This window comes from Lissotriton vulgaris, chromosome 3_1, assembly GCF_964263255.1.
Source record: "Lissotriton vulgaris chromosome 3_1, aLisVul1.2, whole genome shotgun sequence".
Classification (NCBI taxonomy): Eukaryota; Metazoa; Chordata; class Amphibia; order Caudata; family Salamandridae; genus Lissotriton; species Lissotriton vulgaris.
The window spans coordinates 1159422152-1159566330 of NC_141689.1; the positions used below are offsets into that span (position 1 = coordinate 1159422152).

General features: G+C 45.0%; 1 pseudogene; it reads right to left on the reverse strand.

Annotated features, from left to right (window-relative positions):
* Window positions 1-34950: 34950 nt before the first annotated feature.
* Window positions 34951-93577, reverse strand: LOC147727619 (uncharacterized; annotated as a pseudogene).
* Window positions 93578-144179: the final 50602 nt, after the last annotated feature.

Below are 144179 nucleotides of genomic sequence, written 5' to 3' on the forward strand. Positions count from 1 at the left end.
AAATAGAGTCATCAAAGGGGAAATGTGTTTTAGGACTACCAGAATGATTAATGAGAGTTATCAAACCTTGTTCTCTTTAGTGGTCATTATAACAGCCTGTCTGTAAATTTCATTACTAGAACGAAGGTTACATTCCGCATAACACTTTTAATACAGTCTCCAAGCAGCCGCATACATCATAAAGCAAAGGTTCCACAACACCAGTAAGATATATATTAGGCATGAGCCAACAACAATCTGCCAATTTTTAATGCGGCTCCGAGCAGATAAGTTGATCTTTGTTGCTCCTCTATACATTTGTCTTTGTTCTTTATTTAAATATATGGATGATATAATATTGATCTTATATATATAGTATGCTAACTAACTACTGCTTAGCTATTTTATACTACTGCTTAACTATTTTGTATTATATTTATTAATATGTGGTCTTTTATCCTAGACCCTGTCTCCCTACCGATCTCTAATTTTTTTTTTCTTGTCTTGTCCTAAATCCGAAGCACCTCTAGATCCGCTCATTTTCCCTTTGGTAACCACATTACCCGAACAATGTTACTTTATCTTGCAAGTATTTAATGTGCTATTTTTTACTTTTTTACCTTGATTTTAAGCATTCCTGGCCTCTTTCGCTTATCCGCCGACAAAACGGTCTCTCCTTTACTAATGAGAGATCTCCCTCTCGAAAGCATTGGCGGAATGACCCTGGGCAAATGGCACACTTCGTGCGTGCCTTGCCTAGGGCCTTTCCTCTAATCTCCCCGTGCCTTCCTCTCCTCCAGCTGATCCTACGCGATCAAGCAGGAGGTTTATGTCTATAGGGAAACTGGCATCAGCTGCTCATTGGGGCTCGCAAGCGTTAGTTGCTCGTTTCCCCGATCAAAGTCAGCTGATGCCAAGCCAACCTCTTACGCAAGCAGCAGTATTGATTTTATGATTTTCGCCTAAAAGAAAAAAGGAGAGACACGCAGAGCAGTGTAGACTCAGACAGTAATAAACTACTGTCATAGCTACAAGATTTCCCTATATTTACACATTCTTTTGAATCAATAAGAGGATAATTGGGTTTTTAATCTTTTAAGCCTGATTCCTCCTGCCTTTAAGCCTTATCCCTCCTGCCTGCATTCAATTACTACTGTGTCCTTTATAAAAAATGTTTTTTAAAAGAGCCTCTCTTTGTTAAACCCCCCTTTTAAGTGTTTCTGCACAATGTCTGATACGGATTCAGACGAGGCTGTTGCTTCCATTCCCAATATGGATAATGAGGTATTAAAGAAAATGTTCCAAAGAGAAATGAGGGTGTCAATGTTTGAGACTTTTGAGTCATGTCATCTAAGAGATCCTTCCCAATTGAGGATCAAGACATCACTGAGGGACTAAGCTCCCATACCTCTGACGACGTGATTGAAATGAGGAGGAAAAGACACAAAAAAGTAAAAACACAGAGCCTCCACCCCCCAAGAGCATGATAGGAGGTCCTAGCACCTCTATTGCCTCAGGAGGTATCAGCACCTCAACGAATACAGGAGGCACTTGCGCCTCACAATCCCTGGGTGTCCTTGGCAGCACAAACACTCTTGGTGTCCCTAGCGGCACAAAATATAAGGGTGTCCCTAGCGGCACAACACATCTTAGTGCTCATCCTGAAATGGGAGATGATGATATTTATAATTATGATATCAATAATGACTAAGAGGCTTCGGACATTTAAGATGAATATGTCCTAGATTTAGATGACAATAACGACCAAGAATTTAACTCACAGTCCGACCAAGAAGATCTTCCTTCATCATCTAATGACAGTATCACCAATTCTTTAGTGGAAGAAATGTTCTCTCTGCTGAACATTAGACACCCGAGAAGCTCTGAATGGTGGCCAAAGCAACATGTGGCAAAATTCATTGGGAAATGGCTGAGATACCTCCTGGAAAGGGATACCAGCAATATGCTCAAAGCTGAATGTTCAAGACAGTCAATCCATGATAAAACATGCCAAACATCTAACTTAGACCCGGAATTGATAACATTTCTTTTTAAACTAGGCAGAGACCTGAGAAAAGGAATGGAGAGATCACTGAAAGGTTGCCAAGATCGCATTTTAGATATCCTGGGTCCTCTAGCCAGAATTATCGACTCTGCTAAAGAGAGCCATATTAACGGCACTCCCCTTGATACCAAATTAATTAGGGGATGGAGCCAAGGGCAATGATCATTCTTGGTAATGCCAACACCAGCCTTAATGCAAAAAGGAGAAGAGTGATCCTTACCAAAATGAGCCCGAAACTCTCTGATATGGCAGACAGAGAACCATCTCAGAATCCCAAAGGGGTACTTTTTGGAGAAGACCTAATCGAGTCTCTTGGCAAATATGTGTCCACATACAGCCCGGGACAAAGCCCAACAAAATCTGAAAAAAGTTTTCAACCCCAACCTTTTTGGATGGGCCGGAAGAAGGGGCCTTTGTTCCGGCCGCTTCAATCAAAGGCCCTACTCAACATTCCATTCTTTTGGTAGAGGATACCAACATTCAAATCCTCCACAATTCTACCCACAGAGAGGGAGAGGCCCTCGCAACAGAGGCTTCAGGTCACATTTAACTACCAACTTCAACAACCCCCAAAGTGAGTATTCTACTCCCTCTCCCTATTCCTTCTTTCCTCCAAAATGTGTAAGGGCGTCTCAGGTTCTTTTTTCAGAAGTGGAAATTAATTACTCTGGATCCTTGGGTTCTAGACACTGTCAGGGGTTTCAAGATAGATTTTACAGAAATCACTACTCAATCCTTCTTCCCAAAAGATATTCCTCTCAATATAGACCATCAAAAAATTGTAGAAGAGGAGATTTCTTCGATGCTCCAGAAAGGAGCTATAATAGAAGTTCCTTTGGAAGCGATGAGATTTATAAGTACTCTTTTCCTTGTAGAGAAAAAAGAGAAAGGCTGGAGACCGGTTATAAATTTGAGACATCTAAACAAATACCTAGTCTACAGGCACTTCAAGATGGAAGGCATCCATCTGTTGCGGGACCTACTTCTAGAAAGAGATTGGCTAGCAAAACTAGACTTAAAACATGCCTATTTTGCAATTCCAATGGCCAAGATTCACCAACCTTTCCTTCAGTTCTTGTGGATAAACCACCTTTATCAGTTTCAAGCCCTACCATTCGGCCTGTCGTCTGCCCCATGGTGTTTCACCAAGGTTATGAGAACTGTCGCCTCTTCCTTAAGAGAGAGAGGCATTTGTCTAATTGTCTAACTAGACGACATCCTTATATTGTCCCAAGGCTATTCTCAGATACTCCTAGATCTAAAGAGCGTAATGGATCTGTTAGGATGCCTAGGATTTATAATAAACAAAGAAAAATCAATACTGTCCCCTTCCAAAACTATGAAATTCCTAGGCTTCATGGTAGATACAACAAAGAGTTTTCTTCTTCGACCTTTAAAGAAAATAACCAAGATCTGGAGGGAGATAAGACATGTCTTGAAACGAGAAAATCTTATCCTAAGGGAACTAGCGAAGTTGCTTTTGTCCTCCTCCATTCAAGCTGTTTTCCCGGGTCCCCCAAATTATCGAGCTCTTTAAAGAGTAAAAGCGAGAGCTCTGAGATCTGGATTTGGTACGAAAATCACATTACCCTAGATCAAGAAGCAAGATCAGAACTATCCTGGTGGCTAGAGAACCTAGATGCTTGGAATGGCAAAGCTATTTTTGGTTTTATACCAGAGTTTGTTTTGGAATCAGATGCGAGCCTCCTTGGCTAAGGAGCCTGCCTACTCGGTCAGAATACGGGCAGTATTTGGTCACAAGAGGAGTCTTAGACACTTTTCCACAGCAGATCAGTCGTCCTGAAGATGGACAATATGGCCACAGTAGCCTATATAATTCGTCTGGGAGGTACCAAATCTCTGGATCCCTCAAATTTAGCCAGAAAACTTTGGATGTTCTGCCTGGAACACAAAATCGCCCTGAGAGCAGAATATCTACCGGGAAAATCGAACATCTCTGCGGATTGGAACTCAAGGTTCCTTTTGGGCTAGAGTGACTGGAAACTCAATGTATCCGTATTCCAGTGTCTCAACAAAATTTGGGGTCCCCTAGAAATAGACCTTTTTGTGAGCAGACTATCTTTCCAGTTGGAGATTTACTTCAGTTGGATGCCCGACCCGGCTGCTCTCGCTGTGAATGCCTTTCTCCAATCTTAGAAAGGAATAAAAGCCCACGCCTTCCCCCCATTTGCCATGATCTAGAGAGTTCTTCAGAAAGTGAGACAGGACCAATGCTGCCTTGTCCTGATAACTGTCTTCTGGCCACCTCAAGCCTGGTTACCCACCACTCTGGAACTAGCTTGCAACCCTCCCTTCTTAATTCCTTACCAAAAGAATCTTCTTACAGACGTAGATGGACGAGGTCTCCCCCTAATCCTGATCGGGAATTTAAACCTTCTTGCCTGGAGAGTGTCAGGAGATCCAATGAAATCTCAGGACTTTCGTGAACGGCTGCAACTCTCCTCAGAGAGGCTTGGGCCCTTGGTACTCACTACAGATACAGGTTGATATAAAGAAGATGGATACATTGGTGCATGGAAAGGAACTTGGATTCCTTGGAGGCACCTATCGTTGATAAACTTCCTGGTTGAACATTTCGAAAGGGGTCTTACCTATAGATCTATTAACTGTTATGGATTTGCTATCTCCCCTGGTCATTCCCTCGTCAATGGTAAAACGGTAGGTAAAAATGTCATTGTTTGTAGAGGTATGAAGAGTATTCATTTGAGGAGACCTCCTCAGCCCAAATATGAATCTCTATGGGATGTTAAACTAATTCTAGACCTTTTCTCAAACTGGTACTTTAATTCTCAACTGAATAGGACATTTCTATCTTTTAAGCTTGCTACATTCTTTTGTTTAATTTCTTACAGAAGAGTTTCTGATGTCAAAGCACTTAAAATCTCCGATAGATCCTACAATATGTTTGGTGTCAATTTTTAGCTAATTAGGAGAACCAAGAATATGTCTGATTCTGCCTTTTATGCCGAAGGTGAGAATCAGCTGCTCATTTCCTTTGTTAAACCTGATAAAGGTACATCATCAACTTCTATTGCCAGATGGGTAAAAACGTTATGAATCTAGCAGGTATTGATTCAAAGAAATTCCAAGCTCACTCAGTCAGAGGAGCTATGGCCAGTAAATCTTTCTGGTCTGAAGGTAAGTAGGATGATATTCTAAAAGCTGCTGATTGTTCTAATGCTAACACCTTTGCAAGGCATTACTGCAAACCAATTGAACACATGTCTAAAATTGTCTTGCACAGCTACCAACATGCATAATGTTGCCTCATTTCTTATAATGAAATTGTGATTCTCCTATTACCATGACTAGAGAATCTGGATTTCATTAAAGACACGGAGACATTATACCCCTCATCCCTTCCCTGGGATGACTATGTCTTTATTTACCTATTTCTTTATATGTACTTTCCCTTGTGAATTTCGTGATGAATCTTAGATCGTTTATGAACTTTTCTTTATTAATATTTGCATTGAGGTTTATTTTTCATCCTTTCCTTTCAGAAATACAAATTTTTCTTTCTTTTTTAGGTAACTCCTCATAACTTCATGAAGCTTGATCTCCTTTTCTTCATTTAATTTTCTTGGCTTTCGTGACTATCGCTTGGAAGATTTAAAGTCTTGGACTTACTCCATTGTTTGGAAGTTTTAAAGTTTGGTCTTATGCTCTACTTCACCTCATTCAAAAGAGGCAGATTGTTGTTGGCTCACGCCTATTATATGTTACTGGTGTTCTGGAACCTTTGCTTTATGATGTATGCGGCTGATTGGAGACTGCATTAAAAGTGTCACAATTTCCTCTCCATACACAGCTTTTACATGCCAGGGGTGATGCCTGGCCATTTGTGTTTTATTTCTGTGCCATCTCCTTTACAAAGTACATATTCAGCAGGCTCAAAAATAAAATGCCAAACTAGCATCATGTATACCTGTAAACTTCAAATAAACATTTCATTCTGAAGCTAGATACGTTTTTGCTGGCAAGCTATTTTTTTCATATGCAGTGTGATCTTGTGTGGATTCATAGTTTATTTATTGTGACTGATATAGCCAACTTTGTTGAAAGTATAATTTAATCAGTGTGGTCATTAGCTTGCATAATCATACTTTTGAATGTTTCTCTAACAGTTGTTGGGCGTTGGTGGCTTTGAGTTGAGGGTCTTGTTTAATGAGCAATATAGCCTCCAATAAATTTCAGGTATGCTCTTTAGTAAGCAGACTACTTGTGTGTTTGTGGTCATAGCTGCACTCTGCTTTTGCCAATCATTCATATGTCACCATTGATATTAATGTGCAGTTTAGTATTCAGTACACCTGTGATGGGTGGAAACATACCACTAGACAACTGATGATACCCAGCTCTACTATAAAATCAAATCCCAAGCTGACATTCTGGACCTCAATGACTAAGATTTAACAACGGTTCCATCACAATCACCTTAACCTCAACCCTAAAAAAACGGAAGTCATTCTCTTTGCTCCTAAAAACAACCAGCTCCCTATTCACCACTGGATCTCTTACCTTAAAGCTCTCAACTGCTCTTTGTCCACCTCTAACTCAGTTAAATCTCTTGGAATAAGCATTGACTAGAACCTCAGCCTTTCTCCCCACATAAAAAACAAGGCCAAACGCGCTCTCTTCTCTCTACATCACCTCAAGAAAATTAAACCCTTCATTGCTGCGGATTACTTTAAATTAGTTGTTCAATCACTAGTACTTTCTTGATTGGACTATGGTAATACCATTCTCTCAGGAACACCGGAAGTCCGCCTAGCCCCAATCAAATCAGTCCTTAACCTTGCGCCCAGGCTTATTTTGGATTGTAAGCGGTTTGATCTCATCTCCCCCATCCTCAAATATCTCAAATGGCTTCCCATCGAAGGCAACCCCACCTACAAGAATGCTTGCATTACTGCATCATCATACCCCATTGTATCTCTCAGACAAACTCCACAAAGCGGGCTGCTCTAGAGAAATGAGGAGCACAAATACTCTCATGCTAGTACCTCACTTGGTAAACAAGAAATCTACCCTGTAACACTCTTTCTCCGGAAATGCGCCTACTATCTGGAACTCACTCCCCAAAGATCTACGTTGCAAACCCTCCTACCTCAGCTTCAAAAAAGATCAAAAGCGGCACCTTCTCAACAAATACTGGGGTCCTTAATCCTGCCACCTAACAGGGTTTCACAACCTGCCCATGAAAGGTGCTATGTTCTCACCATATTATACCTGACTTACTCCCCCCTTCCTCTCATTCTCACATATACTTCCTGTTGGACCTGGGGGATTCCAAGTCACATAGGGTAGCTTGGTACCGATTGGGAAGGTCTAACCTAGAGGCAAAAGTATTAAGCTTGCATCACACCCTTACAGGAACTCAGCGTCCATCCACTCAAAAATAACGACACTACACCAAATTAGAAAAATACGGGCTGTTTTATAAAATTCTCTTTGTGGTTCCTCGTATTTTTTTAGTAATATTTAGTACTGTTCATAAAGGAAAGAAAGAACATTCTCTGCATTTGTATATTAGCACAATTACATTTACAGTTTAACATCAATGGCACATACCCCTCTAGACAGAAGGAACTTAATGATAATTTCTTGCCTTTATCTATACACTGAATATTCCACAGTTTCATGTGAAGCAATTATAAATAGTCAGGTTTCTGGCTAGGTAAGTACTCCCAACATTAACTTTAAATTAAGCAAGACATTTTCATTTAATTTGCCGTAGCACCTCCTCCAACAATCTTCAGTACCATTTCAATGCGCTCTGAGTAACATTTTATAAATAATTGCCACACGTCTTTATGGTCTAAGGCTCACTTAGCAGGCGTGCATGTTCTGAATACAGTTTATGAACTAACTCCTTCCCCACCTACTCAACTTTAGATTATTCAGGTTCCTAAGCTGAGGGAACTCTAATGTACACACTGGGTCTACAATGCAAATGAGAAAATAGGATAACTCCACCTCAGGCAGGAGGTCAGACCCAGTTCATACTTATGAGAAGGACCATTTATTATAAGCGTTATGGGCTAATTTCGCTGCTGCAGTCACTCATCAAGGTAGCTGCAAGACACAAGATGCCTCATGAAACCTTGCCACTGCCGAGTCACCTGTGGTTCTCAAATTAACATCCACCCTCGTGACGGCAGATTTACTCTCTTCGTTCCTTCACACAACCGATGAGATCTCACCCCCTTCCGACTAGCAGATTCCGCTCAAGTCTCGTCAGCCGGAAGAGCAGTTCCTTCGTTTTCCTCAACACTGGGGCCGAAGCGCAAGAGTATGCACTTCAGGTTTGGCCCGTGACCCCAAACGCCTCACCTGTAGGTTTCGGTACTTTTAGCTATTCGTAGGAAGAAGGGCCACAGACAGCCACAGACTTTCCGCCACTCCACCCGCTGTCCTCTCTTTGTTTCCCCGGGTGGTTTGGGCTGGCAGCAGAGGTGCGGGAGAGTGACGTGTAAGGCCAGAAGCTTCAGACTCCGCCCCGCGTCTCTTCCAGCACTGCCTTAGTTTCCTGACAGCGCGACCCGGCTTCCTTTTCACAGGCCGGTCAGCTGCACCAACTGACTCGGCCCCGGAGCAAGACCACCGGCCGCCGCACCTCGGAACCCTCCCCCGGAATCCCGCTCACCAGGAAGCTGCCGCAGTGAGTGCTTAAGACTCGTTACGAGTAGGAGGGGGGAGGGGGTTGATACTTTCCCACTTTGACTGCGGTGATTACCCCGATACTCCCGGCAACCTGTGTAGAACCCCAATTCCTTAGAGGCCACACATGGGGACACTTAGTCTCACTGTCGCTCCGGGCAAAAGTAGGGCGTCAAGGATCAATGGCGCTCAGGCCACTCTTCCAGTGGGGGTTTCAGCACTCACCACCATGACAACTGTCCTGGCTTCTCTCGCACGTCCTGGTCAGGGAAATCTCCCTCCTGTGATATGGGAAACTGGTCCAGGGGGTTGATTCGTGGCTGGGTCAGGTCAACAGATGGGGGGCAACATCAACTGTAAGAGCAGCAGCCTCGAGAGGCAATCAACCCCTTAAGTGCAATACCCTCCACAGTCAGCAGCCTGGACTCCAGTCCACCTCTTCAGTCCGAAGTCTTCACAAAATGGCCGCCCCACAGTCCCCCTATATAGGGTGGAGGGGGAGTGGGGGTGCACATGGTGGGTACCTATGGTATCCCCCTGCATTTGCATGCACGAAGCGGCAGGCACCGCGCGGTGCCTGCCGCTTTGTGCATGCAAATGCACTGCTTGCATTTTTAACATTGCGGCGGGTGCTGCTTCAAGCAGCACCCGCCGCAATGTTAAACATACAGGATGTGACCGCCAGGGTGGCGGTCACATCCTAATTTGCACGGAGGGACCGCCGCAGCCCCTGCGGACGGTCCCTCCTCCTCTGGGGTGGCGGACAGACGCAGGTCCGTCCACCATCCTAATAGGCCCCTATGTCAGGCACTGCATGTGCATTTCAAACTTCTGGAGGAAAGCTTGCAGATGTTAGGAGGACTGCCTTGAATCCACTTAAGGATGACTTAAAGGTACGCAGAAGATATATCATGCTCATGTCTTTTGAATTACAGCTACTGATATTTGTAGCTTATTTTTTAAACAGTTGTTAATAACATTTTTCTTCTTCCTTAAGTAAAGGTTAAAAACCAAACCTTCGCCAAACACTACTGTGAATTTACTCTTCTTTTACATAAATTTCAAGCAGCTGTCAGACATAAAAAAGGAAAGTTAGTACATAATTTCAGTTGTTCCAGATGTGGTTTCGTTACAGATAGTAACCTCTAAAAGTCGGTAGCAAAAAAATAAAACCGAAACCAAGAACATGGTTGATGTCTGCTTTACTATATTCTCATACATCAAAAAGAGATGATATTTTTAGCCCTATTCATCATCATGGAGAGTGTCCATAGTTAGCCTGCCTTTTCATTCGAATTCCCTTTCTTTCTTGTTATGTTTAGATGGTAAATGGTATGTGTTGCTATAGTTTTTATAACAAAGGGTTGCTTAACAAAGATTCACAAAGCATTGTAGCAAACGTATTACAGAACATATTTATAATGTAAAATGCATTAACGATCTTATTCCTTGCAAGGGGTTATTTTGATCATTCTTAAAATGTTCGTATGGCTTCTGAACAATGTTGGCTATTTAAAATGTTTATATTATCTACTAAGTTAAAAAGAAAGGTTCAACAGCGCTAATGTTAACATAGAAATCTTTTTGGATTTTTAGCTCGTGTTAGGGATGTACAAAGCTACTAGCTCTGCGGAATGCATCAATGTGTAACATGAGTATTTAACTGGATGCTGAACACAACGAGAAGGCAATGAATGACTTCTAATAACATTTTAGCTTAATACCGGCTTCATGAGATATTTCTTTCCACAATCTTAGAGACCAAAAGTAACTTTAAAAGACACCCTCTTTTCTTCCCTCCTTTCTTTGTGTGGTTAATTATACCCAAGTACATATTTTCGTTCAACATAATTTGAACACTTTGACAAAAAGCCTATTGGGCATATTAGCAACAACTTGCGAACATTATGGCAAACCACGCTTAGCGCTACTTTTTTTATCGCGCCCTATTGCTGGATTTTATTGCTGAGATAACGCAGTATTACCAATGTTTATCGCCATGGTGATAAAAAATCCAGCGATAGTGGCGAATCCTATGTTTAACACAAGTTTTCCAGCAATAAAAATCCTATCGCTAAGGAAAATCTCGCTAATAGGCAGGTGGAGACTTAACCATAGAATCCGCCTCCCATTGACTATTATGACTAAGTCAGGTTTTTACCAGGTGTAAAATCCTGGCGCTAATCGGCGTTAGTGCATGTTTTTTTATCGCGTCGCGGGTATTGCTAATAGGCGATAGCCCCTAACTGGTCGCTATAGCCTGGAAGCTGTCGCTAACTGCTGTTAGTGACAGCTTGGTAATTGGACAATAAAAAATATCACTGCTTTATCGGCAAAAAGTGCCGCTAAAGCGGAGATAACGCCCTTGCTAATATGCGCCTATGTTTCCCTCCTGAGCTTGGAACCCTGCCTGGCTACTGAACTAGAGACAGTGAAGGAAGTAAAAACGGAAACCACAATGAATAGACTGAGCCTACATCACGCATGCATGGTATACTAAAAATAAATCATTTTTACATGCTGCTTCATAAAAAGTGGTTGGCATATTTTAATGATGTAAGCAACAAGTATTAAGGATCCTCAATCTACGGCCTTGGAAAGGAGGGATATTTGAATCGGCTGATGTATTCAAACAGGTGACCTACTAGTCACACACAGATGTCCGCACTGATGTTGACCTCATTGAGGCACATCCACGCATATACATTTTAATAAGTAGTGCAGTTTAAGCCTATTATCAAAAGAAGAGCTGTATCCATTTTCCCAATTTCAGAAAAAGGCACTGATTCAATAAACCATTTTTAAAATCTCTTCAACATTGTTGTAGGCATTGCTTGGTGGGGAAACATCCTTTACAACGCAACCATTACATCGCACTACACTTACAACGCAGTCATTACATCGCAACACCCTTTACAACGCATTTCACTACAAGCAGGAATTACAATGCATTACACTACATCGCATGACACTACATCACATGTCACTACAGTGCAGGCATTACAAAGCATAGTACCCCTACACTATCCAAAATGTACCCTACAGTTGCACCCCCTGGAGTTAGAATAGTAATTGTTACCCCTACACTATCCAACACTTACCCTACTGTTGCACCCCCTGGTGTTAAAATAGTACTTTTTACCCCTACACTATCCAACAATTACCCTGCTGTTGCACCCCCTGGAGTTAGAATAGTAATTTTCACCCCTATACTATCCAATACTTACCCTAAATGCAATTTAATGGTATGCGCTGTAATGGTATGCGTTGTAAAGGTATAATGCGATGTAATGGAATGCGTTGTAAAGGTAATTTCTAAACATGCCATGTAATGTAGTGCGTTGTAAAGGATGTTACGATGTAAAAACTGTGTTGTAAAGGCATGCGTTGTAAATGTATGCGTTGTAACGTCATACATTCCGCAGAGACACCTGTTCTGATAAATGTCCCATGTCATGAAGATTTATTTAACCACTTAAAAAGTGGAATGTTCTTGACTTTTCTTCACTTCACTACAAAAACATCCAGGAGAGCATTAACTTTTGGAAGTTTGGTGATCTTTAAGCAAAGATTATAAGACATTTCTTGGACTCAAGAACAGTGTTAATCATTTCTTTATTTGCCACACCTTCAACAGCAAAATCTTTTATCTTTTAAACCCAAAATGTTGACCATGATTACAACTCTCATGAGAGTATTCAAAGAATCTGATGCCAACAGAGGCCATCCTACAATAATTGATGTCAGAATACCTTGCCCAAAGGTAACACCTGCTCACCTCAGCATTTGGAGAACACCACATTAGTATGATATAAATTGCATGATGCCAAGAAGGTAGCTATCTACATGTTTCCTACACAACATGTACTACAGTTGATATAATTTTATAGAACAATACTGGCCGACGATACTACAAGAATTAGGTGAAGTTCTACACTATGAACTCCCAAAGCTCCCCCAATTTATAATTCTAGGGATTCCGAATGATAAATATTTACCCGGACAGAAGCATATGTTCTGCCTGCCTTTTGTGAGTGCTATTAAGGACCGAATGTGCATTACTCTAAAGCAGCCATTAATTTTTTTTAACTTTTTCCTTCCCCTCGCCTGTTTAATGCTTTCTTTACTTCCTTTTTTTTGCCAATTTTAAGTGAATTCATTATTACTTCTATTCTCCTTGTTTCTCCCTTTCTTTCCTGTCTGTATACTTTTTGTATTCTTTAATTTGCATTTGTGAATATTAGGACTATATAATCTGCACATCTTTATATTGAGGATAATTGCTAGGAAGGTGGTATGAGACAAATATGAGAAGACAGTTCCCCCTTTTGACTATGCTACAAGGATGCAGTGTAAGAGTCCCTCTCATTGTTTACCACCATATACTATCACAAGAGACGCAATACGTGTTTGTGGAGCCTGGTAACAGCATAGATGTTTACCTAAAGACTTATCTGACTTAGTACTTTGGCATCTTTATATATCCAAGGAACACAAGGGGTTCCTGAAGAAAGCTTTTAAAAATTGGCCTAAGCCTCTCCAGCCACAGCTCACCATGGCTGCACATGCTCAGCCTTCCCGGCCTTTCCTGGATGCCAGGACCTCCAGTGGTTGACTCTCAGACGACCCTGGTCCCTTCACTCCCCGGTAAATGGCTGCAATAACACAGTGTTTCTGTTACTCAAACTCTAACTGAGAAAAAAAGTACTGATTATTGAAATAGAGTCATCAAAGGGGAAATGTGTTTTTAGGACTACCAGAATGATTAATGAGAGTTATCAAACCTTGTTCTCTTTAGTGGTCATTATAACAGCCTGTCTGTAAATGTCATTACTAGAACGAAGGTTACATTCCGCATAACACTTTTAATACAGTCTCCAAGCAGCCGCATACATCATAAAGCAAAGGTTCCACAACACCAGTAAGATATATATTAGGCATGAGCCAACAACAATCTGCCAATTTTTAATGCAGCTCCGAGCAGATAAGTTGATCTTTGTTGCTCCTCTATACATTTGTCTTTGTTCTTTATTTAAATATATGGATTAAGCATGGGCGAATTTTGCGAATCTCGCGTTCGCGAATTTTGCGGATTTGCGAATTCGCAATCCGCAAAATCCGCAAATTCTCGCGAATTTGCGGATTTTTTTTTTTTGTGTTCGCAAGTGTTTCTGCCAGTTCGCGAGGATTTGGTACTAGTTCGCAATTGCGAACTTACTTGTCGGCTCGCAACGGTCGCGACTATGTTGTTTCTACGTCTGGTTCATCATCACAGCCTCCCAGCACCCTCAGTTTCACCACTGGCACCCTCTCTTTGACCCATGCCACCCTCTGTTACATCAAGGCCACCCTCTGGTTCATCATCACTGTAGAAGATGGGGGGGAAAAGCAAGCCCACCTGCCCTGCTTGAACTGACATGAATTAATTTGGGGTTAGTTTATTAACAACACCTGCCCTGCCCCAACTGACAATAATGAATTAGGGGCTAATTAATGTGTCACTGAAAGAATTTGAAGTTCCAGCCTGGCACCTGCTTGTCTGCTCCTTTAGCTGTAAATCAGGACCTTTGTGGCATACAGTTAAGGTCAGAGCAGGGTCACACAATAGTTGCAAGCAGGCAACCGAATTCTGGAGGGCCCCCTCAGGAAGCACTACAGGGAATCGTTACAAATCATGAGATTGACCTTTTGCACCTGCTCATTGCTTTTGCTTTTGCTAAAATCGTTTTTCGGTTTTTTCGCGCTATTCGCGGGGCGCGGCGTCGTGCGAAACCGACCGCGGAAGCCGCCAATTCGTGCGAATGAGCTTTTTATTTTTTTGCGGCTTGTTGTTTCGCGAGTTTTTTTGCAGTATTCGCGAGCCGCTTGCAGCGCAACACGCAAATTTACCCCAAGGTCGTGTACGGGCACGGCCATTTTGTTTGCGTGACGTATTTCCGTTTCCGCCCGCTATGTATAATCTCGCGCAGTAAGCGCATTGCGAGTAGAGGTTCGCACGAGATCGCGAGGGAAATCTAGAGGTTCGCACGAGATCGCGAGGGAAATCTCGCGCAAACTTACTTTCGCGCTCGTGAACGGGCGCCGGCCATCTTGTTTTTCATTCATTTCCTGTGTCTGGGCATGGTGTTTAATCCTCTTGGTATCTTTGCCATCCTTTGCTTGTTTTCAGTTTTTTTTTTACGATTTTGCTTCTTATCTATCCCTCTCTTTTCCTAGCTGTATATTTTTGTCTTTTCTGCTATTTTTCTTTACTTTTAAACTACTTTTTTAAACTCTTTTCTTTTCTTCTTCCCTATCCTATTCTTTCTTAATTTTCTACTTCTTCCAACCTTACCTGCCCAGACCATGGTCAAGCCAGGCGCCGTGAAGCTGCCCAGGCACTTGAGGGCCGCAGCGGCGGCGGGGAGTAGTACTGGACCCAGTGCCAGGACAGCATGCGGGAGATTGAGGGGGGAGCAGGTGACGCGACGGGAGATATTCAGCCCGGAGGAAGTGGGCGCGCTGGTCTACTTCGTCCAGCGCCGCCTGCCCAGGACCATCGCGGGAGGCGGCAGGATCGCGGCCGACGGCTACAACATGCGGGAGCGCCGGAAGCGGTGGGAGAAGGTGTGCTGGGCCATATCCCACCTCTACGGGGTCCAGCGCACCTACAGCCAGGTCACCCATCGCTGGACGGACCTCCTGGACCGGGAGCGCGACCTGCTGGACCTGCTCGGCTTGGAGATCCCCGGGCTTGGTGAGTAGTAGTAGCCATTTCATCACTCACTACTATGATGTTTTCTCCTGCTCTGTGTTGTTGTATTGCAAATATTTGTTTTTTACATGGAGCAAGCCAATAATGCCGCTGATGACGATTACATTGTAGTTAAATTATATTTCAAAATCTTCTGTGCATTTCAGGTGCACTGCTCTCCTTCTCAGTGGCGTTGCTACTATGCTTATTTGTTTTCTATTTCGTGGTCTCATTGGCCTGAGTAACTATTATGTATGAGTGTACTTTACAGAACTGCGTAATGCTAGACACTAGGGGGCAGATTACATTTACAAGCCCCTTGCGCCACGTTTACGTTGCCTTGCGTGACGCAACAGCGGCGTAAACGTGCCGCATCCCTGCGAGTCATTTACAGCATGACGCATCTAGGGAGATGCGTCACGTTATAAAGCCATGGGCCTGCACCACAATGGGTGCGTTCCTAGTACGCAGGGTGGGCGGTCCGGCGGCTGTGCGCCTCGCAAAATTGCCTGCGTGAAATCTACAAGATTTAAAGCAGGCACTTCTGCAACGCTGCTACGTCAATTCAATTCCTTATGCCTGCTTGAAGCAGGCGAAAGGACTGACACAGCATGTTAAGTATTGGGTGGCCCTGAGCATTACTGGAGTTGCATTGCCTTGGCGACGTGACTCCAGCGATGCGCCGCTCTTACGTGACGAGATGCGTCACGCAAGTGCCTACCCTTGCGCCAGGGCGCGCCGCATTGTAAATGAGGCGCATCTGCCGTGTCGCAAGGGTAGTTTTGCGTGACGCATTTGATCTGGCGCATCTCTGGAGATGCGCCAGAACGCGTAAGTAAGTATGCCCCTAAGGGGCAGAATTGCAATTACCGTCGCATCCCTGCAAAGTAGCAGGGATGCGCCATTAATTGTGCGGCCCGCTACCACCACCAAACATGGTGCGCCGTATTTGCAATGCGGCGCACCATGGGCCCAAAACGTCACCGAAGCTTTACTGCTGGAGTTGCGCCGCAACGATGGCGCAGCTCCAGCAATGCTCTGGGGTACCCTATCTCCCCAATGCTGGGTCAAGCCGTACGTCTGCTTCAAGCAGGTGCAGGGTTTGTGTGACGCATCATTGTCCTAAAGGTGACTGATTGAAATTTTGTAGATTTCCCTCAGCCACTTTTAGGATGTGTTCCAGCGCAGGAATGCCCTCCCTTGCGCCGGAACGCCCCCTGATGGCGCAGGGCTTTATAACGGGATGCATCTCTCAAATGCGTCACGTTGTTATAATATTATACGCCGCACCATGGCGCCCTTTTTTGTTTAGCTGCTGCGTCACAAAAGTCACGCAAGAACGGAGCAAAAGAGCCGCAAGGGGCTTAAATCTGCCCCTTCCTTTGTACCCCTGACAATAAGAAAAATAGTGGCGGTGGATTGATAGTTTGACTATTTAAATGACTGGTAATGTAGCAGGCAACTGTTAGTGTTGTCACTGATCTGACTGAAATCACAATGGAGTTTGTCTGTCACTTTGCGTTTTGCCTGCGGACTGCTGCCTGCCAGTCCTAGGTGAACCTTTCAGTACTTTGTTTAGTGAGTTACCTGACTTTCGAAGTCACAGGTCCGCAAATAAATGAAAACTAACCCTAATCAATATAATTTCGCGGAAATATTTTGTTATTGTTCTTTTGAAATGTTTGATTTAGTTGACATTGACAAGCAACAATCATCCAGGTTTTCTGTTCTTTCTTTCATGTTGTACGTCAGCGCTCCCCAGGGCCGAGAGGAGGACACAGGAGCAGCAGGCGGCGGATGCTGTTCAACAGGGCCAGGATCGGGCAGGCAAGGGCTCCTTTGCTGGCCCCAGTAAGTTTTCATTTTAGACTAGTACCTATTTTTCCTAGCGTTCCTCATTTGACTTTTTTCAAAATTGTCTTTGATCTTCTTCTTGTAGACTGTATCTAAATTCTTATCCTGCCTCTACTATGACTCCCTGTGGTATTACTAGATTATTCTTATTAGTCTGTCTGTGTAGCTAACTAAGATTGCACGGTTGGCGAAACTCCCATGATTCTAGTCAGCAATAGCTCTATCAACTTAGTGCAGTCCTCTGGGATTGTCCATAATGTCTTTTGAAGTGTTCTATCTGGACTCATGCTTGCAAAAATTGCAAAACCTTTCGCTCAGTCACTCTAGTCTGGACCAAAAAACACAGATTGTATTTAAGTTTAAAAGCTTTATTAAAAGTAAACACATTTATTAAAATGAAGTCATAATAAAACTAAACGTTTAACTGATAATGGAAAAGTGGTTAGTGCTGATGATTAATTGAAGACATTTCTTGTGGTCGAGCCGAGCTCTCACCTGGTTTCAACTTGATCTTGTTGTTAGAAGTCCATCTTCTGTCTGTGTGGAGAAAAATGGTGCGTGTTAAAAAACCAGCCTTCATCAGTTGTGCCAAAAAGTGCAGCAAGACAACCTTCCCTGGAAAAAGGGACTTTTTTTTAACTTTAAAGTAGACAGTCACAAATTACATTGTTTTCACATGTCTTCATTCCTAGACCAAAGACTAGTGAGTGCTTTATTCTAACATTCTTCAATGTACTTTGTAGGTGGAACATCTGGTGGCGGGGCCAGCGTGGAGGTGGTGGTGCTCGACACGGAGGCGGAGGGCAATTCTTCAGGGGAGGAGGCGGCGGCTGTGAGAGTTGAGACGGTGGTGGTGGCGGCCAGAGGTAAGCTCTTATATATTCCTTACTTATTGAGATTGAAGACTAGCTGGGAAGGCAAGAATATGAGATGCATGGCTGGGTGAATGATGAAGCAATGATGGGTGGAAGGACAACAGCCTGGGTGGGTGACACAGAAACTGTATGTGTCCATATACCTGGATCATGCTACTATCTGACTCCTAGATAGCATATGTGTATCTAGAGCAGGGGTACTCATAGTACGGCCCGCGGGCCGGTGGTGGCCCGGCAAGCCTTCCTTGGCGGTGCGCAGACCTTGCAGACAATCACTGCTCCCCCGGCCCCCACAGAGCAGAGGCTTTTTTGTATTTCACCTGTTAGCGCCCCTGCATCTCCACTCTGACAATCACTGCTCCCCCGGCCCCCACAGAGCAGAGTGGAGATGCAAGGCCACAAAGAGGTGAAATAGAACAAAGCCTCTGCTCTGTGGGGCCGGGCAAGCAGTGATTGTCAGGGTGGAGATGCAGGGGCGCTACAACAAACAAAGCCTCAATAATATGTTAATGGTCTTTTAAAGACCTGTTAAGTACTTTGGTGTTGTTGTCTGTGTGTGCGCGTTGAGGAAGCGGTCTCAACCCGGGCTGAAGGCTGACACAGATAGACACACACACAGTGAGATGACAGAGGGGGAGGGAGAGGGAGGGCAGGAGGGAGAGAGAGAAGGAGTGGGAGGGCAGGAGGGAGAGCAGGAGGGAGAGAGATGTATGTAAATGCTGGGTCTGGTGGCTCAGTGGATGAAGGCATCTGCTGCAGGGACCTGTGTGCAACCTCATGGTCACAAGTTTTCGTTTTGCTTTAGCCCCGCCCCCTCTGACTCCGCCCCCACCAGTGCAGCCCTCGGCCACAAACTACACTGTAAATTTAGCCCCTGAGAGAAAGTTTGTGAGTACCCATGATCTAGAGAGAGTAGACGGTCAGTGGATGAACTAAGTGTAACTTTGAAGAGCATGTAACACTGCACCCGCACATCCGTTCCAGTGTAGGAAAGGCAAGGAAAAGAAGTTTTAATTTTGTCCAAATACTACCATCAATAGTAGCAGTAGTTTGTATTGCAAGCACAGCATAGATCCGGTTATTACGGTGGCCACTCCCTACCTCTCTTAATAAGTTTAGTAGTACTCAGTCATTCATGTGTGGATGTATCACTGGTCACTCAATAAAAAGCAAAGCACCTAAAGTCATCCCATATATAAGCAAAAACATCCCATGTGAAGTGATAGATAATCAGATTATTTATCTTCTTCAATTTTCCATTTCTAGTACTCATTTCCACTGTAGGGTGAAAGTTAAATTAATTAAGCAGTAGCCCTTGAGTTGTAACAGAGTATTCTCAGTGCCACCCGTAATAGAAAAGTAAGAGCTTCACCACCTGCATGTACTGGACGGGTACAGTAACGCAACGCAAGTCTAGGTCACTCCTCATGGCGTGCGTCTCTTTTTCTCGGGTGCAAGTTTACTGCGCTGGCATTATGCCGGCTTGCAGAAGATAACGTACCAATTTTCCTAAACAAGAGACAAGAAGAAGAATAAGACTGGTGTACTTTCATAGTCGACTCCAATGGAAGTCCATAGTGCTCGTAGAATTTGTTCCTTAAACTCCCACTAATGTTAGAGCAAGGATGAAGAAGTGTGAGGTTAGATAGATACTGGCCTCAATAGTTATGTGATGCGCTTGCAATTAGCTAGTTGTAGTGCAACACAAATTTCTGCTGAATGATTGAGTTAATCTTAAAGAGCATTGGTTACAGACTATGTTGCCAGTGCCACCCAGCACAGTGGTCTACCCAGACTGAGCCGGGCTGCCAAAGCCAAACGCCACCGCCGAGTAGCAAGGACAACAGCTTCCTCTCACAGCCGTTGCACCTGCAAGGCATTGAAGGCACGCCTGCGCCGCAGTACCCTGATGGTGTCCCGCCTCCAGCAGGAGCTCCACCACTTTTCCAACCAGTTGGAGGGGCTCCGCGTAGAGCACGCCTTGCTCCGCCAGGAGCATAATGCCCTGGCCCAAAAAGTAGACAGCATCCACCCATAGTGTCCCTTGCCCCTTTTTTAGAGACTTTTGGGGGGTGGGAATTGGGAGTTGGGTTTTGGGGACTTTTGAAGGACAATCGTTGGGGTTAGGGAGGGTCTTGCGGGAGATTATTTTGTTAGGGATATAAATATACTTTTTCAAACTTTATCTGAGCATACCCGTTTCTTACTGCTTGCCTGGTGGGTGGGGGTTTAACAGTGACTTTGTTTTCCTGAAAGTTTAGTTCCATTTTCTTCCTTTAAGTGTAAATGCCCAAATGTTTTCAACACTAAGTGCCTCTCACAGAGTAAGTGAAGTGAATCCTAGAGTCCTAGGACTTTAGTAGTACTACCGTCAGTCTCTCGTCTCTCCTACTAATATTCCATTATACCCCCAAACCACCAAACGCTTATCTTACCTGTAATTTGTGTTTGAAAGTAGGGCTAGACCCAGGGCTGGCTCCACGATAACCAGCGAATAAGGTTGGCAATCTTGGTCGGATAAAATTTCCTCATAGCGGTGGTACTAGTGGTGTGACACAGTGGCAGTTGCATGCCTATGAAAAAAAAAGAAAATTAAATCTGGTTTGTCCTCCTGAGCAATTCAACGGTACAACTGAGAATATAGCAGGTGACAGAAGTACACTAGAACAGTGCCACATTGTAGCCTAACAAATGGTAAAGTATAACTACTAATTCGGTTGCAGTTCTTTGACATTAGCCATGGGTCTTTGTCAAGCAGAGTAAGAATATATCCTCGGATTTCTTCACCAGCCTGTTGCTATCACCTTATCCTCCCCAGCAAGTGTGTGGATTTATTGCTGTAATTTAGTCACACATCAATCAAAACCACACAGCCCGGGGGAAGAGGGTTAGGGTTTGAAAAATGGATGGGTACGGGGTTTTTGGGAAAGGATTTGGGAGACAAGAAAAAAAGCACAGCATAGACAAACAATTGAACATAAACAATTCTTTGGGTACAAACCTATCCATCAATCTTTGAAAGTGCATGCACTACTGCATGCATGTCAGTGAAAAGTAAGTAGTACTTTCGACAACTGTGGAAGAAAGAATGCGACAGTACAGGGCCTGTGTGGAAGTATTGATAACGATATTCAACATAAGGTGTCTGTACTAGCCAGATACCCGAGAGCCTTGCTGGTCACTATAAATCCATTCACAACAACACTCAATGGGGTTGGTCTGGAAGGTATAGTAGATAGAAAAGGAGAAATTGCTTTTTTCTAGGTGTCCCCTCACTCACCAGGGTTGCCCCTTGGTGACATGCTTCATCATTGGGGCCATCCCAGTCCTCTACGGGCTGGGGCGTGCTGCGACTTGCGAATTACGTAGGAGCACTTACAAATGACTATGTGTGGTGCAGATGTGATAGTGGAGTGGACTAAGTGATGTGTTAAGGGATCAATTTAGAAGCAGAGAGAGATCCAAGAAATGCAGTCAGAGTCAGAGAAAAAGGCAAGGGATACTGTATCTATGTGGTTGTAGTTGTCCTGTTGGAAGTGGTAAGTAAGTTTCCTGCAGAAAAAAAATCCTCTTATTAGCGGCACTCCTCCATTGCAGCGGACGCTTCGTCCATCGATGTTGGTCACCAGAAGACACCCTGTAAAAAAAAGCACAGCATAGACAAACAATTGAACATAAACAATTCTTTGGGTACAAACCTATCCATCAATCTTTGAAAGTGCATGCACTACTGCATGCATGTCAGTGAAAAGTAAGTAGTACACTGACAACTGTGGAAGAAAGAATGCGACAGTACAGGGCCTGTGTGGAATTATTGATAACGATATTCAACATAAGGTCTCTGTAGCCAGAAACCCGAGAGCCTTGCTGGTCACTATAAATCCATTCACAACAACACTCAATGGGGTTGGTCTGGAAGGTATAGTAGATAGAAAAGGAGAAATTGCTTTTTTTCTAGGTGTCCCCTCACTCACCAGGGTTGCCCCTTGGTGACATGCTTCATCATAGGGGCCATCCCAGTCCTCTACGGGCTGGGGCGTGCTGCGACTTGCGAATTACGTAGGAGCACTTACAAATGACTATGTGTGGTGCAGATGTGATAGTGGAGTGGATTAAGTGATGTGTTAAGGGATCAATTTAGAAGCAGAGAGAGATCCAAGAAATGCAGTCACAGTCAGAGAAAAAGGCAAGGGATACTGTATCTATGTGGTTGTAGTTGTCCTGTTGGAAGTGGTAAGTAAGTTTCCTGCAGAAAAAAAATCCTCTTATTAGCGGCACTCCTCCATTGCAGCCGACGCTTCGTCCATCGATGTTGGTCACCAGAAGACACCCTGTCCACTGCCTGCCTGATGCTGAATTGTGGCTCGCTACTGTGAAGCCTGACTCCATCCTTTTTTCCCCATTGCAGAGACTGAAACCCGGCCTGTAATTATTCAACGAAAAACAGGAAGTGATATAATATTACAACACCACTGATAAATAAATATAAGGTATGTAGGCTGTGGAGTGCAAAAAGTCACAATTTGATTTTCCTAGTAGACAGTACAATATTTTTGAAAGTGCGTACTCTGTCTGAGTCACCTTTTGAAGGATAAATAAGTATGGGCAAATTAATGTAGCGGATCTTTCCCCTCAAGCTAGGTGTACTGTAAACTGTGTTTTAGAACAAAATTAGATCTTCCTAGCAGTGCTCCCACCCAGACCCTTACTAAAGCCAGTCGCAAAAATGTAGAAGACCCCCAATCAAATCTCAAAAAACGAGGCCTAGCAGAAAACTGGTGACAAAACTTACTTTGAAAGTAAAAGTAGGCCGAAGTACCCACTTCCTAATTACCCCTTACCCACCGTGGATTGCATTCAAACCACTTGCAAGCAACCAAGCAAAAGTAGCCATAGCCAGATCGCTCCAAGACTCGAAATCCCCCCCACTCAAACACATGCAATAGAAATACTGCTAACCCTAACGAACCCTAAGTTAAGAATAGTGGCAAAGGCTTTCTTTAACTATGCCAAATCCCCCCTTTCCCACCATGGATTTTCTTCAAATGACTTGCAACCAAAATTACACATTCTCACGAGTGCTCTAAGACCCCAGAACTCAGTTGCAAAAATCTAGAACACCCCGAAACACATGCAATCCTGCTGCTAGGGCTAACCCTAACGAACCCTAAGTTACAAAAAGTGCCAAAAGGCTTTTCCGTGAGGATTTTGTCCCAACCACTTCTACCCGGTATTAGACCTTCCCAGGAATGCCCCAAGACCCGCCAACCCAACCCACCCGCCAAGAAGCATAACACCCCCAAACAGGCCAAAAGCAAAATCTCATACTTGCAATATTTCTCGGCCTTCGGTCCAAACGCGCTGCGTAGCTAGGCCATAAGTCGGGGTTGCCACGACGGATTTCCTGAAAGGCAAATGCAATCAAGATTAGAGTGTCCCAGCAGTGCTCCCAGACCCCGAAACTCACCCACAAACAGACGGAACCCCCCCTAAGAGCACCTCAAAGGCAAGCAAGTCATCAAAAACACAAACAAATTTCCGCCTGGGATTTGGTCCAAAACACTTTTATCCGGTATTAGAGCTTCCCAGCAATGGCCCCAGAGCCGTCAACCCAGGAGAAAACGAGTAGAAGACCCCCAAACAGCCAAAGAGCAAAAGTACAAAAATGGGGACTTAGTAAATTTTTCACAAATTTCCCAAATCACTCCGCGCGCGCTCTGCAGCTAGGCCCTAACTCCCCTCTGCCACCATGGATTTGCTTCAAACCTCTTGCAAAGTAAAGTATATATAGCCAGCAGTGCGCCCAGACCCCGAAACCCACCCACAAACACCAGGAAGCCCCCCAAACAGGCCCCCGAAAACGCTACATTGAGCAAAATGTCAGAAATAGCCAAAAAAAAAATCGGCCTGGATTTTGTCCCAACCACTTCTACCCGGTATTAGACCTTCCCAGGAATGCCCCAAGACACGCCAACCCACCCGCCAAGAAGCATAACACCCCAAACAGGCCAAAAGCAAAATCTCATACTTGCAATATTTCTCGGCCTTCGGTCCAAACGCGCTGCGTAGCTAGGCCATAAGTCAGGGTTGCCACGACGGATTTCCTGAAAAGCAAATGCAATCAAGATTAGAGTGTCCCAGCAGTGCTCCCAGACCCCGAAACTCACCCACAAACAGACGGAACCCCCCCTAAGAGCACCTCAAAGGCAAGCAAGTCATCAAAAACACAAAACAATTTCCGCGTGGGATTTGGTCCAAAACACTTTTATCCGGTATTAGAGCTTCCCAGCAATGGCCCTAGAGCCGTCAACCCAGGAGAAAACGAGTAGAAGACCCCAAACAGCCAAAGAGCAAAAGTACAAAAATGGGGACTTTGTCAATTTTTCACAAATTTCCCAAATCACTCCGCGCGCGCTCTGCAGCTAGGCCCTAACTCCCCTCTGCCACCATGGATTTGCTTCAAACCTCTTGCAAAGTAAAGTATATATAGCCAGCAGTGCGCCCAGACCCCGAAACCCACCCACAAACACCAGGAAGCCCCCCAAACAGGCCCCCGAAAACGCTACATTGAGCAAAATGTCAGAAATAGCCAAAAAAAATCGGCCTGGATTTTGTCCCAACCACTTCTACCCGGTATTAGACCTTCCCAGGAATGCCCCAAGAGACGCCAACCCACCCGCCAAGAAGCATAACACCCCCAAACAGGCCAAAAGCAAAATCTCATACTTGCAATATTTCTCGGCCTTCGGTCCAAACGCGCTGCGTAGCTAGGCCATAAGTTGGGGTTGCCACGACGGATTTCCTGAAAAGCAAATGCAATCAAGATTAGAGTGTCCCAGCAGTGCTCCCAGACCCCGAAACTCACCCACAAACAGACGGAACCCCCCCTAAGAGCACCTCAAAGGCAAGCAAGTCATCAAAAACACAAAATATTTTCCGCCTGGGATTTGGTCCAAAACACTTTAATCCGGTATTAGAGCTTCCCAGCAATGGCCCCAGAGCCGTCAACCCAGGAGAAAACGAGTAGAAGACCCCCAAACAGCCAAAGAGCAAAAGTACAAAAATGGGGACTTAGTAAATTTTTCACAAATTTCCCAAATCACTCCGCGCGCGCTCTGCAGCTAGGCCCTAACTCCCCTCTGCCACCATGGATTTGCTTCAAACCTCTTGCAAAGTAAAGTATATATAGCCAGCAGTGCGCCCAGACCCCGAAACCCACCCACAAACACCAGGAAGCCCCCCAAACAGGCCCCCGAAAACGCTACATTGAGCAAAATGTCAGAAATAGCCCAAAAAAAAATCGGCCTGGATTTTGTCCCAACCACTTCTACCCGGTATTAGACCTTCCCAGGAATGCCCCAAGACACGCCAACCCACCCGCCAAGAAGCATAACACCCCAAACAGGCCAAAAGCAAAATCTCATACTTGCAATATTTCTCGGCCTTCGGTCCAAACGCGCTGCGTAGCTAGGCCATAAGTCAGGGTTGCCACGACGGATTTCCTGAAAAGCAAATGCAATCAAGATTAGAGTGTCCCAGCAGTGCTCCCAGACCCCGAAACTCACCCACAAACAGACGGAACCCCCCCTAAGAGCACCTCAAAGGCAAGCAAGTCATCAAAAACACAAAAAAATGTCCGCGTGGGATTTGGTCCAAAACACTTTTATCCGGTATTAGAGCTTCCCAGCAATGGCCCCAGAGCCGTCAACCCAGGAGAAAACGAGTAGAAGACCCCAAACAGCCAAAGAGCAAAAGTACAAAAATGGGGACTTTGTCAATTTTTCACAAATTTCCCAAATCACTCCGCGCGCGCTCTGCAGCTAGGCCCTAACTCCCCTCTGCCACCATGGATTTGCTTCAAACCTCTTGCAAAGTAAAGTATATATAGCCAGCAGTGCGCCCAGACCCCGAAACCCACCCACAAACACCAGGAAGCCCCCCAAACAGGCCCCCGAAAACGCTACATTGAGCAAAATGTCAGAAATAGCCAAAAAAAAATCGGCCTGGATTTTGTCCCAACCACTTCTACCCGGTATTAGACCTTCCCAGGAATGCCCCAAGAGACGCCAACCCACCCGCCAAGAAGCATAACACCCCCAAACAGGCCAAAAGCAAAATCTCATACTTGCAATATTTCTCGGCCTTCGGTCCAAACGCGCTGCGTAGCTAGGCCATAAGTCGGGGTTGCCACGACGGATTTCCTGAAAAGCAAATGCAATCAAGATTAGAGTGTCCCAGCAGTGCTCCCAGACCCCGAAACTCACCCACAAACAGACGGAACCCCCCCTAAGAGCACCTCAAAGGCAAGCAAGTCATCAAAAACACAAAATATTTTCCGCCTGGGATTTGGTCCAAAACACATTAATCCGGTATTAGAGCTTCCCAGCAATGGCCCCAGAGCCGTCAACCCAGGAGAAAACGAGTAGAAGACCCCCAAACAGCCAAAGAGCAAAAGTACAAAAATGGGGACTTAGTAAATTTTTCACAAATTTCCCAAATCACTCCGCGCGCGCTCTGCAGCTAGGCCCTAACTCCCCTCTGCCACCATGGATTTGCTTCAAACCTCTTGCAAAGTAAAGTATATATAGCCAGCAGTGCGCCCAGACCCCGAAACCCACCCACAAACACCAGGAAGCCCCCCAAACAGGCCCCCGAAAACGCTACATTGAGCAAAATGTCAGAAATAGCCAAAAAAAAAATCGGCCTGGATTTTGTCCCAACCACTTCTACCCGGTATTAGACCTTCCCAGGAATGCCCCAAGACACGCCAACCCACCCGCCAAGAAGCATAACACCCCAAACAGGCCAAAAGCAAAATCTCATACTTGCAATATTTCTCGGCCTTCGGTCCAAACGCGCTGCGTAGCTAGGCCATAAGTCAGGGTTGCCACGACGGATTTCCTGAAAAGCAAATGCAATCAAGATTAGAGTGTCCCAGCAGTGCTCCCAGACCCCGAAACTCACCCACAAACAGACGGAACCCCCCCTAAGAGCACCTCAAAGGCAAGCAAGTCATCAAAAACACAAAAAAATGTCCGCGTGGGATTTGGTCCAAAACACTTTTATCCGGTATTAGAGCTTCCCAGCAATGGCCCCAGAGCCGTCAACCCAGGAGAAAACGAGTAGAAGACCCCAAACAGCCAAAGAGCAAAAGTACAAAAATGGGGACTTTGTCAATTTTTCACAAATTTCCCAAATCACTCCGCGCGCGCTCTGCAGCTAGGCCCTAACTCCCCTCTGCCACCATGGATTTGCTTCAAACCTCTTGCAAAGTAAAGTATATATAGCCAGCAGTGCGCCCAGACCCCGAAACCCACCCACAAACACCAGGAAGCCCCCCAAACAGGCCCCCGAAAACGCTACATTGAGCAAAATGTCAGAAATAGCCAAAAAAAAATCGGCCTGGATTTTGTCCCAACCACTTCTACCCGGTATTAGACCTTCCCAGGAATGCCCCAAGAGACGCCAACCCACCCGCCAAGAAGCATAACACCCCCAAACAGGCCAAAAGCAAAATCTCATACTTGCAATATTTCTCGGCCTTCGGTCCAAACGCGCTGCGTAGCTAGGCCATAAGTCGGGGTTGCCACGACGGATTTCCTGAAAAGCAAATGCAATCAAGATTAGAGTGTCCCAGCAGTGCTCCCAGACCCCGAAACTCACCCACAAACAGACGGAACCCCCCCTAAGAGCACCTCAAAGGCAAGCAAGTCATCAAAAACACAAAATATTTTCCGCCTGGGATTTGGTCCAAAACACATTAATCCGGTATTAGAGCTTCCCAGCAATGGCCCCAGAGCCGTCAACCCAGGAGAAAACGAGTAGAAGACCCCCAAACAGCCAAAGAGCAAAAGTACAAAAATGGGGACTTAGTAAATTTTTCACAAATTTCCCAAATCACTCCGCGCGCGCTCTGCAGCTAGGCCCTAACTCCCCTCTGCCACCATGGATTTGCTTCAAACCTCTTGCAAAGTAAAGTATATATAGCCAGCAGTGCGCCCAGACCCCGAAACCCACCCACAAACACCAGGAAGCCCCCCAAACAGGCCCCAGAAAACGCTACATTGAGCAAAATGTCAGAAATAGCCAAAAAAAAATCGGCCTGGATTTTGTCCCAACCACTTCTACCCGGTATTAGACCTTCCCAGGAATGCCCCAAGACACGCCAACCCACCCGCCAAGAAGCATAACACCCCCAAACAGGCCAAAAGCAAAATCTCATACTTGCAATATTTCTCGGCCTTCGGTCCAAACGCGCTGCGTAGCTAGGCCATAAGTCGGGGTTGCCACGACGGATTTCCTGAAAAGCAAATGCAATCAAGATAAGAGTGTCCCAGCAGTGCTCCCAGACCACGAAACTCACCCACAAACACCAGGAAGCCCCCCAAACAGGCCCCCGAAAACGCTACATTGAGCAAAATGTCAGAAATAGCCAAAAAAAAATCGGCCTGGATTTTGTCCCAACCACTTCTACCCGGTATTAGACCTTCCCAGGAATGCCCCAAGACACGCCAACCCACCCGCCAAGAAGCATAACACCCCCAAACAGGCCAAAAGCAAAATCTCATACTTGCAATATTTCTCGGCCTTCGGTCCAAACGCGCTGCGTAGCTAGGCCATAAGTCGGGGTTGCCACGACGGATTTCCTGAAAAGCAAATGCAATCAAGATTAGAGTGTCCCAGCAGTGCTCCCAGACCCCGAAACTCACCCACAAACAGACGGAACCCCCCCTAAGAGCACCTCAAAGGCAAGCAAGTCATCAAAAACACAAAAAAATGTCCGCCTGGGATTTGGTCCAAAACACTTTTATCCGGTATTAGAGCTTCCCAGCAATGGCCCCAGAGCCGTCAACTCACCTGCAAAGAGGTACAACAACACCCCCACAAGTGATGAGTCTTTCTTCATTGGGCGTAAACCAGCCCTCTGATTTGATGGAAATAGGAGTCTGGAGGAGGAGGATAGAGGAGCATGTTCTTCTGAACTTGTGAACCTGAGGAATGCAGACTGCGGCAACTTCAAATCAATTAGCAAACCAGTGAAGACAGTTCTGCTGATGGGCTTGATTTTGTGATTATCTGATTAAAGTTTGAAATATATTAACTGTGCACAACAAAGAAAGACAGACACACAGGAATAAAAGTGAATAAGGATGAAAAAGAAAGTTATTGATTCGTTGTCTCATTTTCAGGGCTCGGTATCACGGTCCAGGAATAAGAATAAGGCTTCGTCATCATACTCTGCGAATTCAGGCAGGGTGAGCTCAGTGTCACCTGACAGAGTAGAAATTCCCTCATCTATGTTGCTGGCCACCTCCTCTTCATCCGGCACGCTTTCTCGTACTCTGAAATCTGGTGGTATGAGGTGCTGATTCATCTTGATCATTGTTAACCTCTCCACATTTTTGGGCGAGAGGCGGCTCCGTTTGGGAGTTACAATGCCACCAGCAGCACTGAAAACCCGTTCAGAAGACACACTTGCGAGTGGGCAAGACAAGTAGTTTAAAGCCAGGTTGGTGAGCTGTGGCCACAATTCTTTTTTCCCATGCCAATACGCCAATGGGTCAGAATTAACATAGACCTCTGTTGAGTCATTCAGATAGTCCTTCACCATCGACTCAAGGTCCTCATCAAGGGTTCCTCCACTTTGCTTAGCTCTTGCTGTGCCTCTGACCTTTTGAGAACCAAACCCACGCAGAGCTAGCCAATCCTCTTCAGCCTCCAATGTTTCTGTTGTGTCTCGTGCAGATGATCCGGTTGCCGGTGTCTTTAACTGCTGAGAGGTCACTTGTGCCACAGCCACAGGTGCAGAAGTGGATTGTTTTGACTGGGGATGGCCTGCTGATGTACTGCCATTTCCTTCAATTTTCAGCCGTTCTGTTTCAAACCTCTTGGCTGACAAGGCTAGCCAACGTTTGTACTTTGGAACATGTTCATCATCAAAAGGAAAGAATGCTTGGCCTGCCAGCACCTTTTTGTAGCGTGGATCCAGAATAGTAGCACAAATGTAATGCTGTTCTGAGTGGATCTTTTTAAGACGTTCATCACCTTGTAGGAGCTCTAATAATTTCTCAGCCAGAAGCAAAGAGTCTTGGTTTTGTCATCTTTTTCAAACACAGAACACACCTCCTTCAGTTGGTCCTCCAGCATGTACAACAATGGGATAGCTTTTCCCAAATTAGAGTCCTCCTTGCTGACTGCACGCGTGAAGAACTCAAAAGGACGAAGCATGCGTGTCAGGCTTTGAACTATGTTCCATTGCGCCGCACCCATCCTCAGCTCCTCTGTACCCTCTGTAAGGAAATATTGATCGAGTTCCATATACTGCTCATACAGACGCTCAAGCATGTAGAAGGTTGAGTTCCAACGTGTTACCACCTCCTGGATGAGTGCTTTCACTGGCATTTTACGTTGATATAGCAGGCTCCTCAGCTGCTTCCGGGCCTTAAAAGAATGGCTGAAATGGTTGCACATTTTTCGGCAGGTGTCCAATACACTGTACGCTGCACTGCCTTTATTACCCAAGAATTTTTGGACAAACAGGTTTATACAGTGCGCCAAACACGGCACTCTGAAATAGTAACCGTCCCTCATGGCCTTAACTATATTGGCGCCATTGTCCGTGGAAACATAACCAACCTGGCGTTTTAGTGGGGACAGCCAGTTAAGGACCTTTGTGTGAAAGACATCCAAAATGTTTTCTGCTGTGTGACGTTTCTCCAAACCAAACATGGCTAGTGTTGCATGTTTCCGAGCAGCTTTAAAAACAATGTCCGCGTCAACACCTGCGTTTAGCTTTGCTTTAGCCCCTGAAAAAGAGACCCAGTGTGCAGTGATGCACATTTAATCAGCGCCTGCGCCACTGGTCCACATGTCTGTTGTCAGATGTATAGTGTGAACAGCACTCTTCTGCAAAGCTGCCCCAATCACCTTCAGAACATCTTCATGTAGTGCTGAAACCGCAACTCGGGCAAAATAGAACCGGCTAGGAACCTTCCATTTAGGGCAGAGCGCTGCCACTAATTCTAGAAAACCAACCCCTTCTACAAAAGAAAAAGGGAGAAGGTCCAGAGCTAGCATTTTAGCCAGCTTAGTGTTATACAGACGCGTCAGTGGGTGGTTGCGTTCATATTGCGCTTCTGTAAACAACATCTTTTTAATGTTGCCCTGGACCAAGGATTTACGGGATGATGATGATATCTTCGACCCAGTTACGCTCGATAATGAACTTTTCCGCATTGATGTCTCACTCTCTCCCACACTCTTAGTGTGCCTCACATGGGGTGTGCTGCTGACAGGGGTACTGGGTGTAAGTGAAGTGTTTGAATCGTCTTCTTCCTCCTCGTCATCATCAGAAGAAAAATCAACGTTTTCATTACGTGCTATTCCGGCTTGCTTAAACGCCTCTAGGTGCGGAAACCATTGGACAGGGTGCGCTCTCTTAAGATGACCTCTCTGGCCTCCGGTACCATAGTTAGAACCAAGCTTACCACGACCAACTCGAACCTTACAAATGTTACAAATGGCTACGTTTTCCATTTTTGGGCAAACACTAAAGAAGTCCCAAACTGGAGACTTGAAATGTCTTTGGGGGCCGGAGGAGGCGGCGATACTGGTGGTGGTGGTCCTGCTGCTAATGCCAGATGAAGTGGAGGATGTGGATTGCCGAACTTCAGTACGTTTTGCACTTTCACCACCACGAATTGAGGTCGAGGTGGGTACCTTCTTGCGAGGAAGAAATATGGAAGCGGTAGGTTTTGGTGTACTACTTAACTCCAAATCTAATGATTCCATTTCCATTGCCTCCTCGTCGACATCATCATCACGCTCAGCAGCTTCTCGGGATAGGGTCAAAATGTCTCTTTGCTGCATGCCCGGTGGGGCTGCAGTGACCTTTGTGATGACTGGCTCGTCGTCATCGTGAGAGGCTTCATCACCAGCAGTATCTGTCACTTCTTGTTGAGCCTCATCACACTCCATAGCTATGAGTTTTTCGACGACCTTCCTTTTACGCTTAGGTACCTTTGTCAAATCATGGTGTGCCTCACTCTCAGGCTGCGGTGATGGTACCCAATCGTCATCCAGATCATCAGTAGGAGGTGGGCTTGAAGAAGATGTAGACACCCCCCTTGATCTTTTCCTTGCTGGGGATATGGAAGACAGTGAATGATCATCAGGAGGAGTGGCTTCCAATGATACCTCGGCTTCATTGTCGATTTCCTGATGTGCCCCTACTTCGGGAGGAACAAGTATTGTGGGCACTTGTGAACCTCCATGCACCTTTGCTTGCGCATCTCCTTTTGCTGCCTCTCCTTCCACATGTACTTGGGCGTGTACTTGCACATGGTGTTGTTGTTGCGGCTGTGGTTGTTCAACACTTGTCAGATGAGTTACAACAACCTGTGTTGATTCCGGGACATTGCTGCTACTTTCTTGCGATGAGCCAACATCACTGGTCGATGGTGATTGGAGAAGTACACTGACTGCCTCTGAAGCACTCAAGGGCTTTGACTTAAGTTGACGTGGTGGTGGAGGCACTGAACCCAATGGAGCAGGGGTGCTGCTCCCAGCTTGGTCCCCAGCAGATCCTGCTGCTGCAGGCGTACTTTTTTTTTTCTCCCAAAAAACGTGGCGGGTGGCACACCAGCCTCCTTGGTAACTTGCTTCTTCTGCTCCTTACTAGCAACTTTCTTGCTAGAGGAGCTACGGAGACCTTTTTTTGGGGCCATCTTCTTCAGAGCAGGTCAGACAGCAGGCCGCAGCTGCACGAATTGTAGAGTTGTCTGAGGCCAGACGTGACGTCGCGTGACGTTATGCTGCACACACACACCGCTGCAGGACTTCTTCCTGGCACTGGTGGCTCTCTTGAGTCTTGTGCACCTAAAAACAACGGAAGACAGAGGAACATCAGTTCAGTTATACAGCACAAAAAAAATCGAAAAACACTGCAAAATCAGCACAATCCCATTCCATCCATGCCCTCCATGATGTTTAAGTTCAAGACAACCCACAGAAAGACTAGGCCCATGCAAGACTCACTACCCCTGGGCATAAATAAAGGTTGAAAAGTAGGCAAAATGGTTGCAGGCCTAACAACAAAGCCTGCATTCTAAATGGCCACTTGCCTGCCAGCACATGGCCAGTGCCTGTAGCTGCACTCAAAATGGCCACCAGCCACATGGCCTGTCCCTCCCCATGAACACCCCCAAAAATCGAAAAATACTGCAAAATCAGCACAATCCCATTCCATCCATGCCCTCCATGATGTTTAAGTTCAAGACAGCCCACAGAAAGACTAGGCCCATGCTAGACTCAAATACCCCTGGTGAAAAGGCCACAAGTACAGCCCCAAAAAACGAAAATCACTGAAAAATCAGCACAATCCCAATCCATCCATGCCCTCCATGATGTTTAAATTCAAGACAACCTACAGAAAGACTCAGTCCACCCACCACTGAGTACCCCTGGGCAAAAGGCCCCAAAACAGCCCAAAAATCGAAAATTCCAAAATTTTAGTTGCAGCAACTGTAATGCCCCAATCAAACTTACTTGTAAAATTTCTAATCCAACAGTGATCCAAAGAAAGTCAAAAAGGCCTCAAATCCAAATATCCAGCAGCATCCACAAAAAGTAATCCTTCCAGCTCCAGATCCAAATGAAAAGTGACCAGGAGATGGACAAAGCACTGGGAGGAGCCTGCTGAACAGGAACAGGAAGTTGAAGACTGTGGGGCACTTCCTTCCTCCCACCCCCTCCCCAAAATGGACTCCTCGCTAAAAAAGTGCAGGCAAATGTCAACCTAAGGAGTTATTCGGATAAAAATCATAATTTCAAGAAGGTTTATGCTGCTTGCTGGTGGATTTCTTGTGCAGAATTGCAAATTTTATATTTTCGCTTGTGCGAGATTCTTGCTGCTCGCCGCATCTCAAATCTCGCAATTGCGAAGTACCGCGAGACGTGATCTCGCCGTACTCGCGTTGACAAACTATCGCTGGCAAGCCGCGATGACGTAATCGCGCTCGCCAATTCCCGCGGGATCACACAGCAAGATCCAAAATGGCGCAGCACTCGCAAACTATCGAGAAAAACAACCCGGCAAACGATGATAAACGCCACGCGCCGCAAAAATTGTATCACCAACACCGCACGCCGCAAAAAAAATCCGCTGCGTGTGAATTTGCAGATTTTGCGGGAAATTCGCAAATCTCGCGGATTGCGGATTTCCCGAAAATCCGCAAAATCCGCGAGCGTAACGGATTTTCCGCCCATGCTTAATATGGATGATATAATATTGATCTTATATATATATAGTATGCTAACTAACTACTGCTTAGCTATTTTATACTACTGCTTAACTATTTTGTATTATATTTATTAATATGTGGTCTTTTATCCTAGACCCTGTCTCCCTACCGATCTCAAATTTTTTTTTTCTTGTCTTGTCCTAAATCCGGAGCACCTCTAGATCCGCTCATTTTCCCTTTGGTTAACCACATTACCCGAACAATGTTACTTTATCTTGCAAGTATTTAAAGTGCTATTTTTTACTTTTTTACCTTGATTTTAAGCATTCCTGGCCTCTTTCGCTTATCCGCCGACTAAACGGTCTCTCCTTTACTAATGAGAGATCTCCCTCTCGAAAGCATTGGCGGAATGACCCTGGGCAAATGGCACACTTCGTGCGTGCCTTGCCTAGGGCCTTTCCTCTAATCTCCCCATGCCTTCCTCTCCTTCAGCTGATCCTACGCGATCAAGCAGGAGGTTTATGTCTCTAGGGAAACTGGCATCAGCTGCTCATTGGGGCTCGCAAGCGTTAGTTGCTCGTTTCCCCGATCAAAGTCAGCTGATGCCAAGCAAGCAGCAGTATTGATTTTATGATTTTCGCCTAAAAGAAAAAAGGAGAGACACGCAGAGCAGCGTAGACTCAGACAGTAATAAACTACTGTCATAGCTACAAGATTTCCCTATATTTACACATTCTTTTGAATCAATAAGAGGATAATTGGGTTTTTAATCTTTTAAGCCTGATTCCTCCTGCCTTTAAGCCTTATCCCTCCTGCCTGCATTCAATTACTACTGTATCCTTTATAAAAAATGTTTTTTAAAAGAGCCTCTCTTTGTTAAACCCCCCTTTTAAGTGTTTCTGCACAATGTCTGATACGGATTCAGACGAGGCTGTTGCTTCCATTCCCAATATGGATAATGAGGCATTAAAGAAAATGTTCCAAAGAGAAATGAGGGTGTCAATGTTTGAGACTTTTGAGTCATGTCATCTAAGAGATCCTTCCCAATTGAGGATCAAGACATCACTAAGGGACTAAGCTCCCATACCTCTGACGACGTGATTGAAATGAGGAGGAAAAGACACAAAAAAGTAAAAACACAGAGCCTCCAACCCCCAAGAGCACGATAGGAGGTCCTAGCACCTCTATTGCCTCAGGAGGTATCAGCACCTCAACGAATACAGGAGGCACTTGCGCCTCACAATCCCTGGGTGTCCTTGGCAGCACAAACACTCTTGGTGTCCCTAGCGGCACAAAATATAAGGGTGTCCCTAGCGGCACAACACATCTTAGTGCTCATCCTGAAATGGGAGATGATGATATTTATAATTATGATATCAATAATGACTAAGAGGCTTCGGACATTTAAGATGAATATGTCCTAGATTTAGATGACAATAACGACCAAGAATTTAACTCACAGTTCGACCAAGAAGATCTTCCTTCATCATCTAATGACAGTATCACCAATCCTTTAGGGGAAGAAATGTTCTCTCTGCTGAACATTAGACACCCGAGAAGCTCTGATTGGTGGCCAAAGCAACATGTGGCAAAATTCATTGGGAAATGGCTGAGATACCTCCTGGAAAGGGATACCAGCAATATGCTCAAAGCTGAATGTTCAAGACAGTCAATCCATGATAAAACATGCCAAACATCTAACTTAGACCCGGAATTGATAACATTTATTTTTAAACTAGGCAGAGACCTGAGAAAAGGAATGGAGAGATCACTGAAAGGTTGCCAAGATCGCATTTTAGATATCTTGGGTCCTCTAGCCAGAATTATCGACTCTGCTAAAGAGAGCCATATTAACGGCACTCCCCTTGATACCAAATTAATTAGGGGATGGAGCCAAGGGCAATGATCATTCTTGGTAATGCCAACACCAGCCTTAATGCAGAAAGGAGAAGAGTGATCCTTACCAAAATGAGCCCGAAACTCTCTGATATGGCAGACAGAGAACCATCTCAGAATCCCAAAGGGGTACTTTTTGGAGAAGACCTAATCGAGTCTCTTGGCAAATACGTGTCCACATACAGCCCGGGACAAAGCCCAACAAAATCTGAAAAAAGTTTTCAACCCCAACCTTTTTGGACGGGCCGGAAGAAGGGGCCTTTGTTCCGGCCGCTTCAATCAAAGGCCCTACTCAACATTCTATTCTTTTGGTAGAGGATACCAACATTCAAATCCTCCACAATTCTACCCACAGAGAGGGAGAGGCCCTCGCAACAGAGGCTTCAGGTCACATTTAACTACCAACTTCAACAACCTCCAAAGTGAGTATTCTACTCCCTCTCCCTATTCCTTCTTTCCTCCAAAATGTGTAAGGGTGTCTCAGGTTCTTTTTTCAGAAGTGGAAATTAATTACTCTGGATCCTTGGGTTCTAGACACTGTCAGGGGTTTCAAGATAGATTTTACAGAAATCACTACTCAATCCTTCTTCCCAAAAGATATTCCTCTCAATATAGACCATCAAAAAATTGTAGCAGAGGAGATTTCTTCGATGATCCAGAAAGGAGCTATAATAGAAGTTCCTTTGGAAGCGATGAGATTTATAAGTACTCTTTTCCTTGTAGAGAAAAAAGAGAAAGGCTGGAGACCGGTTATAAATCTGAGACATCTAAACAAATACCTAGTCTACAGGCACTTCAAGATGGAAGGCATCCATCTGTTGCGGGACCTACTTCTAGAAAGAGATTAGCTAGTAAAACTAGACTTAAAACATGCCTATTTTGCAATTCCAATGGCCAAGATTCACCAACCTTTCCTTCAGTTCTTGTGGATGAACCACCTTTATCAGTTTCAAGCCCTACCATTCGGCCTGTCGTCTGACCCATGGTGTTTCACCAAGGTTATGAGAACTGTCGCCTCTTCCTTAAGAGAGAGAGTCATTTGTCTAATTGTCTAACTAGACGACATCCTTATATTGTCCCAAGGCTATTCTCAGATACTCCTAGATCTAAAGAGCGTAATGGATCTGTTAGGATGCCTAGGTTTTATAATAAACAAAGAAAAATCAATACTGTCGCCTTCCAAAACTATGAAATTCCTAGGCTTCATGGTAGATACAACAAAGTGTTTTCTTCTTCGACCTTTAAAGAAAATAACCAAGATCTGAAGGGAGATAAGACATGTCTTGAAACGAGAAAATCTTACCCTAAGGGAACTAGCGAGGTTGCTTTTGTCCTCCTCCATTCAAGCTGTTTTCCCGGGTCCCCCAAATTATCGAGCTCTTTAAAGAGTAAAAGCGACAGCTCTGAGATCTGGATTTGGTACGAAGATCACATTACCCTAGATCAGGAAGCAAGATCAGAACTATCCTGGTGGCTAGAGAACCTAGATGCTTGGAATGGCAAAGCTATTTTTGGTTTTATACCAGAGTTTGTTTTGGAATCAGATGCGAGCCTCCTTGGCTAAGGAGCCTGCCTCCTCGGTCAGAATACGGGCAGTATTTGGTCACAAGAGGAGTCTTAGACACTTTTTCCACAGCAGATCAGTCGTCCTAAAGATGGACAATATGGCCACAGTAGCCTATATAATTCGTCTGGGAGGTACCAAATCTCTGGATCCCTCAAATTTAGCCAGAAAACTTTGGATGTTCTGCCTGGAACACAAAATCGCCCTGAGAGCAGAATATCTACCGGGAAAATCGAACATCTCTGCGGATTGGAACTCAAGGTTCCTTTTGGGCTAGAGTGACTGGAAACTCAATGTATTCGTATTCCAGTGTCTCAACAAAATTTGGGGTCCCCTAGAAATAGACCTTTTTGTGAGCAGACTATCTTTCCAGTTGGAGATTTACTTCAGTTGGATGCCCGACCCGGCTGCTCTCGCTGTGAATGCCTTTCTCCAATCTTAGAAAGGAATAAAAGCCCACGCCTTCCCCCCATTTGCCATGATCTAGAGAGTTCTTCAGAAAGTGAGACAGGACCAATGCTGCCTTGTCCTGATAACTGTCTTCTGGCCACCTCCAGCCTGGTTACCCACCACTCTGGAACTAGCTTGCAACCCTCCCTTCTTAATTCCTTACCAAAAGAATCTTCTTACAGACGTAGATGGACGAGGTCTCCCCCTAATCCTGATCGGGAATTTAAACCTTCTTGCCTGGAGAATGTCAGGAGATTCAATGAAATCTCAGGACTTTCGTCAACGGCTGCAACTCTCCTCAGAGAGGCTTGGGCCCTTGGTAATCACTACAGATACAGGTTGATATAAAGAAGATGGGTACATTGGTGCATGGAAAGGAACTTGGATTCCTTGGAGGCACCTATCGTTGATAAACTTCCTGGTTGAACATTTCGAAAGGGGTCTTACCTATAGATCTATTAACTGTTATGGATTTGCTATCTCCGCTGGTCATTCCCTCGTCAATGGTAAAACGGTAGGTAAGAATGTCATTGTTTGTAGAGGTATGAAGAGTATTCATTTGAGGAGACCTCCTCAGCCCAAATATGAATCTCTATGGGATGTTAAACTAATTCTAGACCTTTTCTCAAACTGGTACTTTAATTCTCAACTGAATAGGAAATTTCTATCTTTTAAGCTTGCTACATTCTTTTGTTTAATTTCTTACAGAAGGGTTTCTGATGTCAAAGCACTTACAATCTCCGATAGATCCTACAATATGTTTGGTGTCAATTTTTAGCTAATTAGGAGAACCAAGAATATGTCTGATTCTGCCTTTTATGTCAAAGGTGAGAATCAGCTGCTCATTTCCTTTGTTAAACCTCATAAAGGTATATCATCAACTTCTATTGCCAGATGGGTTAAAAACGTTATGAATCTAGCAGGTATTGATTCAAAGAAATTCCAAGCTCACTCGGTCAGAGGAGCTATGGCCAGTAAATCTTTCTGGTCTGAAGGTAAGTAGGATGATATTCTAAAAGCTGCTGATTGTTCTAATGCTAACACCTTTGCAAGGCATTACTGCAAACCAATTGAGCACATGTCTAAAATTGTCTTGCACAGCTACCAACATGCATAATGTTGCCTCATTTCTTATAATGAAATTGTGATTCTCCTATTACCATGACTAGAGAATCTGGATTTCATTAAAGACACGGAGACATTATACCCCTCATCCCTTCCCTGGGATGACTATGTCTTTATTTACCTATTTCTTTATATGTACTTTCCCTTGTGAATTTCGTGATGAATCTTATATCGTTTATGAACTTTTCTTTATTAATATTTGCATTGGGGTTTATTTTTCATCCTTTCCTTTCAGAAATACTAATTTTTCTTTCTTTTTTAGGTAACTCCTCATAACTTCATGAAGCTTGATCTCCTTTTCTTCATTTATTTTTCTTGGCTTTCGTGACTATCGCTTGGAAGATTTAAAGTCTTGGACTTACTCCATTGTTTGGAAGTTTTAAAGTTTGGTCTTATGCTCTACTTCACCTCATTCAAAAGAGGCAGATTGTTGTTGGCTCACGCCTATTTTATGTTACTGGTGTTCTGGAACCTTTGCTTTATGATGTATGCGGCTGATTGGAGACTGCATTAAAAGTGTCACAATTTCCTCTCCATATACAGCTTTTACATGCCAGGGGTGATGCCTGGCCATTTGTGTTTTATTTCTGTTCCATCTCCTTTACAAAGTACATATTCAGCAGGCTCAAAAATAAAATGCCAAACTAGCATCATGTGCACCTGTAAACTTCAAATAAACATTTCATTCTGAAGCTAGATACGTTTTTGCTGGCAAGCTATTTTTTTCATATGCAGTGTGATCTTGTGTGGATTCATAGTTTATTTATTGTGACTGATATAGCCAACTTTGTTGAAAGTATAATTTAATCAGTGTGGTCATTATCTTGCATAATCATACTTTTGAATGTTTCTCTAACAGTTGTTGGGCGTTGGTGGCTTTGAGTTGAGGGTCTTGTTTAATGAGCAATATAGCCTCCAATAAATTTCAGGTATGCTCTTTAGTAAGCAGACTACTTGTGTGTTTGTGGTCATAGCTGCACTCTGCTTTTGCCAATCATGCATATGTCACCATTGATATTAATGTGCAGTTTAGTATTCAGTACACCTGTGATGGGTGGAAACATACCACTAGACAACACAAAACGCCATTCCTCATAAATACACTCCTTAACACAATCCAACTGCACATAATTCTAGTACACTCAATATCACATAATTACTATCCGCATAATTCCATAGCACACCATGTCATATAATTCCACTACACAAATCCACTTGACACCACACAATTTCAAGCCACATAATTCCACAACTAATGAATTAAATTCAAGCCACATAATTCCGCTACTCACCACATACAGACACTCCATAAAATAGGTAAAAAGAGATTGACATTTACAATGCCAGTCGTTTTAACTCAAACAACTGCAAAACCTATTGCATTTCCAATGCTTGTTTAATATAAATGTTAAACCACTAGGTGAAGTAGTGAGATCATTTGAGTTTTAGATATATTCTTATGTGGCAGAATCCCAATTGATTCTCTGGTCTGTCCAAGATGCTTCTGATCCCATTGGGCACCTGCATGATTGCCTCATAGCCATTAAGGAGTGGATGTCATTGATTATATATAAATTATTCATGCCAAAATGAAGATGTAGGTGGTGAAACCAGAACACTTGGGCCAACCCTCCATTTTTTTTGCACTGAGCTAGTGTCCCTCAAAAAGTCATTTAATTCTTTGTGCTTGCCTAATCGTTCAGATCGGGAAGTCAGTATCCGCTGCAGACATTCTAGAGCAAGAGGATGTTCACTTGCAGTTTTGGGACCACAATTGTGGAACCCTCTGTCCATTTTCTGCACCAGCTCTCCTATATAAGCTTATTGTAAGAAAAATCTTACACTATTTATGTTCTGTTAATATTGTCAGTTAGACAGTACCATGTTTTAGATGGGCATTAGCAATCGAACATTGTTTAAAAAGCAATTGTCTGCTAAGCTCTTTTTTTCTCTCCTAGGATTTTGAGTGCCTTGATGCCTTTGGTGACCATATGCTTTATAGATAAAGACATTAATAAAATAAAATAAAATTGAAGTGATGTAGTCTGGACAAACTTAGGAAATTAATTCAGAAAGGACTGAAACAGAGGTCATAGAGCATTGGTGCCCATTAAGTTAGGTTATAGTTAGCTATTAAGGATCAGACATACCATAGAGAAGTAGCCTATTGATCCTACATTTTCCTACTAGCAAACATGCTTGCATCACAGAAAAGTGTAGAGATGTGCTAACATGGTTTGTGAAATTTGAAGATTTGCAATGACAGTGATGGTGCTTTTTTTCTAATGCCTATTTTAAAGTGTTTCTGATGGACTTGGAGTGGTATTAATCCACCAAGGATTTTGTTGCTCCCGAACTAGAACTGAAACAAATTTCAATGCTGATTTTCAATGTAAATGGTAGTGCACATTGTGCTTTACAATGAAAATGACACAAGAACTTAAAGTGAAATCATGAAGGCTTATTAAACATGTTAAATCATTACAGAAGACAAAATGAATGGTTAGAGTCAGTCAGTTAGTCATTTTAAATCAAGAGATAGCATGTAGCTCAGAATAAAATGGAATTAATAAAATAGCAGATCAAAGTATATTACGAAATCTTGCAAAATCCTATATGGTTTGAAACTGTCCACCAACCCTTCCTCCACTTATTAGGAGAAATTGACATCTCTATTTTTAAATCCGGAAATATCCTCATACAAGCCTCTGAAAACCACCTCACCATCTTTAAGCACCACTTCAGCTCCTTATACGATCTACTATCCTCTCCTTTCCATATCTCTGCAGCCTCTCAATCACAGGAAGTCCTCCCGGCTTCGCCCCTTTTGACGCCAACCCCGCCACTCCCTGATTCTGCTACTACCTGCGAAGTCTCCCAAATCCAGACCTCTGATCCAGCATCTTCTCCCTCGCTTGACATTTGCACATCATACTTACCCACTCAAACCCTCTCACCCCTCGCCTCATCTGCCTCTCCACCTTTTCCTAATTTTCCATCATCCCAATCGGCCACCCACAAACTCTCCCCTCCTCCTGACGCTCTCCCACTCAACCCTAATCACTCCATTCTTACCTCTCATTCCTTCTATCCCCCTCAGACTAATCCCCCTACTATGAACCCCCTACACACTGCATACCCTCGCACCGACCCCCCTACTGCTCGACTATGGAATCCAATCTCTTCCAATCTAAATGACCCCCCAAAGACAAGATGGCACCCCTCCTCACTCGCCCCATGCCCCCTCATCCTCTCATAGCATCCATCAGTCCCCTGGGTATGCGGGCTCTCACACTACAATATATCCTCAGTCTAGCAGTTGGACCACCCCTCACTTCCTGCCACCATGGTTCGCTCCACATCTACTTCCTATTCCTCTCTCCCTGTCTAATGTGAAACATGCCCCTCTCCCCCCAACCTCCTTGCCTCCTTACCTTCCAAGCTTTTAACCCAATTGCTTCTTAACATTGAACTCCACCTCTCTATTATGATATTGGAACTTTCATCTCTCAGGAAAGACTTTAATGCCCTCTCCGATACTAATCCTGCCAATCACCCCTTTAACATGGGCTCCGTACTAACTAATACTACTTTCCCTCAACAAGGGTGTACTACTCCTCACAGTATTTCAACTGATGGACCTCCTGGTAACTGTCCTCTTATGAATACACAAATAAATGACTGTGGGTCTAATGGAAAAATATTGGGTAGGGCCTGACTGACCAAAAAGAATACAAATAAGGAAAGGAGTTATTCAATCTTAAAGCAGGGGTTATCTCTACGGTTGAGAAAATACCCATCAGTCTTCGATCGGTTCTGCCCTGTTCATCATTTGTGACTCCTCACACCAAGGAGAATAATCCTGCCACCACTCGATGATCAGAGTGATGGTAGCCCTAGAATGTAATACGGTGTGTTGCTAATGACCATGAAGACTGAAAAAAGCAGTGCGTAGAAAGTGATTATGGTGAAGGGATATAAAATTGGAGAAAATAGGAGAAAAAACTTTATTAAATGTCCCCTGTGTTTCCAACTAAAAAGTGCTAGAGAATAGTAGAGACACAAATATCTACTATTGTAGTAAGTGTAAACTGTCCTCTTATACCATCCCAAGCCCTGATCCATCTCTCTTTCCCGGACCCCTGGGACTTAAATTATACCTACCCCCCCTAGCTACATGACTACAGACCCTCCTAAACTTCACTCCACTATTCTGGTGATCCTTGGGAGAAGCTGTATTCCTACCTCCCCTGGCTCGCCCAGGCCTCCTCCGCAACTCACCGTGATTACTGAACCTCCTACACTTCAACTCCACTATTCCGGTGATTCTGGGAAAAGCTGTATCCCTACCTCCCCTGGCTCACCCAGACCTCCTCCACAACTCACCACGATCCATTCCTGCTGTACCCCCAAAACCAACCCTAAACCCCTCTACTGCATGCAGGTCAACTGTCGATTGGTCACACGACATGCAACAGAAATCTCGGAAACCATTCTTAGTGAAGCCATTGACATTGCTTTTCTTATGGAAAGCTGGCTCAAGGCTCACTCCTCTATTCTTGACTTGTTCTCTCCCCCGGGTTACTCCATTCTCAAAAAAGATAGGCTTGACAAAATTGGTGGGGGCCTAGCCATAATCTATAAAGATGAACTCCAACTCTCCCTTGTTCAGAATTCCGATCAAGCCCCTTTCTAATATATTGGAGCCAAACTTAAAGTTCAGGGAGCCAATCCTATTCGGCTACATAATACCTACCATCCCCCTGGTGACCCTTTGCCCTTTGTGGAAGAATTGTCTGACCTACTTTCCTAAGCCACGATTTCCAACTCCAAAAACCTCTTCTTTGGAGACTTTAAAATTCACTGGAACAATAAGATCCCTCGGTTAACATCCTCAATGACCTCCTCGACGTTACTGACTTGAATCAACTCTGCCATTCGCCAACACATTCCAAAGGGGCTACTCTTGACGCTATCATTACTAGCAAAGATCTGGTTTCCCTTTCCCACATTGTCCACATTGACTGATCAGACCATCACCATATCCTCTTCACGATCAACAGCGCCGTACCTCCCCCTTCCCCTAAAAACATAAAAAATAGGAAATTAACCAGAAATCTTCACCTTACTCCTCCTGGCGAACTGGAGACTAAGATTAAAGCAAAACTTCAACTTTAACCTCCCTCAAACAATGCTAATGACCTTACCGAACACTACAACAAATCCATCATCGAGGTCCTTGACCAAATTGCCAAAGCCAAATTAAAACCACAAAAAAACATCCCAGCCAAATCTTGGTTTAATGCTGATCTCAACAATGAGAGACATTCACTTGGGCTGACCGAACGCACGTGGAAACAACACCCCTCCCCCCAAATCTTGCCCTCCTCAGAGCCGCAAGGGCTAATTACAAAAAAACATCCTCAATGAAAAGGCCTCCTTCTTCTGCGCACAACTTGACTGAGCTAAAAATAGACTCAGGGAACTATTCAGCATTATCAAAAATCAAACAGCTTCTGCCCCCCCCCAAATTCATGGCCTGTATCGCTATCACCCCTCTAGAACATTTCCTCATCAGGTAAAAAATAATGCATCTTGGCTTAACTGCAGTCCAATTACAGAGTGGGAAGCACTCAACATCATCACTAAGCTTAAACACTCCTCTCACACCTTGGACCCTCTCCCTGCTAACCTCGTTCAAGATTTAAAACATATCATCGCACCTTATTGGACTACGATCATTAACTCCTCCTTAGCCACAGGGTGTGTCCCTGTTTCCCTTCAGCTTGGCCACATCACTCCCACCTTCAGAAATGCTACTGCTGACCCTGCCGACCTTAACAATCTGCGTCCTATCTCTAATCTTCCTCTTCTATCCAAAGTCCTCAAAAAATGCGCCTTGCTCCAACTTGGACAAGCACATTGACTCTTTCAGCCTTTTGGACACATTACAGTAAGGCTCTAGACAGGGCTGCAGTACTGAAGCTCTATGCTCAACATTGTTGATGACATCCATCACTCCCTCAACAAGGGGAAGGCCTCCCTTCTCATTCTTCTTTCTTGACCTCGCTGCTGCTTTCGATACTGTTAACCACTCCGCCTTTCTCAACACCCTCAAAGATCGGTTCGGCTTCAATGGTCCTGTTCTTGAATGGTTCTCCTCCTTCATTCAGCGCAGAACCCAACACATTAAAATAAGCAATTGCCTCTCTGAACCTATTCCTGTCTCCCTGTGTGTTCCCCAGGTTTATATTCTCTCTCCCTCTCTATTTAACTTCTTTATGGAACCCCTCAACCTCATTCTTAAACAAGCAGGAATCAACTACTACCTCTATGCTGATGATACCCAGCTCTACTATAAAATCAAATCCCAAGCTGACATTCTGCACCTCAATGACTAAGATTTAACAACGGTTCCATCACAATCACCTTAACCTCAACCCTAAAAAAACGGAAGCCATTCTCTTTGCTCCTAAAAACAACCAGCTCCCTATTCAACACTGGATCTCTTACCTTAAAGCTCTCAACTGCTCTTTGTCCACCTCTAACTCAGTTAAATCTCTTGGAATAAGCATTGACTAGAACCTCAGCCTTTCTCCCCACATAAAAAACAAGGCCAAACGCGCTCTCTTCTCTCTACATCACCTCAAGAAAATCAAACCCTTCATTCCTGCGGATTACTTTAAATTAGTTGTTCAATCACTAGTACTTTCTAGATTGGACTATGGTAATACCATTCTCTCAGGAACACCGGAAGTCCACCTAGCCCCAATCAAATCAGTCCTTAACCTTGCGGCCAGGCTTATTTTGGATTGTAAGCGGTTTGATCTCATCTCCCCCATCCTCAAATATCTCAAATGGCTTCCAATCGAAGGCAACCCCACCTACAAGAATGCTTGCATTACTGCATCATCATACCCCATTGTATCTCTCAGACAAACTCCACAAAGCGGGCTGCTCTAGAGAAATGAGGTCGTTATTATATATGGGGTAACCCAAAAAAAGTCCTAGGACCTGGGTATTGAGCGTTACAGATACGGTGTTCTTAGACGTTAACTTCCACACACAATGTTTGATATTATTTCAAAGAAGCTTTTTCAATTCTTATTCCACATGCGAAATCAATCCTGCAATGAAGAATTTTGGAAACAAAAAAGAAGAAAACACAATAGCCCAAAACAAACAGATGTCCAGTATACACACAAAAGAATTTTCAATCGTTTTAAAAGTAGAGGAGAGAAGACTCTACTGTTTATTCTCAATAAAATTCCTCCTCAAGGTACAATACATAAATATGCAGTTATTACGAAACAAGGGGTTACCAAAAGGGTAAAGTGCATAGAGTGAGAAGTTTAGTGCTCGTGTGAAAGAGAAAAAGGACCGAGAGGTCAGGGGATGGTGAATTACACAATTGTCTTTGAGTCCAAGGTTAAGATAATGCTTGGTGTGGTTCAACAAGAGCCTGCCCTCAATAGTTTTTGCAAAGAAATGTCAATCTTTTTGTCTTTGCGGCGATCAATTCGCTCGGTGCTTCGTATCTTCAGAGGGGGTGAGTGGGCAGGGGCATAGGAGATGCAGGCTCAATGAGAGGGAGATTGTCGACGTTTCGACCCAAGGATACGAAGGGCAGTTTATATCCTCATGAACGGGTCTTCATCAGGACGGGAAGGAGAAGGGAAAGAGCTAAGTTACATTATACTCATGTAACCCCAGCAGTGTGGGCGGACACCCTTTAATGGTGTGCCATATGCGAAAAGATCAATTTGATTTTTGAAAGCCGTCCAAACGTGCTCTCGAGTACCTCGCTGTGTAGGGCGATGGATGGTAATTGATTGGTCGGTGACTGCTCAGCAATCGCCAACAGACAGAGCCCCATTGATAGGCCGCGCAGTTCGACTGAGGAGACACAGCGTGTATACTGTTCGACCGACCAATCAATTACCATCCATCGCCCTACACAGTGAGGTACTCGAGAGCACGTTTGGACGGCTTTCAAAAACCAAATTGATCTTTTCGCATATGGCACACCATTAAAGGGTGTCCGCCCACACTGCTGGGGTTACATGAGTATAATGTAACTTAGCTCTTTCCCTTCACCTTCCCGTCCTGATGAAGACCCGTTCATGAGGATATAAACTGCCCTTCGTATCCTTGGGTCGAAACGTCGACAATCTCCCTCTCATTGAGCCTGCATCTCCTATGCCCCTGCCCACTCACCCCTTCTGAAGATACGAAGCACCGAGCGAATTGATCGCCGCAAAGACAAAAAGATTGACATTTCTTTGCAAAAACTATTGAGGGCAGGCTCTTGTTGAACCACACCAAGGATTATCTTAACCTTGGACTCAAAGACAATTGTGTAATTCACCATCCCCTGACCTCTCGGTCCTTTTTCTCTTTCACACGAGCACTAAACTTCTCACTCTATGCACTTTACCCTTTTGGTAACCCCTTGTTTCGTAATAACTGCATATTTATGTACTGTACCTTGAGGAGGAATTTTATTGAGAATAAACAGTAGAGTCTTCTCTCCTCTACTTTTAAAACAATTGAAAATTCTTTTGTGTGTATACTGGACATCTGTTTGTTTTGGGCTATTGTGTTTTCTTCTTTTTTGTTTCCAAAATTCTTCATTGCAGGATTGATTTCGCATGTGGAATAAGAATTGAAAAAGCTTCTTTGAAATAATATCAAACATTGTGTGTGGAAGTTCACGTCTAGGATCACCATATCTGTAACGCTAGAGAAATGAGGAGCACAAATACTCTCATGCTAGTACCTCACTTGGTAAACAAGAAATCTACCCTGTTACACTCTTTCTCCGGAAATGCGCCTACTATCTGGAACTCACTCCTCAAAGATCTACGTTGCAAACCCTCCTACCTCAGCTTCAAAAAAGATCAAAAGCGGCACCTTCTCAACAAATACTGGTGTCCTTAATCCTGCCACCTAACAGGGTTTCACAACCTGCCCATGAAAGGTGCTATGTTCTCACCACATTATACCTGACTTACTCCACCCTTCCTCTCATTCTCACATATACTTCCTGTTGGACCTGGGGGATTCCAAGTCACATAGGGTAGCTTGGTACCGATTGGGAAGGTCTAACCTAGAGGCAAAAGTATTAAGCTTGCGTCACACCCTTACAGGAACTCAGCGTCCATCCACTCAAAAATAACGACACTACACCAAATTAGAAAAATACGGGCTATTTTATAAAATTCTCTTTGTGGTTCCTCGTATTTTCTTAGTAATATTTAGTACTGTTCATAAAGGAAAGAAAGAACATTCTCTGCATTTGTATATTAGCACAATTACATTTACAATTTAACATCAATGGCACATTCCCCTCTAGACAGAAGGAACTTAATGATAATTTCTTGCCTTTATCTATACACTGAATATTCCACAGTTTCACGTGAAGCAATTATAAATAGTCAGGTTTCTGGCTAGGTAAGTACTCCCAACATTAACTTTAAATTAAGCAAGACATTTTCATTTAATTTGCCGTAGCACCTCCTCCAACAATCTTCAGTACCATTTCAATGCGCTCTAAGTAACATTTTATAAATAATTGCCACACGTCTTTATGGTCTAAGGCTCACTTAGCAGGCGTGCATGTTCTGAATACAGTTTATGAACTAACTCCTTCCCCACCTACTCAACTTTAGATTATTCAGGTTCCTAAGCTGAGGGAACTCTAATGTACACGCTGGGTCTACAATGCAAATGAGAAAATAGGATAACTCCACCTCAGGCAGGAGGTCAGACCCAGTTCATACTTATGAGATGGACCATTTATTATAAGCGTTATGGGTTAATTCCTCTGCTGCAGTCACTCATCAAGGTAGCTGCAAGACACAAGATGCCTCATGAAACCTTGCCACTGCCGAGTCACCTGTGGTTCTCAAATTAACATCCACCCTCGTGACGGCAGATTTACTCTCTTCGTTCCTTCACACAACCGGTGAGATCTCACCCCCTTCCGACTAGCAGATTCCGCTCAAGTCTCGTCAGCCGGAAGAGCAGTTCCTTTGTTTTCCTCAACACTGGGGCCGAAGCGCAAGAGTATGCACTTCAGGTTTGGCCCGTGACCCCAAACGCCTCACCTGTAGGTTTCAGTACTTTTAGCTATTCGTAGGAAGAAGGGCCACAGACAGCCACAGACTTTCCGCCACTCCACCCACTGTCCTCTCTTTGTTTCCCCGGGTGGTTTGGGCTGGCAGCAGAGGCGCGGGAGAGTGACGCGTAAGGGCAGAAGCTTCAGACTCCGCCCGCGTCTCTCCCAGCACTGTCTTAGTTTCCTGACAGCGCGGCCCGGCTTCCTTTCCACAGGCCCGTCCGCTGCACCAACTGACACGGCCCTGGAGCAAGACCACCGGCCGCCGCACCTCGGAACCCTCCCCCGGAATCCCGCTCACCAGGAAGCTGCCGCAGTGAGTGCTTAAGACTCGTTACGAGTAGGAGGGGGGAGGGGGTTGATACTTTCCCACTTTGACTGCGGTGATTACCCCGATACTCCCGGCAACCTGTGTAGAACCCCAATTCCTTAGAGGCCACACATGGGGACACTTAGTCTCACTGTCGCTCCGGGCAAAAGTAGGGCGTCAAGGATCAATGGCGCTCAGGCCACTCTTCCAGTGGGGGTTTCAGCACTCACCACCTTGACAACTGTCCTGGCTTCTCTCGCACGTCCTGGTCAGGGAAATCTCCCTCCTGTGATATGGGAAACTGGTCCAGGGGGTTGATTCGTGGCTGGGTCAGGTCAACAGATGGGGGCAACATCAACTGTAAGAGCAGCAGCCTCGAGAGGCAATCAACCCCTTAAGTGCAATACCCTCCACAGTCAGCAGCCTGGACTCCAGTTCACCTCTTCAGTCCGAAGTCTTCACAAAATGGCCGCCCCACAGTCCCCCTATATATATCCTGTGCCCAAGGTTCCAGAGTGGACCAGAAGGTTCCAGAACCTCACACTAGACTATGGGTCAGTCCCTGAGGTAAAGCAGTTATGGCAGTTACTGGCCACCATTTTGTGTAGCTAACTTGCCCTAGAAAAGGAGGGATTTCTAGGCCTAGCAGAACCATGGGGTCAAGGTCTAACCCCCAGATCAACACCTTAAAAATGCCAGTGGACATCAAAAATGAAAGGGTTGAGGGGCAAAAAGGGGACAAAAATAAATTAATTACAAGGAGGGACCACCCAAAGGGCGGACAGGTCTAACACGCGTCCCCCCCAGCTGAAAGTGGGGAGAGCTACCCACCCCCTTGGGAGTCCTCATCACTAAGGCGGAAATACCTAGAGAGACCGTCTGCGGTGGCGTGGTCCACTCCAGGCCGATGTTCCACCCGGAAGTCTATTCCCTGTAGGGAGATGGACCATCTCAACTGCTTGGGATTTTCTCCCTTCATTTGCATCAGCCAACGAAAGGGTCGGTGGTCAGTCTGAACCAGGAAGTGCGAGCCAAACAGGTATGGCTGCAACTTCTTCAGAGCCCATACCACCGCAAAGGCTTCCCGCTCTATTGCACTCCACTTCTGTTCCCGGGGAAGCAGTCTCCTAGACAGGAAGACAACAGGCTGATCATTGAGTTGCGATAACACTGCCCCAATGCCATGCTCTGATGCGTCTGTCTGGACAATGAACTCCCTGGAGAAATCCGGGGCCCTCAGGACCGGTGCTGCGCACATTGCTTGTTTCAGCTTCTCAAAGGCTTGCTGACAAGCCTCCGTCCAGACTACCCGTTGAGGTTGTTTCTTAGATCTGAGCTCAGTGAGGGGTGCTACAATAGTGCCATACCCCTTCACAAAGCGACAGTAGTAACCTGTGAGGCCCAGGAAAGCTCGGACCTCAGTTTGAGTCTTGGGGGGCTCCCAGGCTATGATTGCCTCAATCTTTGCCTGGAGGGGCTGCACCGCTCCTCTTCCCACCAAGTGGCCTAGGTAGACAACCGACCCCTGCCCGATCTGACACTTACTGGCTTTGATTGTCAAGCAGCCTGTTTCAGGGCCTGGAGAACAGCTTGTAAGTGACACAAATGGTCCTCCCAACTGCTGCTGAAGACGGCAATGTCATCCAGATAAGCAGCGGAGAAAGCCTCCATTCCAGAGAGGACCTGGTTCACCAGCCGCTGAAAAGTGGCAAGGACGTTCTTGAGCCCAAAGGGCATCACACAGAACTGGTAGTGGCCCTCAGGCATGGAGAAGGCTGACCTTTCCTTTGCTCCATCTGTAAGGGAGATCTGCCAGTACCCTGAAGTAAGGTCAAAGGTACTCAGATATTGGGCAGCTCCCAGCCGGTCAATCAGTTCCTCCGCCCTAGGGATCGGATGTGCATCAGTCTTGGTCACTGAGTTCAGTCCCCGGTAATCCACACAGAACCTTAGTTCTGGAGTGGTGCCCGGTGGGGCAGCTTTTGGTACCAGAACCACCGGGCTGGACCCGGGGCTGCTAGAAGGTTCAATGACTCCTAGCTCCAGCATCTTGGTAACTTCACTGTGGATGCTGGCCTTCACCTTGTCTGACAGCCGGTAGGTCTTAGACTTCACTGGTGGGCTGTCTCCTGTGTCCACATCATGGGTACACAGGTGGGTCCTTCCCGGGACAAGGGAGAACAACGAGGAGTACTGCTCCAAGACCTGGCGGCAGTGTTCTCTCTGCTCAGGAGTTAGGGATGGGGAGAGAATCACTCCCTCCACCGACCCATCCTTTTCCTGAGACAAAAAGAGATCAGGGAGAGGTTCGCTTTCCGCTTCCTCTGCTCCATCAGTCACCATCATCAAGATGACCTCGGGCCTCTCATAGTGGGGTTTGAGGCGATTGGTATGCAGCACCCGTAGGGGCTGTCGAGGGGTCTTAAGATCCACCAGGTAGGTGGTCTTACCCTTCTTCTCCATCACCTCAAAGGGGCCTGTCCAACGATCTTGGAGGGCACTTAGCTCTCCAGGTTCCATCACCCACACTTTCTGGCCAGGCTCCAACTCCACAGGGTGAGCGTTGTGGTCATACCACTCTTTCATCACTGCTTGGCTGGCTTCCAAGTTGTCTGACGCTTGCTTCCACAACTTAGCCATTTGGCTCCGGAAAGCCAGCATGTAGCTCACCACATCCTGGGGAAGCTTCCTGGGAGGCTTTCCCATCCGTCCTTCACCAGGCTGAGAGGTCCACGCACAGGGTGCCCATACAGAAGCTCGAATGGGCTGAAGCCCACTCCCTTCTGTGGCACTTCCCTGTAGGAAAACAACAAACAGGGTAGGAGGACGTCCCATTTCCTCCGCAGGCTCTCAGGCAGACCTCTTATCATGCCTTTCAAGGTCTTGTTGAACCTTTCCACCAGACCATTGGTCTGTGGGTGATAAGGAGTGGTAAACCTGTAGGTAATTCCACTGTCAAGCCCGCTCTGGTGTCGAAGCTTTCAGGACCCTTGTCTTCACCAAGATGGAGATACAGTTTATCTTATCTCCGATCTCCTGCCAGTGGGAGTCAATTGGTGGCGCAGTTTAGGTGGAGAACTTCCAGTCATTCAGTTATCTGAAAACGTTGACCTTCGGTTAGCGTTCTAGTCTTTTGCAGCAGTTCCGCCATTTTGTGCGCGCGCTGCTTTTGTGCTGCGCACTTCAACTGAAGTATTTGACGGAGCCGGTTGCGTTGCTGAGAGCCTCTTTCTTGGCGTCTCTATTCCTTTTCGCGGCTCGTCAAAAGAAGATTCCTTTGAGTTTGGAGAAGAACCGGGGAGCTACGAATACTTTGTGAGCAGTCCTGACTTGCAGTTGGAAAGCCTTCGTGTACTAAGGTCTTGTTTCCGTTATATCTTTACTCTCGTTTTGCCGTGCAGTTTGGTCCGAGAGTAACAGTAAGCCTTTGACCTATTTGAACTTTGAGATACTCTAGTTGTTTACAGCGAAATTCTGACTGAGAAGTTGTATCTTGGAGCTAGCCCTTTTATGTGTATTCAAGTACCAATTCAGCCACAGTTTCTTGAAGAACCCTTTCCGAAAGACTTTGACAAAGACTTGGCATAGGGGTAATGGCTATTACCCTTTACTACAGCAGTTTCGTTATGAGCGTACAGTCTTGATTATATGTACCAAGAGGATTACTCGGAGAACTGAACTTGCCATTTCACTACACTGAACATTGCCGACAAGGAAGTGTTTAGGGGGATATCTATATGCGCATGTAGTCATATTCTCTTACTCACCTAGTGTAGTCATCGCAGCAGCCTATGCTACTCAATCCACTTGGTGAAGCAAGTTTACCTTCGTTCTACCAACTTCTTCTCCTCTTCCAGAGAGAGGCAAATTCCACACCAACTACAGGTATACAAGAATCATCAATTGGACCGATAATAGACTGAGATTCCAAATGCCAAGCTTTGTGGGAATGTATTAATGTTATGTTACTCTTACAGGTGCCGGTAAGCTGAAGACACCAGGGTGTGGCAGTCTCTCTGTTTGCACGTTATCCACTTCCCCTTTCCCCCTCATTCCTGGGCTCAGAGTTCTCTGGGACCAAGGGTGTTTGGGAATTGGGAAATTCTCATCTAGACGACCTTCAGCTGATCGCCCCCACAGATTTCGGGAGGTTCAGGTACAGCGTTCTTGATATCCACACTCCTTCCACATAGCCCGCATATATGCTGACATGAAGTTGGTCCCCCTGTCGGACACAACCTCCTTGGGGAAACCCACTCGGGTAAAGATCCCGATCAGGGCCCTAGCCACCACAGGTGCAGTAATGGTCCTCAGAGGAATTGCCTCTGGGTACCGTGTGGCGTGATCCACCAGAACCAGTATAAACCTGTGACCAGCTGTAGTTGGTGGATCCAATGGCCCCACAATGTCGATGCCCACCCTTTCAAAGGGTGTGCTAACGACAGGAAGTGATTCCAGGGGAGCTTTCAGCTTCACCCCTGTTTTCCCACTGGCTTGGCAGGATACACATGTCCGGCAGTAGGTGTCGGATGCCACTTTCATCTGAGGCCAGTAAAAGTGGGGGGCAAGCCGGGCAAAGGTTTTGTCCTGTCCTAAGTGTCCTGCCAAGGGAATTTCATGAGCCAGTTGTAAAAGAAAGGCTCGGTAACGTTGAGGGACTACCAAGGCCCGTGATGAACCGGGCAAAGGTGCCTTAGGTTCACTGTAGAGGAGTCCGTCCTCCCAGTAAATATGGTAGTTCCCAGCAACATTCCCTGCTGCCTGGGCTTCGGCCTGTCGCCTCAGTCCCTCAAAGGTAGGGCACTCCCTCTGGCCCTTACAGAGCTCCTCCCTGGTAGGCCCTCCTTCCACATGCCACTCAGCAGGGATAGGTAAGTCCTCCAGGGTGCCAACTTCCCCCTCCACTGACTCCTGGTCCACCACCGCAGGTGGCCTATCTGTCTCATGGGGTGTGGAAGTCGAGGCAGGCTTCTCCTGTCCTCGGTTCTTTCCCTTCTTGGCAGCTGGCCCAGTCAGGTGTACCCAGCATCTCCGAATGAGTCCGGTATTCCACCTCCTTCCAAGCATTGTGCTCCATGTCATTTCCCAACAGACAATCGACTGGCACAGCAGGGCTTACGGCAACTCGAAGTGAACCTGCAACCCCTTCCCACTCAAAGGGAACCTCGGCCACAGGGTAGTGGCCCAATCTGCCGTCAGCCATCGCGGCGGGGTGAAGTACATGTGGAATCACCTGCTCTGGAGACACCAGTTGACTCCTTACCATAGTCATACTGGTTCCTGTGTCTCTCAGAGCCTCCCCTCTTTGGCCATTGATGGTGACCCACTGCTCATACTTTGTAGTATTTGAGGGCACCTGGATCTTAGGAACCATCTCCCGATCTCCCAGGGACACTAAGGTGACACCCGCCCACTCACCCCCCTTATCTAAGGGCAACTCCCCCCCCCCCCCGAGCACTACACTAGCTACTCCCGGGGCTTTTCCTCCAGTGGGAGGAGGTGGTCTCTTTGGGCAATTGACATCTCCCTTATAATGTCCGACACCACTACACTCGAAGCAGTGGACAACCCTTGGCTGCTGACTTTGGCCAGGAAGAGGTTTTCTGGGCGGGTTAGCCTTAGGGGTGAATCCTGTTCCCTTTCCCTGGAAACTGTTTTGGGGGCCTTTCGAGAACTCCCTCTTTTTATCTCCCCCCCTTTCCTCTGGGAGGCCCCCTGTCCGGTCCTTTGGGAATTCCCTCCAGTCCCCTTTGAGGACACCCGGGTACTTGCCCAGATGTCCGCCTCCTCAGCAAGCTTCCGGGGGTTGGTCAGCTTGCTGTCCACCAGGTGTTGAGGCAGCTCGGGAAAACATTTCTCGAGTAGGTGGTCCTTGAGAATAAGGTCATACAACCCCTCGTAGTCCCCCACCTCGCTGCCTTGCACCCAACCATCTAATGCCTTCTTTGCGTAGTCTAAGAAATCCACCCAATTCTGTGTGCCTAGTTTGTGACTACCCATAAACTTCTGATGGTATTTTTCTGGAGTCAGTCCAAACTTTCTTATTAGCGCCACTTTCATGGTGGGGTAGTGGGTCTGCTCTCCCTGCTCTAGGGCCAAGAGTGTATCCCTCCCTGCAGGAGGCATGTACTTATACAAGCCACCCCCCAGTGTTTCTCCAGTATCCCATGGGCTCTTAAGGAGACCTCATAGGCAGCCAGCCACTTGGCGATGTCATACCCTGTGCTGTAGCTGGCGACTACGTCCTTTGGTAAATAGGGTCTGGGTTCCCTGGTCAAATCCTTAGGTTCACTGCCACCATTTTGAGAATTGGAAGTCCCTACTTGCAGGGCCTTAAAGTCTAATTCTGTGAGCTAGCCTACTCTCTTCTCTTACCTTCTCCAATTTTGCCAACTCCCATCTTAACTGTCTCTCCTCCCTCCTATCTGCTAGTTCAGCTTCAGTAAAGCTTCCCGCGGAGACACTGCTGCCCGTTCTTGAGAGTGTTCCGGGACCTGTCAGTAAGTTCTCCCTCTCAGATTGGTACAACACATCTACCCCAATGACAGTTTCCCTGTCTGCCTCCTCCTCCTCCTTCCCATCTGGGTGAGCTGCCACCCACGCCCTCAAGCTGGTTTGGAGTTCCCCCTTTTTAGCACCACGCTTGAAGTACACTCCCATGTTTTGACAAAATTCCCGGAGTTGAGCCACAGTATAGGTCTCTAATTCTTCCAGAGCAAATTCCATTTTGCCAATGAGAGTTCGGGACAGCTACTTGGTAGGAATAGTTTAGAGGGTAATTAGAAGCCACCTCCACCCACCACCAGGAGTAAATTTGGAAAAACAAAAATATAATTAGGGAGTCCGCCAGGAGAAAACTCCAGGTGTAGGCCTATGGAGTACACTAGGTTACTAAAGAGCTGGACACCAAATATGTTGGACCTGGGGGATTCCAAGTCACATAGGGTAGTTTGGTACCGATTGGGAAGGTCTAACCTAGAGGCAAAAGTATTAAGCTTGCGTCACACCCTTACAGGAACTCAGCGTCCATCCACTCAAAAATAACGACACTACACCAAATTAGAAAAATACGGGCTGTTTTATAAAATTCTCTTTGTGGTTCCTCGTATTTTCTTAGTAATATTTAGTTCTGTTCATAAAGGAAAGAAAGAAAATTCTCTGCATTTGTATATTAGCACAATTACATTTACAATTTAACATCAATAGCACATTCCCCTCTAGACAGAAGGAACTTAATGATAATTTCTGGCCTTTATCTATACACTGAATATTCCACAGTTTCACGTGAAGCAATTATAAATAGTCAGGTTTCTGGCTAGGTAAGTACTCCCAACATTAACTTTAAATTAAGCAAGACATTTCCATTTAATTTGCCGTAGCACCTCCTCCAACAATCTTCAGTACCATTTCAATGCGCTCTGAGTAACATTTTATAAATAATTGCCACACATCTTTATGGTCTAAGGCTCACTTAGCAGGCGTGCATGTTCTGAATACAGTTTATGAACTAACTCCTTCCCCACCTACTCAACTTTAGATTATTCAGGTTCCTAAGCTGAGGGAACTCTAATGTACACGCTGGGTCTACAATGCAAATGAGAAAATAGGATAACTCCACCTCAGGCAGGAGGTCAGACCCAGTTCATACTTATGAGAAGGCTTATAAGCGTTATGGGCCAATTCCTCTGCTGCAGTCACTCATCAAGGTAGCTGCAAGACACAAGATGCCTCATGAAACCTTGCCACTGCCGAGTCACCTGTGGTTCTCAAATTAACATCCACCCTCGTGACGGCAGATTTACTCCCTTCGTTCCTTCACACAACCGGTGAGATCTCACCCCCTTCCAACTAGCAGATTCCGCTCAAGTCTCGTCAGCCAGAAGAGCAGTTCCTTCGTTTTCCTCAACACTGCGGCCGAAGCGCAAGACTACGCACTTCAGCTTCGGCCCGTGACCTCGAACAACTTACCTGTAGGTTTCGGTACTTTTGGCTATTCGTAGGAAGAAGGGCTACAGACTTTCCGCCACTCCACCCGCTGTCCTCTCTTTGTTTCCCAGGGTGGTTTGGGCTGGCAGCAGAGGCGCGGGAGAGTGACGTGTAAGGCCAGAAGCTTCAGACTCCGCCCCGCGTCTCTTCCAGCACTGCCTTAGTTTCCTGACAGCGCGACCCGGCTTCCTTTTCACAGGCCGGTCAGCTGCACCAACTGACTCGGCCCCGGAGCAAGACCACCGGCCACCGCAACTCGGAACCCTCCCCCGGAATCCTGCTCACCAGGAAGCTGCTGCGGTGAGTGCTTAAGACTCGTTACGAGTAGGAGGGGGGAGGGGGTTGATACTTTCCCGCTTTGACTGCGGTGATTACCCCGATACTCCTGGCAACCTGTGTAGAACCCCAATTCCTTAGAGGCCACACATGGGGACACTTAGTCTCACTGCCGCTCCGGGCAAAAGTAGGGTGTCAAGGATCAATGTCGCTCACGCCACTATTACAGTGGGGGCTTCAGCACTCACCACCTTGACAACTGTCCTGGCTTCTCTCGCACATCCTGGTCAGGGAAATCTCCCTCCTGTGATATGGGAAACTGGTCCAGGGTGTTGATTCGTGGCTGGGTCAGGTCAACAGATGGGGGCAACATCAACTGTAAGAGCAGCAGCCTCGAGAGGCAATCAACCCCTTAAGTGCGATACCCTCCACAGTCAGCATCCTGGACTCCAGTCCACCTCTTCAGTCCGAAGTCTTCACAAAATGGCCGCCCCCCAGTCCCCCTATATATAGACTGTGCCCAAGGTTCCAGAGTGGACCAGAAGGTTCCAGAACCTCACACTAGACTATGGGTCAGTCCCTGAGGTAAAACAGTTATGGCAGTTACTGGCCACCATTTTGTGTGCCTAACTTGCCCTAGAAAAGGAGGGATTTCTAGGCCTACCAGAACCATGGGGTCAAGGAGTACCTAACCCCCAGATCAACACCTTAAAAATTCCAGTGGACATCAAAAATGAAAGGTTTGAGGGGCAAAAAGGGGACAAAAATAAATAAATTAATAGGAGGGACCACCCAAAGGGCGGACAGGTCTAACACTTCCACCTTCCCCCTAGTTCTCTTATAATCTCTGCCTACTCCTACCTGCTATCTCATCTCCCATCACCCTCCTCAGTTTCCCCCTACCTCCTTACTCCACGCCCCATTTCCTGACCACCCACACTAGATCAACTGTCCAATTATGGTTATGGACTAATTGTACTACTTATTTTCTTGTCCATGTATTTACTGTTCTTTGCATTTTGTTCTCATTATCTTGCACTTTTCGCTTTTGTACAAATGTTATATTGCAATTTGTTCCACTCCCAACCCTTGTAAATCGCATAAATAGTCTGTTTGATGACGTAGAGCCTCAGCAGGAGAAAAGAAAAATGATACGCTGATAAAGATGGTAACAGCATCAACCATTTACCAATTGTGGCCTACATTAGCTAATGTTAAAATAAATGCATTCTGCTTTACATATATGTTACCTATTGTCATATTAATACTATTGCACATAAAAAAAACATTCCCAACCTGAGGATTTTTTAAATCATCACAATTCACACTTCCTCAACTGAGTCATTTTACACTGCAGTCTTCTCGGATTTAAGCTTCTTGCATCTTTCTTTCATACGGCTCCTTTATTCCATTGTATATTTTGGATCAGATAACTTCTACCTCATAATTTTCCCATTTTGTTTTTCTTCCACTCGTTGCTGACAGTATCTTCAAACAACCACAATTTGACCATCCCTTTGACGAAAGGCATCTAACATTACGCCAATTAAACTAAATATTAGAGAAGCTAGTGTAATACTAAGAATATCCTCTCACAATTTGTCAAACCACTCACCAATGTTTGAGAATCCTTTCCCATTGGCACTAAACAATAAGGTAACTCCCTACCATGCACCTGGTCCTTCAAAAACGTTATCTTACACGTGATGTTAGCAATGTTTAAAACATAACTGTTAATTTGATTACTGTCATCAGGTACATATGTGCAACATTGCTCTACATGCAACAGACTCTGCCTTCCTTTGCTAATAATATGCCTAAAGCTAATCTGTTTTGCATAACCTTAGCTCATATATTGTTAAACCTCCAGCAGTATTAGTAGCCAATCAGTCCCCTTAGGTAGATAGCTTCCTAATCTTCACATAATACAAAGCTATACCAAATGAAGTCCTAAATTACATGTGCTCTCTACCTAAAACATGGTAACATTGGCTCATCCACATTTGGCAAATTTAATTTACATATAAGTTCCCAGTAAATTGCACCACATTTGCCCACGGCCTGTACATTTAAGGCTACCGTTGGGCATGCAGCACTGATTGTGCTACCCAGTTCAGTAGGCCTTTAAACATGTGTCAGGCCTGCCATTGCAGAGCCTGTGTGTGTAGTGTAAAATGCCACTTTAACCTGGCAAGTTAACCCTGTTGCCAGGCCCAGAAGCTCCTTTTTAATACATATAGGTCACCTCTATGGTGGGCTCTAGACAGCTCCAAGGGCAGGGTGCAGTGTAACTCAAACAAATGCAAGACCGATTGCATTTCCTATGGTTCTTGAATATAAATGTTTAACCACTAGGTTAAGTAATGAGATCATTTCAGTTTTAGACACATTCCTATGTAGCAGAATCCCGGGCCGAAGGCGGAGCTTGCGGGCCAGAAGTGGGGATTTAGGCATGGCTGAAATGCCCACCTCTGGGCCGCAAGCTCCGCCTCCGGGCCGGAAGCTCCGCCTCCAGCCCGGAAGCTCCGCCTCCGGGCCGCAAGCTCCGCCCCCAAGCCGGAAATTCCGCCCCCGGGCCGTAATTTACGGCCCGAGTTCGGACGTAAAGTTAGTAGTCTTAAGTCTATTCTGTGAATACCGAAAGTAGTAAGTTCATTCTGTGAATCCCGAAAGTAGTAAATTCACTCTGTGAATCCCGAAAGTAGTAAGTGCATTCTGTGAATACCAAATAGTAGTAAGTTTAGGATTTAGTCTTAAGTTCATGCTGTGAATCGGGCCCGAAACCTTTTTTATGAACTATCATACAAGGGCACATATTCATGAGAAGCCACTGTGGACGCAATAGGTGAGGTTTTCAAATTATTCACTCTCAGCGTTACAGCAAACAAATAATGAGCGGAATGCTGACAATGCAGACATTCTCCTCCAGTCAAAAGATTTGGGTTAAATCCATCGTCCTTTTTCCCACTACGCCACCCCAGTTTGGACCCATCCATATGCAAATCAGTTTTGACCCTGCGCCCCATGGGAACCGTCCAGACCAAACTGCCAGGCCAGGTCCTCCCTGGACCGGAAACAAGCATCCCGGGACTAGTTTTAGGGATATGTCACCCTTCTTCAGCCAGACTAGCTTGAATCCAGTGGCACAGTGAGCAAGAGATCCACGTCTGGGCATGCCCATAGCACTTAAGGCGAAAAGTGTTTGAGCAAACAAATGATAGACTGAATGCTGACAATGCAAACATTCTCCCCCAGTCAAAAGATCTGGTTTAAATCCATCGTTCTTTTGCCCACTACGCCACCCCAGTTTGGATCCAGCCATATACAAATCAGTATTGACCCTGCGCCCAAACTTGGGTGGTGTTGTGTGCAAAAGAATGATGGATTTAACTCAAATCCTTGTGACTGGGGGTGAATGTTTGCATTGTCCAGCATTCCGTCCATCAATTGTTTCTTTTGCATTTGTCACCCTAAGTGGTAACGGTATGCCCAGATGTGGGTCCTGTGCTCACTGCACCACTGGATTCAAACTAGCCTGGCAGATGAAGGGTGATGCCTGAAACCCGTCCTAGGATGCTTGTTTCCGGTCCAGGGAGGACCAGGCTTGGCAGTTCGGGCTGGGCTGTTCCCATAAGGAACAGGGTCAAGACCGATTTGCATATGGCCAAGTCTAAACTGGGGTGGCATGGTGAGCAAAAGAATGAAGGATTTAACCCAGATCTCTTGACTAGGGGAGAGTGTTTTAATTTGTTCTGCATTCTGTCCATCAATTGTGTGTCTTTTGCTTTCTCGCCCTAAGTGTGCCAGGTATGTCCAGACGTGGGTCCCGAGCTCACTCTGCCACTGGATTTAAGCTATCCTGGCTGAAGAGGGATGAAACCCCTAAACCGGTCCCAGGATGCTTGTTACCGGTCCAGGGAGGATCTGGCTTGGCAATTGGGGCTGGACTGTTCCCATGAGGCACAGGGCCAAGACTGATTTGTATATGGCCAGGTCTAAACTAGGGTGGCAAGGTGAGCAAAAGAATGATGGATTCAACCCACATTTTTTGACTGGGGAAGAATGTTTTGATTTGTTCCGCATTCGGTCCATCAAGTGTGTGTCTTTTGCACCAAAATACAGAACAAAAACCCATTCCATGTCACATTTAAAAATCTCACCATATTACTGAAAGCATACATTCATCCCTCTGTGCCTTTTCCTAGTGGCATCATACTTAAAAGAAACACCTAAAAAGATGTATACTTGTGTTTTATACGTATCAGACCTTCCGATGCACAACATGCCTGAAAATACATGTAGAAGCATTCACATACCTCAGCAAACTCAAAACCTTAAAACAAACATAGAGCAATATTCAATAGGCCACTATGTAACTTGCAATAGTGTGCAGCTTTTATGTATACCATTGAAAGCGATTCCGACTCTTCTATGCTGATCAGATGCCCCCAGCAGCCAGTGAGGGTCACCATGGTATCTTTCAATGCAGATGAAGTTCTGTTACCTTTCTTTTACAAAACAGAGCACTGAAAGCGTTAGTAAGGGGCAGGAGGGATGTGCATTGGGGGGGGGGGGGGTCAAGGGATGTATCATTTCCAGTCTCTCCATCTGCCAGCCCTTTAATATACGCTAATTCACCACGAGCAGGAAGCCTGACCACTACCTTCACTTATATTCACATGTGCTTCATGAGTTTGAGCAAACCCGTGCACCAACTGTCCTGGCAACATTACATATTTTTTCTATCTCCCTGAAATTAATAAAATATGTATCTTCTAAAAACTCCCCCACAAATACTTTCTGACAAGGAACAGTCTTCAAACTTGGGCCATTTGCTTTACGTTCCTGAACCAATTTTGGACCTCAATTCATCCCACTACCTCAGACAAAACACCATATAGTTCTTTCAACATAACACACTACACTCATGTATCATTGGAACTTGTATTTGTTTAAATGAAAATAATTTGAAACAAATTTAAGAGAAAAATGTTCAATCAATTTTTTACTATTATTTCATACATCTAACTATCCATAATTGCTTAAAAAAATATGAAAGGCACATGAGGCGTTATTCAGTGATTGCATGCGCTCTTTTGTACTCTAAACTGTTTTGCAGATTACATAAATACATACATACTCCTGAAGTGAACAAATGACCAACAGTACTGCCTCACAGTTTCTATGAGTAGCAGTGTATTGCCAGAATAATTGGAGAAATGCTTTCATTCCTCATCACTGAATAGATAAGTTCATAGATAGAACTTCAAGAAATTAATCTCTGCATACATAGTGCCTCAGTGAATGCTTGAGTGCCAAAGTACTCCCTCGCTCATTCCATAACTGCATAAGTAAACCATGACTGATTTATTTTGTCTGCTAGTACTGCCTACTCGATTCTATGAGTCCTTGGCTACTTCCTAAGTGACTACATCCGTGAACAGATAATACCTACCTCTTTACAACACTGCATAGAAACTGCCTGAGTAAAGATGACTTGGAGTGTAATTTCGGGGTCATTGTGGGAGTGCACAAGTAGTACCTGAGGGAATCGATGACTGCTTTCCTACTACCTGACTTATTAATTAAGTACAAGAATAGAAACTTGGGGTGTGCATCATTGTGTTGGTAATGTCTGATTCATTCATGTCTGTAAAGCACAATCTCCATGATTGCATAAAACATTACCCCATTCATACATTTAACTACCTTGAAACTACTTTTATTCATGAATTAGATTCCTTGGTTTTGCATCTTGCTGTCAGAATAAACATAAGTAATGTTTCCTAACTGAGAACCACACTGTTTGTTCCGTTCAATATTCTCTAGTTTGTACACAAGTTAAATTAAACGGAAATTGTAACTTTCCGCCCCTAATTGAAACTGTTTTTTTAAAACAAACTCCAGTAGCTGCTGTTATTCTCTCGCTCAGTCTGCTTTTCAAAAGCAGTTACCTTATTCCAAGTAACCGCAACTGCTATTCCCTACAAGCAGGCGTCCCGTACATGCTAACTCTTTCTCAATGTGTAACATGTTGCACCAATGTCTTCTATCCTACCCCACATGCCTTTGGAGATAGCTTGGTGTGGCCTTCCATTCCTACTTTGAAAACCGTTGCTCTCACATACCAGCTCGTGAGATCTTCAAATAGCAGGTGGCTAAACCACCAAGTGACATTGACTCACAGCTCTATACCAATATCCCACTAAATTTTGCACAATTTATACGCCAAATATTTAGTCACTCTGAAACCGAAGGCCTACCATACTTTTTATAGCTGATTCCTGCCTTGCTAGCTCTTTTCAGACTATTGGTATAGTAGAACTGGTTTTCATTTATTCTAATTTTGAAAGTGCATTTGGCTGGTTCCCTTGCTGCTGTTGCTGGTTTGCGCAGTGTTTGTTCTTTAGCTTCTGCTATGAAATGGCTTCCCATGCTGTGCTTTAACCCCATCCACGTCAATTGCAGCTGTATCGTGAATGGATGCTACAACTTTTTGAATGCTTACCGTTGGCAATATTTGGCATCACAAATAGGCTGAATTTCCGCTACGTATATTTCACCTGCTTGCAACCTGTCTTCTATTGTCTCCGGTGCCCCTTTGAATGCAACCTGCATATCTGCCTTGTCACTACTTCACGCGATCCCCTGGATTATGAACTGTTGCTGCGACCATTGCTGGCTCATGACAAGGACTGTTCCGGAGACACACGCTTTATGGATGCATTTCATAATGCAATAAGGGGGAGATGGAGTACATGCGTTCACACGCAGTGCCTCTTGCACCAGACTGTCATTGAATATAATCCAAGTTGCCCTGACATGCTCCTGCTTGCCGAAGATTACGATGACCACGTCTGTTCTTTCAACTTGCTGAATTGGATGGCGACCTTCTTTGCTTGGAGAGGTGCAGATGACCTTTTGGAGCTCATTGCATATCACGGTACTTCTGAGTTCTTGGACTTCCATGAATCTCCACAAATGTGTATGGTAACCTGATTTGATGGCCTCCTATTTCTACACTTCAAGAACTCTTTTTTCCCTTTTTCTCATTTCGCTTTTCCTTTTTGTATTTTCAGATATTGACTTTCTTTACCAATTCTATCATACTCTTTTATTTTTGTTGTGGCACGTATACTGAACATTACGCCATTTAAATAATAATAATAGTTACATTTGTAAAATGCCTGGTTACACTGGGGCCAGTGTTTCCCCGCGCTACGGAACAGTAGAGAAACAGCAGAAACCAACTAAACAAAATAATAATTAGGAAACAGGAAATAGATGGGTCTTCAGATCTTTCCGGAAGATAGATTCAGAACACTCAAGCCGGAGTGCCTGAGGGAGCGAGTTCCACAACTGGGCACCCAGTTAACAAAACGAGCGCCCATCCATCCTGGCTCTCTTGATTTGGGGGCATACCCCGTACCTTTCCCGCTGCACCTTAGCAGTCTAGTCGGTACATAGGTAGTTAAAAAATCATGTAGGTATGTGGGCCCCTTTCTTTGTAAAATCTGATGACTCACACACAAAGCCTTGAACTTTACTCTCTCCCTAATGGGAAGCCAGTGTAGAGAGGCCAGTGCACCGGTAGCTGAGGCACTCTTTGGGAGCATGAGAACTAATCTTGCTGCTGCATTCTGGATGTACTGCAAGCAGCAGGCATCTAACATTTGCACCCAAATACAGAAGATTGAAATACTCTAGGCGAGAAGTTACCAAAGCATGAACAAGGATTTTTCTAGATACAGTGGGGAGGGCGTCAAGGGTTTTCCGTAGTCTCCTCAAGATGCCAAAGCAGGCACCTGCCACCCGCCTGGTGTGGTAATCAAAAGGCAACTTGTTGTCCAACCAAACCCTAAGGTTCTTAGCTTGTTCGCAAGGAGTAGGAGTAGGGCCCAGTGACAGGGGCCACCACTCCGAAAAACATAATGATGGAGCCGTCCCTATCACCAGTACCTTGGTCTTGCCGCCATTCAACCTTAGGCAATTAATTGCCATCCAATCAGCCAGTTCTTGAAGGCAAGATACAAAGTTGGAGGCAGCTACGGCCAGGGCTTGGGTCAGAGAGACCACCAGCTGGGTGTCATCAGCAGAGGACAGGGCATTAATCCCAAATTTATCAGAGATTTTAGCCAGGAGGGCGACATAAACATTGAACAGTGTTGGGCTCAAAATAGAGCCCTGAGGCACCCCCTGTGACAGCTTGATCTTTCTAGAATAATAATTGCCCTGCATGACTGAAAAGCTGCGCTCAGATAAAAAGGATTCCATCCACATTAATGCTCCGTCAGCTACACCCCATCTCTCTAGATCATGAAGCAGGGTGTGGAGGGCAACAGTGTCAAATGCGGCACTTAAGTCTAGAAGAATTAGGGCCGCTGTCTGTCCTTCGTCCACATACTTTCGGATGATCTCAGTGGAGTTCAGCAGGGCACATTCAGTGGAGTGAGAAGCCCAGAAGCCAGACTGGGAGGGATGAAGAAGATTGTTGGTACAAATATGTGCAGTGAGCTGAGTGTTCACAATCTTTCCCACAGCCTTTGCAAAATACGGAAGCAGGGAGATGGGGTGCAAATTGTCAAGCTGGTCAGCGCTAACATGAGGCTTCTTCTGTAAGAGAAGTACCACAGCCTCCTTCCACATTTCCGGGACCACTCCTGAGATAAAAGACAGTTCTAAAAGATGTCTCATAAAAGGCTCAAGTGCATCAATACTACCTCTAAGCACCCTGGGAGTACCCGGATCTCTGGGCGAGCCCGACTCGATGCTAGTGGCAATCTTTTTAAGAATGTCCTGAGGGGGCACAGTAAATTCATAAAGACCCTGCAATTCAGACACATCCACAGATTCCTTGCCCACTGTTTCACCATCGCGAGCAGAATCAGGAAAAGAAGAATAAATCCTCTCGACCTTATCCGCAAAAAATTCAGCAACTTGATTGCATGACTAATTAGAGCCTACAATGGGTGCTGCCATGGATGCCAAGGAGGAAATTTCTTTAAAGACCTTGTACAGCTCTTTTGTAGAGTTCTCCGCTGTTTTGATCCTTACATTAAAATAAGCTGCCTTCGCCTTCCTAATGAGCGAATGGTAGTTCTTGAGGCTGATTTTATATTCCACTTTCAAATGGGCTGAGAAGTCTTTCCTCCAGCACCTTTGTAATTTTTTGCACGTTGATTTAGCGGTTTGTAACTCTTCACTAAACAAAAGACCTGATTTACGCCAGTTCCTGGACATTTTAGTTGACCAAGGTGCGGTGCAATCAAGAGCAGCAATTATACGTCTCCCGAGAGCTTTACACACCCCATTTACATCCCGGCCAGAGGGGGACCATTCCTTAATAAGACCAGGTTGAAAGCCCCCTGCAAAAAGCCAGCCCACTTCCTTCTTTTTATATCAAACTTCGCTTTCTCCTGTGTTTTTAACAGGGGCAGCTTTATCAGAAACTTGATCAGAAAGTGATCTGACCACAACACCGGAAGCGGAGGCTCCATTTCCAGCGCATCCCAGTTGGTGAAAGTAGGGTCAAGTAAGTGACCCAATTTATGAGTGGGAAGTTCAGATTTTAGGAATATTTGCAATACTTCTAGTTCCTTGCGCAACTCTTGTGCCCCGAGATGAGTGCATCATCAAGATGCGGATTTATATCACCCAGCACCAATAACTTTTCATACCGGAGGGCTGGTTGAATAAGGTAGTCAATAAGGCTAGGTATAAATCGCAAATGGGGTCCCGGGGGTCTATAAATCAGTAGTCCCTTTACGACATAGTTATTGGCTAGTCTGATAGTGAAGAGGCCCACCTCACCATCAGCTACTTCAGCAGGTGCAAGACAACACCGAATGTCATGTTTATAGATGATTGTGGTGCCCCCTCCCCTCCATGACAGTCTGTCCACTCTCATAATCCCATAACCACTAGGGAGTGCCTCCAGGATTTCAGGCGCAGAGTCAGTATCCAGCCATGTCTCAGTGAGAAACATGACATCTGTTTGACCTTCCAATACTAGGTCTCATATCTCAATTCTGTGCTTTATCAGAGATCTACAGTTAATTAGTAATAGCCTGAGCAAGGGGCCTCCCTCCCTAGTCTCTACTTGTTCTTCCACCCTGAGCGCGCAATGGCTACATCACCGGCCCTCCCCCTCAACATTAATGCTGTGCTTACATTTAACATCCAAAGTTGGACAAAGATCGCGAAGCCTCCGGGGACTGTAGCGGCATCTCGATTCAAAACCAGCAGGGGTTCTGGCCTCTTGCCCTGGTCGGCCGCGGACGGGCGCAGATGGGCTTGCCTTTGGCACGCCTTTCGGCACGCCAGTGGCGCGTTCGCTGCGCGTGGCCGCCGAGGCATGTTGAATTTAAAAGGAGAGCCCTCCCAGCAACTAGACCGCTGCCCTCACCAACCGGAAGTACCTGTCTCTGTCTCCCCGGCCCTCCGCGAAACGGTAAACACCGCTTTGGACCGAGGCAGGGAGACCAGATGATCGAGCACAGGTAAGAGTAGCACTCACCACACGAACTCCTCACACATAAATGTTTAAAAAACCAGAGCAATGTCCAAAATTAAAATTAAGTTTAAAAGGGTTAGAGAGACCACCAGCTGGATGTCATCAGCAGAGGACAGGGCATTAATCCCAAATTATCAGAGCTGTACCGCAAACGGACTAGGAACACTGTCTCTCAAAGGGGCGTCGCCAATGTAATTAGGGCATGGCTTAAAACATGTAAGTTAAAAATCTGTGCTTAGCACAGTGTGCCACACAAAGGGTATTTTGTTGTTTCTGTCATTGCATCCAGATATGATACAAGTAACATCATACCTATACCTAGTCAGGACTATTAGCTTTGTCATTGGTTGTTAGTTGCATAAGAGAAATAAGCAGCATCAATTATAGCTAATATATATTATTAAAAGAGCTTCCACTTAAAGCCCTGGTGATACCCCAACAATGTTGCTGCTCCTGAGTTTCAAAAAGAGAAGGAAAATTCAAAGAGAAAATGACGCTTTTCATAGGGTTTCTCTTCTCCCACCTACAACCCTCACCTGGAATGACGTCATACCTTACCTTCTCCAATAGTGAGAAGTGACCAGTGTGACCAGTGTGAGCAGAAAGAACAGTGATGGATTAAACCCAGATCTTTTGACTGGGTGTGAGTTATTGATTGGTTCAGATGCTCCGTCGATTACCACCCCTTTTTGTAACGCTTTTGGCCGCCATAAGTGTGGCAGGGTATGCTCAGACGTGAGTCCCTTGCTCACTTTGCCACTGGATTCAAGCAAGCCGGGCTGAAGACGGCTGGAATGCCAGAAACCGGTCCTCGAAAGGTTGTTTCCGATCCAGGGAAGGCATGGCTTGGCAGTTCGGGCTGGACTGTTCCCATGAGGCACAGGGTCCTACTGATTTGCATATAGCCATGTCTGAACTGGTGTGGCAGAGTGGGCTAAATAACGGTGATGGATTAAACCCAGATCTTTTGACTGGGTGTGAGTGTTTGATTGGTTCAGATGCTCCGTCCATTACCACCCCCTTTTGTACCACTTTTGGCCGCCACAAGTGTGGCAGGGTATGCTCAGACGTGAGTCCCTTGCTCACTTTGCCACTGGATTCAATCAAGCCGGGCTGAAGACGGCTGGAATGCCAGAAACCGGTCCTCGGAAGCTTGTTTCCGGTCCAGGGAAGGCATGGCTTGGCAGTTCGGGCTGGACTGTTCCCATGAGGCACAGGGTCAGACTGATTTGCATATAGCCATTTCTGAACTGGGGTGGCAGAGTGGGCTAAAGAACGGTGATGGATTAAACCTAGATCTTTTGACTGGGTGTCAGTGTTTGATTGGTTCAGATGCTCCGTCCATTACCACCCCCTTTTGTACCACAGTGTGAGCACATGCACATCAATGCGCCTGCCATCACATCAGTCCGGAAAAAAATGGACCGCCTGTGCTAGAGAACAAAACAGAGCCCGATAGAGACCCTTTTCTAGGCCTCCTTTAAAAACTGTCAGTGCTCAGCACCGGTGAGACCATGCCCACTTAAAACCCTGCCTTTAACCTCATTTGACTGTTGCATCTTTACTACTCAGCAACTACTAACAATGTTGAGCCCACTCAAATACAAACCCAAAACCCTTTTCATGTCGGTTGAAAGTCTCACCATATTACTGAAACAATTCATGCATCTATCTCTCCCTTTTCCTAGACGCATCATACTTAAAACAAACATATAGACAGATCTATACCTGTGTTTTATACTTATCGCATCTTCCGATACATAGCTCATGTGGAAATACATGTTGAAGCATGGACATACCTCATCAAAGTTAAACTGTTAACACAAATAGCCCAGCAATATAAATTGGAGTGATATGTAAGTTGCAACCGTGTGCGACTTTTTTTTGTATAGCATAGAAATCGATTACGACTTTCTCTGTTCTTGTCACCTACCCCCAGCTGCCCAGTTGGGGTCAACGCAGATAGGCCTCTGTTACCTTCCTTTTACAAATGAGGGAAGAGGACCTGTTAGAGAGCGGGACGAAGGAGGAGTAGGTCAAGAGTAGTGTCATTCCCAAAGTCTTCATCTGTCGGTCCTCTAATATACGCAGATGCAGCACAGGGAGAGAGCCTAATATACCCAGATTCAGCACAGGGAGAGAGCCTAACAATTATCTGCACTTATATCAGTGGTTCCGAAATGTTTTCGACCTGTGGCTCCCTTGACCCAATTGGCCATTGCCCGTGGCTCCCCACTGTTACATTTTTGGAGGGTAGGATAGATGAAAGCCCGGCCTCGGGAGTGCTTGCATTTTTCTCCCTGACCATAATTGGAATGAACCTGATGAAGGAATTATAATCATATACAGAGGCTGTTTCGTATTATTAAGGCGGTGCATTTAATAAAAAAAATCCTAGTTACACTTCTTTGCCTATGCCTTTTTTAGAGTAAGATCTAAAACTTTTTTATCACACTCACTATGCTAGATAACACCCCTATGCATGTAGGCCCCATTGCCACTGTTTCTGCGATTGATGAAGATTTGCATGCTACCCATGTCACATGTGTCAACACACCTGTCTCAGCAGGGAGACTCACGGTTTTTTAAACCACATACAGCTTTATTTTTGCTGTCTCCTCCCTAAAATTAGCTGCTAATCAATGCAAGTAAAATACATTTCTCAGATTTTATTTTAACAGTCCCTCTTTCTTGCTTCCAAATAATGGCCTTATGCCGTATATGGTGTTTTACTTCCCAGTACTCAAGGAGAGAGCAGGCCTGTCTGGAAATGTGTGTGTACTGAAAGAAATGTGTACTGGAAGTACCTATGATTCAAGTACAAATGTCAATACTTAATACTGCTTGCTGTGTTTAATAGACAGGACAACTGTACTTTCCAGCTAACTTACATTGGTGTAAAATGCATTTGGAAAAAAAACTTAACTATTAAAGAGTCTAACAAAATAATTCAGGCATCTTCAGCTTAATTTCGGAGTGTCGGAACGTGGGGATCCGGTGAAATATGGAGGTCATCTCCTTCGACATGCCATCAATTAACCACTAAGTTTCCAGATTTAGGCATGTCACTTACAAATCATAAACATCATACTTTTAAGTCTAATTAGTTTAACTGAAACCAACAGACCATTCAACATTAAATGCATCAAAGTGCTTAGTGCGTGGCTCCCCTGGCTAGATTTGACGGTTCCCCAGGAAACCACTGCGCACAGCTTGGGAACCAAAGAGTTATATTCACATGTACTTCACCAGTATGAACAAATCCATTACAAAAAACAAGAACGGCTGACCCAGGTTATGCACAAGTACTTTCAGAGTATGGTATACGTGTCAATGTCCTGTGCACAATACGTCCAGAGTGTGCCTCACCAACACTCTACTGCAAAGCAGATCCCAAAGTTCATGTACAAAAGGACGTTGCACCAGAGAAAAATATCCAAGAGCTCTAATTCGTATTAGACAATTCTTTTATTCATTTCCAATAAAAAACAAACTCCTCAGCCAACGTGTTTCATTCACAAGGAACTTCGTCAGGGCTATTTTATAAGGGGGAATTCCCTGGACCTGTATCCGTTCTTAAAGTCTGTCAGGAAGTATATAAGAAGACCACTTCATAATGGGCCAGTAGAATAAATGGCCATTGTATAAAATGTAAATATGAGTAATACACTGAATTTTGAACCAGCAACAATCAAGGATCCAGCCGTATGATAGCTTTGGGAGAGGTTCGAGTCGCAGTCACCAGTTCGAGTAGCTGGTAGTAAAATGAGAAGAAAAGTCGTAAAAAAAATAACTGAATCTGAACAAATCCATACACAAAATATGCAGGGAACATTTCCATTTCTTTTTTTATCTTTCATAGATTCATAAAACATATCCCTTCAAAACAAACACCCCCCTGTATTTTCCTACAAGGCACAATCTACAAACATCCCTATTTCTCTTACAATTACCAGGCTGATTTTCTTTCTTAATTCAACCTTGTACCTTAGTCACAACACCATGCAGTCCTTTCAAAATAAAAGATTGCGGGGCATATTATCAAGGGGGTTTATCTCCGCTTTTTTGGCTTTAAAAGCCAAGAAAGCGGAGATAAAATGATCTCCCTATTACCTAGCTGTCGCTAACACCAGTTAGCGACAGCTAATAGGAGATAGCGACCATCTTGGGCCCCGCTTTGCATGTCAGTGATATTTATCACTAATGACATGCAAAGTGGTCGTGCCAAGATGTTAGCGACTGGAAACAGTCGCTAACATCGCTATCTCCTATTACCAACTTTTGGAGATATCTGCGCTAAGCGAGAATATCTCCAAAAGCTAACACCTGCCCCTGAGCAGTTCTTAGCCATGTTATCCAATGGTAGGTGGATAACATGGCTAAGAGCATTAGCTCGGTAATGCATGAATATTGCTGACTTTTCAGCGATATTCATGCATTATTGCCAATTTTTATCGCATTTGCGATAAACCTTGGTATCTGCGATAAAAATTGCCGCAGCTCGGCGATAATTTTTTATCTCTAACCAAGCAATAGCGATAATTATCGCTATTGCTTGGTAATATGCCCCTTCATTCCTCATTTCACGAAGACACTTAAATATATATCGGGCACTTCAACAACACCTCCCCAAAGACTCATAAGAAGTACCATCATCACTAATCCCTTTACCAGCATGTCTTTGACCTCATCTGTCTCTTGCATCTTCACTACTCAGCAACTACTAACAGTGTTGACTCTACCCAAATGCAAAGCACAAATCCTTTCCATATCACAGTTCAAAGTTTCACCATACTACTGAGAGCATGTGTAGATCTTGCTCTGCCTTTTCCTAGTACACATACTTAAAGAAACGTACAAATAGATATATACAAGTGTTTTTTAGGTATTTGCTCTTCTGATGCATAACATGTAGAAAAAATCCATGTAAAGGGACGTGTCATTCTTAGTCTTTCGATCTGCCAGCCTTTTTATATCTGCACACTCTGCACAGCCAGGGGGTGTGACAGCTCCCTTCACTTATATTCAAAAATATCTCAGCAGTGTCAAAAGTTCCAGTACAACGTCTGCACGCATCATTTAAATTTGTTTTTTCATCTCCCTCAAGTTAATAAATATGTCTCTTCTCCCCCCAAGTATTTTTCAACAAGGTACAATTTGCAAATGTGAAACATTTCCTTTATGTTACCCGTGTCAATCTTGGAACCCAAATTAAACCTGTACCTCACTTTCAAAACCACACACTCCTTTGAACATGACGAACTACACTCCTTCTTTCTCGAAGACACCTAAACATATGTGGGGTACTTGTTCAGCACACTCTATGTACAGTTTTTTAACAAAAGTGAAGCAGCACACTTCAGTAACATTATGGGGCATTTTATCAAGCACAGCAATAAAATTATCGCCGCTTTAGCAGCAGAAAACTCCAGCAAAAGCGGCGATAATGGGCTTATCGCCGCTTTAGCGGTCGTTTTCTGCCGCTGAAGCGGCGATAATTTTAACACCTGTCCTTGAAAATATGCCCCCTATGTTATTTCAAAAAAAATATTTTCAAACTTAAAAATATTGCCTCAAAGACTTAACCACTAATACACAATGTATAACACACCTTATTAATTTGTACCTCACCTCTGTTGTTAGGATGCAGATTTCAAATTTCAGAAAAGCAATATTTTCTTTTTCACACAATAAATGTAATTCAAGACTCTCATCAAGAACAGAACCAGTAATGGAAAAGTTTCCCCATCTTTCCGCACAGAAATAGATGTAAATAGCAAATCAAAATCCTTCCTTCATTTTTTCAAATTGCAAATCACATTTCTATTGGTTATTCATATTAACCCTCTCTAACTCTCTAATAAAATGCCCGAAACTGGTTCTCTTATTTTGTGCTTTTGAGACTCGCCCTGAACCCTTACGACAATTCAGAAGCCTAGTTCTAATAATAGTACTGCAAATTTTCAACAACACATTTTTTCTAGAATATACTACTCATTTTCAAAAACTAACTTTAATAGCTTATCAGTTGTAATTAATTTTCCATTTCATATTATAATACCACAGTTATTTCTACTCCTCCCCCAATCACCTTATTGCCAGTTTCCATACGAACAGTTTCTGCAACATTCAAGGGCATGTGTAGGTCACAAGTTCACCCTATTGCATCCCAACAGTTTCTGCAACATTCAACAGCAGGTGCAGGTCACAGGTTCACCATCTTTCATCCCAAAAGTTTCTGCAACATGGAACACAGGTGCAGTTCAAAAGTTCACCATTTTTTAAAGGTCATGACAGTACCTTACAAATGCAAGCAGCAAGTGTGGTTGAGCTCTGCACGTCTGATCGTATCCTATGTAGTGTACGTTTAAAAAAAATTCTATTAACCAATCAGAAACATACTTTTTCACGAAACTAACATACACCCTAATTTTCACTGCACATTGTTCTTCATCAGCCAATCAGTTATCGTTTTCTAAAAATAAAAAGCTTCTTCTCCACCTTTCAACATATCTCATTTTACCAACGGACTACATGAGCTACAGATATCTTTTGATTCCTTCCAGCCATACCTTCAAAATGCCAGTAGGGATCGTAGGACACAGCTATGTTTTCTGGTGCAAAAGGTATGCTGAACACAGACGTATTGACAAAACCTAAGTTTACAAAATGTGGACATTAAATGGTTTGCACAGAGAGGATTAAAGTGGCACCAATTGTTGCCTTTGGTTAAAACCTCTTTGCATCTCCAACACCCTGACCTCATGATTGTGCACTGTGGTTGCAATGACCTAGGCACATTTACTGGGGTAGGTCTGGAAATGCTCATGAAAGATACTTTTGCACAATTTATGTTGCTTTTGCCTCAAACTGTCTTTGTATACTCCAATATATGCCAAAGACAGAAGTGGAAATGGTCAAATCAATTCTGTCTTCAGATTGGGAAAGCTGGGAGGAATGTCAACAAAGCTGTGTCTGCATACCTCAGAGATCATAGAATGGGGTCCATCTTCAACAACAATCTACGTTTTGATATGGCTGACATATACAGAAGTGATGGAGTTCATTTCTCAGATCAAGGAAACAGAGTTTTTCTCAACAACCTAAAGCTGTGCATCCGCACTTACATAATGACAACAAGGGCTCTTTTTAGAGCCATCCTATAACTCAAAAGTCAGCCGGGTCCTTTTAGGCCCAGGGAACTGCATCCCCTTGAGCCTGGTGACAATGTTTGGGAACTGCGCAAAGAACCCCTATCCCCCGCACTCCCTGCCACCTCCCTGTCTCCTGCAGCAGGCGGTATTCCTTTTGAACAAAGACAGCTACTCCATGCAAGCTCCCTTTCCCCAAAAGTAAATCTGCTTTGCTTCATAAAAGCGAGAGCAAATTTCTTCCTCTCATTCCCATGAAGCGAAGCAGAAGTTTGTAAACATAGAGCAGCAACTCTGCATAGATCCCACCCTGCCATAGCAAACTACAATGTCCCAGGGGTAGGCACCACAGGTCATTGTTGGAACCGGCCCTCGGAGATAATGATACCCAGGGCCATGGAAATCTCCTCAATGGAAATTGGACGATAAGCCTCCATCCAATTTAAAAGCCTGTGAACATCGTACTCCCCCCAGGCCAGCAGTCTAAGACAGACATCCCCATTTTAATTCATTAATGCCTGTGGAAGTAGTGCCCCCCGGGACAATGACACTTACATTTTACGTATACCTCCAAAAATGTGCTGCTCTGCTGAGCGGAGGGAGAGGGAAGACGCATAATCCCCATATCATTATATTTGCTCCGAGTAACTGGCGTTCCCCATGACAGAAGTAAACCCAACATCATAAGTTAACATTGATCCCGGAAACTGGCCCACCCGGGGGCTTAATTAAATGAGGCATGCAACACAGCGATTCATTTTTATTTTTCCAGTCGTGATTTCCAGGCCCTACGCAAATCACACGGATCCCGCAGAAAACATATAAAAAATGTTTATTTTTTTACCCCAGACTCCCTGTGGCACTTCCAGAGCACCATAGGGAGGTCAAAGTGTTCCTACCTTGCCCTCTTCTACTTTTTTTACCGTTTTCCCCCATACTCGTTTCAAGAGAGTCACAAGATGGCTGCCAACGCTTCCTAGTATGAACTGTTGGCAACCAATCACAGGCAAGCTCGTGCTCGGAACGGCTAAGCTAATCAGATCTCACAATTCTCAAATATCAATATCTGTAAATCTTTAAATATCTCAGAAAACTACTGAATGAATTTACACCATTTAAAAAAATTGTGCTTTCTGAACCAAGGCCTATCTCTCTGCCAAATGTTGTGTCATTCCATTCAGCAGTTCAGGCTGTAGCTGTGTCTAAAGTTTCCTATGGTAATTTACATTGAGAAAACACGTTTTGGGACCCACCTTTTTTCTCGGCCCCTGCTTCACAAATCACCCCCAAACTTTCAGGACAGAAGCTGATCTAAGTGAGCTATTAGTTTTGAAAAGTTTGAGAGGATTCGTCAAACGGAGCTAAAAATATTGGCAAACGAAAAAAACCCTTTTCCTAAAAATAACTACCTACTAGAGTCAGCCAGTAGGTATTATATATGTATATATCATGTCATTAGGTGGTGGTGATTCATTGACGATATATACGTCATCTGGAGGGGGTCAATTGAATCAGCCAATGAATGTGAAATGTGTGAGTGTTAACATGCTCAATTTAGAGTTTACTGCCCAGATCAGTACAAATGTGGTCCAATTTCTTGATGTAGAGCTATATATAGTGAACAACACAATACAAACCAAGCTCCACAGGAAAAGTACAGTGGGCAACTCAATACTGCATGCCCAGAGTTCCCACCCACATCATCTCATAAAGAGTATACCCTACGGAGAATTTGTCCGTATAAGGAAGATTTGTAGTTCTGATGCTGACCTTGAGGTTTGCCAGAATTACTCCATGCAAAGATTTCTAGCCCGTGGGTACAAGAGTAGTGACTTGAAAACAGCACTAGTTAAAACTAACAACTTGAGCCGTGATGAATATTTGGGGACGGTAACTTACAAAACCATGCATAAACCGAATCTCAGTAATATTAACACTTCCCATGACCCAGATCCTGTACGGCAAACAACTACCTTTAGCAGCCAGGACAAGGAATTGAGAAAAGTAATCTATAAGAATTGGCCAATTGTGAAAACTGATTTAACCATGTCCCAATTAGTGACTAACCTGCCTCAGATTACTTTTAGACGAGCACCCTCTATGAGGGAAGCCCTACATTTTTATCCATTCTTTTGCGCCATCTGACCTTTTCTGCAAAACATAAAATAAAAAATTCTATTTGTACATGCTCTTGCCTATATTCTGGTCTTGGTGGTTGTTTGCTGCTCTCTCATTTGCACTAGTGCACTTGCACTTTATTGGATAATATGTGTTTTAATCCCATGTTGTATTTCCGTGCATCAGCTCCAAACTGTTTTTAGATCCTTGGCCTAATTTAATGTATTCATATATTTACTGCACTTGCACTTTAGTATTGAACAGGAGTTTTACTGCTCATTATCTGCAAGTTTGGTCATGATAAATGGGTCTGGACACAGAATATGAGGACGTGTTACACCATTACCAATGACTAGTTAGTGATAACGAGGAACATAGTTACTATGGGATTGTGACCACGATTAAACTCAATAGATTTTTGCTATCATAGCAACTTATTCGTGGCAGCGGGCAACATTCATTTTTGGAGCATCTGTATGGGTAGGAGGTAATGGGGCTGTGTCCCCCACTGTGAGTCATACACATCGCCTATCAGGATTGTAAATGTACATTTAAATATGGGTTAAACTGCTACTGTCTGCCCTAGTTTATAACATAAAAAAATCTTTTTACCCTTGACCTGACTCTGTAGTCAATAGCGGCCCTGTGAAAAGAGGTTAAATCTCTTTTGTTTTATTTGTTTTTTTTAACACTCAGCACTGGCATTATTGACATTTTATCACATCAGCCTTACTTTTATCAAATGAATTTCAGTACACAATGTTTTTTTGATCAGGGAGTATTTGCTGTTTTGTCCACTATGGTGAAATTGCACTGACTGTGTGTATGAATTCAACCCACAGCAGGCTGGATTTTTCTTCTTTTAGAGAAAGTCTTTCTTTGAAACTTATTTCTCCCGATCATTGTATTATGTTGTTTCGTTTCATAGTATGCTGCAATTGGCTTACAGGGGAGGTGGGTAATTTACAACACTATAATAATTAAAAAGGGTCCTAGCGTGCCATGTGATCAAGGTCGTGGGAACACGGCCGAAACGCGTCATGCTGATCTTCACAAAATAAAAAGCACTTATTGAACTCTCAGCACGGTGTAGTCTGTACCTGTTTATCCGAGGAGTTGGAGTGACAGGATTGTGGTTTTCCATATTTATATGGCCGATATGGTGCCTTCTGGGTACTGTACTCTGTGGAGGAAGGCTGCAGTGACGTGCTCAGCATCAACTCGACCCAGCTGGACTCCCGCCAATCGGAAGTGAGATGGAACATTCAAATAGTAATTGGTGCATTCTACTGATTCGCAACTGACATATGATTAAGGCACATCGCCAAAACGTGGCATGCCAATTCTGCAGCAAATAAACAAATCTTCTTACCTACCCTGTTGTGCCGCTCCGGTTTCTTCTTGCCGAAGCAATCCTTTTGTACATTTGTAGCGTGCTAGCCCCTGGTGCGCTTTTGGGGGAACCGCCTTGCAAGTGGCTGGTATTTCATGGGCAAGAGCTGGTCTCTCGTTGTGTGATTCCGAGGTATTGGATTGACACCAGCCCACCACTTCCAAGCAAGGACAGCAAAGCACCACTGTGGGTTCACGGTCCGTGATTACACAGAGAGACCTGGTATATGTACTGGAGTCTCCGGTACTGCAGAACTTGGGTTGTGTGGTTAAGGCATCTGGGGACCAAGGAGAAGACTTTTTTGAGGCAGGAAGATCAGGATATTCTGAGATGCACCCATTTTGCACTGTGTTGAACTTTCCACAGCACTCACCTGCTGTGTCCCTTCGTTTTCTTCTTGCCGAAGCAATCCTTTTGTGTGTGTGTATATATATATATATATATATATATATATATATATATATATATATATATATATATATATATATATATATATATATATATATATATATATATATTAAACTTATCCATCAGAGTTTTAAAAGTAATGCATGTAAAGGCGTTATATACTTTATTAACAACTCTACAGGTCAAACAATGCCATCTAGGTGTGATGAATATTAGACTGCAATTCCCAGAATGCCTCTGAATGAATAAAAGGCATGGCTGTATTAACAACATATTAAAGCAGATGAAAATCCCTGTGAAGAAGGCTATCAAGATTTGAAATGAAAAACAGAATCCGCACTAGTGGCAGTCATGGACAACATCAGGATGTTGCTGGATAATGGTGAAGCAGTGCTTTTGGTGCTGCTTGACTTTTCCGCGGCATTCAATACTATCTTCCACCAGACTCTACTTAGTAGATTGGGAGACATAGGCATCAAAGGAAACACACTGAAATGGTTGTCCAACTTTCTGTCCGACAGAACTCAAACCGTCAACCTAGGCCCATTCTACTCACAGACTACTAGGGTGACCAAGGGAGTACCACAGGGCTCATGCATGAGCCCCATCCTATTTAACATTAATGTTACTCCCTTGGTGAGACTTTTAAGGAAGTTGGGATTCACCCCACATCCTACGCTGATGACACTCAATTACTCCTCTCATTTAAGAAATCCAACTCCAATATTCAGAACACCTTTGCAGAAGGAATGAAGGCCATAGCGGAGTGGATGAAGGCCAATTTTCTCCAACTTAATTCAGCTAAGTCGGGGATAATTCTATTTGGTGAAGCCACTGTGAAATGGAATGAATTAATGAATAACTTTATTGTGCGGTTACTTAAAACCATTACATTAAGACCAAAGTATAAAATTACAAATGTTAAAACCAAAAAGGTTTCTATAGGCAAGCATTTATGAAAAGTTCTCAGAGTTTAAACGGGCACACGCAGTCGGGGAGCTGGAAGGGCCACCCAGTTTCCCGCAACAAAGTCTCTATTCCTGTGCGCCCTTGGCTGCCATCAGCTCGGACCGGGTCTGTTGTATAAACTTTCCGAACAAGGCCATCTGTTTTACTATGCTCAAGGTGTATAGATGATGGATTGCCTCCTTAGCTGTGCGTGACCCCGCGTTCCTAAGGATGGGCCTGAGGTAGAGGGTGCGGGGTGCACGTAGGGCAGGGCAGCAGAATAGTAAGTGGGCCAATGACTCACGTTTGTAATTACAGAGTCTGCATTCCCGGACTCCCGTGCCAGCAGTTCCCAGATGATATAGTTCTTTGAGCGGGAGGGGGTGCAGTCTGTAGGCTAAAATCTTATGGAGAGCTGGGAGGCCCACGGCCTGCGTGAGATGGTTTAGAGGGTTATACGCGGTGTGCGGCAAGCATAGAGACTCGTGAAAGGCTCTTTTTGCAAGAGACTCCAGGTCCAACTCCCGAGAGCAGGAGCGCTCTTGCTTTTTTATCGCGTGTTTGATGGTCATGTAGTTGACAAGGTCTGGATTCCACGACTCGATCGCAAGGTTAAGTTGGATCATTGCTGATTCAATGGTGGTTGACCAGGGGTTCCCGGGTTCCATGAAGATATGTTTCAAGACGGCCTTCAGTGTGTTATCGTGTGCCGCTGTTGTGAGATAGTAATATTTGCTTAAGGCTGCCATCTCTTCCAGATTTTGTTGGTTGAGTGAAAATTCCAGGCGAATTAGAGTGTTTCTTGTGCATTTTGGTAAATGGTACAGTCTCTTGTATGCCCCGCAGTGAATTTTTTCCAACTCCTTGTTCAGTTTGCCTGGGTACGCCTGTTGTGCGTAATTAAGGGCCGGCATTAACTTGGCCTTGAGGAATCTTTGAATGGCAGTTGGTGATGGACTATATAAAGAGGCTTGTAGTTTACATAGGGCGAAGGTGATGCTCTTCCCTTTACCCTGAATTTTCTTTAGGTGGGTGCCACACAGCCCCGATTCGTGGAAGGAGACCCCCAGGTACGTGTATTTCTGTGTGCTGTCCAAGGTCAAATGGCCGAGGCTCAATTTTGCTCTTTTTTTCGGGGTAGTGCCCAAAGATGACTATTTTTGACTTGGTCGAGTTTGCTACCAGCCTGTTTTTGTTGTTGTATGTTGCCAGGGCAGTAAGTGCCTTTTGAAGCCCTATTTTTGTGTGATCCAGGATTACCAGGTCATCCGCGTATTGCATAAAATTAATTTTGGTTGCCCCGATCTTTGGAGTTGCTAAGGCGGCCCCCGACAGGGCTATCTCCATGTCTGCTGTGTATAAGTTAAACAGCAGGGGTGCCAACACGCACCCTTGTTTTAAGCCACGGTTTGTGTCAATCTTGTCGGTTGCAGAGTCACTTGAAAGTTTAATTCTTACCCAGGTGTTTTGATACAAGGATTGTATCGCTCTTAGCAAAGAGGGGTCGATAATCCAATTGACCAGCTTTCTCCATAGGATGGTACGATCTACTCCATCGAACGCAGCTGAGTAATCGATGTAGCAGGCGAATAATGGAAGACTTTTGCGCAGCCGCGCTCGATTTGCTAGGTAAGAAAGTGCGGTGATATTGTCTACAGTCGAGGACCCTGGTCTGAAGCCGGTTTGACAGAATGGCATGAGATTTTCTTCGCTTGCCCAGTCTGTGAGGTCCTTCAGGATGGCGCTGGCGTAGGCTTTGCCCTCAATGTCCAAGAGGGCGATCATGCGGTAGTTCATTGGATCCGATTTGGTCCCTTTCTTGTGGATTGGGTGCAAGAGCGAGCCTCGCAATGAGTCAGGCACGTCCCCCGTTAGCCAACAGTCAATGTATAGGTAGGTCAGGTTTTCGGACCAGAATTCAATGTTTGCTTTGAACAGGTGGCCTGGAAGGCCGTTGGGGCCCGGTGCACCGTTTGGTCTGATTTTTTTAAATATTTTGGACACTAGAGATTTTCCGGGAGGGGACGTTGTATCAATGATTAAAGCCGGATTCTCTCTTAATGAGGGCATGTTGTGTGGCTGAGTGATTGATCGTTCTTCGTTGTAGAGCGCTTTTACGTGAGAGACCCAGACTGATGCCTCGAGGGAGTTTTCTCTGTGGTTTGTACCTCGACCAAGGTGACTTATGTAACTCCAGAACTCTTGTGATTTCCCGGGGCTCAGCAAGTCGAAGACATTGAGCCTCGCAGTGGTTACGCTTTGCAGTCCACACTTTTTTGGAGTGGCTCTTTGCCGCCTCCTGCAGTTTTATTTGGTTTGTGATTGTGCAGTTTTTACTGAGGGCTTTTCATTTTTTGTTTAAGTCCTTTGTACTCGTTTTAATTTTTGCGTTAAATCCATAGGTCGTCGGAGGATGCCAGTGAGTTGCCCTTTGTTTGTCCCCGCGTCCCCGGAGTTTTGCCGCTAAAGTCACGGTGATTCCGTCCCATATTGCTATTGCATCCTGGCTGTGTTTGCGCGGAGGCCAACCTGCTCACGAGTTTGCCCAGTTGTTAAAAGTTGCGGTGGCTACTTGTCCCTATTTAATTCTTCTAGGCAGCTTTATTCATTCTTGGCCGTCCGTTGCCCCGATGCATACGGGCCTATATCGTGAATTCACTAATAAGTTCATAGTGATTGTTAGGGCTGCATGGTCGCTGTCATTGCGTTGGTGAACAATGAAGTTTGTCATTTGGGCTTACAGTTTATCGCTTAAGATGATATAGTCGATCATCGTTTGATTATTGTACGTGGGACCGACCAAGGCTCCCGGGGTGTTCTTTAAGAGCACTGTGTGCGCCGTCGCCAGTTTGTAAGATTTTAAAAGTTCATTCAGTACTTTGGCGGCCCGCGCTGTTGGTTTTGCTCAGTAAAGACCCCTATGTTGTGGGTGTTAAAGTCACCGAGGATAATGCATTCTAATGATGAGTGGCGTAGCAGTAGGGTTTCTAGTTGGTTTGCAAGTGTGAGTGAGTTTGCTGTGTTCTCCTACAAGTTATGGTAGATGTTGATTAGTAGTATTGGAGCAGTGCCGTTGGTGGAATGGGGGAATTTCAGAATGCCCGCCTGAACGGTGTCTGGTTGGTTGTGAAATTCCGTGAATTCTATGTCCAACGAGTGTTTGATGTAGACACAAGTCCCCCCTGAGGGTCTTCCAAATATGTTGTTCTTTTTTGCTGCTTTGCCATATTCTGCATATCCTCTTAGCGACAACGGTTGGGTCAGCCAAGTTTCCTGTATGCATATGATGTCTGCTTCCTCCAAGAATTTCACCGCGGCTTGATTTAGTAGCAGCTTTTTGAGGCCTGAGACATTCCACGTTAATATTTTTAAGCTCTCGGTGATTCTCTTTTTGTTTGAAGATTTTACTCACTCAGTGGGGGTGTGTTGATAAGATCGAGCAGGGCAGAGTGTATTAGGAGCTGGAATTTAGTGCTGATGGTAGCCAGGACCAATCTTTGCTTGCGTGACCCCTGGTTATGCACAATCGATTTCCTTGGCTGGGGTTAGTTGTGATCTTGATTGGGGTTCCATTGATTGAACTAGTGTTTATGCTGCCTTTACACCCCTGGAGAACGGACACAACTTTTGGCCGATAGTTGGAAGAAGTATTTATGTGTGTGATGCTAGCCACGCCCTGTTCCTGGTTGTCCAGCTTAGAGTGTGACATCAAGGTTTTTAAAATTGAGGGATATTTTTGTGCCGGCTTTGCCTTTATCTTTATGCCCCAGCTTTCCAATAGAGAATGTTGGATCCTCAGTGCCTCCGTCAGGTCTGGGCTAGTGAAAGTTAATTCCATTGTTTCGTTTTTTTCCTCCGCATCCGGGGGCAGGAAAGAGATGTTTTCGATGTCTGTGGTTTTTATGCCTTCCAGTCCCGGGATGTTTGCGCAGAGTGTTAAAAGATTGCTGCAGTTGAGGATGTCCCATTTTCCTTGCGAGGTATATTCTGGGTGTAGCAGTATTTTCCGATATTTCGCGCTTGCTTGATTTACAGAGCTTGCACTAGCCTCGTTGAGCCAAATTTTTCCCTGAGTCCCGATTGGAGGTAGCAATGTCGAACCAGGCTGGAAAGAGTTTGTCTGCTGTTTTGGCCCTGTTGTAGGTTGAGGCGCCTCAGTGAGCATTAAGCTGGGTGGGCTGTTCTTCCATAGCCTGTTCACGGCGTGCTCCAGTTTGAGGTATGTTAACCCGAGGGGGGCGCTCTGGAAGTCTCCAATGGTGTCAGTGGGAGTTTTTGAGTTATCAGAGTCTAATGTTCCGCTCGATATGAACTTAGTTTGCGCAGAGGGCTCAGAGCTTGTTTGGCGGGACTCCTGCTCGTGTGGCGTGGCTTTATTTACTTCATCGTGGCTGAGTACCTGCGATTCATGGGCCTGTTTTTGTGTTATCAGAGCTGTAGCGGGTTGAGGGGCCCCAAGGAGGGCTGGCAAGCTTGGATCCGGTGCTGAAGTGACTATATGTGGATTTCCAGTAGTTGGTTCGATTACTTCTGCGGTGTGCATGGTGGCTGCCAGGTTAGGTGTTTCAGCTGTTATGGTGTTACCGGAAGGCTGCTTATTGGGCCGTAACCAATTGTGAATAACACTGGTGGCATATGCATGGTTTTTCTTCTCCTTGTTGAGTTTTCATAGTTTTTTCTTGTTTTTCCTTGACAGATTTTGTGACTCTGGGCTGGGCGGTTTGAGAGTTTGTTGAGAGACTTGGTTTTCAGCCTTAATCTGGGTAGTTCTTGTTCCGCAAGCTGTGGACGTTATGGGCGAGGCCATGGAAGCAGGCTTTTCTGAGCTGCTTGGGCAGAGGATTGCTGGAACATTATCCATAGAGTGTGCCTGGGCGGAACCCTGTGTGGTTAAAGGCGTGCTCTTCTGGCAGTTTTTTTTATTTGCTTCACCCTTGAGGTCCTCTATTAATGTGGTCATGATGTTAGGAAGTTTTTCTAAGCTGTGCAGGATCGGGCTGCAACTACATGACTCTGGCTTGAATTGTGTGCTGTCCTGCGCTCTGCGTATCAGAGCGTTCAAGTTTTCCAGTTTTGAGTCTATCCCAGAGATCAAGTTTGCCACTATTTGTAGTATATTGATCTGGACGTTAAGCTTGTCCGCGTGCATTATCGCTGCTCCTGTCATTGAGAGAAGGGCTTCGCTGATCAGTGATAGATGATTTGTGTTCGCGAAGCCGCTAACAGAGAGCGGGGGCAGGGCCGTTTTATCGTGTTCCGGGGAACCCAGTCTTGGCGAATTCAATAGCTGGTTTAGGGTCCTGACGAGTGGTTGTCGGGTTGCTCCTTCCTTTGTGGCGGGGGAGCCGTTGACCAGACCTGTGTGCATCGCTATGATGGGGGGAGTTGTTCCTTTCTTGTTGGCGTAAGTGCTGTCTGAGGTATCATGCATATCCGCTTTGATTGAAGGAGGGGTGCTCCGCTGACAGTCCTCTTGTGGGGGGAGAGTCTTGGGCCGTGTTGTTTGATTGGATGGGCCTGAGCGCCACCCTATCTGATGTCGTAAGTTTGAGAGGTATTCCGCTCTGGAGGGTAAGTATTGTTGGTGAGATGGGAATCCTGTTGGCCCGAGGACTTGTGAGTGTTGGACTCGGTCCTTCCTCCCTTGCTTTAGTGGTAGGTAAATTGTCCGAAGTCCTAGGAGAGGCGGGGGGGGGAGGTTGTTTTGGGCTCAAAAAGCTTCTTATGTCTCTGTTTCCAGCGGAGCAGTTTGAGCGTTCTTTAGTGCTGGGCCTAGGCTTGTGCGCGTTTAACTTCGGGGGGCTATAAGGCTTCCCCGTGATGTCAATCGGGGGGTGAGCTGTGAGGAAGTGAGCCGGCTGTTCCACAGTAAAATCAATGTGAGGTCCCGGAAAGGCCGGGGTTGCTCCAGTCGCACCCGCTGATCCTGAGTGTTCCCCATCCCAGGGCCCTGGGCCTTGGTAAGTCCCCCCTAGTTCTAATACTGGAGGATAAAATAGCTGCGCCTTCTGTCTCTTGGCAGAGCTATGTGGCCGGGGCCTCTCCTGGGATTGGATTAGGGTAGAGTTTCTGGTCCTCATTTTGGGATTGGATTGAGTGGCTTGCCGGCTCCTAGGCAGCTGCTGCTTGTTTGGTGGAACCCACGTAGTAGATGGAATCTGTGGAAACTCCTGGGATCTCCTGCTAGGTTGAAAGGTGCCCTGGCCACCCTGCTGCTGCAAATCCAGTGATGTGCTTGTGCTGGTAGGCAAGCTCAAGTTACCCTGGGGGAAGGACCAAGCTGTGTGCCAAAAACTGTGGGTGGCCCCCTGGACGCAGGGAGAGCGTTGTTCAACTTCGCCTGGGTAATGTTCTGCGGCTCTGGGCTCTAGGTCTGCTGTGTACTGGCCGCTGCTGTGCGGGGAGTTGTGATTTGGAGGCTTGGGGCTCTGGCTCTGCTCTGCTGCTGGGTGCTATGCTTCCATTAGCACCCGTGACCCCTGTTGATGCGGGCAGCGCTAAGCTTGGCGCCCCCTGGCTCCCTGTCCTCCTGGCCCTGTGGAGGGTTGTGGGGAGTTGTGGGGGTGGCGCCAGCCAAATCCGTTCCGCACCTAGGTGACCCTGGCCACTAAAAGCGGTCCTGGCCCCCCCAGCCGCACTTCCCCTGATGCTCCCGGCTGCCCCCTGCACCCAGATCCCAGGCAAAGTCCGCTGCTCCGGCAGCTCACTCTGGGGCGGGGGCGGGGGAGTGCAGGCAATGAGGTGGTGAGTACCTGTGAGCCGGGGGGCTGCAATGCCGCTTTGCTTGGTGATATGCTTGCCGCTTGCTATGGCTTGCGCCGTCCGCCGGCTGCAGATGAAAGCAGTCGTGTCGCAGTTCCGCCGCTCGCTTACTTTGCCCCTTTAGCCTTTCGCCGCTTATCCACTGCTTGACGCCAACCGCTGTGCAGGTAAATGGCAGCGTCAGCGTCTGCAGGTGACAGCGGCTGCGGATGGCGGATAGCGGCAGGGTAGTGGCGGTGGCGGGAATGGCTGGTGTTCGCTGTTCCGCTGTTCCGCTTTCCCACCGCTTTCCCACCGGGCTGTGGCGGGCTGTGGCGGACTATGGCGGGCTGTGGCAGGCAGTAGCAGGGGCTCCGGCTCTGGCTCTGACGGCAGCGTCAGCAGCGTCTCTGGAGTCCTGCTTGCTGCTTGCTGCTGCTCTCTGGTGCTCTCTGGCGGCTACCGGAAATCAACTGTGAAATGGTCCCCAAGCCGGTGGCCAGAGGAATTAGGTCCTACCCCATGTGCCAAACAGGGGGTAAAAAACCATGGAGTTTGGTTGGACCAAAAACTCACATTGGGAGATCATGCCTCTTCCACCGTTGGAGCTGGTTTCCATAGTCTCAGCTTACTCAGAAGAGTCTTCCCCTTCTTGCCACTATTAACCAGGAAAACCTTGATCCAGGCTCGAATCTTAAGCCGCTAAGACTACTGCAATGCGCTGATGATTTTTGCCAGTGAAAGTTCCTTAATCAAACTCCAAGAGATACAGAACACCACGGCCCGACTGGTGACCATTGCCTAACCCTGGGTGGTGAACTACGCTACGTTTGCGTAGTTTGTGTAATTTTGGGAACTTCGCGATTAGCATAGAACGCAAAGTTACCAAATACGACGCAATCTGTAAAGTAGTGTAGCGCGGTAACGACTTACCCTGATTCTGCGTTCGCCGACTTGCTTTCCTACCCATCGCGTGCGCCACGAGATTTGGAATCCGCTCACACGATTCCCGCGAGAGTGTGCGAATGCAGACACGTCATTCGGACGCGCGATCTGACTTCCTGCAGCAGTGTTGATATGATCGCTTTCCCGAACACGCAGAAAATGCAACTTGGTGAACAATATCCCTCGAGCATCATAAAACCTTCTTGAAAATGATCATTTTGCTCAAAAACCTCCTCAAATTGCGATTTGGCTGTAGTTTTTTGTACAAGGAGTCCTTTTTCTTTTTTTACTTTTTTTTCAAGAGGAAGGAAGTGCCCCTGAGTCTTCAACATCCTGTTCCTGTCCTGCAGGCTCCTCCCAGTGATTTGTCCATGTGCTGTTCACTTTCATTTGGATTTGGAGCTGGAAGGATCACTTTTTGTGTCTGTCTGCTACATCATATTATTGGATCGGATTTGAGGACTTTTGGATTTGAGATTTACAAGTAAGTTGGAGAATTGGAATTGGTGTACTTGTTTGTTTGATTGGTGCATTGTTTGCCCCTACATTTTTGGGGGATTTTTATCATTTTAAAAAGTTATTGTTGTGGTTGGCCTGTAGTTTTAGTAGGGGCCTTGTAAATTCTTTTTCTTTGATTGTAATTTCAGCCAGTAGGCCCAGAGGTACTCATGGGTGTATGTTTCTGTGATGTCTGTTGAATTTGAAACATCATTCAGGGCATGGATGGCATTGGATTGAATTGCTAAATGTGGGTTGTGATGTATTTCACTTTTTGGGTGTGTGTTAATAAATACCTTTGTTGTGTGTGCTTGTTGCTGTCTAACTTTCCAACCTTTCTTAGCCCTGTAGATTTTCGTTTTTGCAATTTTGTATTAAAGCTGGGTTGTTTAACATACCAGGTCTCCTTTGTCTGACCATATATATAGGCCTGCTTCAGTTTATTGTTTTCCATGGCCTGTTGTGACTGTGAATAACCATGTGGCTGGGGGCCATTTGTGTTGGTAGTTTAATAGTCTGCTGCATTTTCCATATAGGCCTGCATGTCTTTCCTTTATTCTCTTTGGCTTATGCTTCTTGTTGTTGTGGGTGGCGGCCATTTTGTGAAGGCAGGCTTTGTGCATTTTGCCATAGGCTTTCATTGTCTGTTTTTATTTTCTTGATATTGTGGGTGGACTGGCCATGTGGTGGCGGCCATTTTGTGGGACCAACCACTGTGCTTTTGACACAGGCCTCCAAACTTGTGGCCTAGTCTGCCAGTAGGCCCAGACTCCCATAGGTACTCATCAGGGGAGCTTGAAGCAACTGTTTATATGTTTTCTGTTGAATTTAAACACCATTTAGGGCATAGATGGCATTGGATTGAATTCCAAAATGTGGTTTTTGGAGTGGTATTTCTTTTTTTTGGGTATGTGTCAAATAAATAGGCCTTTCAGTCAGTAGGTAACCCTGGGATTTCAGCTTGCGGACTTCTGGCAACTCCCCACTGCACAACGCAAACTTACACTTTTTACCTTCTTCGCCCGGTCAATATGCGTTGTCGCGCTCGGTAATGACTTTTTGTGAAGATCGCAATACCGAACACGGAGAATTTGCAATATGTCGAAGAATATCTCTCGAGCAGCATAAGACCTTCTCAAAAATGATGATTTTGGTCATTTTGCTCAAAAAACACCCTAGGTTGTCATTTGGCTGTAGTTTTTGGAGCAAGAAGTCCTTTTTCTTTTTTTTTTCTTTTTTTAAAGAGGAAGGAAGTTCCCCAGAGTCTCCAGCTTCCTGTACCTGTCCTTTGTCTTCCCTTTCTGTTATTGTGGGTAGCTGTCCATGTGGGTGGTGGCCATTTTGTTAAGTCAGGCTTTGTGCATTTGCCATAGGCCTGCATTGTCTGTCTTCTCTTTCTTTTCTTGTTGTTGTGGGTGGCCTGGCCATGTGGTGGCAGCCATTTTGTGGGACCAGCCACTGGGCTTTTTGCCATAGGCCTCCAAACTTGTGGCCTAGTTTGCCAGTAGGCCCAGACTCCCAGAGGTACTCATCAGGGGTGCATGAAGCAATTGTTTCTATGATGTCTGTTGAATGTAAGCATAATTTAGGGCATGGATGGCATTTGAATTGAATTCCAAAAAGTGGTTTTGGGGAGGGGGGGAGGTTCACTTTTTTGGTGTGTGTTAGGCCTTTTCAGCCAGTAGGTCCACAGGTACTCATGGATGCATGAAACAACTGTTTCCATGGTGTCTGTTTATTTAAAAATTATTTATGGCATGGATGGCATATGTATCAACCAAATTTTTAGTCGCAAACGCTGAGAATCGCAAAAAACAGGGTTTGCAATAAAAAATTTGCTATTTCCGATGTATGAGGCACAATCGCATTGCAAAATAAGAAATCGCAATGAAATGTATGAAAAAAATCGCAAATAGCGAATTCACGAAAATCGCGATGTTGAGAATCGCAATTAACACCAAGTATGAGCAGGTGGTAACGAGGTGCAAACTATTTAAGGAGTCCCATAATTGCAACAGATTTTTCCACAATGGCTGGGCTGTATGTGATAGCCAGGAGGCTGCTACTCAGAGCTGCTGCAGAGGAGGAGATGCCAGGAGAGGATATGCCGTGCGGGCATTACCCTGTTCCAGCGGACTGAGGAGGTCATCCATACACACTACAGGCTGGATAAAGACAGCATCCTTGATCTAATTGAGGAACTCAAACCTATTCTTGAACACCCCACACGCAGGACACACACCATCCCCACCCACATCCAGGTCCTGTGCTCACTGCACCTCTTGGCATCAGGTAGCTTCTAGGTGGCGATAGCCTCAGTAGGAGGGGTGTCACAGAGTGCATTGTAGTGTTTTTTCCATGCGTTCCTTGATGCCATGGTTCAGAGGCTGCCCCACCGCATCCACTTCCCCTGCACCCCACAGGCACTAGACCAGACCAAGCAGGAGTTCTATCAAATAGCAAAATTCCCCCACGTTATTGCATGCATAGATTGAACACATGTCACCATATCCACCCTCCCACAATGAGTATGTGTTCAGGAATCACAAGTCATACCATTCCCTGAAAATACAAGTGGTGTGTGTTGCCAAGCACATTATCACTGATATTTTAGCTAAATACCCAGGCAGCACCCACGACTCGTTAATCTTTCGCCACAGTGGGATCCACCATTGACTCACTAATGGGGAGTTTGGAGAGGGCTACCTTCTAGGTAATTGCATAGGAAACAGTGACACAATAGTATAGTACAGCAGTGGCAGGACAGTGTGTAACCTATTTCCTCTTGCCTCACAGGTGACAGTACGTATGCAGTCCGGGACTTCATATTGACCCCCTACCTAAATCCTGCAAACGCTTGGAAGCGGAGGTACAACAGTGCCCACACTGCCACCCGCAGTACCATTGAGCGGACCTTTAGAATACTCAAGAGCCATTTCAGATGCCTACATAAGAGTGGAGGAGCACTGCAATACAGCCCTGAGACCTGCTGCAAGATGGTGGTTGCGTGTGCCATGCTGCATAGCATCGCCACCAGGAAAGGCACCTCAGTGGAGCTCAGCGATTCAGACACATCAGATGAGGAGGGGCCAGCTCCAGGATGCAGGACAGCCGGTGTGATTGTAGCGGCAACCGGGCGACAGAGGCGAGATGACATAACACAGAACTAGTTCTAGGTGAGAAATGATGACACAATGCTATGTATTCTGGATAAACTGTGTTTAATATTCTTTAAGTAAGGATTCATAATATCACACAGCCTGTGTAGCACACAATGTGGATAGTATTGTCACACACATGTTGGATGCACAGTGCAAAAACAATATATTGTTCACAGTTCTCTTTGTGCAATTGGTTAATCCACCCATTGCCATTAGTAAGTCCGGGTACCTCAACAGCGGCGCTGACGTCCCATTGCTCTGTGCCTCGAGTACACATTCCCCTCTTCAGTGGCATCTGCAGCACTGCCATGACTCTCACTACGGCGCCTGTCCTGTTGGGGGGGTGGAGTGAGGCTGCTACGGCTTGATTGTGCGTCCTCCTCTAGCGAACTAAGGACTCCTGTCCCACCAGTAGCAACTGTCTGCAGCTGATCCACAGCTCATGTGACCTGAAGTAATCCCCTAGCCATGTCCTGGCTGTTGTGTGAAACCTCACGCTGCATGTTAATGCTGCGCTGTGACTGGATAGAGGTGGCTGAGGCCAGATGGTTAACCGCCCTTGTGAATAGTTCAAGGCGTGTGTGGAGGCACTGACTTTTACGGCGCCTAGCAGCACGGTCCTCCCGTATCTCTACACAGAGTGCCTCCAGGGCACCCGTCATGCCCCTGAAGCCCACCCTAAGCTGTATTTGAATTGCCTGTATGCTTCTCCCCTGGAGTTGCTGAACCTCAAGCATGTTTCCTTCGAGGCCGTGGAACACTGACTCCTCTCCTGCCACAGGTGTACTTGGGGATGGACGGGCCCTGCGCCTGGATGGAATGGCTGGTGTGGGACTCTGAACTGCTTATGGTCTGGATTGTAGCACAGACTGTCCTTGGACTTGGTTGTCTTCTTCCTCTGGGTCACCGATTTCGTCCTCCAGCAGTTGCAATGGAGCCACTGCAATGCGCCGGGGCGTTTTTGTGAGATGACTGGACTGCGCTTCTCCTCCTCCTCCACTTGCCCTGGCACTTCTGCGCTGTCTGACTCATCCTCCCCTCCAGGCCTCTGGCCCTGTGTTCCTTGTGGTGCTGTGGACGTAAATGCACACATCAATTTGCTTTCCAGCCATGCATTGGTAATGCAATAAATTACACTATTTGGTTTATTACATGGGTCCTGACTGTCTGTATATTGCATTCACTCATACACACTTACTGCTTGAGCCTAGCTGGATTTCACTGTTCCACTGTTTGTTTAATGTGACTACATCTCCCATACTGCATTGCTGTGGTTGTGTGTGTGCCTGCACTGGATTGGCATTTGTGATGTGGGGGTGGAGTAGGTCGGTATCAGGGGTGTGATGGCATACTTCTTACCTTGTCTTGGTCCTGGTATGTCGGAGCTTTCGAGGTCAGCCATGCCGCTCACACTCTCCGGTAGTAAAGTACCCTCAAGCAATTCCTCCATTGGCGTGGAAGCAGAGGCAGTGGATGTCCCGCCACCAGTCAGTTTTGCCTCCTGCAGCCTGGCAGCAACCCTTTCCTTCGAAGGCAGGCGCATATTGTACCAGCGTTTTCGCAATTCCTCAACGCTGCGGTGGGTAACGCCTATGGCATTGACCTTCTCTTGGATCTCCGCCCATATTCTCCTTTTGCGGGTCCCTGGCACTCAGAGGGTTTTTTTTTCCAAATAACAGTTCATGGCTCACCGCCATCTCCTGGATGAGCACCTCCTGCTCCCTTTCAGAAAACGTCTGTTTTCTCTTTCTTTGGCTTTCACCCTGCTGCTGCTCCTGTGCAGCCATTTCTCCAGTCTCTGTTGCAGTGCACTGGTGCCTCAGCCCTCCTTCCAGCCTCTCACTCTGATTCTGAAACTCAGGTGCAGCATGAGTAGTCACACTTCCTGGTTGTGATGTCATCAAGCTGCACCTGAATTTCAGATTACCCGTTTTGTGATTCCTTAATTGCGAGTTCGCAAATTCTGCGAATACGCAATTAAGGAATCGCAAAACGGGTAATCGCAAAAAAATCTGCGATTTTTAAGGAATCGCAATTTATTTGCAATTTTTCGTTACATACCGATTTGCGATTCTAAAAATGCAATTCGCTATGAATCGCAAATTGGGAATAGCAAATTCGATTTTTCATACATATGGCCCATAGTGATATAGGCCTGCTTGAGTTCATTGTTTTCTGAGCCTTGTGCCTGTGATGAGTGACCATGTGGCGGGGGGTCATTTTGCGGTGGTAGTTAGTAGTGTGCTGTGTTTGCCACATAGGCCTGTGTGTCTTTACATTGTTCCTCTTGGCTTACTGCTTCCATCCCAATTGCCAGCTGCAGGTCCCTGATGCTACATCCATCCCACATGATGCACAAATTAAGGCCAAACAGGTTCCACTACATTTGTATTTTTGTTTTTGTTATTTTCTATTCGTACTCTTCCTGAGTGTACACAGTACACTAGTAGTAATTCAAATTAAAGCACAACAAATTCCACATTTGACTGATGTTCTTCTGGATCTTTTGCTTTTAGGCGCAAAAAAGTCTGAGGAGGAGGTGTCTGTCATCATCGGCCGTTGTAATGCCCAACAGGCATCCTGCTGTTGTACGCGACGTGATATGTGGTGTGACCTGACCAGACATCTCTGCAACTTGTGCAACTGAGTGCTGCTAACATCTGAAGAAGATGGGCCCAAAGAAAGCAGGTACCAGGTACTCCAAGACCAAGAAAGTTGCTGAGAAGAAGGAACAGAAGAAGGAAGTGACACTTAAGTTTGGTGTTCCCCCCACCACATTTTTTGGGAACGCAAAAATTACGCCTGCAGCAGCGGTGTCCGGGGGGGGGGGGGGATTGGGTGGAAGCTGGGGGCTGCACCTCTGCTTCAGTGGGCCCAACCCAGCAACCCAGACCCAAGCACATGAGTATGGAAGAGGTAGCCAGCCTAATGGTGGAAAGCAGTGATGCTGAGCCTGAGCTAAACTTATCGCTATCTCAAAGTAGTACCCAATCAACGCAGGAGGAAACACAGCAGCTAAGTGGTCAACAATAGCCACAAGCACCGCCTGCAATAGTAATTGTTTTTCCTCCTGAAGTAGGGGCAGTTCATGAAATTGAGCCTCATGCAGAGGAAGAAGAAGAGGAAGCCACTCATTCAGATGATTCACTGTCTTCCAAATCTCCAACAAGGAAAAGGAAGGTTAGTCCATCAAGTTCTTCGCCAAGCCCACCTTCTGATGATCTAGATGCCACTTGGATGCCACAAACTGAGTCTGAGAGGGAGACACGTCCCAAGACCAGGCTGGGCAAAATGAAGGTTTCAGAAAACCTTACACTCATGGAGGTCAATGTAGAACAGCAGGATGATGATGAGCCAGTCATCACGAACATCACTCCCGGCACAAGGAGATGGAGACCAATATTTTTACCCTATCCGAAATCACTGCGAGGGATGTAGCACGCATACCTCCAACACAGGTAACACTACCATGACCGACAGCTTCCATATTTGTATTAGCAAAGGCCCGGCAGCGACCAACATCCAGCACAACCACCACCTCAGTAGAAGTAGGTAGTGGTACAGCACAGAGTCAAATTCAACACACACCCTCCAGTTCATCTGGCATTGAAAGTGGCACCTCCGGCAGGAGGCAAAATTTAAGCTCCCCAGTTTGGGACTTCTTTACGGTTAGCAAAAAGGAGGAGAGCATTGCTACATGCTCCATTTGTAATACCTCTGTTAGTCGGGGTAAGCTTGGCACAAACTATGGTACCGGAGGCCAAATAACCCATCTGAAAAAACACCACGTGATCAACTGGGAGGACCACCTTTGTGACATAAGAATTGCAAGCATTCGTGTTGGTGGGGATAAACAAGTAGAAGATACGATCTCAATGAAAGAGGAAGGACAGTGAGACAGTCTCTCTGGTAGTGGTACACAAAGTATCCCTGTCCCTAGCAGTGCAGTGTCATCATCGCCCATATCTTCTTCAGCAACATCTCAGTGCCACTAGAGTAAGAGTCAGCCTGGGACAGCAAGGAGTACCTCAATAAAAACAAGTGCCTCATTGAGCCTAAGGAAAACCATGCAGCCTATTATTATCGACATGTTTAGGCAGGCGGGGCAGTACGAACGCAACCACCCAATAGAACGCTTGTACAGTGGGAAGCTGGCTAAAATGTTAGCACTGGACCTTTTCCCTATTTCTTTTGTTGAAGGGTGGGTTTACTGGAATTCATAACAGCCATCTACCCAAAATACGTTATACAATACAGGGTTAAACCCACTAGAGTCAATAAGGACCTGGGTAATTATCAGAATGAAAGGAAGGGGTCCTCAGACACAAAAGTATGGATTCCAAATTATTTCATTTGCAATTAAATTCATTCAAAAAAAGCAAAGCCATTGTATGCAAAAGAGTTTAATTCAAAAGTGCATATACATCCTATTTGATAATTTAGAACTCATAATACATTTAATTTATATAACAAGTTTGTATTATATGTACGTGCCCACATTCACAACGGGGAGGGATGAAGTGAGGGAAGTGTCAGGGATAGGATAGGAATGGTCTGATGCATTCAGTGAAAAGTCTTATTCTTAATTGGAAGACTGTGTACATGTGGTCCCTTTAGCCAAAGGCCACAACATGAGGCTCATAAAGAGTCTGAAGTATGACTAACGAACAAAAGGCCTAATTTCGCTAGAGCCGTTAATGTCTTGCTTGGGGTCGGAGTTGGTCGATGATTGTGTAGTCTACGTTTCGACCCGGTTAAACGGTAGGAGTCTGTTCCTTACAGAGAGGGTCTTCGTCAGGACAAAGAAGTTGTGGGTGGGCAACCTCCTGGGGGATAGTTAAAAAAAAAACAATTAGGAACACACCCATCCTGTTGGCAATTCCAAGGAGGGTGGAACAGTGTAACAATTAAAAACGTGTTGTCAAATTGTGTCAGAATCACACTCTTAAGTTTGAAAAGTACAAAGGAAATGTTGCTCACCTATCGCGAATGGCGACAGGGGCTGGCACAACAGAAGTAAATTCTCCCGGACCGTAGTGATTATTTTGGACTGCAGATAACAAGAAAAAGACGTTTTTTTTCTACAGATCTTATGATTGTCAGTTGGAACAGACAAAGTCTTGAAAATAGAACTGAGCTTGTTGGGTTATTCCTCTTTCTGATCGAAAGCAAGTCTGTGCTTCATTGATACACATTGGCGCAGATAATTGGTGCGCAGCTAGATAGTGAAAGAGTCCCTGAGAGGTGACATACTATCTATTATGTGATAATATAAAACACTTATATTCATGGTTTGTTGTTTACCTCTGATCTCAACAAATTTCACATGGAGTCTTGCCAGTGCCTTGATAAGTCCTTGTGGGTTGGTGAATTATGCAACCTAGGACAAGGAGAAGGGTTTTTTTTGGATCATAAACTAGAGGCGTCGTTACCGTAAGACTCAGGATGTCTAGAAAACTTTTGTATGTAAGGCTTACCACTGGTATTAAGTTTAAGGTAGTAGACAAGTTGCATTCGGTGAAATCAGCACATTAGTCAGGTTGCTTTATTATATCATATTATTTGTTGTGGATTTACCGGAAAACGGTTAAATAAACACCTAAGTGTAAAGAAAAAGCAGATTTACATTCTATGTTAAGTGCATGCGAATGGTTTTTGTTAAAAAAAGGAAAGAAGAAAACGTAACCTGGCTGTAAATAAGTCTAGTATAGAGGTTACCTCTAATAAACAGAAGGTTCAGGGAGCATCTGTCTGGAAAGATTACGGGCTTTTATTTATGCCTGAAAAATAAGAAAAATATGAACCTTTGCATTTTCTGCCGTATCGGACTGTAACCAAAAAGGTGGGGGGAGGGCGTCTACATAGTGTTTCTTACCTCCACGGGAAAACTACTATCTCAGGGGAAGACTGGATAGTGAAGTGGTTCTCTCAGCCTCCTACAAAAAATAATAATACAACATCAATGGGTTCTAGGGAGCGGCCCGTGATTCAGCCGCATTGTTTGAGTAAGGAGAGGCGGGATGGGAGCATTACCTCTGGACGTCTGCCGGTCCGCCTATTTAATGGCTCCGTGCTCTGGCTCTGACCGCGGCGCACCGTTCACCGCGCGGTGCTCAAATTACTCTAAAGCTCGGTCACAAACGCGTTGTAACTATTTACTTCCTGATTCGTGTCAGAGGGGGCGGAGCATCGAGTCATGTGCATCAAAGAAAGACTTGTCTTACTTAAAACCCGGTAGTTCAAATAAACTCAGGGTTGTGGAACTACAAATGTTGATAAATCAATAGTAGCAATTGTAGCGGCGCTATTATATCAATTACCCGAAGAGTAGCAAAAGATGGATTCAAAACATATCAAAGGGGCGATTTTGTTAGGTGTATATTTTCTTGATGCGAGTAGAGTTCAAAAGACCTTAATGGTTAGAAATTAAATTAGTATAGTTATACAATTGTTACATGCAGAAATCAATGAAATTGCGCATTCATGAACCATCTATATGTTTGGATTTTTCTTGGCATATACATTTCATAACTAGATGATAGAGTGCACTTATCACATAGGATAGTGTAAACTCATAGATTAAATAGTTCAAAGGAATAGAATTATACGAAAATAAACATACAGCTGAAGAGGATTTTGGACAAACATCATGTTTTTCTACTCCTTTTGTGATAGGCATCTAGACATTTGTGTGTTTTTTAGCTCAAAAAATAGAGTGCACTTATGTCGTAGGATAGTGTAAACTCTGGCATTATCACTGTAACGGTGGGAGCAAAACATTGTTACTGTTAATTATACTATTGTAGTTCAACATTTTACCCTGGGGATGCAAATCAAAGATTTGCCAACTGCACAAAACTATTTTCAGATTCGTTTAGACCCTCAGCTACAGAGTTAAAGATATAAATCCACTTGAGTTCTCTGATGTTCAGAATGCTGGGTAAATCACCACCCCTTGGACCTAGTGTTACATGTTCTAAAACCATCCATTTGAGTGATTCAGGCGAATGGTTTTGTTTTACACAGTGCTCGACCAGGGGTGCCCCAGGTACCTTACATCTAATTCTGCTGCAGTGTGAAAGGAAACGTGCTTTTACACGCTGCTGAGCCTGACCTACATAAATGAGGTCGCAAGGGCAGATTATGCCGTAGATCACATTCTTAGTGTTGCAGTTTGTGTGGGTTTTGTGAGTATGCTGATGGTCTTTAAAGACAAATTCTTTTGAATGGATGGTCGAGGGGCAAGCTTTGCAATTCCCGCATCTATAGTGTCCAACTATCTGTGGTTGTTTCCAGCATGAGGCTAGAGTAGGTTCAGGTTGGCATTCTAGGAACGATGAAACTACATAGTCTTTTACATTCCTCGCCTTTTTGAAGGCGTGCATGGGTACGTTCATAATCTCCAAGTCCTTGGCAATGAGGCTCCAATGTTTGTTTATAACCTTTTTTATGGAGTGGCTCTTCGTTGAGAAAGTAGTCACGCAGATCATGCGTTCTTCTGGTTGCTGATCACGTGTTGAAGGTTCCAGGAGTGTCTCACGATGGCAGAACCAGGCCCTCTTCCTAGAGCGTTTGATTAACCATTTCGGGTAGCCTCTCTCTGTTAGGCGTTCCATCATGATGTCTGATTGTAGCATGTAATCTTCTTTTTTGCTGCAGTTCCTTCGGACACGAAGGAACTGACCATAGGGCAAGTTGTCTCGAAGGCTCCGTGGGTGGTGGCTTGAATACTGCAACAGTGAATTCCGTTCTGCAGGTTTTCTAAATAAAGTAGTATGCAACGTGCCTTCCTCTGCTACTAGCGTGATGTCAAGAAAATCAATCTTCTTGTTACTGGCTTGTATCGTGAACTGAATGTCTGGAGACCGTAGGTTTAGCCAAGAATGGAAATGTTCAAGTTCATTGTCATTGCCCTTCCAGATTAAAAGCACATCATCAATATAACGCACCCAAAGTTGTATATGGTGCCGAAAGGGGTTGTGATCACAAATGACAAAAGTCTTTTCATAAAAGGCCATGAACAAGATTGCCAGGTCCGGGGCAAAGGCTGCCCCCATTGCCACGCCTTTCGTTTGAAGGTAGAACACGTTCTGAAACATGAAGAAATTTCTCATCATTGCGATCTTCAACAGGAGGATTATGAATGAGGTTGGTACTTGTACCGGGGCTTCGCGGCTGTCAAGGGCTTCGGTGGCCACCATTAAGGCCTCATCTTGCGGGATGCTTGTGTATAGCGATTCTATGTCACAAGTTACTAATAGTTCTTCATCAGGGTTGAAAGCTTTCCCATCTACCAGGGTAATGGTATGTGTTGTGTCCCTCAAATAGGTGGATGTGGCTTCAGCTAATGGTTTTAAAAAGAAGTCTACATATCGGCATAGAGGCTCAAGAATAGATCCACATCCGGAGACGATGGGTCGTCCCGAGGGATTGTGTAGGTCTTTGTGCACCTTGGGTAAGGTATATATCGTAGGTATGCGTGGGTGGCTCTGATTGAGGTATTGGTATTCCTGATCCGTGAGGAAACCTTGTTGGACACCTTCCTGTGTCACCCTCTGGATTTCCACAGCTAGGTCTCTCGTGGGGTCAGATGTTAGTCTTTTGTAACTTAAACCATCATTCAATTGGCGCCTGATCTCCTCTTTGTATTTTGATATATCTTGAATAAAGATAGCCCCGCCCTTGTCAGCGGGCTTCATCACAACATTGTGGTTGGATTTCAAGGTATCTATCGCTGTTCTTTCGGTCTTACGGATATTGCATCTCACGTAAGTCTTCTCACTCAAGATATTCTTCACCTCTTCAGTGATAATACTCTCGTACGCCAAAATCCGGTGGCTCATCGTGTTAGACGGGGGTACAAATGTGGATGGTACCCTGAATCCGGTCACCGATAAGGTCTTAGGTGGTGGTCTATTCTTGAAGAAGAATTGCAATCTTATTTTGCGGAAGAATTTTGAAAGTTCCATTAGAGTGTTGAAGCAAGTTGGCGGAGTTGTTGGAACAAAAGATAAGCCCTTGCTTAAAACTCTGAGTTCATCCTCATTTAATTCTTGAGATGACAAGTTGATGATTGGTGTATCTGTTGTTTTTACCACCTGTAATTCTTGCGTCTGGTGGAGCGTTCGCCATGTTCCTCCGGTTGAAATCGAACCTGTTTCACTCCGCGACCTCTGCCACCGTCGTTGTCCCACTGCATCGGGGGGTCTTGCTGGCCACGTCCTGTCCCTCGGTTCCAGTTGTTGCCCCGTCCACGGGGTGGTCTCCATGTCCCCTGCTCTAAAAAAGAGTTTGATTGGTATTGTGGCTGATAGTTATCCTGGTAACCGTAGGAGTTGCTAGTACCTGCTTGTTCGGAGTCTTCTCCAGAACTATAAGAAGAGTCGGAAAATGTGGTGAATCGTCCTCTTGATCTACCACCTCTGTAGCCCCGATTCGTGAAGCGTCCCTGTTGATCCTGTCGGAAATATTCACTATCCAGTCTTCCCCTGAGATAGCAGTTTTCCCGTGGAGGTAAGAAACACTATGTAGACGCCCTCCCCCCGCCTTTTTGGTTACAGTCCGATACGGCAGAAAATGCAAAGGTTCATATTTTTCTTATTTTTCAGGCATAAATAAAAGCCCGTAATCTTTCCAGACAGATGCTCCCTGAACCTTCTGTTTATTAGAGGTAACCTCTATACTAGACTTATTTACAGCCAGGTTACGTTTTCTTCTTTCCTTTTTTTAACAAAAACCATTCGCATGCACTTAACATAGAATGTAAATCTGCTTTTTCTTTATACTTAGGTGTTTATTTAACCGTTTTCCGTTAAATCCACAACAAATATTATGATATAATAAAGCAACCTGACTAATGTGCTGATTTCACCGAATGCAACTTGTCTACTACCTTAAACTTAATACCAGTGGTAAGCCTTACATACAAAAGTTTTCTAGACATCCTGAGTCTTACGGTAACGACGCCTCTAGTTTATGATCAAAAAAAACCCCTTCTCCTAGGTTGCATAATTCACCAACCCACAAGGACTTATCAAGGCACTGGCAAGACTCCATGTGAAATTTGTTGAGATCAGAGGTAAACATCAAACCATGAATATAAGTGTTTTATATTATCACATAATAGATAGTATGTCACCTCTCAGGGACTCTTTCACTATCTAGCTGCGCACCAATTATCTGCGCCAATGTGTATCAATGAAGCACAGACTTGCTTTCGATCAGAAAGAGGAATAACCCAACAAGCTCAGTTCTATTTTCAAGACTTTGTCTGTTCCAACTGACAATCATAAGATCTGTAGAAACAAACGTCTTTTTCTTGTTATCTGCAGTCCAAAATAATCACTACGGTCCGGGAGAATTTACTTCTGTTGTGCCAGCCCCTGTCGCCATTCGCGATAGGTGAGCAACATTTCCTTTGTACTTTTCAAACTTAAGAGTGTGATTCTGACACAATTTGACAACACGTTTTTAATTGTTACACTGTTACACCCTCTTTGGAATTGCCAACAGGATGGGTGTGTTCCTAATTGGTTTTTTTTTAACTATCCCCCAGGAGGTTGCCCACCCACAACTTATTTGTCCTGACGAAGACCCTCTCTGTAAGGAACAGACTCCTACCGTTTAACCGGGTCGAAACGTAGACTACACAATCATCGACCAACTCCGACCCCAAGCAAGATATTAACGGCTCTAGCGGAGTTAGGCCTTTTGTTCGTTAGTCATATTTCAGACTCTTTATGAGCCTCATGTTGTGGCCTTTGGCTAAAGGGACCACATGTACACAGTCTTCAAATTAAGAATAAGACTTGTCACTGAATGCATCAGACCATTCCTATCCTATCCCTGTCACTTCCCTCACTTCACCCCTCCCCGTTGTGAATGTGGGCACGTACATCTAATACAAATTTGTTATATAAATTAAATGTATTATGAGTTCTAATCCATTAAATAGGATGTATATGCAATTTTGAATTAAACTCTTTTGCATACAATGGCTTTGCTTTTTTTGAATGAATTTAATTGCAAATGAAATAATTTGGAATCCATACTTTTGTGTCTGAGGACCCCTTCCTTTCATTCTGATCTACCCAAAATGGCAGGTTCCCAGACGCTACTATTTTGCCCGAGTTACTGTTCCAGCACTACATCATGATGTGCTGGAATTGCTTGGAAAAACTTTGAAGCAGAGTGCTAGTATACACCTGACAACAGACATGTGGACCAGTTGCCAAGCCACTGAGAACATGTGCATCACTGCACACTGGATGTCTTCTGTGGGGGTTAGAGATCAGATATCTTCTGGTGTTGACGCTGCTGAGATTTTTCATTCCACTCGTAAAAATGCAACTGTAGCCATGTTTGCCATGGAGAAATCTCATACTGCTGCAAACTTTTTGGAGGAGTTTAACAGCAAGGTCTGTGAGTGGCTGCACCCAAGAGGGCTTAACATTGGTTTTGTTGCCACGGACAATAGCAGTAATGTAGTTAAGGCCATGAAAGATGGTGGCTATTTCAGGGTTCCGTGTTTGGTACACTGCATTAACATTGTTGTTCAAGACTTTCTGAAACATGAATACAAAGTCAGCAACTTACTGGTCACCTGCAGAAGAATATGCACACATTTCAGCCATTCTTTTAAAGCCCAGAAGACGCTGAGGGTCATTCAACGTGAGCATAAAGTGCCAGTCAAAGGAGGTGCCAACACATTGGAACTCAACTTATTACATGCTTGATCGTCTGTTTGAACAGTACATACCACTCAAAGCTTATGTCATGAAAAGATTAGGGTATCATACTGTGAATGGCATGACGGTTTTTACAGCAGGGGTATGGTAAGTCCAGTGCTGATGCAAAGGCAAAAGAGGCTGAGCACATCGGAGCACCTCTGAGCATTGAGCGGATGGTCCAGGCCTATCTGGATGACCCAACGAGGTCTTCATGGATCGAACCCATTGGCGTATTGGTATGGGAAAATAAGCCAATGGACAGTGCTCAGCAGGCTGGTGACAAAGTATCTGGCTTCCCCTGTCGCAAGTGTCTCTTCCGACCGTGTTTTCAGTGCTGCTGCATCGCCTCATTGCCGCTGCTATGCCGCTGTGAGACCGGGGATACCGTGACTCCAAGTCCCAGTAGCCTCATTTACATTGCCTGCACCTGCTGGGGAGCCTATTTGAACGCTCGCGGTACCCGCTTCGCGGGAGCCGCAATGCCGCTGCTGTGAGATTGGGGATACTGTGACTCCAAGTCCCAGGAGCCTCACATACATTGCCTGCACCTGCGGGGGAGCCTGTTTGAACGCTTGTGGTACCCGCTTCACGGGAGCCGCATTGCCGCTGCTGTGCCGCTGTGAGACCGGGGATACCGTGACTCCAAGTCTCAGGGGCCTCATTTACAATATATATTTCAACAAGGAGCCAAGAGGGAAAAAGGGGTGAGAACAGGGAAGCCCTCCACTCAATCAATGCCAATAACAAAAACCCTGTACCCCGGACGTCGGATACCGCTGTGTTGCTTGGCGCTTATTATTAATAACCTGGAGAGAGCACAACTATCAACTTCCAGTTAGGCATCCCCTCTTTTGTAGTTGGGTATGCTAAATGAGTCTCATCCGACAACAAATCTTTCCATAGATAAAGGAAATTCCCAACAGGTTTCAACCTGACAGTCACACAGAGAAACACCGGTGTCTGCTCCACTGAGACAGTACACCCAAACACACTTACTGCCTGTGAAAAAAAGTATGATGAAACAGAATGACACCTCACGGGCGCACACCCTCGGGGCAAACGGCAGATGTTACCAACTTAAAACCCCTTTCTCATCATTGGTAGTCATTCTGATTCAGAAAAGAAGAAAAAGGTGTCCAAATAAAGCAACTTAGCATGTGAACAATAGATAAATTGAGTGCAAGCAAGGAGCACAAATGGTCACTCCTCAGAGTGACAAAACTAGTGATTAAAATCACCAGGCACACCTGTGACACAATTTCTTTTCTTAAATTAGGTGTGTTCTGATGAATTAAAAAGGTTGGTAGCTTAGTTTTGCATACTAATACCTGCAGCCAACATGTTTCTCTGCCTTCACACCTTCTGGCAGAAGGATGTTGGGATTTGGGAGGAGGGTCTGGAAAAGCACATAATTATGGCTAGTTGAACTTTGTGGATTGGCCATTCGAGGAAGGAAGGAAATGGTTACTGTGTAAGTGTTTATGTCAATAAAGTGCACATAACTAGATATTTACTGGATAATTTGGGAGGGATGGAAGGCAGATACATTGAATGTGCTGAATTCCCACGGGGGTGTAGGCAACATCGGGCTCCACAGAGACAGGTAAATAGACCAATAGAGGTCCCCCTGCTTAATAGTTATATCCCTCTTTCCGATCTAGACCAGTGCGACTGACTCCTTTCGATCACTTCTGCACGGGTCGAGCGCCATGACAGTTCACCTACTCCCCCGCTGAGCATAAGGAAGGGACCCCAACAATTATTATCTGAGAGGCCAGTTGGGTTGGAATCAGCACCATGTGCTGAAAAAGCTGTGGGCACCACTCCCCCCCAACTCTCTTTGCTATTCCGGAACATAGCTGTCCTCTTACCGCGCACCCAGTCATCTGACTGGTCAAGTTTCATTGAGGATTCAGAAAAGGGGGGTGGTGATGGACAGAGTATCTGAATTAAGCAGAACACTCCTACCCAGTCAACAGATCAGGGCTTGATCCATCACAGTTTTTTAGCTCACTGCACCATCCCAGCTCAGAACCTGGCTACATGCAAATTAGTCTGTCCCTGGCCCAGTGCATCATGGGAACAGGGCAGACCAAACTACCAAGCCAATTCTTTAACTGGAAAGGAAACAAGCTTAGGGGACCGGTTTCTGGCATTACAGCCGTCTTCGGCCCGGCTTGCTTGAATCCTGATGGTGCAGTGAGCAAGGGACTCATGTCTGAGTATACCCTTCCATGCTTATGGTGGACAAAACGATTAGGAAAAGGGGGGTGGTGATGGACAGAGTATCTGAATTAGGCAGAACACTCCTACCCAGTCAATAGATCAGGGCTTGATCCATCACCGTTTTTTAGCCGGGCCGAAGACGGCTGTAATGCCAGACACCGGTCCCCGGAAGCTTGTTTCCTTTCCAGTTAAAGAATAGGCTTGGTAGTTTGGTCTGCCCTGTTCCCATGATGCACTGGGCCAGGGACAGACTAATTTGCATGTAGCCAGGTTCTGAGCTGGGATGGTGCAGTGAGCTAAAAAACGGTGATGGATCAAGCCCTGATCTGTTGACTGGGTAGGAGTGTTCTGTTTAATTTAGATACTCTGTCCATCATCACCCCCCTTTTCTGAATCGTTTTGTCCACCACAAGCGTGGAAGGGTATACTCAGATGTGAGTCCCTTGCTCACTGCACCATCAGGATTCAAGCAAGCCGGGCCGAAAGCGGCTGTAATGCCATAAACCGGTCCCCGGAAGCTTGTTTCCTTTCCAGTTAAAGAATTGGCTTGGTAGTTTGGTCTGCCCTGTTCCCATGATGCACTGGGCCAAGGACAGACTAATTTGCATGTAGCCAGGTTCTGAGCTGGGATGGTGCAGTGAGCTAAAAAACGGTGATGGATCAAGCCCTGATCTGTTGACTGGGTAGGAGTGTTCTGTTTAATTCAGATACTCTGTCCATCATCACCCCCCTTTTCTGAATCGTTTTGTCCACCACAAGCGTGGAAGGGTATACTCAGATGTGAGTCCCTTGCTCACTGCACCATCAGGATTCAAGCAAGCCGGGCCGAAGACGGCTGTAATGCCAGAAACCGGTCCCCGGAAGCTTGTTTCCTTTCCAGTTAAAGAATTGACTTGGTAGTTTGGTCTGCCCTGTTCCCATGATGCACTGGGCCAGGGACAGACTAATTTGCATGTAGCCAGGTTCTGAGCTGGGATGGTGCAGTGAGCTAAAAAACGGTGATGGATCAAGCCCTGATCTGTTGACTGGGTAGGAGTGTTCTGTTTAATTCAGATACTCTGTCCATCATCACCCCCCTTTTCTGAATCGTTTTGTCCACCACAAGCGTGGAAGGGTATACTCAGATGTGGTCCCTTGCTCACTGCACCATCAGGATTCAAGCAAGCCGGGCCGAAGACGGTTGTAATGCCATAAACCGGTCCCTGGAAGCTTGTTTCCTTTCCAGTTAAAGAATTGGCTTGGTAGTTTGGTCTGCCCTGTTCCCATGATGCATTAGGCCAGGGACAGACTAATTTGCATGTAGCCAGGTTCTGAGCTGGGATGATGCAGTGAGCTAAAAAACGGTGATGGATCAAGCCCTGATCTGTTGACTGGGTAGGAGTGTTCTGTTTAATTCAGATACTCTGTCCATCATCACCCCGCTTTTCTGAAATTTTCATTGAGGTGCATGACTTAATTGCCCTGCAGGAGACATGGTCAGTAGATACGATCCACCACCCAGGTGGTCTGGCTTTTTGCAAAGCAGCAATCCCTAATAAGAAGGGGAGACCTCGTGGGGGAATGATTATATGGGCCAAGCAACAGACACTGTTCCAAGTAGAGGAACTACCAATAGATAGCCCAGATATTCTTGTTATTAAAGTACTTGTCAAGGAATAGACTGACTTTACACTTTTTAAAGTTTAAGCAAGAGGGATTGTAGGTGGGAAAGCGTCACCAACCATCGCCCACTTGGATACTATTATTAATGCCTTAGATGGCCCAAATTCCCTTGGTATCGCAGGTGATCTCAATTGTACATTCGAGCCCCTAGGTCCCGACGATTACAGCCTTACCATGGAGGCAGACCAGAGTTGGGGAACAAAATTATTCCCATTTATAAAAAGGATGACCGCGCCAATCCCAGCAATAGCAGACCAATAAGCCTAATCAACACTATTCAGAAATAAATTGTTAGTCTTGTCCTCGGTAGAATTAATGAATGGATAGTGGAATAGGATGTACTATCCACATTTACCAAGTGGGATTTAGACCCCACGTCAGCACCATTGACCAAGTCTTCAGATTCATGCTGATATACTGGAACACAGTCACACTTGCGGGGGGTACTCTCTACGCAGCGTTGGTTGATTTAAAGTCAGCATTTGACTTGGTCCCTCATCAAAAGCTATGGGATGTCCTAAAGGAGGTTGGGATGCCCCTAGAAATTTTAAGCTTTGTCATGAGGTTGCACCAGGCAAATTATGCCCAAATCAGGTGGGGACAGCAGGGTCAACTAACTGATTGTTTCCCAGTAAATAAGGGGGTGCGGCAAGGATGTGTCCTTGCCCCTACCCTATTCTCCCTCTTTATTAATAAATGTTATTTCGTTCTACACTAAACTTTCCAAAAGATGCACCAACTCTTGCCGGTTCAAGGGCCCCTTTAATAATGTTTGCAGATGATACTTTAATTTTATCCAAAACTCAATCCGGTCTGCAACGTGCCCTTGATAGATTTACAGACTTCTGCAATGACCATGAACTTGTAGTAAATGTCGATAAAACCAAGTTCATGGTGCTGCATAAATACAAACATATTAAAAGCAGAGTTGTAATGAATGAAGCGCTTTTAGAGCAAACGGATACCTTTCCTTACTTAGGTGTGACTATGGGTAGGAGGATGAACTGGACTCCACAGTTAGATGTCCTAGTTCTTAGGCACAACCAGTTAGCTGGAGCCCTACTTAAAGAATATAGACTCTCTAGTACTAAACTGGTGGGGCCAGCTCTATCGATTTATAATGGGAAGGTCAGCGCTTTCTATAATATACGGCACTGAACTTTGGGGGTCTGAAAATCTTACATCCCTCGTTCTTGTGCAAAAGTGTTTGTGATCATTGACTGCCCTGCCCCACTCCACTCCGATCAAGCCCCTGCTGTTACATTTAGGCTGCCTTTCCATTGATGAAGTTGTGGGATTCAGACCTCTAGCCTATTGGAGGAGGATCTGGACCATACCTGAGCTGGCGTCTTACGCCAATGCTCTTATGCATATCAGACAAGTCGCCCAGTCCTCAAATATTAAATGGCTGCAGAAGATCATGAGTAACCCGGTGGATATGGGGCTCCGCCATTTTGAGAAGATCCAATATGGAACTCATTTCCCAGCAAAAACGAGTATATAGAACTCTATTGGGCCTTGATCTCCAGGAAGTCCCTATCGTTAGTAAGCAGTAGCTCACTAACAGGCATCTTAATGGAAACATGAACTTGTGACTGAACTCCAGGCCTACTGGAATCTGATCACCAAACCTGGTGACAGGAAACTATACCACCAATTTAGAGTAGGTATTCTTCCCCTAAGATCTTTCACTGCAAAATAAAATAACGCTTCAGATAATATTTGCCCTTCATGTCCATCTAAGAAAGAGTCAGTACCCTATGTACTTTTTGTGTGCCCAGCGTACAATGCCCCCCGTTGTAGGTGGCTTAAGACACTGTATTCTAATCTCGGTACCAGATCAATTACGACAGCTTTTTGCATTTTGGTATCGAACACTCACCCAGATACAGTAATCGCTCTGGCAACATTTCTCAGTTGGTCTTGGTCTCGGAGATGGAAAAATCTAGAGGCTGGTTTGGGAATTTCATGTGTTTTTTTATTAAGCCTTGATTAGAAGGCTCCCCTGTTTGAATTATTAAATGTTTTTAGGTGCTTATTAACATAACGTATATTATATATCTTAAATTGTCAAGAATTATCGATAATGCTGACATTAAATCTTGTGAGTATTCTATGCTCTAAGGGTGATATTTATTGTTGTAGATGACACGTTTATGTTGTATTGTGTCTTTTATGATTGGAATTATCGAATAAAGACTAATTGAACAGTGCTGCTGGTGACATTGTAACTTTGAAAAGGACCATTCTCTCGCCCAAAAGCGTGGAGAAGTTAACCATGATCAAAATGAATCAGCATTTTATACCACCGGCATGCAAAATACGTGAATCACAGCAGGAAGAAGAGAGCTACTTCGATGACATAAGTAGTGGGTTACATGACCTACTTCTGTCCGAACCACGAGAGTTTGAGGATGAGCTCCTCTTCCCTGACAACTAGGCGTTCAAATGGTTACTTTCCTTCTTCCTTTATTTGTGTGTGTATCTGTCTTTCTGGCTCAAATCAAATCACAACAAATCCATCACCACCGTCTACTCTTTTTATTTCCCTATTGGAGTAATACGTCTGTGCATTTAACTGTCCCCTCCACTCCTGCTCCATCTTCCTGACTTGCCCTAAATACATTTCCATCAAGCCAGACATTAGATGGAGATGGAGAAGAATAGTACATGAAATGTTGCCTCTAACAGTCCCTCCATAAGAAGTGAAACAAGACTATAGCTATCCTCTGTTTTGTTTCCGAGCCAAAACTCATCACTGTCCGAAGGCTACCCCCTCTGTCTGAAGGCATCAATAACTCTTCTCTTCACTGTCAGAACTTGGACAGGCATCCAAAAGTAAACTCATCACTGTCAGTAGGCTACAGCCTCTGCACTGGCAGGCATGCAAAGCTCATCGCTGTCACGACAGAAAGTTCTTGGCAGAAAAAGACAAGACTCTTCGAAGCTGACATTTGCTGCAAACGCAATTGACCAATGGCCGCTACCCATGGCCCGGCCCATCACAGTGCTGACCATGTGAACCAAAGTGCCCCAGCTGAATAAGAAGAAAACTGAAACAGGGACTAACAACACTCAATATGAATGTGGAGTAATGAATGAGGCCACTGCCTCGTTAGAAAGAAAACAAACACCTGTCAGAACTAGGCATCTGATCTGACATCCAAAGAGAAGAGCAAGACAGGTAATGATTAAGGAATGATGGCATGCATTGCATTGGATGCTTGCTGACTCTGAGCGAATGTGCATGAAGTCGAACTCTACTAGTTAATCTACAAAGTAAAAGTGACTCAAGTGACAGTCAATGTTTCCTTATTGTTTAATGCTCCTACTACTGCAGGTGCAGCAGGCCAATATCCAATGCAATTTTTTAATATGGAATATATATGGACTTAATCGGAGTCACTACAGACTGAGTTGGAGTTGGACAACACATACCACACCATGATGATAACCATACTATATTTGCACGCAGTCAGACAGTTGGATCGGATATGATTGATGGAATAACTTCGTTTCATGAAGTGGCATAAAAGGTAAACACAACAATTCAACAAGAACCACAGCAGACCTACATGTCCGTGTAGTGGTGGAGTTGAGTGTAGCGGTATGACTGACAGTGGCGCATTGATTTAGTCACTTAATTTTGAAAATGCTAGGTTGCTGTATATGCCTTGGAGCTAAATGGAGGTTGGGTCATGGCCCGGTGCCGTGTGGACCTGCTCTGTCCTGTTGTTGTTGAAGCTTAATGCTGTAAACAAAAGAATAGACACAATGTATCCAAGCCACTTCAGTCTGCAAGTGTTCTCTCTCCTCTTCTTGCACTCCACCGTAATTTATCCTTCTTTTTCCATTCATTGATTTTTCAATACCCCTTTTGTTTTTCCATCTACACTTACAGGCCGGCCTTTACCCTGTGCTATACTGGGCGAAACAACTCACACTTTCCTTACCAATCCGCATCAGTCAGGTAGTAGCACCCAAGATTGTTCTGTGGAGTGTCCATGGAAGGGAGGACCAAAAGGAATGATGAGATTCAACTCCACAATTTGACTAGGATAATACAGTAACTTTAGTATCATTCATCACTCGTCATTTAATTAAATTTTATTTGTCTTTTCTCTTCAACCATTACGACTGTGTGTTTTGTTGTTGTTGGTTTGCTAATTGATCCCTACAACTATTTTTTAAATGTTTTTTGCTACTTTAAAAGTAAGCTCAGTACAACATGTAATTTGGGTCTCTCTGAGGGCATACAGCCAGGCAAGGCAAAATGAATATTAATATACTGCTGCCCTAAAATGTCTAATTGTCTATTAGTAGTTAGTAAGTACTACTCATTATAATTAACCATTACATTATCTTCATTACCATCATGCATGCATTTCCTTTTTCTCACTTTATAGATTTATTGGATAAGATCATGGTTGTCTGGCAAGATTGTGTTTTGCTTTTGTTGTGTCCACGCATACTGTTTTTCCTTTCCCCAAACCCCCCTCCCTAACCATTCATCAAACCCCAACCCTCTTCCCCCGGACTGTGCAATTTATATTGAGGTGTGATGTGACTACATTAAATGTATATATTATCAAGGAGGGGGAGAAAGAAAAAGCTGCAATCCGTTCAGCTTCCATAGTCTACATCAAAAAAATTATGCGGGGAATGGATCACTTGTTCCGCGTAACCAGGGTCTTCAATTTTTGTGCAGTGTCCCAATAAAAAACCTTCAATGGGTGCTGGATGTGCACCGCGCGGTTCAACAATAAGTTTTACTAGATTACGTGCTCCTGGGTATCACTCCCCACTCAGGAGTGTTGTTAATACTAAATTGTAGGGCAGAACCAAAACTTTGGTCTGTCTCCCTGGGCACTGTATAGGCTGAATACTCAGTTCAAAAGTTTAATAATAAAGATGTCTTTGGTACTTTGTTCCAAACGTTTCTTTTATTTCATAGTCTCAGTTTTAGATGTTGGATTCACATCTCTTATGGTATGTCCTGGTTTTGACTTATTTATATCTTATTCATACATTCACAAAATTATCACTTTCCCAATGCATTTCGGCGCGGTTTGCGCCTTATTCAAGGGATCAATCTGTGAAAACGAAAAATATGTTTTACTCCATTAAGCTATGCATTCTTTGCCACCTTTTATACATTTGTAAATACTTCGCTTCTGTAATCCATCATGTAAATAAAAATGTAAAATAATTAATCATATAGTCATAATTCTTCATAATTTCTTCGTTGTAATTACATTTGTGAACTCGTGTTAGTGATAAATTGAAAAATACGTGAAGGGGTGGCTGTTTCAAGACATAATGGTGAAAATACTAAGTACCAAGTTATTAGAAAACTATGGGCGATGCCTAAATGTGGAAATGCCTTAGTCGTGGGGGTTACCAGCTGCACGTTTAAATTGACGGTACTGCATTCTCCTCTATGTGGCATAGCTGCTTGAATGTTAATTTTATGCTGCCGCACGTGACCTACTTCACCCCTGACACGCAGTCAGGCGAGGTAACTTATAAAACGTATAAAACGTTGCGCTTACCGTGGTAGCGTGTTTCTCGTGTCTCCGTACTGCGCGTGGTGCCTGCTGGGATAGCTCTGGTCGCATTAGGAGGAGCTAAGAATAGGAGTGTTTAATGTGTTTCGCTGTTGACAATTCTTAAAGAAAAACGCGCCTCGTGGGAAAGGGGCGGCGAAAATGAAACTAAGGAGAATGGAATGGGTTCGAGTGTAGGCTCACGACGTAGCTATTTGCGAAAGATTCAAAGAGATTAGTCATGCTAATGTGATGGAAAATGATGGGAGGGTATTGGGGGAGTAGTTAGTGTTTTACGCCTACATTGTGTAGCTATGATCAGTGATGTAAGTGGTAAAATACATTCTATATAATGGGTACCAAATAGGTATTATGAATGAATTATAAATAACACATAAATTCAATTCTTTTGTTGAGTCCCTTTGGTTTCATGGTTTGCAAAAAATATATCCAATGATTTTCACGTTTCAATAAAATTTTTCGATTGTCTGTTCCTTCTTGTTTTTCTACCATTTCTAAGATGCAGGCTCTTAACTGTTCAATCTGATGTTGTGCTTCAATGAAATGGGTCGCTATGGTTGACTTCATCATTTTTGTCCTTATGTTACTTTTATGTTCGTTGAGTCTAATTTTGAGTTTTCTTTCTGTTTGTCCCACATAGTTTTTCCCGCATGGACAGGTTAATAGGTATATTATGTTTGTAGAATCACAGGTTCCATTAACCTTTAATTTGATATCTTTACCCGTTATGGGATGCTGGATGCTATATCCTTTCTGGATATTGTTACAATTGTGACAGTTTAAACATGGTTTTGTTCCTTTTTATTTGCTCATGATGATAGGTGCTTGAGTTGGTTTCAATAACTGTCCAATGTTTTTAGATCTCGTGCATGCGAACAGTGGTTCTTTCGAAAACAAGCCTTTAAAGTCTTGCGCACCTATATTGTCCTTAAAAAGGTCGACATGTTTCAGCCCTTGTTTTGCCTCTAGGGATCAGGTGGGCTTTCTCCAAGACCTCGAGTGCAGATAGTGGTAGGAGACTGTGGGTGTCTCTGTGTGTGAAAGCCTTAAAATTTGCTTAACGAGTGATAGGAAAAGATATATTAATCAGTTTCTGTCCAGGTCCAGCGGTACCTGTGAATACAAAAGGGGTGATGGGGAGGAGAGAGAGAAATTAACAAACATGTGGGAAAATGTTAGTTATACACTTTTCAGGTTCATGCTGTCTGTTTCTCATTATGGAAAATCAACAATAACATGGTAATTATTTCCGACTAAAAACAACTATTCTTTCATGGCAAAAGATCTCTCTATGTTCATACTATGATCTTCCAATAGGTTACAGATAAGCAGAAAGTGGTGTACCAAGAAATAAAGAGATCTTAACTTCTGTCTCGAATTCCAAGGAATATAATTCATTGATGTGGGACTGTGCACTTAGGAATCATAAAATGGTCGGTGCGTCTGGCCAAGCTCTAGGAGGTGACTAAGCTCCTCTATCTCTATTACAATGTGTTGCCAAGGTAACGCGGCTGTTATTGTACTCCGTGTTGTCGTTCCTTGAGGCATATTGCACATTACAAGTCCATAGTGGTTCGCATGCTTATGTCATGGCGGGCTGTTATTATGGTCACCGCGATATGCAGGAACCTCATTTGAGGTGTGCTCGGTGTTGTCATGAAAGTTTTGGGTAATTTGACAAGCTGGGGGTCGAGAAAAAGGGGGTCCCAAAACCCATTTTCCCCACATTAATTTCCATAGGAAACTTTAGCCAAAGCTACAGCCCGAACTACTGAACAGAATTACACCAAATTTGGCAAAAAAAGGTAGGTCTTCGTTCAGAAAGAGCATTTTTTAACTGCTGTTAATCCGTTCAGTGGTTCCTTAGAAATTAGAAAAAGAAAAGTTTCGATATCTGTGGGCGTGGTGGGTTTGCGAACCCTCCAGAACAAAAGATTCATTCTGATTGGCTGCCAACACTCCAAACCAGGAAGTGTTGGCAGCCATCTTGTGACTCGGTAGAACCAAGTCACCAGAAAACAGTAAAACAAAGATAAAAAAACAAGAAAAGGGGGCAGGATTGAAACTCCCTGACCCCCATAGGCCTGCTTAAGGGGTCCCACAATTACCCCAAGGGCCAAAAAAAGCATTAATTTTTTTTTTATATTTCAGTGGAATTTGCGTTGCGGTCACAAATCACGCCAAAATATAAAAAAAAATAAAGCAGTCTCCCGCGCTTCATTTTAATAAGGCCCCCAGGTGAGCCAGGTCCGGGGAGCTTTGTCAAAAGATTATTCTGGGGCCCGCGGGGGCCCCCGCAGCCCCGGGGTCTGCCACCTCCTCGAGGCTATCCTGTTAATGTGCGGGAAGCACCACCCCCCAAACCCCTGGGGAGGTGGCCATCTCCCTGGGGCTTTTTTAAAAATTATGCGTGGAGGGGGCCCACCCCTTACGGTGTCCCGGGGACCACCACTCCCCGGGGCTTTAATAAATAAGGGTGGGGGGCCTTGTGGGTCCCCCCAAGCCCCTGGGACCACCACCTCTCAGGGCTGTAATAATTATTTAGTGAGGAGGGGCTTGAGCCTCAAATGCGGGGGTCCATTATGGACCCCGGGGGCCACCACCACCCTGGGGCTTTAAACAGTGGGAGGGGGCTGCGCGGCTCCCTTCCTGGAGCCCTTGATGGCCCTGGGGACCGCAAAGCCCCAGGGCCCACTCCTGCAGTGTCCCGGGGTGCCCACACCTGGAACACTGCTGTTTTCTATGGAAGGGCGGGAGCCGTGTGGCTCCCACCCTGCCATAGCAAACTCAGCTTTGTTTCATTAAAGTGATAGCAGGGAAACCTGCAATCACAAGGGGAGCTGCATGTCAGCAGCTCCCCTTGTGGAAAAGCAATGCCGGCTCCCGCGGGAGGCGGGGAGCCGGCTGGACCGTGGGGGCATTGGGGCTCCCACAACAGTCCCCAATAGAGAGGCCTGGCCCGGGGATGTCATCAGTGATGTCACTGACCATGTCATGAATGATGTAATATGTGACATCATCAGCAGTGCATTGCGGGGCGCAAGCTACAGTTAGCTCTCCTAACTAGAATGGCCGAACTTCTCTGGTTTTGTACGAATAAAATGTCCAACTAACTATAACGTTTTTGAAACCAGTGGGTTTTTTGTGAATATATATATGTGTGTGTGTAAAAATTGAAACTTGTATAGCGCACTACTCACCCGCAAGGGTCTCAAGGCGCTTGTACGAATACCGCTGTGGAACCCATCCTGACTTTCCCTGTGAGGCGTCCACTCCTGGGCACCCCCAAGGTGGAGGCCAGGCATCCTTAGCATTGTGAGGTCCGTTGTGGAGATTAAGCAAGCTATTGCCCAGAGTTGCAGAGGGGGACTCCATGAATGGAATAGGCACCGAGGCGAGAATAATCAGGTCCGTGGAATTTTTGAGCCCAAGACCCACCGAGGCGGGGAATTGAACCCTGGTCCCGGGCTAGACCTCTGCATCAGGGTCTGCCACTCTAATCATTGAGGGTAAGTCGCTCTAATCAGTGCGGGTAAGTGTGTGTGTGTGTGTGTGTTTAATGGATTTTCCGGGTCACACCAAAAGCCTCTTTCGCTGCAGATATTACAGTTCTATATTAACTGGTAACTATGTTAATGTTATCAAAATTGTGCATTACAAAAATAATATAATTCACAGCATTCAGGTTTGACCAATTCATTCACTATATGAGCGAGCCATACTGCCCAAAAAAAAAAACCTGTGCCAGGAACTAGCAAATATTTCTGTCTTCCTGTAGGCCTCCAGGGAGCAATAATTCCCTGCTACTTGATTGACATGGCCCTGCCAAATAAATCAATATTAGCGCATTGCACCTTTGAGTTTTTGTCAGTGTTTCTTGCTTTCTCAATCAAATATGTGTTGTCTGTTCTTTCTCTGGTGATTCCACTTCCTAACTGAAGAGTCAATGTGTGGCTGCAGCTGCAAGAATTGTTGTGGCAGTTTCTGTCTCCAGTGGCTGTTTAAAATGTTATGGATGTGTGATACGGCACATCTCTCATCGTTATAGTTGAGGAGGACTTTCTCAATGGCAGTAAGTAGCTATATGCTACTTCCTTAATCCGTGCAATGAAGAATGTATCTAAATCTAAATCCAACTCAACGTTTTCCCTGACCTGTATCAATGTTTTAAATGACCAATACAAAACATGTCACTTCCTACTAGTTAGCACGCATTCCTCCAGACTCCAAAGATCTGACTCTCCAGGCCAGGTGTGAAGTCCATTACCTTGCAGTTTGGAAACTGGCATGGTTAGGGTGTCAACACACCCTGTAACTATGTGGACCCAAATAGGCAATGTTGCATCCATAGTTGGGGACATACAGTTGTCAGGATCTTATTGAGCCTTCAGGTTTACAGTGGTCCACTGCTTATTGTGTGGTTGATCATGCGCCAGCCCGTCCAGACTCTCTATACCCCTTCAGGCTGTATTTAGCATTGCACACTAACTTCTTGCCTTTTTTCATTCGCATAAAAAGTCAGCGCATAGCTTTTTGCACATTTTCCAGAGAGTCCCTCCTTGTATGTAAAGACAGTACGTGAAAGGATTTTAGGCAGTACAGATATTATAATTGCCACAATTCAGCTTACCCAGGAGTTCGGCTTGTGCCTTTGGCTTTTCAGTTCCGGTTTCACTGCTCTTTTCAGAGTAGCAAGCTTGATTTATTTGGTTCATTCTAGAGACCCAGCTAAGAAAATTGACACCTACGTATTGCAATTGTTCTAGTTCCTGTAATGTTGAAAGAGTTTCAGTTCCTTTAATTTGATTTGCTATGCTAAGGCAAGGACAAACAGGAAAGGAGAGAGCAGGCTCCCATATTTTTTCACTTTTCATGTGCATTCAATGCCAATGCGAAAGAGTACTATATAGTCACCATATTCTCAGAAGGGTTGATATCCACCACAGCCCTGCTTAGGATGCCGTTCCCAAAGTCCTTCACAGGCAGTGCATACTGCATAGTGCTGCAGTTGATGGTGCTGAATGCCTTTTAGGCATCTGTAGATACTAATATGGCTCTCTTCTTGGCCTCACTCATGCATCGATAAAATATTCTTATACCTTTTTGTTCTGCCGCCTCTTTGTCTGCTGGAAATGAAGCCTGCTTGATCTGGAGGCTTTTGGATTGTCTTAATGTCTGCATTTGAAAAGCAATAATTTTTGATAATATTTTGGCACTATCAATGTGCTATGTGTCTCTTTATTCCGCTCTTCTCAACACACTTGTGCCATATCGAGAGTGACTTAGTCCCTATCGCATGTTGGTGTTCTCACTGAATGTGTCTCTCTTTAGGCAATGACATGATAAAGCAATTATAAAATCATCTTCTAGAGGTGATTGCTTGTGGTTTCTGGTCAGTACCAGGTATCTAGTGTGCCTGTCTTTAATATTTAGCTGCAACCCCCTTTGTGCTGCACTGTTCATAATAATGACCTTGATACAAGGCCTTTACAAAGTCCTGTTGATGTATTCACAGATATGGTTGGTTGGGCCTTGGGTCTGACTGGTATTTCCTGAGGTTTGAGCGGTGAATCCAGATGTTGGTATTTGGACCCAGATGTGGCAAATGGATGGTGATATCTACTGGTAGTAGCTGAGGTTCTTCTAGGTGCAATTGAGATCAAGTTTGTGTGTGTTGTGGTGGGAGACGAAGCCTGGCCAGTGAGTGGAAAGGCCTGACTTTTGAATGACAAGGCCTTGCTGGAGGGTGGTGAAATCCTATCATCCAAATTGTGTCAGCATTTCAGAGAAATTAGGAAAGATGTCTGGAGCAAAGTCATACAATAAGATACTGCAGATGAAAAGAGTGTGCTAGAACTGAGCTAGTTGCACAGCAAAGCCGCCTAGGCCTTAGTGCTGTCCTGCTCTAGGAAAAACAGGAATGGTTTTGGGTTCCTAGCACCTATGATATAGTGTAGTTCCTATATTCCCAATAGGCTCTGCGCATTGGAATAATATATCCTATAGATTTGACGTAGAACTTATGTCAATAGGTCTCTATCGAATATACTGAACTTATTAGTGAGTGCCAGCTAGCTCAGAGGTCACTAGAAACTTTCTCAAATTCACAAGAAGGAATTAGTTTCTGACAACCGCATAAACATGACAACTTTGTTTCCCAAGAATAAGAATTTATCTCTCAGAGTTGTGGAAACAATAGATACCTAGTTCACTCAGTCAATCGTGCATGCTTTGTTTCTACAGAGTTGCAGAGAAATAGAGAGACAGGCGTTTTCAAAAAAAGGTTTATTGAACAGTCTTCTTTCTCATGGAAGAGAGGTGAACTGCTACAATAGTTACACAGAATGCGAAGTATAATGCGTACAGCGAGAAAAGTATTATAAAATAATACTGTAATAGTATTGTCTAGTGCTATGACATATAAAAATACATACATAAATAACAGACTAAAATTCTCAACTGGTGCTTCTAAAATACACCTACCCCAATGTACCTAACCTAAGTCTAGTACGAGGGAGGAAGTAAGTATGGACTTTTGCATGGGTTTAGTTTTGCCAAAATCTACCAAAAGTTTCTTTGGATTCTAATCAGCTTCATACCTTGTTAGAGTCCCGAGAAAGAGATACCAAACCTCTTTCATTCTATTTCCCAACACCCCGCAAGGGGAGTCAGAAAGGCTGGAGCTGGATTCTCAGCAGAGAAGGGCAGCTTCCTGATCAGTGCACCAGCTGGAGAGTCGACTTCCTTCGGCACTTGCTGCAGCAAGCTGTGTCGGGCAAGTAGGTTGTCGAACTGCTCCGAACCAGTCGGGCTGTTTGCTGAACAATTTGCTGCTGTGTGTACCTCTTTCCTCGTTTTGCTGTCTGTGCTGGCAGAGCCCCTGTTTGAGGAAAAGGGCTGTTTAGCGCTCACGTTCTGAAGCGCCTGGAGTGCCTGAAGCGCCACGGAGCAGCGCCCTTCGTTTGCCTGGAGTGCACACACCGCCACAGCTCGCGTTTCCCGCTGCGCGGGAAACACTCGCATTCCCTGGACGGCGGACTGCGACAGCTAAAAGAACTCCAAGTACCACAAACCTCTTGGCCCTGGAGCACCGCCCTGACACGCCCCCCTCACCTGCCGATAATTGAGGAGGAGGCGCGCTGTACTGGGCTGTTTGCTGAACAATTTGCTGCTGTGTGTACCTCTTTCCTCGTTTTGCTGTCTGTGCTGGCAGAGCCCCTGTTTGAGGAAAAGGGCTGTTTAGCGCTCACGTTCTGAAGCGCCTGGAGTGCCTGAAGCGCCACGGAGCAGCGCCCTTCGTTTGCCTGGAGTGCACACACCGCCACAGCTCGCGTTTCCCGCTGCGCGGGAAACACTCGCATTCCCTGGACGGCGGACTGCGACAGCTAAAAGAACTCCAAGTACCACAAACCTCTTGGCCCTGGAGCACCGCCCTGACACGCCCCCCTCACCTGCCGATAATTGAGGAGGAGGAACGCGCATCGCGGGACGCGCGCGGGCGACGCCGGGCTAAGCCCGGGCAAAGGGCGGGCCCTCTGTGGCCCTCAGTGACCGAGGTAGGCCGGGCAGGGCCTGGACCCTTACATTTTCTTTTACGCACAGCTATTATTTACTTGTGTCTGTGCCCATTTGAGTAGGAGGGCAATTTGCCGCAAATACTGTGATAGATATACTGCACCCTGGTCCTACCTGTCCCGCAAGGGACCAACTTTATTCCAGACTTTTATCCATTTTATAGTGCTATATTCCTTCCTTTTCTATTGTGGAAAATGTCTAAAACTTTACGTTCTGGAAGGGTAGTGGGAGAAAAATCCACCCGGAAATTACCTACCATCCGCACAAGAAATAAGTCAATAAATAACCCACCTCTGAAAGGTCAATGTCAGTTATCTGAACTGTGGGATCTAACCGCTATTAACAAACCTAAATGTGCGACCCTACTCAACTCAGATACCAAAGCCCTTGAGGTACAGGAAGTACACTTACCAACTACCTTTGAGCCTCGTTCTCCCCAGGCCCAGCAGGGGGCCTCCCAACTTATGGTAGGAGGGTCTCCCTCACAGGACCCTACAGACGGGAAGCCGACGACTGTAAGTGAGCCTGTACATATACCACAGATCCCCCAGGCATCCAAGAATGACAGGCCGGGAGACGATCTGTCCGCTTTATCTATTGACTTGGAACTATGGGGTCGCTACATAAGCCCTGCTAAAGTGGAATCCCTGGAGCAATTTAAAGTTCAGGGTGGAGCCACCCCATCAGGACTAATGTTGTATAGTAGCACTCCGTCACTAAACAGACATGAAATTTCTGACTTGTTAAACTCCTCCAAGAGTCCCGATCTCAATCTCCTGGATAATATTTCCATGGCGGAAGCACGAGAAAAGCCGATCTCTGAGTCCATGATCGCGCTGGAACAACTTCTTGCTTCAATACTGATGCTTTTAGGAAAATTTGTAGGCAGCTCGGACTGTATCCTTGAATCAGTTACCCAAATCTTAAAGTTATTGCTGCAGAAAGTGCCGGATTTGGGTAAGACCTCTTCCCCTCAACAGCTTGAACAACCTGCATCTGAGGGGAAAATCAAAGCCACTAGAAGCGAACTAGCTAAGAAAAATGAACCGCCTTCTCTGGTCCCTGATAAGGAGTTGCCACATACTGCAGCTTCAAATTGCATCAAGAATATAGTCCTCGAGATAGAGGAGGAGGATAAAGTCTTGCCTGGCCCCAAATCGGCACAGGAGCTATTTCCTATCTTTGCCCCGGATGGTGGAAAAGAACTCTTGGCCGACAAACCCCAATTTAATGAAGAAAAGAAAAAATATGGTAATCAAAAAAGTACCAAAGCCAGCAAGAGGAAACCAATTCGAAAATATAGAAAGAAGAAGCAACGGAGGATCATTTTCCAAAAATACACAGAGGCAAGGGAGAATGAAATGAGGAATGGGGAACCTTTATCTACTTCCTTAAAAGCGGATACGGATGTGAACTTAATCACTTCAACCTCAGTGGAGGAGGAAAATGAACAAGGCAGCTTGTCTTCCCAGGAAGACTTTCCACAAATTGGGAGCCCTCTCCCAGGCTCTCCGGTTCGGAGTGCAGTAGGAGGGCCACCTTCTTTTCCCTCCGGGACTTTAAACCCTTTGGCTGCTCCCTTTGTGGTAACAATTGACTCCGAAAATGCTTGTCCTCTTGCTCGGCCTGTAAATATGTCTAAGGCCCCTGCGGATGTGCGTGTGCTAGAATTTGTTCCATTATTTGATACTGACCTCTTATTAAATAGAGCCTGGCTCCTTAAGCGCTTTAGCGAGGTTGAATGTCTCTATCACATTCAGTCTAGAGACATAGAATTGGTGTCTCTGTTAGGTGGCAGTCGGGTTCTGAGTATTCGGGTGAAATTTTATTCCCCGATTATAACAAATCTGATTCTTGAACAGGCTGAAAATTTCCAACGTTTAGGAATTGATATACTTCCTATCTCTACCCCTGGCAAGCCAAACTCTTTCGATAAGCAGGGGCTGAGAGGTGGTGAGCTAATTGGGATAACCTCTCCTCTGAGAGACCTGAAAATTTGGGTTTCCAGGGGAAAACGCTCTGTATCGCACGTGAAGCCACTTCCACTAGTTGAGAATTCCACACTCAATGATGATAATAACCGGTGGAATTGGCTCCATAGTGCTTTATCAACAAAAAATAAGGATAACCCCAAATTGTTTCACCACCTTTAACCCAACCTTAAACATAATTTCCTGGAACGCGGCCGGATTTCATAGTAGCCCGGAGAAACTGGCCTTCTTATCCACTCTGGAGGCCGATATATTGTGTATCCAGGAAACATGGTGCATAGATAGGTTAATGCCTTTAAAAGATTTCTATGTATTGGAAGTACCGGCTGCGCCCTCTAAAAAAGGGCATGCTAGGGGGGGGCTCGCCTGTTTACTGTCAAATAAGTTCCAATGGAGATTCTCCCATTATATTGATCCCACTAGACTTTTCCACACAATAACTTTGGAAAATATGTACCATGACAATACAAAATTTTCCATGGTCATTTTTAATGTGTACATTCCGCCTGAGGATGGTTTTAATGACAAACTGAAGCGGGTCCTCCAGTGTATGGAAAATATAAAAAATTCTCCTCCTTTCCCGGTAATTTTGCTAATCGGTGATCTGAATTGTAAAGTATCAAATGCTAGTCTAACACTTTTTAGGGATAAAGCTAAGGAGGAAACATATTGCATCCCCCAGACGCTTTTCCCGGAAAACTTAAGAACAAATAAAAGGGGGAAGATTTTGTTAAAAGAACTAGCAATCGGGGATGGTATTATCTTAAATGGAAGATTTCCATCTGACGTCCCCGCAAATTATACCCATAATTCCCCCTTTGGATCATCAATTCTGGACTATGCTATCGCCAGTTACAGCCTGTTTCCCTTGATTCTTGACTTAAAGATTATACCCACAACTCTGAGTGACCATAGTATTTTAGCATTATCAATTTCGTTAAATTCCCTGAATACGGCATCCTGGGCTCTAAATGGTAAAGAGGCTACCTTCAACCCAACAGCTGGAAGATGCTTCTGGAATAATGCTGCCATTAATGGGGTCCAGGAGCTATTGTCCGACACTCTCAGGGAAATTGAAGTGTGGAACGGAAATGAAATAGTTTGCTTCGAGGCATTCATGTTAAAGATTCTATCGAATGTTAAAAAATCTGCCCCGCTTAGGAAAAAAGGAGAGGTAGTGCCTCTGCCCCTCCGTAATCTGAATAGGGAGTTAAACAAACTAATCCGTGCACAGTATGCTGAAAGGGTACCGGAACGTGGGAAAGTTATCGCTAGGTTAAGAAGAAAGAGAAGCAGACTCAAGAAAAAAATTAAACGGGACAGGGAGGATGAGGCATGGATTAAATTAAGGGAATCTGCTGTACACGGCAACATTAAAGATTTTTGGGCAATAATTGGGAAAGGATGTGGTACACGCCACTCCCCTATCCCTATAGCTATACCAGAAGATCTATGGTTCTCCCATATTTGTGAATTATATGCTGGAAATGGGACCATAGCTGTTGATAACGTCTCGGATCCGGCCCCTGATGACTCGGTTTTCTTTCCCTCTGAGAAGGAAATCGAGTTGGCTATAAAAAATATGCGATCCTCTGGGGCCATGGGACCGGATGAACTTCCGATGACGGTCCTAAAACAAGACCCATTGACCTGGAGTAAAATCCTGTATCCCCTGTTTAAGGCGTGCCATTCTTCTAAATGTGTCCCTGCATCGTGGAGAGGAAGCATTCTGGTTCCTATCTTTAAAAAGGGGGCAAGGGACAGTCCCAGTAACTATCGCATGATTGCGCTCCTCGACTCCATCGGAAAGGTCTTTGCGAAATGCCTCCTGAGTTCTCTTTCCGATTGGGTCGAGGAGCGCAACATCCTGCCTTTGGAACAGACTGGCTTCCGAAGGGAACATGGCACGTTGGACAACCTGACTGCCCTGCAGGTTATTACGGATAAATATGTCCAGGTGAGAGGGGGAGTGGTATACGCCGCATTCATTGATTTCTCCACAGCGTTCGACAAAGTAGATCGGGGAACGCTGTGGAGAAAATTGGCGATGCTGGGCCTCCCTTCACACCTGTTGGAATTGGTGCGGGCTCTGCACACTGAGACCTGGTGCAGGGTCTTAATGGGGGGCGAAAGGGGGCTTTCGGCCAAAATTCCAGCTCAGAATGGCCTTAAACAGGGATGCCTATTGGCGCCCCTGTTATTCTCCTTATATACAACTGACCTCCCTGCTGTTGTGTCCCACAGCGAGGGGATCGCACCATTGATTGGAGGGGTGCCAATGGCCTGCCTGATGTATGCCGATGATGTGTTATTGCTTGACTTAACACCCGTGGGACTGGCAAATCGGCTTCAGGCTCTGCAGGGCTTCGCCAGGGAGCATTATATGAAGATCAATACCAATAAAAGTAAAGTGATGTGTATTGCTGGTCGAAAGAAATGCCGCTCGACAGATTTTCGTTGGGCCATTGGAGGGCACAGATTGGAGGTCGTTACTTGTTATACCTTTTTAGGGAAAATATTCTCGGCCAATATGAGCGAGAGTCTTCACATAGAGCATTGCTCTCGCAAAGCTCTTGCCCATGGCAACGGGTTAAAGTCCCTATACCTGGCAACGGGGAGAAGACATTTTTCTAGCCTCTTGGAAGTATTCAGAGCTAAAATCCCCGCAACCATTTTGTATGGTATAGAAATAATTGAGATAAAATATTGGGACTTCTGCCACAAGACTGAGGGAAAACTCCTAAGATCCCTCTCGACTCTTAATAACGCCTGTCCACTGGCCGCCTGCAGGCTGGATTTTGGACTCAGGAGTGCCTGGGTGCAGGGTCTATGCGCCTTAATAAGGTGGGTAGCCAGCTTGGCTAGAGCGAGAGAAGGAACCCTGCGAGCTTTGCTCAAAAAAGAACTTTTGGGCAATTTCAAGGAGTTCTCCAAACTCGTTGGCAATTTCAGAAGGGCTGTGAAAATCTTGGGGCTGGAGGAAAGCGCGCTCTTCTCCTATACTCCCACGCAGTTAAAGCAGGTCCTTAAGGAGGCTTCGTGGGAGTACTGTTTCCTAACCGACAAAAAAACAGTTGGCGACAAAAGGAACGTGGAGCCGCTAATCTCCTCCTATAGGTTGAAACAGCCCCAACCGTACGCCCTGTGGAATTTACCACATGGCATACGTAGGTTCTGGTTTTTATTATGGTATGACTTAATCCCTCTTAATGTGCTGCTGTCCAAATGGTATGGCACCTCGCCGTTGTGCAATTTATGTAAATTGAATAACCAGGACTGTATGCATGTACTTTTGATTTGTCCTATGCTACGTAGCTTGCGCAACCGATGGCTTAAAGTAATCTGTCTACGCCTCAGTATCGTCACTTTTCAAGATTTTCTTCATGCACTTTATTGCCCACCAAATGAAATGTTTTGTGCCTATGTTTTTAACTTTTTTAAAGGATTTTTAGCTATTTATTAATCTTCTGGAAGGTGGTCCCGGCCTGGCCTTGTGGGACTGATGGTTTGCAGTGCACCTATCACAGTTCGAATAGCATGTTTTTATAACTCTTGTATTTTTGATGATTGTGTTGTTTTGTATGTTCATGTTTATGTGGCCCTCTTTTGAGAGCCAAAACATAATAAATAAATATCATATCTGCTCCGAACCACAGTGCTTTGCTATAGCAAGTGAAGGTATATTTATACCTTGAAGGTGTTTAGGAATGCCATCTTTGACGTAAAGTCGGGCATATGAACGTCATGAATGTATCCCTGGGCAATAGTTGTTCATTGTAAAGTAACTGAGTTCTTGGAGAAATCAATATTCAAGCAGGGGGAAGTCCCTAACGGCTTAAGCTGGTTTTCCAAGAAATCGTTGTGACGTTTGGTGAACGGATGGAAGTAGACATGCCTGTATTTAGGTAGCACGAGCTATGCCTAAATAGAGACTTGATTATTATGCCTATATAAGGGCAACGTGAAGTGTACCTATATAAGGGCATGAATCGGGAAAATCCATTCGGAATCTAAAATGCCATACAACACCCACTCCACTTTCTTATGTACGACATTACTAAACAACTTAAACATATCTAAACATGATGTGTTAAAAACCCACCCAAAATACATAAACATGCAATGGTACTGGTTGTACACGAAAAGAACATTTGTGCTCTACGCATTTAAAGCAATGTTTCATTCTAAGTATATATGTTGACATTTGTAAATGCTGGCTGTCTGAATGAATCACGAAAATACATTTTTGAGATGGCTCGTATATACAGAAGAAAAAAGCCAAAACCATTCCATGTCAGATTACATAAACTGTTTGAATGAAATGAAATGAAATGAAAAATTGCATTTGTATAGCGCATAACCGCCCTGGGGCCTCGCAGCGCTTGAAGATAAAATGGTTTTAGCGCAGGCTCGGGGCAGATCAGAGAGATTTAGCAAACAAATGCGTTTTTAGGGCCTTTCTGAACGAGAGGAGGTTGCTGTTACCCCGGATGGCAAAGGGGAGGGCATTCCAGAGTCTGGTCGCCGATTGAGAAAAAGAGCGGCCACCCCAACGGGCTTTGTTAATTTTAGAGGAGGTGGCCAGCTGCAGGGTACCAGACCGAAGGGGGCGTAATGGAACATAAGGCGTAACCAGAGGGTGCAGAATCGCTGGGCCTACACGGTGGAAGGATTTGTGCATAATGCACAGAGCTTTGAACTGCACTCTGGCAGCCATTGGAAGCCAATGAAGGTCCTTCAGAGCCTTCCTCGCCGACTGCCGACGGGACAGATTGAACAATAGGCGGGCCGCACTGTTTTGTGTGACCTGGAGCCTCTGAAGGACCGAAGCCGGTGCTCCCAGGTAGAGAGCGTTCCCGTAATCCAGGCGAGAGAGAATAAGGACCTGGACCATGATCCTCCTCGCCTGGAAAGGGAGCAAAGGGAGCACCCGCCGGAGCATCCTCATTAGTCCGAAGCAAGTGGCAGCAGTCTTAGTAGCCTGGACAGAGAAATCAAGGGCAGTGTCAAGCCAGATCCCGAGGCTCTTTATCTGAGACTTGGGCGCAGGAGGAGCGCCAAGACATGGTGGCCAGACGGGTGCAAGAGCAGACGGGGAGGGATTTTCAAGGAGAATGATGTCTGTCTTCACCCCGTTAAGCTTGAGACAGGAAGCTTGCATCCAACTGGCAACAGCCTCTAGACAGGGGCCTAAGGTGTTGGATGATCCATCTGCGTGTCTAACGAGACCACCAGCTGCGTATCATCCGCGTAGGTGACTATACGCACACCAAAGGGATGGACTATCCTGTCCAGAGGTTCCATGTAGGCGTTAAAGAGGGTCGGGCTCAGGGAGGAGCCCTGAGGGACCCCACACCTGAGAGGATGTTTAGGAGAGACTGTCTCACCCTCAAAGACCCGGAAAAAGCGCTCACTCAAAAAGGAGGTGAGCCAGTCCAGAGCTGCGCCCGACACGCCCATGCCCGCCAGTCGGTATACTAGCGTGGCATGGTTCACCGTGTCGAACGCGGCACTAAGGTCTAACAGGATAATGGCCACCTTTCCTCCCCGATCCAAAGTCGTTCTTGCTTCCTCTGTGACCGCCAACATGGCAGTTTCTGTGCCATGTTGAGGGCGAAAACCTGTCTGGGAGGCACGCAACAGACAGTTGGATTCCAGATAGTCTGTTAAGATATTGTTGGTGTGCCTCTCCAGCAGTTTACTCAACCAGGGAAGCAACGAAATGGGGCTGTAGTTGGACAGGTTGTTCTGGTCCAGGGAGGGTTTCTTGAGAAGCGCCCTCACCATGGCACACTTCCAAGCGAGTGGGACCGGCCTGGACACAATGGAGGTGTTTAAAGCTTCCAGGATCACAGGACGAATAACGTCCAGTGCCTTGACAAGGATCCGGGGGGTGCCGGGTCATTGGGGGAGCCAGAAGAAACTTTGGAGATTAATCTATCCAGGCTGGCGGCATCAAGAAGCGGAATTGTGTCCAGTTTGCAGGGAACCGAGGAGTCAGCTGGCCTAGGAGGGACGGAGGGGGTATTGACTGTAGGATTCTTAAAAGATGAATATATGGACAAGGTAAAATATTGTCTCTGGAAGTTTTCAAAGAATTCTAGTTCTCTATGAATAGTTATACTTTAAGCAGATTACTTTGTGCCAAAAAATGAAAAAATACAAATTTGGAAAAAGAAGAAGTTAATCATAGAAAAAAAATAAGTTCCAAAGTTAGAACTTTGTTTTGAAGAATGAAGGTCGAATTCAGAGTCACTCAGAACATGGTGTGCCAAATCAAAAGTCAGTGTTATTGTTTGGAGAAAACATCAAATCTTCTAAGTCTGCAAAGAATGAATCTACCATTGTAGGTGAAAGTTGGATTACCTTGTTAAGAAGATCAACCGCACATAGATGTGAAGCATCACCGTCAGCATTGGTCGCATTAGCAATGTTCGTAGTGGATGATGCCAGTGTACATTGTTTCCTCTCATACTTCACCATCAGCATTTTGCATCTGTGAGATCTCAATGAATGCCGTCATCAGTATTCGTAGCCGCTGGGGACAACATTGTGCATGGGCTATTACTGGTTCAAGCAAAGTATCAACATCCGTTGGCATGACTGATGGGAGTATGAGACAGATGTCTAACACGCATTCTTCACCGCATTTTAGGCAGCGTAGAACAGGTAAGATGCAATCTTGCCAAATTGATCTGAATGACAGAAACCATGTGGTATTTAATTCTCTAAAACAAGTTAATCCCAAAATTTGGACGATACGCTCACAACACTTCATCACCAGTAGAGTGGTCTCCACTGTGATCTGGGTGTCGCTTGTGGATTGGCTTGCCATATCGAAGCAGTATGAGCAAAAATAGTATCCCCACAATGAGAGGCAATCCACAAAACACAGAGTGCACGAAGTTTGGAAATATTCCTAGGACTGCTTCAAAAGTTGCTAACAGTCCCGAAAAAACTGTCTTAAATACATGTACAATACCGCGCGTATCAGACATGTTTAAGATACGACTTAACATTTCTGAGAAATGTATAGGGCAATTTGTAGTTAAGAGGGCTTGTATCCCCCGCCGAAGTCCTTGCGACTTGCTGATCAAAGGTCTCTTTGGCCGAGGCCAGTGGCTCAGTTTTCTGTAATAGAATGACTTTCATTCTGCTTAAAGTATCAATTCATATAGAAGAGATAATCATTGAAGACTATAAAGGCGACTCCCGGTCTGTCTTGGTTTTTGGAAACAATACTTGCATACAGCAAGTGACTCTGGTTGACACAGTTACGAGATAGGGTAAACCTGGCAACATGCCACAGCAGCTGTGATCGTTCAACATGGGGTAACTTCCATTAGAAAGCTGTCCAAAAATTGGATCAATCACTGCAGCAGGTGAACCTTGCAGGTGGCAGGATAAGTTGGTAGAGGAACCATCGCAGGCCCCCTGTAAATTAATACCCTGACAAAGGAGAGAACCGCTTAGTGCATTTTCGCAATTTTTACCACTAAGAAAAACTTCTTTCCCCCCACTCCAACATCTGTGTGTGTATGATAATTCCCAGGATGTCTTGATATATTCTTTACCCAATCTTTCATATGTGCCTGCTGGTATATGTTTTAGGCAATACTGAAAATGGAAAATTGTAACAGGCAGAGTGATTGTTCTATGTATAATCCATTCATTGGCTGGCTTTTCAGCGACTGTAAATGGCAATCTTTCCAGTTTTTCAATGCTCAGCACTGTATAGTCTGCTCCCCTCTGTGCTAATTTGATCTGTTTATCAGTAAGATTGAATATGGAAACAGTGACGTGGTATTGTTTAAACGACAAGGCACATAGCCTGAATGAAGGTTTTGTAACGTCCAGCCTAATAGCATGATAGAACGTAATTGTGACTGACCATGCTGCTGCATGACCAAGTCCTGTTCCATTATGTCTATGGCAGAGGATATTATGCTGTCCAAAGAATATATCCTGGATGACAGAGTTGTTAACCCATTGTCAACTACAGAGAGAGAGTTCTCTAAATTAATACAATCAATTTCTCGTATTCTTTCTGCAGTCTCTGCTTGCGTAATCGTCTATGCTTCATTAAGAGCAGCATAGATACCGGCATATATAAAACGTTTATGACGCGGTTTAGTAGATCCTTGCAAGAAGTCCCCCCATCCGGATGAGCTTGCTCAGGACCACAATCTAAGTGATCTAACCAGCACTCACTCACTCAAAGTCACAGGCCCCCAGAGTAGGCATCTGTGCATACATTTAGATCTGGCGGAAACACAGGTCACGCACAGACGAGGGTGCATTTGCAGTACCCGGATAAGGGAAATCATAGAATAAGGAGACATCAATGCCACCCAAAGGCACGCACTTCAGTGTCCCAACCCAAACAGCTCTACACAATTCACTTAGGGGCCTATTTACAAGCCTGGTGCACCGCCGGAAACGTCACTTTTTGTGACATTCCGGTGGCGCATAGGGCTTAGCCATAACTTCAAGGCCACAGAAAGCCACCCTGAGTGGCTTTTCATTGCCTTGCACATATAGAGTTAAGCAACAAAGCGCAAGTCACTGCGTTGCATCACACTGTGGTGGGGAGGCGTGCCGTGGGTGGGTGTTACGGTGGGTGTTCCCTAGTAACACCCTGGCATTTGACAAAAACACAGATTTACAAAAATCTGTTCACCTGGGAATGCCTCAAAATCTTGCGCCTCCCCAGAAGAGGTGCAACAAGGAGAATATCTTCATTTCTCCTTGTTTTTTAATCTCTCTATGCCTACTAGGATATTGCACCACCGGAGCGTCAATTTTTACAATGCTCAGGTGGCGCAATGCACTGCTCCGCCTTGTAAATATGGCCCTCCTCGCCACCGATTTCTGTGACAAAGGAGTGTGCAATTGATGTTGCTGCGGGCGTTCTCACGCAACACCCATTGCTTTTTGACACTGCCTCAGATTTACAAGGATCTGTAAATCTGGGAGAGGCGTTAGAGTGGTGCAACGAGGAGACATACTTATATTTCTCCTCTTTTGTTTCTCTTTCTATGTGTGCTGCAGAATCTTTCTGTGCGCTGCATTCAGCAGCAAACATAGAAGGAGCAAAACGCCATTAATGATTGTTTTTGTGCAGGAAGGGATTCCTTCCTGCACAAACACAATCATCCCTGCAATGCAGGCACCTTTGCACCATGGTAGGAGGGTGCCTGCGCTGACACTAGGCAGTTTTTTTAGCGCCGGTTCAAGAGGTGTGCAGTATTCTTGTAAATACCGTGCACCTCTGCATTTTTTAAATGACGCACTGAGGAGCAGTTAAACTGCTTGCAGTGTCGCACTATTGTGCAAGGGTGCTTGCATCGGTGCTAGGCAGCCCATGGTGTGCCAGTGGTGCAGGATAGCACAGCAAGGTCACGTGATGCGTGGGCCCTGCGCCACGGGGCTTCTAAATAAGCCCCTTTAGCCTGTGTGACCCCATGAAGCCCTCTTTGCTCACATTTATTATGTTCTCTCTATTTTCATTAAGTCGGGCATAGTCATGACTGTTTTGAGCAATACATTGCTTTATCATATTGAAGACATTATAAAAGTACATTCACAAAAGTGCAGCCTAATGAAATAATTCAACAAAAAATGCCAATCCAATGGCTAAGTTAGAAAATCGTTCTGCTGCTACTTTCGAGGCCCTGGCATATATCCTGCTTGTTTTATAATCGCAGCACTTATGAAAGTCTTTTCAGGAAAAAATGCTTGCCAGATGGGTCAACCCAGTGAGCAAAATCAGGCTCGAGTGACAAAGTCGCTATCTTTTTTTTGCTTTGACTTTGTTGTTGCCCCCTTACTCTGGATCAGGGAGTCCTGCTCGCACTTCCGGTGAGGAGTGGCGCAGACTGATTTCAGCTCAGAGCGTCTCTGTCCCACTGTCACCGCTGTCACTGCCGCCAAGGCTCATCATACAAAGTGCTGACATTTTCTGGGAACTCATTTGCCTGAACGCTTAGCCGCCGCGTCTGCTCACATTTGCATTCATTGCCTCTGTGAGATAGGACGTGCTTCAGTGATGTCAAAAGCACTCAGGCCCCGGTATGACGGCGATGCTTTCTTTGGTCGCCAGTATTTTACAGCAGTTGTTGTCCTTCGTACTTTTTTGCAACGGAGAGCACCTGAAATACAAATTTCGGAAGATGACCCCTGTGCTATGAAACCTATTACAAAATGAGGGCTAAAAACTTAGAGTTCAGACGTAATGATTATGGTATGTCAAATACCTAAATGACAACGAATTTGGGGATTCTTCTACGTAAATTCTTTTATTGGCATTCCGGCATGATTCTAAATGTAATGGGTGTGCAAAGACCATGAGCACAGGACAATGCGCATGTCAAAATGACAGAGAGGTCCAGATTTACCAAAATTCATGTAAAGAAAGCAGCTTAAATTGTAATAAAATCTTCAACTCCACATTTACCAAGAGTCACATGTCCACATTGTCATGGACAGCGCTCGCACCAAAAATAGTGCAATGCTAATCATTGCTCTTGGAAGCAAGGGTGAAGCAGGGGTGTTTAGTCCCAGATTTCTACTAGAGGCAAAGTTTTAAATTGGCAGGTACTGTTTGGTATGAGTGCATGTACTTCTTCCATTTTAAAGGGAGATTACTGGCATTCTTTAGCACTGTTACAATACATTCAAGGAGAGAGTACTGGCACTTCTCCAGTTTTGGATCTTTTATAGATTCACATGCTTGAATCATTCCCTGTTGAAGTGGGAGTCCCACAGTATCATAATAAAGCCGTACATAGCAGATGCCAATACTGCAGAACTACAGTTACAGGTAAGTAACTTAGGGGCATATTATCAAGGGGGTTTATCTCCGCTTTTTTGGCTTTAAAAGCCAAGAAAGCGGAGATAAAATTATCTCCCTATTACCTAGCTGTCGCTAACACCAGTTAGCGACAGCTAGTAGGAGATAGCGACCATCTTGGGCCCCTCTTTGCATGTCAGTGATATTTATCACTAATGACATGCAAAGTGGGCGTGCCAAGATGTTAGCGACTGGAAACAGTCGCTAACATCGCTATCTCCTATTACCAACTTATGGAGATATTCGCGCTAAGCGCGAATATCGCCAAAAGCTAACACCTGCCCTGAGCAGTTCTTAGCCATGTTATCCAATGGAAGGTGGATAACATTGCTAAGAGCATTAGCTCGACAATGCATGAATATCCCTGACTTTTCAGCGATATTCATGCATTTCGGCCGTTTTTTATCGCATTTGCGATAAACCTTGGTAATACCAAGGTTTATCTGCGATAAAAATCGCCGCAGGTCAACGGTACATTTTTGTCTCTAACCAAGCAATAGCGATAATTATCGCTATTGCTTGGTGATATGCCCCTTAATTTCTTTTCAGGGGCAAAAAGGTACTCTGAACATTGAGTGCAAGAACTACTATATTTCCACTTAAAGCACTGACTAGAGGGGCCGCTTCAGTACAAATGTCAAAAAGATGACATGTAGCAAAGTACAACCACCTAAAATGTATGATTTAGACAAAATTACAAGTTATTTGGGAATATTCTATATTTTACTTCTCCATAGCTTGTGCGTAATTTCATTTAGTGTTTGGAATTGAAACGAAGCTAGGTCACACTAGATTAGTAAATTCTACTTTGCATCAAATCCTATGGATATTTAAGCTATTGGTAATCTTTTATACACCATTATATACCTTAAAATTAAGTTAGCACTTTGTGATGCAAAATTCTTGGCACTTTAGTTGACAGAAACCTTTACCCTAAATTGGCAGAAGACCACATGCGGAATTTCATGACCGTCATCATGCCCACTGACCCCACATGAACAGCTTCTTCTTACCATTTTGAGCAGGGGGTCAGCATTTCTCAAATTAAATTCCAGGCCGGTTATGAATAATGTAATTTTCAAATTGTATTTATATTGCATTTACTACCCCTGAAGTGAAGCACATTGCGGCGAGTCGTACACTCCTCCAGAACCCAAGATTAGAGTTAAATAGTAGATTAGACATAGGCAGTGCTTTAAAAGGGCTGGTGCTGTCCGGAACTGAGTACCTGCACTTCTTTAATTTGGAAGTGAGAGTAACTGTGCTTCTCAGCACTGCTGAAATACATTTAATGGAAAGTACCTGCACTTTTCAGAATCAAACATGTACTCTGGATAGGGAGTACCAGCACTTCTAGGTTTCCATTTAAAGCACTGGCCCTAAGTGCTTCCTTTTTTCCTTGTGGTTTAGTTGTGATAAGTTTATTACGTTTGTGCTATGGTGTTAAAACAGAATACAACTGTTGGAAATGGCCCTTACTGCAGTGTCACCCCCAAACATTTTGCTTTCCTCCTCCCAGTTTGCTGACTTCATTTTTGTTGGATTAAGCACTCAAGGCACTGTACCACTGCTAACTAGTGCTAAAGTGCATATGCCCAGTACTTAAAACATGATAACGGAGGCTTATCTACAATTGGCATATTTAATTTACCTATAAGTCCCAATAAAGAGCACTATATGTGCTTAGGGCTTGTAAGTTAAACGCTGCAAATGGACCTGCAGCTTTGATTGTGCCACCCACTCAGCAAAAACAACAGAGTCAAGACTGATTTGCATATGGCTGGGTCCAAACTGGAATGGCATTGTGAGCAAAAAAAATATGGATTTAGGCCCAGATTTTTGTACTGGGGTGAATGTATGACATTGTTCTGCATTCTGTCCATCAATTGTTCTTTTTGCATTTGTTACTCCGAGTGGGACAGGTATGCTCAGACGTGAGTCCTGTGCTCTACATGCCACTGGAGTCAAGCTATCCTGGCTGATGAGGGCTGAAAGCCCAAAACCAGTCCTAGGATGCTTGTTTCCAGTCCAGGGAGGACATGGCCTGGCAGTTCAGGCTGGACTGTTTCCATTGTGCGCAGGGTCAAGACTGATTTGTATATGGCTGGGTCTAAACTGGAATGATATGGTGAGTAAAAAAACAATTGATTTAGGCCCAGATCTCTGTACTGGGAGGAATGTATGACATTGTTCTGCATTCTGTCCATCAGTTGTTCTTTTTGCATTTGTCACCCTCAGTGGAACGGGTATGCTCAGACGGGAGCCCCGTGCTCTACATGCCATAGGAGTCAAGCTATCCTGGCTGATGAGGGCTAAAAGCCCGAAACCGGTCCTAGGATGCTTGTTTCCAGTCCAAGGAGGACCTGGCCTGGCAGTACGGGCTGGACTGTTCCCATTGGGCGAAGGGTCAAGACTGATTTGTATATGGCTGGGTCTAAACTGGAATGATATGGTGAGCAAAAAAACGATTGATTTAGGCCCAGATCTCTGTACTGGGAGGAATGTATGACATTGTTCTGCATTCTGTCCATCAGTTGTTCTTTTTGCATTTGTCACCCTCAGTGGAACGGGTATGCTCAGACAGGAGCCCCGTGCTCTACATGCCATAGGAGTCAAGTTATCCTGGCTGATGAGGGCTAAAAGCCCGAAACCGGTCCTAGGATGCTTGTTTCCAGTCCAAGAAGGACCTGGCCTGGCAGTACGGGCTGGACTGTTCCCATTGGGCGAAGGGTCAAGACTGATTTGCATATGGCTGGGTCCAAACTGGAATGGCATGGTGAGCAAAATAAACGATGGACTTAGGTCTAGATCTCTAAACTGGGGTGAATGTATGACATTGTATTGCATTCTGTCCATGAATTGTTCTTTTTGCATTTGTCACCCACTCAGAAGTCCTTAAATATGGTTCAGGCCTCCCACTGCAGAGCCTGTGTGTACAGTTATAAACTGCAATTTAGAACTGCCAAGTTGACCTATTTTCCAGTCCCAAACCTTTTCTTTTATGACATATAAGTCACCTGTAAGGTAGGCCCTACGCAGCCCCATGTGCAGGGAGCAGTGTATTTGAAAAGTAGGACATACCCTTTTTAGATTGACATGTTTTGGTAGTCAAAAACAGCTATATTAGTTTTTCACTACTGGTGAACCTATCTCTCCCATAGGTTAACATAGGGCTTGCCTTAAACATCTTTTAATTGTGATTTCCAATTGAGAAAAGATAGAGGTTTAGAGTTTGGTGTCTCTGGACTCACAATTTAAAATCACAACTTCTGGTGAAGTCTGGTTTTAAATTGTAAGTCAGAAAATTTCCACTGTTAGAAAGATGTAATTTTCTTATTTCTACATTCTGTGCCTCTGCCAGTCTCTGAATACGTCTGGGTTAGCTGATAACTGACAGTCACACAACGGGAGAAGCTTCCTGATGGCCAATTACCAGGCTGATGAGCCTTCCTGAGGTAGATTAGGAGGAGGGAACTTACACTTTTACCTGAATAGGGCTGTGCTTCTCCCTACACAAAGAGCTTCATACCCCACCGTAGTGAGTCTGGAGTCAGGGTAGGAAAGGCAGGGACCTTGTGATCTTCAAAGGCCTCTTTGATGTCCCCCCACTTCAAAGGCACATTTGGGTATAAGTAATGAACTCCTGACACCACCAAATAAGAACTTTGCTGAAACCAAGGGCATTTTGCCTGGAAGAAGAGCTGCTGTGCTGTAGGAGGGACTGCCTCTTTGCTACGTGCAATGCTGTGTTTGTGTGCTGCCTGCTGATTAGTGTACTGTAGTAGGGACTATTAATCCCTCTGTTGAGAGTTAGTAGGAGGTTCAATCCTCAAGTGTACCCTCCAGGAACTACAACACACCCAAAAGAAATACTTGAGGCTACTAAAGTTAAACTTCACCTATTTATTGACTTGTTCTAGTAGTGGGGCATCAAAGGATTTAATAGGTCATCTCACCCTCAACTTAACGAGGCATGCTTCATCATTTGACGATCTCTCACACCCATTTAAGGATAGTACTACCCCAGCGGGCTTAAAAGCCTCAAAACTCCAGGAATGCTTTATATGTTCCGAGAGTCATTTGGAACCATGATGGATTCAACTTTTGCAGATGATGTTTCTGTTATTGCCCCAATCGCAAGTTCAAAAGAACAGATGTTGTTGTGTCCAACCCAATCAGCAGCCGATGATGTTGTGCCAGTCAGTAGTGTAGCCAAAGAGGACGAGCCAGGATCCAAAAATCCAGTCAGCCAGAGCCTCCACGGAAGGCACATAAAATGCATTTTGCAGCAACTGCAATAAAAAAAGGACACCTCTAAAAATGGATTCTTAACAGACACATCAGCAGATCCATATCAATAGGTTGTACCAATTGCATTCCAAGGGCTATATCCAAGGAACACTCGAAAATAAACAGTAGACAGCAGAACACAGGCTGTATGCAATGTAACCATGCAGGTTGAAAGGACAAGGACAAGTCATCATTCAGTTCCTGAAGTAAGGGTGCTCCAAAATACTATATCATGTATTCATGACACAGCAGCACTTGTGATAGTGCTGTTACCATTTGGCCGCGTGGTGGACATCCATTGCGGAGCAGCAAAAATAGAAGCAGAATCCCAGCAATCAGAAACAGTATAAGCGATATGCTTACAAAGACGCGGGAAATCAGGGAGACTTTAGAAGATGGAATCACTCCGAATACAGTCTGGAAAGTGGTAACACACCCAGGCCCAATCACTTTGAATAAATGAACTACTCCAGCAGTATTTGAACCATTAAATATGATTGTATTGAATTTCAGAAGAAGAACTTGGAGATCAAATGTTTATTTTGCAAATGTTAAATAAACTTCCTTCTTAAACAATAAGGCTTTTGTCTGCTCAGATTATCAAAGTTCACATTAAAAAGAGGCTGCCCGCAGGTGATGTAAAAAGGAGAAATCCCTCAGCGTGTACTCGCTGGTACTGGCCCAGTGGTCATGCTACCTCTGATTAAATAATCTCTGACCTTATGTCGACGAGATGCAAGCCAGATCAGTTCCACTGCGGTGGTTCAAGCAGCATCCTTATTAAAGCATTTCACCAATTCCATCAAAGTCACTGAACTCTTTTCACAGCGGGTTTTCCGCAAGTGATAATGGGCTCACTGGCAATACCAAATAAACTTTTCCAAAGGGAGAGAACGGGCACTAGTGGGGTAAAATATTCCAATACAATTTATTTCAGCCAGCAGGCACATTTTGACGGTCACACTTTCTCAATTCTTGCTTCAATCATTTAGACACCCTTACCACAGTTTCATTTAAACACATAAATATTTGGTATCTTTACAAGTGAGGAGTCTCCTGACATATAAAGTAATATCTTTTTATGCACAAAGACTCTGCACTCGTAAAGATACTACTGATTAATCCTTTTGTGAATGACAAACAATTCTTACCTTACACAAAAGTGTATGTTTACCTTTGTGAATCAAACCCCTATTCTTTTTTTACATTGGCAGATGGCGCAAAGTTTTGTGGTGATTAGTTACGGGGTTGCAAAGAAAAAAGGTTTTATTTTTTTACACCAATTCATTTTCCATAGACTTTTTATAGGGACTTAGTAGCAACACGACTGAACGGATGTTCATGAAATTTGCAAAGTATTTAGATTATAATCTGGAAAGGATCCTATATGCTATTTCAGGAAAATACATTCATTGTATTGTATTGTATTATAATTGCATTTATATAGCGCTTACTACCCCTGACGAGGCGTCAAAGCGCTTTTTAGGCGGGTAGCACGCTACTCCGGGACCCGCAGAGGATAAGTGTTGAATTAGTATAGTGAAACATGCAAGTACATTTTAAATGGTGGATAGATTAGTCAGTTATTTGGATTTGGAATGATAGCAGAAGGATAGAGTAGGACAAAGGTTTGTATTTATTTATCGCTCGCTTGTTGACGCATGCTATTCAGGGAGCCTATAAAGGGTTAGTGGTGAGTTAATATGGTGAAATATGAGGTAATTTCAGTGGTGGATATTAGTCTGTTACTTGGAGTGAGAAGGATAGTGGATGGATAAAAGGGGAAAAAAGATTTGCATTCATATAGTACTTGTTACCCCTGATGGGTGTTGAAGCGCTTTATTGGCGAGTAGCACGCCACTCCAGAACTCATAAAGGATTAGTGTTGAAAATTAGTATAGTATAAATATGAAGTAATTTGAGTAGTAGATATGTTATTCAGTTATTTGGGTAGCATATCAGTATAGTTGAATATGGAATATGAAATTTGAGAGGTGAACATGTTAGTCTGTTAATTTTGATAGAAAAAGGATAGTGGAGGGATAAAAGAGAGAAGGATTTTATTTTTATTTTTATTTATTTATTTATTTATTTATTTATTTATTTATTTATTTTTTAAAGTCAACTGATGGAAGGATCATTATATATTTGTTAGTGATAAAAGGTGGACTGGTAGGTGTAATTACAGCAGGGAGAGTGTGTCTGAGTGAGATGTAGTTATTTATGGTGTTGATTGGCGTTGTGTCAGTAATGAGTGTATTGGTTAGTGGTATAGGATAGAGTTGTGTACTGTTTGTGGGTGATGGTGGATATGTGTGGTAATTGCGATAGTAGGGTGTGTAGATGTGGTTTGGTTGGGTTGGTGGTGCATGCTGGTACATTAATCTGTGCATAGTGTTGCGCGTGGTGTATATTTGGTGTGAGTGTGTTGCTCGGTTTGTGGTTGTGGATGGTGTGGGCTGAGTATTGTTAAATGAGAAAAAGGGCAGCATTTCTGGCCCTAGTCCCGACCAGTGTCGAACAGGCCCAAACAGGCAACTACCCTTGTCCTCGCCGCCCTTAACATGCTCTAACAGGCAACAACCCTTGTCCTCTCCGCCCTTAGCCTCAACGCCCGGGCTGAGACGCCCTAAGCCTGGCCTTTTTTGTAGCCTTAGGAATCAGGTGGCCCCTTCAGCCAATGAGAACCCTAGCCCCAACACTATCCAATCACAACACTAGCCCTAACATCTAGAACCAATATGAGACCATGACCTTGCAGCCAATCTTAACCCTAGTCCATGCACCCAATTAGTTCTAAAACCCTGATCTCTACGTCCAATAAATGCCTTAGCCCTACCACTAGTCCCAACCCAAGTCTAAGTAGCCAATGGTGCAGGTAGCCCTAGTCCCTACCTGCAATAGAAAGCCTATCCCTACTCTTAGTCCCACAACTGGTCCAACAACCAATCACACCAGAAGCCCTAAATAGCTACTTCCAATTAAAGGTCTAACCCTAGCTCTAGTCCCACCCTACTCCCAACAACCAATAACATAGGAAGCCCTAGTCCCTACTTCCAATAGAAATCTGAACCCTAGCCCTAGTCCCAACCCTGCAATGATTGAATCGCGGACCGAGAAACCAATCAGAACCCTCAAATACCCAACCAATGAGGACATTAACCCTAACCCAATAGAAACACCAGATACAATCACCAATCAGTGTACACATGTGCTAACCACCAGCACACCATATAAAGTTCCAGCAACCTCAGACAAGGTTTGCTGGACAGGTAGTCAAGTCAAGTCAAGTCAGATAATTTGTATAGCGCACTACATACCCAGAGGGTCTCAAGGCGCTTAGGGGGGGAGAGGAGGATTACTTGTCAAATATCCACGTTTTGAGTTGTTTTCTAAATGCTAGGTGGTTCTGGGTAAGGCGAATGTAGGTGGGGAGTGAGTTCCATGTTTTAGCTGCCAGGTGTGAGAAGGATCTGCCTCCCATGGTGGTCTTGTTGATGCGGGGTACAGTGGCGAGGGCTTGGTTGGAAGAACGTAGTTGGCGGGAGGGGGTGTAGAAGGATAATCGTGAGTTGAGGCATTCTGGTCCGATGTCGTAGAGTGATTTGTGTGCGTGGGTTAGCAGTCGGAAAGTGATCCTCTTATTGACGGGTAGCCAGTGGAGGTCTTTCAGGTGGCCAGAGATGTGTTCGTTACGCGAGATGTCTAATATGATCCTGGCTGAGGCGTTTTGGATTCGTTGGAGTTTCTTCTGGAGTTTGGCGGTGGTACCTGCGTAGAGGGTGTTACCGTAGTCCAGTCGGCTCGTGACCAGAGCATGGGTGACTGTTTTTCTGGTTTCGGTGGGGATCCAGCGAAATGTTTTTTTGAGCATGCGGAGAATGTTGAAGCAGGATGAGGATACGGCGTTGACTTGTCTGTTCATTGAGAGTGAAGAATCCAGGATAACGCCTAGGTTCCGTGCGTGGTTTGTCGGGATGGGTGCTTTTCCAAGGGCTTCCGGCCACCAAGAGTCGTCCCATGCAGAGGGGGATGTGCCTAAGATGAGGACTTCTGTTTTATCCGAGTTCAGTTTCAGACGGCTTTGTTTCATCCATTCGGCAACTTCTTTCATTCCTTCGTGTAGGTTGGTTTTGGCGGTGCTGGGGTCATTGGTGAGAGAAAGGATCAGTTGAGTGTCGTCCGCGTAGGAGATGATATTGAGGTTGTGTTGGCGAGCGATGGCCGCAAGGGGGCTCATGTATACGTTGAAGAGGGTAGGGCTGAGTGAGGATCCTTGTGGCACGCCACAGATGACTTCAGTGGCCTCGGACTTGAATGGTGGAAGGCGGACTCTCTGGGTTCTTCCGGTGAGGAACGAGGTGATCCATTCAAGTGCTTTTCCTTGTATTCCTATGTTTCTAAGGCGTTGTAAAAGGGTGCTGTGGCAGACTGTGTCGAAGGCTGCAGAGAGGTCGAGGAGGATGAGGGCGACTGTGTCTCCATTGTCCAGTAGAGTTCGAATGTCATCTGTTGCTGCAATGAGGGCGGTCTCAGTGCTGTGTTTTGCTCTGAAGCCAGATTGTGAGGAGTCGAGGGATTTGTTGGCTTCTAGGAAAGCGGAGAGTTGGTTGTTGACAGCTTTCTCGATGACTTTGGCTGGGAAAGGAAGGAGCGATATGGGGCGATAATTTTTGAGTTCGGTGGGGTCCGCAGTGGGTTTTTTCAGAAGGGCGGTGAGTTCAGCGTGTTTCCAGCTTTCCGGGAAGGTGGCGGAGTTGAATGAGCGGTTGATGACGTCTCGGAGGTGCGGTGCTATGACGGAGTCTGCTTTGTTGAAGATGTGGTGAGGACATGGGTCTGTGGGGGATCCTGAGTGGATAGAGTTCATCAGGCGGATGGTGTCCTCAGTGGAGATTGGGTTCCAGTCATTGAGAGTGTTCAAGGGGGGAGGATGTTCATCATATGGTTGGGTGGGTTGGTCTCCGGGTTCGTTGTCGAAGCTGTTGTGGATGTCTGCAATTTTGTTGTGGAAGAATAGAGCCAGGGAGTCGCAGAGGGCTTGAGAAGGGGTGATGTCGTTGGAGTTGGCCGAGGGGTTGGTAAATTCCTTGACGATGTTGAAGAGTTCCTTGCTGTTGTGGGCGTTGTTGTCTAGTCGATCCTTGAATGCTGTTTTCTTGGCCTTTCGGATTAGTTGGTGGTGTGTGCGGGTGGCGTTTTTGAAGGTGTCTTTGGTGCTAGTGGTTGGGTCTTTTTTCCAGGCCTTTTCAAGGGAGCGGCAGAGTTTCTTGGACTTCTTAAGATCATCGTTGAACCATGAGGCCTTCTTGCTGCCAGGTTTGCTTTGACGTTTTTTCAGTGGTGCTAGGATGTCGGCGGTGTTGGATAACCATAGGGTGAAGTTGGCGGCGGCTTGGTCTGGGTTAGAAGAGTGGGCTGGGGTGTTTAGAAGGAGCGATGAGGAGATCTGGTCGATGGTGATTTTGTTCCAGTTTCTTTGCAGAGTTGGTTGGGGTGGTTGGTGGGTTTCGGCTTGTTGTAGGTGAAGTGAACGCAGCTGTGGTCAGTCCAGAGGAGTTCCGTAGTGTGGCTGAAGGAGACATGATTGCTGGAGGTGAAGATGGGGTCGAGTGTGTGACCTGCGATGTGGGTGGGGGAAGTGGCCAGTTGTTTGAGTCCGAGGTTGGCGAGGTTGTCCAAGAGGGTGGTGGTGTTGCGGCCGTTGTTCTTTTCAAGGTGAAAGTTGAGGTCTCCCAGAAGGATGTAATCTTTGGATGGGAGCGCGTGAGGAGTGATGAAGTCCGTGATGTCTTCACTGAATTTTGAGCGGGGTCCTGGTGGTCTGTAAAGGAGGGTGCCTCTGAGTGTGGTTTTGGGGTCGATGTGGATCTGGACGTGAAGGTGTTCAGAGTTGGCGAGATTGACGTCAGAGCTGGTAGAGATGTGGATGGATTTCTTGTGGACGATAGCGATTCCTCCTCCTGTGTGGCCGGTACGGTCCTTGCGTGTGATCTTATAGTCTTCAGGGATGGCAATGGTGATGTCTGGGGCGGAGGAGGCGTTCATCCATGTTTCTGTAAGGAAGGCGACGTCAGGAGAGATGGTGTCTAGTAGGTTCCAGAGGTCAATGGCGTGTCTGTGGACCGAGCGGGTGTTGAGCAGGATGCATTGTAGGTGGTTGGCGTCAGGAATCTGTGGTGTGGTCGTAGCGGAAATGTTGTTGGTGCCGATGAATTTGCAGGAGTAGCAGGAGAAAGGTCCATGGGTGTGT